The 121,896-nt window shown below is 43.6% G+C and overlaps 2 protein-coding genes across 7 annotated transcripts; one reads left to right on the top strand and one right to left on the bottom strand.

Annotated features, from left to right (window-relative positions):
* Positions 1 to 320: 320 nt before the first annotated feature.
* On the top strand, positions 321 to 66,152 carry xpnpep1 (X-prolyl aminopeptidase (aminopeptidase P) 1, soluble). Of its 3 annotated transcripts, none has more exons than XM_078412818.1 (21): positions 353 to 433; positions 4,359 to 4,449; positions 18,903 to 19,018; positions 19,626 to 19,689; positions 21,492 to 21,596; positions 21,732 to 21,824; positions 23,060 to 23,203; positions 25,200 to 25,295; positions 28,040 to 28,121; positions 32,060 to 32,270; positions 36,703 to 36,792; positions 37,492 to 37,542; positions 38,609 to 38,667; positions 39,853 to 39,930; positions 42,509 to 42,580; positions 44,750 to 44,810; positions 45,347 to 45,416; positions 49,127 to 49,300; positions 53,445 to 53,521; positions 63,260 to 63,358; positions 65,146 to 66,152. In XM_078412818.1, the coding sequence occupies exons 2-21, from the start codon at positions 4,419 to 4,421 to the stop codon at positions 65,263 to 65,265; spliced, it is 1,893 nt and encodes a 630-aa protein (XP_078268944.1). In that variant the 5' UTR covers positions 353 to 433; positions 4,359 to 4,418; the 3' UTR covers positions 65,266 to 66,152. The 3 variants fall into 3 exon arrangements, with proteins under 3 accessions (XP_078268946.1, XP_078268944.1, XP_078268947.1); XM_078412821.1 differs by lacking the exon at positions 353 to 433 and adding an exon at positions 9,213 to 9,341; XM_078412820.1 differs by lacking the exon at positions 4,359 to 4,449 and having other exon boundaries at positions 321 to 433.
* Positions 66,153 to 70,025: 3,873 nt separating this feature from the next.
* LOC144600925 (uncharacterized) lies at positions 70,026 to 79,973 on the bottom strand. Of its 4 annotated transcripts, none has more exons than XR_013548199.1 (3): positions 79,875 to 79,945; positions 79,682 to 79,778; positions 70,026 to 70,613 (listed from the first exon to the last, which is right to left on the bottom strand). XR_013548199.1 is itself a non-coding variant. In XM_078412815.1 (3 exons), the coding sequence occupies exons 1-3, from the start codon at positions 79,965 to 79,967 to the stop codon at positions 70,412 to 70,414; spliced, it is 384 nt and encodes a 127-aa protein (XP_078268941.1). In that variant the 5' UTR covers positions 79,968 to 79,973; the 3' UTR covers positions 70,026 to 70,411. The 4 variants fall into 4 exon arrangements, 3 of the variants coding, with proteins under 3 accessions (XP_078268941.1, XP_078268942.1, XP_078268943.1); XM_078412815.1 differs by having other exon boundaries at positions 79,883 to 79,973; XM_078412816.1 differs by lacking the exon at positions 70,026 to 70,613 and adding an exon at positions 75,424 to 76,073 and having other exon boundaries at positions 79,883 to 79,973.
* Between the last annotated feature and the right edge of the window lie 41,923 nt (positions 79,974 to 121,896).

Raw genomic sequence — 121,896 nt, 5'->3', positions numbered from 1 at the left:
CTTTATCCTGTATCTCTACACTGTGGACAGCTCGATTGCAACCATGTATAGTCTTTCCGCTGGCTGGATAGCACGTGGCAAAAAGATTTTCACTGTACCTCGGTACACGTGACAATAAACCAAACTAAAGTAAACCAAACTCTGAAGGAGCCGAAGCAAATATTTTCTCTACTCTGTTTTATTTTAGAAAAGGAGAATGTTATAGAACTAACACCAAACTGGTCAACAACCAATTCAAATATCTCTGTACCTGCCTTGGTGCCATGTGACAGTTAGACCTTTGAACGACCCCACACCGCGCACGCGCACTAGCGGGCCCTGGACTCGGCGCAGTGCGCATGCGCCCTGCCGGCCTGCTGCGGTGACGCGGGTTTGGAAAAATGGCGGCGCCCAGCAGGTGATCCGCGCGGCGCAGCCGGGTATCAACAGCAGCGTGAGTGAGAGGGGAAGAGGGAAGGGAGGGAATAAGGAAGGGAGGGAATAAGGGAGGGAGGGAATAAGGGAGGGAGGGAATAAGGGAGGGAGGGAATAAGGGAGGGAGGGAATAAGGGAGGGAGTGAGTGAGGGACTGAGGGAAGCGGGGAGGGAGGGAGTGAGGCAGGTTGTGGAGCAGGACCTCGGCGCGGCTGCGTGAGAGTCAGGCCTCGGGGAGAGTCACAGGGCTATAGGTGGTGGGATCATTGATCGGATCACAAAAGTGCTGGAGAGACTCAGCGGGTCAGGCAGCGTCTGTGGAGGGAATGGTAATGGGGGGAGGTAGGAGGGAGTGGACGGTAATGGGGGGGAGGTAGGAGGGAGTGGACGGTAATGGGGGCAGGGTAGGAATGGCCAGGCGACATTTCGGGTTGGGATCTAAGTCTGTAGAAGGATCCCGACCTGAAATGTCGCCTCTCTATTCCCACCACAGATGCTGCCTGACTCGCCGAGTCTGCAGCTCGTTGTTTTGCTCAACATTCCGGCTTCTCTACACTCTTGCGTCAAATTACTGGACTTGTAATGAACTTGGGAGTTCAAATCCCACTGGCGGGACACTTCTACTACAGACTGATGGAGGAGGGGTGCGTTGGTTGTGAGGGGAAAGGAGGAGGGAGGAGGGAGGGAAGAGGTGCAATAGGAAGGAAAGAGGAGGAGGGAGGGAAGGAGGTGGAGGAGGGAAGGAGGTGGAGGAGGGAGGGGGAGGGCGAGAAGGAGAGTGGGGGAAGAGAGGAGGCACAGGGCACCTTGATGCCAAACAAAAAAGATTAGAAGAGAAGGAAGGAGACCAATGAGAAAGAGGTAAGTGATAGAGAATTGAGAGGTGATCAGATGGAGCCCGAGAGGGGAAGGAGACAACAAACAGGAATGGCATCGGTATTAATCTGGATTGAGTAGTCAGACTGTACTTTTTAATCTCCTGGTTGCCAACTCTGCTGTTTAGAGGTGTCCTTTTTCTGCTCCATTTTGACATTTATTTTTCAAACATTCCGTTGAAAGTGTTGAGTCAGGATCTGAATGTCAAATATTATATGTGTAGGAAGGATCTGCAAATGGTGGTTTAAACTGAAGATAGACACAAAATGCTGGAGTAACTCAGTGGGACAAGCTGCATCTCTGGCTGAATGGGTGACTTTTTTGGTCCAGACCCTTCTTCAGAAGGCCCGAAATGTCACGCATTCCTTCTCTCCAGAGATGCTATGTTCATCCATCTGGAATTCCTTCCCACACATGCAATATTTGACATACAAATGTAACCCTGACTCACCACTTTCAAAGCAGTGTTTGAAAAATAAATGCCAAAATGGGGCAGAATAAGAACACCTACATGCAGCAGAGCTGGCAACCTGGAGATAAAAAAAGTAAGGCAATTACTTAAGGCACTACAAAAAGAAGGTCTGAAGAAGGGTCCCGACCCGAAACGTCGCCCATTCCTTCTCTCCAGAGATGCTGCCTGTCCCGCTGAGTTATTTCAACATTTTGTGTCAAATATTACATATCAGCCATGGTTGTGTCCAGGCACTTCTTGCCCAATAGGATCTGCTTGAACACTAAAGCAAATTGTGAATACAATATTTAGTTTAAAATACTGCCCCATATAAAGCAAAAGTGAAACTTTTAATTAAAACCCTCTAACTATTGTTGACTCTCAATTACTAAAAAAATAAGAAAGAAGATTGTGAATACACTGTGTGTGGGATGGAACTGTAGATGTTGGTTTACACAGAAGATAGACACAAGGTGCTGGAGTAACTCAGCGGGACAGGCAGCATCTCTGGCGACTGAGCATTTGGGGAGAGGGAAACTAGAGTGCTTAGTCTAAAATATCGCACCTATCCATACAAAGCAAAAGTGAAACTTTTAATTGAAATCTTCTTACAATAGTTGACTCAATTGCTCAAAAATGTAAAAGTAGAATGTGAATACAGTGCTTAGTCTAAAATACTGCACCCATCCATACAAAACAAAAGTGAAACTTTTAATCAAAATCTGCAAACTATTGCTGACTCAATTACTGTTTGTTAGCATGTGGTGGCGGTCTAAGATTGTGCTAATGTATCGTAATACTTTACCTGAACTAAACATAGCACAAAAAGTAAGGAAATTTGTGTTTGGTAGATTATTTCTTTGTTGTAACAATGCTTCTTGGCAATAAATCTTATACCGTTGGAAAGCCTGTTTATTTCCCTTTTAAATGGTGCCACATTTGTAAGGAACATGCATTTGTGGGATGAGCAGCGGAGCTGAGTATATGGGTTGCGCCCATGAAAATTTTGCCAAATTTTCTCTGCCAATGCCAAACAGCTTATTCTGCTGTTGCTATTGACTCTTTGAGCTTCTGGTACCCCCAGGTGCTGACAATCAGGTGCCTGCTTGGCACCTGATTGGCAGCATCTGTGAGCATGGGCCCTGCTACAGTGGTCAGTAGGTGTCTGCTCCAAGAATCGGCATGCCACGTTTGACTGATCTGGATAGGGCCCGTGCGATAGGGCAACTTCAAGCTGGTGTTCCGCAAAACCAAGTTATGGCATTATTTGGAGTGAGCCCTAGTACCATCTCCAAAGTGAAGGCCAAGTTCCATATAACGGGGGATGTCAGAGACAGGCCGCGAAGTGGGCGTCCCAAGAAGACGACACCCGAAGAAGACCGTTTCCTCACCCTGTCAGCACTTAGGAACCGTAGGCTGTCTTCTACAGATTTGCAGTCAAGGTTTGCAGGACGATATGGCCGACGACTCTCTGCCCAGACAATTCGGAACAGACTGCACGCAGCTGATCTCCGGTCTCATAGGGCTGCCAGGAGGCCTGCCATGACTGCCCTTCACCGTCAGGCCCGTTTGCGCTGGTGTCGGCAACACGTGCACTGGAACATGAACATGTGGAGGAACGTTATGTTCAGCGATGAGTCCAGATTCTGCCTACGGCAATTGGATCATAGGGTCAAAGTGTGGAGAAGACGCGGAGAACGCTATGCTGATTGCTGTACCGATAGAGTAACATCTTTTGGTGGAGGCAGTGTGATGGTGTGGGGCGGCATCTCCCTCACTGGAAAAACGAGGCTTGTCATCATTGGAGGCAATCTCAATGCAGAGAGATATCGAGATGAGATTCTGCAACCAGTGGCAATCCCATATCTTCACAGTCTGGGACCGAACTCTATCCTCCAAGATGACAATGCTCGCCCCCACAGAGCAGGGTTTCTCAGAGACTACCTCCAGAATTTGGGAGTGGAGAGGATGGAATGGCCTGCCAGCAGTCCTGACCTCAACCCCATTGAACACTTGTGGGATCTGCTTGGGCGTGCTGTTCGTGCCAGAGTGACCAACACAACCACGTTGGCTGACTTGCGATAAATGCTGGTTGAAGAATGGGATGCCATCCCACAACAGTGTGTGACCAGGCTGGTGACCAGCATGAGGAGGAGGTGCCAAGCTGTTGTGGCTGTGTATGGTTCTTCCACACGCTACTGAGGCTCCTGTTTATTAAATGAATAAATTATTAAATTGCCAATATGTCTTGTTTCTTCAGACTTCAATCATCCAATCCACCAAACAACACCGAACAAGAGTCAATGGCAGAATAAGCTGTTTGGCATTGGCAGAGAAGATTTGGCAGATTTTTCATGGGCGCAATCCACATACTCAGCTCTGCTGCTCATCCCACAAATGCATGTTCCTTACAAATGTGGCACCATTTAAAAGCGAAATGAACAGGCTTTCCAACGGTATAAGATTTATTGCCAAGAAGCATTGTTACAACAAATAAATAATCTACTAAACACAAATTTCCTTACTTTTTGTGCTATGTTTATATGCGAAAAAAGAATTTCACTATACCTCGATACATGTGACTAAAAGGACCATTGTCATGTACTTGGTACCATAGGGGGAAGATGAGAATGGTGTGAGGATCTCGTTGGAGCTGGTGGAAATCGTGAGGGGTGATATGCTGGACGCAGAAGCTAGTGAGGCGAAAGGTGAGGGTGAAGGGAGCTCTATTTCTGTTCTTTCTGGGGAGAGGAGGTGAGAACAGTCATGTGGGAAATGGAGGAAATGTGTGTGACATTTGCAGCAGCTGGGACAGAAGGAAAGCTACATTTTTGGAAAAAGGAAGACATTTCAGTAGTGCTAGAGGGGGAAGCCTCAAGTTGAGAACAGAGCAGTAGAGGAGGAAAATGGACTGGCTTCAGGTCTTTTTGCTTTCTTCGGACTTGGGTCCCTTCTTCAGACTTGTGGCCTGATCTGAAACGTTGCCTGTCCATTCCCTCCACAAATGCTGTCTGGCACGCTGAGTCGCTCCAGCACTTTGTGTTTTGCTCATGACTCCATCTTCCACAGCCTCTTGTTACTGGGCTTGGAATGTAATGGACTTGTGAGTTCAAATTTCACCAAATCTCATCACTCTTCCACAGACTGATGGAGGAGGAGTGTGTTGGCTGAAGGGGCACAGTGACACCAAACATGGAATGAGGGACAAAATAGGTCAGAAGAGAGGGAAGGAGACTCATTGGAAATGGGTGAACGATAGAGATTTGAGAGATAATAGACAATAGACAATAGGTGCAGGAGTAGGCCATTCAGCCCTTCGAGCCAGCACCGCCATTCAATGCGATCATGGCTGATCACTCTCAATCAGTACCCCGTTCCTGCCTTCTCCCCATACCCCCTCACTCCGCTATCCTTAAGAGCTCTATCCAGCTCTCTCTTGAAAGCATCCAACGAACTGGCCTCCACTGCCTTCTGAGGCAGAGAATTCCACACCTTCACCACCCTCTGACTGAAAAAGTTCTTCCTCATCTCCGTTCTAAGTGGCCTACACCTTATTCTTAAACTGTGGCCCCTTGTTCTGGACTCCCCCAACATTGGGAACATGTTTCCTGCCTCTAATGTGTCCAATCCCCTAATTATCTTATATGTTTCAATAAGATCCCCCCTCATCATTCTAAATTCCAGTGTATACAAGCCCAATCGCTCCAGCCTTTCAACATACGACAGTCCCGCCATTCCGGGAATTAACCTAGTGAACCTACGCTGCACGCCCTCAATAGCAAGAATATCCTTCCTCAAATTTGGAGACCAAAACTGCACACAGTACTCCAGGTGCGGTCTCACCAGGGCCCGGTACAACTGTAGAAGGACCTCTTTGCTCCTATACTCAACTCCTCTTGTTACGAAGGCCAACATTCCATTGGCTTTCTTCACTGCCTGCTGTACCTGCATGCTTCCTTTCATTGACTGATGCACTAGGACACCCAGATCTCGTTGAACTCCCCCTCCTCCTAACTTGACACCATTCAGATAATAATCTGCCTTTCTATTCTTACTTCCAAAGTGAATAACCTCACACTTATCTACATTAAACTGCATCTGCCATGTATCCGCCCACTCACACAACCTGTCCAAGTCACCCTGCAGCCTTATTGCATCTTCCTCACAATTCACACTACCCCCCAACTTAGTATCATCTGCAAATTTGCTAATGGTACTTTTAATCCCTTCGTCTAAGTCATTAATGTATATCGTAAATAGCTGGGGTCCCAGCACCGAACCTTGCGGTACCCCACTGGTCACTGCCTGCCATTCCGAAAGGGACCCATTTATCCCCACTCTTTGCTTTCTGTCTGTCAACCAATTTTCTATCCATGTCAGTACCCTACCCCCAATACCATGTGCCCTAATTTTGCCCACTAATCTCCTATGTGGGACCTTGTCGAAGGCTTTCTGAAAGTCGAGGTACACCACATCCACTGACTCTCCCTTGTCAATTTTCCTAGTTACATCCTCAAAAAATTCCAGTAGATTTGTCAAGCATGATTTCCCCTTCGTAAATCCATGCTGACTCGGAATGATCCCGTTACTGCTATCCAAATGCTCAGCAATTTCGTCTTTTATAATTGACTCCAGCATCTTCCCCACCACTGATGTCAGACTAACTGGTCTATAATTACCCGTTTTCTCTCTCCCTCCTTTCTTAAAAAGTGGGATAACATTTGCTATCCTCCAATCCACAGGAACTGATCCTGAATCTATAGAACATTGAAAAATGATCTCCAATGCTTCCACTATTTCTAGAGCCACCTCCTTAAGTACTCTGGGATGCAGACCATCAGGCCCTGGGGATTTATCAGCCTTCAGTCCCATCAGTCTACCCAAAACCATTTCATGCCTAATGTGGATTTCCTTCAGTTCCTCCATCACCCTAGGTTCTCCGGCCCCTAGAACATTTGGGAGATTGTGTGTATCTTCCTCAGTGAAGACAGATCCAAAGTAACGGTTTAACTCGTCTGCCATTTCTTTGTTCCCCATAATAAATTCCCCTGCTTCTGTCTTCAAGGGACCCACATTTGCCTTGACTATTTTTTCCCTCTTCACGTACCTAAAAAAACTTTTGCTATCCTCCTTTATATTATTGGCTAGTTTACCCTCGTACCTCATCTTTTCTCCCCGTATTGCCTTTTTAGTTAACTTTTGTTGCTCTTTAAAAGAGTCCCAATCCTCTGTCTTCCCACTCTTCTTTGCTATGTTATACTTCCTCTCCTTAATTTTTATGCTGTCCCTGACTTCCCTTGTCAGCCACAGGTGTCTCTTACTCCCCTTAGAGTCTTTCCACCTCTTTGGAATAAATTGATCCTGCAACCTCTGCATTATTCCCAGGAATACCTGCCATTGCTGTTCCACCGTCTTCCCTGCTAGGGCCTCCTTCCAGTCAATTTTGGCCAGCTCATGCCTCTGTAATCCCCTTTGCTATACTGTAATACCGACACTTCCGATTTTCCCTTCTGCCTTTCCATTTGCAGAGTAAAACTTATCATGTTGTGATCACTGCCTCCTAATGGCTCTTTTACCTCTAGTCCCCTTATCAGATCAGGATCATTACACAACACTAAATCCAGAATTGCCTTCTCCCTGGTAGGCTCCAGTACAAGCTGTTCTAAGAATCCATATCGAAGGCACTCTACAAACTCTCTTTCCTGGGGTCCATTTCCAACCTGATTTTCCCAGTCTACCTGCATGTTGAAATCTCCCATAACCACCGTAGCATTACATTTTTGACACGCCAATTTTATCTCCTGATTCAACTTGCACCCTATGTCGAGGCTACTGTTTGGGGGCCTATAGATAACTCCCATTAGGGTCTTTTTACCCTTACAATTTCTCATTTCTATCCATACTGATTCAACATCTCCTGATTCTATGTCACCCCTTGCAAGGGAATGAATATCATTCCTTACCATCAGAGCAACCCCACCCCCTCTGCCCACCTGTCTGTCTTTTCTATACGTTGTGTACCCCTGAATATTCAGTTCCCAGCCCTGGTCCTCTTGTAGCCATGTCTCAGTGATCCCTACAACATCATACTTGCCCATGACTAACTGAGCCTCAAGCTCATCCACTTTATTTTTTATACTACGCGCATTTAAGTACAACACTTTAACTTCTGTATTTACCTCCCCTCTCACATCGTTCACAATTGGCCCTGCCCTTAATTTCTTTTCCCCTCTAGAACTTCTGTTCCCATTCTTCCGAGAGTATTTTGCAATACCTCCTGTATTCCCTTTTACCTCATCTTCATATTCACAATTTGTTAACCCCTCCCCCCCACTACTTAGTTTAAAGCCACAGGTGTCACACTAGCAAACCTGCCTGCCAGAATGTTTGTCCCCCTGCTGTTAAGATGCAACCCGTCCCTTTTGTACAAGTCACCCCTAGCCCAGAAGAGATCCCAGTGGTCCAGAAATCTAAATCCCTGCTCTCTGCACCAGTCCCTCTGCCATAAATTCATACCCTCTATCTCTCTGTTCCTGGCCTCACCAGCACGAGGTACCGGTAGCAGTCCAGAGATAACCACCTTCGACGTCCTACTTCTCAGTGTTTTTCCCAACTCTCTAAACTCCCGCTGTAGCACCTCCTTCCTCTTCCGCCCGACGTCATTCGTGCCCACGTGCACAACGACTTCAGGTTGATCGCCTTCCCTCACTAGGATTTTCTGAAGCCGGTCTGTGATGTGTTGAACCCTGGCACCAGGGAGGCAACAGACCATCCTCAAGTCCCTCCTGTTGCCACAGAATCTTCTGTCCGTCCCTCGGACTATGGAGTCACCGACCACTACGGCTCTTCCAGACTTCGGTCTCCCCTGTCGAGTATCCTTGCCAACAGGTCCGCCACTCGGACTGGAAACGTCTTCTGCCCCGACAGTTCGCAAGAGCGTATACCTATTTGCAATAGGCACAGCCACTGGGGTCTCCTGTAGTCCACGTCCACTCCCCCCTGAAACAGTCTCCCACCTTCGCTCGACCTGGACCCTTGGCGTGACAGCCTCACAATAGGTCCTGTCGAGGAAACTCTCGCATTCCCGGATGGCCCTGAGGTCATTCAACTGCCTCTCCAACTCCACCACACGTCCCTTCAGGAGCTGCACCTGGACACAGTTCTTGCAGGTGTAGCTCCCAGAAGCTCCAGCGACGTCCCTGTCTTCCCACATCCTGCAGGAAACACACTGCACCAACTTTTCCGCCATCACCTTGTGCCTATAACCAGCTCTGGCTTAAAACAATCGTATCCTCCTCACCTCAGCCTCCTCGCCGAAGACTCGCAGCCAAAGACTCGCACTTTTCTCACTGGGCTGCACCCGAACAGGGCTGCACCCTTTTGCAAGTATTGCTTATATCACCAATTAAATTGCCTGATTGTCCAATTTACCTGACTTCTCACTTAAACTAGCATTTACTTTTCTTCTCAGCCAACGGGCGTCCTTGCTCTGCTCCCGGACTTTTCAAATTGACAGATGGACAGATGGAACCCGAATGGGGCAGGAACAAAACTGACAGGGATAGCGTCTCAGACTTAATCTGGATTGAATAGTCTGATAGTGAGCATCTTTGTATCTCTCACCTATTCTGTGTTTCGAGGTGCCTTTATTTTGCTGCATTTTTGTCATTTATTTTTCAAACACTTCCATTGAAAGTGAAGCATCAGGGTTATTTCTGAATGTCAAATACAATACAATATATCTTTATTGTCATTATACCCAGGGGTACAACGAGATTGGGAATGCGCCTCCTATACGATGCAATAATTTAAGTAATTTAGACAACAGCAACCCAACGAAACAAATGTAACAGTTTTAGACAGGGTAAAGTGCAAGTTGATCTATGCGTTGTGACCATCCGGCTCAGCAGGACCGGTTCATAGCAGCTATGGCCCTGGGGATGAAGCTGTTCCTGAGTCTGGAGGTGCGGGCGTAGAAGGCCTTGTATCGTCTGCCCGATGGAAGGAGTTCGAACAGACTGTTGCAGGGGTGTGAAGAGTCTTTGTGGATGCTGGTGGCTTTTCTGAGGCATCGTGTGTTGTAGATGCCCTCCAAGTCTGGTAGCTGTGTTCCGATGGCCCTCTGAGCTCTATGGACTACCCGCTGTAGAGCTTTCCTTTCTGCCTCCGTGCAGCTGAGGTACCACACAGGGATGCCATGCGTTAGGATGCTCTCTATGGTGCAGCGGTAGAAGGTCGTCAGCAGCTGTTGGGGTAGACCAGACTTTTTCAGTGTTCTTAAGTAGAACAGTCTTTGTTGTGCCTTCTTGACCAGCGCAGCAGTGTTATTGGACCATGTTAGGTCCTCCGAAATGTGAGTGCCCAGAAACTTGAAGCTGGACACTCTCTCCACACTGTCCCCGTTGATAGAGATCGGGGCATATTCCCCGTTATGTGACCTACGGAAGTTGATGATCAGCTCCTTGGTCTTGGTGGTATTTAGGGATAGGTTGTTATCCGAGCACCAGTCCGCCAGGTTCTGCACCTCCGCTCTATAGTTTGTTTCATCCCCGTTGGTGATAAGCCCGATCACCGTTGTGTCGTCTGCAAACTTGACAATGGTGTTGGTGTCGAATGCAGGAACACAGTCGTGTGTGAAGAGGGAGTAGAGCATGGGGCTCAGAACACAGCCCTGTGGTGTGCCGGTACTCAGGGTGATAGTGGAGGACAGGTGCGGGCCCATTCTCACTGCCTGCGGTCGTGCCAGCAGGAAGTCCAGGATCCAGTCACATAATGACGAGCTGAGGCCTAGCTGGTGGAGTTTGGTGATGAGCTTGGTGGGGATGACCGTGTTGAAGGCGGAGCTATAGTCTATGAATAGCTTCCTCACGTACGTGCCCTGTCTCTCTAGGTGAGTCAGGACAGTGTGAAGAGCCAGAGAGATGGCGTCCTCTGTGGATCTATTTGCCCTGTATGCAAATTGATGTGGGTCCAGTGAGTCAGGGATGCTGGATTTGATGTGTGAGAGGACCAGCCTCTCAAAGCACTTCATGACTATCGGCGTTAGGGCAACCGGGCGGTAGTCGTTCAGGTTGGAGATCTTTGCTTTTTTCGGCACCGGAACTATGATAGCCGACTTCAGGCACTTGAGGACCGTAGCTAGAGGTAATGACAGGTTAAAGATCCTGGTGAATACCTCAGCCAGCTGTTCAGCACAGTCCTTCAGTACCCTTCCTTGAACTCCATCCGGTCCTGCAGCCTTGCATGGGTTGACCCTTTGCAGAGCGCGTTGTACCTCCTGTGTGCTCAGTTGCAAGACCTTTCCCTCCGCCTCGGCTGGGGTTCTTCCACTCAAGGTGGTTTTGCCAGTTTCAAAGCGGGCAAAGAAGGTGTTAAGCTCGTTGGTCAGTGCCATATCGCTGAGGGGGCAGGCAGGGCTGCTCTTGTAGCCAGTGATGTCCCTGACACCCTGCCACATGCTTCTGGTGTCTGTGGTGTTGAAGTGGTCTTCCACCCGTTGCCTATGGGTGTCTTTGGCCCTTTTAATACCTTTGTTCAGATGTGATCTGGCAACACTGTATGCTGAAGTGTCACCAGATTTAAAGGCATTGTTGCGTGCCCTCAGCAGGTTCTGTACCTCCTTGTTCATCCAGGGTTTCCGGTTTGGGAACATCTTTATCTCCTTGTCCTCCGTGACATTCTCCACACAGCAGTTGATGTAGGAGAGCACAGTGGATGCGTATTCCTCCAAGTCTACCTCTGAACCGTAGGTGGCCTGTTGTGCAAACAGGTCCCAGTCGGTGCGATCAAAGCAGTCCTGGAGTTGTAGGGTGGCATCCTCGGGCCATATTTTGACCGTCTTTATTATGGGTTTGGTCTTGCGGATGAGGGGTTTGTATGCGGGCAGTAGAAACAGTGAGAGGTGATCGGATTGTCCCAGGGGTGGGCAGGGGAGAGCTCTGTAGGCGTCCTTTACATTGGTGTACACCTTATCCAGTGTGTTTGAGCCCCTGGTAGGGCACTGCACATGCTGATGGAATTTGTGGAGCGAGGCTCGTAGGTCGACCTGATTGAAGTCCCCTGCAACAATGAAGGCACCGTTGGGGTGGGCATCCTGCTGCTTACTGATGGCCGAGTGCAGCTGTGCTAGTGCTAGGTTAGCATTAGCCTGTGGGGGAACGTATACGGCCATGATGATGACCACCGTAAAGTCCCGCGGCAGATAGAATGGCCTACATTTGAGCAGTAGGTACTCCAGGTCTGGGGAACAGTAGCTCTCTATTGCGGAGTGGTTGGTGCACCAGTAGCCCAAATATTACATGCCAACTGTGTCTTCTTGCCCAACAGTGTTTGGGAGCACCTTCACCAGAAGGCTTGCGCTATCGTTTTCTAAAGGGCAATTAGGGTGGGCTACAATTTTCCTTGTGTTGACCTGGTCCTGAAAGTGAATAAAATAAAACAGAAAGCAGATTGTGAATACAATGTTTAGTCTAAAATACCACACCTGTCCATATAAAGGAAAAGTGAAACTTCGAAGCAAAATTATAATGATAATTGACTCTAATTGCTGTTTGTCTGTTCAGCATGTCATGGGGTTTGATTGGGAGGTTGGGGGCGGAGGTGGACGAACATTTTATTTCTTAAAATTCCTTACTTTCAGGAATAAAATCCTGAGTGAGGAGAACCTAAGCAGGCTTCAGAATGGAGGCACAATTGTGCGCAGATGCTGGAATCAGGAGTAAAAAATAAACGGCTGGAGGAATTCACCAGTTCAAACCGCATCTGTAGGGGCAAAGGGAAAGTTGACATTTTGGGTACAGATTCTGCATCAGCAACGAGAACATAGAGGGGAAAATAGCCAGTATTTAGAAGTGAGATGGAGAACGGAGACAGGGTGGCCAGTAATAGGAGGAACTAGATGAGAGGCGGGGGAAGGAATGATGATGGAGGGGGAAGAAGATGATGGAGCCTGGTGGGGGAAGGGGGGATGTTGAGACAAAGGTTTGGTAGGTGATAGATGGATACAGGTAAGGGAGCAACAATGAGCAGACGGAACTGGGTATGGGAATAGGAAAGGCAAAGCAAGGGAAAATGCACTCGAATGAATCGGTGTTATATGATTGGTATCTAAGATCATTCTTATGTACAGTAATACTTTTCCTGAACCATATGCAAAAAAAGAATTTTACTATACCTTGGTACATGCGAAAATAAAGTACCTTTGAACCACATGGGTGATGGGCAGAGGGAACTTTAATGAAAGTGGAAGGACAATGTAGATCTCTGAATGGTGATGTGAAATCAGGTGTTGCAGCTCCTGCAATTACAGGGGCAAATGCCAGGGGAGCAGGGAAAGTGCTATCTATGCAGGGAGTCTTGGAGGCAGTAGTCCTTGTGAAAAACAGAAAGTGGTGATGGAGGGAGGTGGGGGCTGAAGATGAGAATGGTGTTGGAAACCCATTGGAGCTGGTGGAAATAGTGAGGGATGATATGCTGGACGCATAAGGTAGTGGGGCAAAAGGTGAGGGTGAAGAGAACACAATGTCTGTACTTTCTGGGGAGTGAGACCAGTTATGCGAGATATGGTGGAAATGCAAGTGCAGCAGAAGGGAAGTTACATTTCCGGAAGAAGGGAGACCTTTCAGCAGCAACAGAAGGAGGAGCCTCATCAATCAGACAGAGCAGTGGAGGTGGGGAATGGACAGACGTCGTTTTGGGATGGGACTCTTCTTCGGACTAGGGTCCCTTTTTTTTGGACTAGGGTTCCTTTTTTTCGGACTAGGGTTCCTTTTTTCCAGGCTTGGCTTCCAACCCAAAACGTTGCCTGTGCATTCCCTCCTTCCAGATGCTGCCTGTCCTGCTGAGCACCTACCAGCACTTTGTTTTAGTTTTGGAGATACAGCGTGGAAGCAGGCCCTTTCGCTGCACCGAGTCCATGCCATACACTAGTTCTATCCTACACACTGGATAATTTTTCAGAAGTCAATTAAGCTATGTCTCATGACTTTGGAATGTGGGAAGAAACCGGAGCACCTGGAGAAAACCCATGCAGTCACAGGGTGAACATACAAACTCCATACGGGCAACACCCGTAGTCAGGATTGAACCTGGGTAAGGCAACAACTCTAGTGTTGCGCCACTGTGCCACCCTTTGTGTTTTGCTCATGTTTCCAACATCTGCAGCCTCTTGTGTCTACAAATTACTGGGCTTGGAACGTAATGGGCTCATGGGTTCAAATGCCACCGAGGAGAGACCCTAGTACAGACTGATGGAGGAGGGGTGCATTGGGTGAAGAGGCACGGTGATGGCGAACATGGAATGAGGGACAAAAGAGGCCAGAAGAGAGAGAAGCTCATTAGAAATGGATGAGCGATTGAGATTTGAGAGATGGTCAGTGGGACAGGAACAAAAATCGCAGGATGACATCTCAGACTTAATCTGGATTGAGTAGTCTGATAGTGAGCGTCTTTTTATCTAAACATAGCACAAAAAGTAAGGAAATTTGTGTTTGGTAGATTATTTCTTTGTTGTAACAATGCTTCTTGGCAATAAATCTTATACCGTTGGAAAGCCTGTTTATTTCCCTTTTAAATGGTGCCACATTTGTAAGGAACATGCATTTGTGGGATGAGCAGCATAGCTGAGTATATGGGTTGCGCCCATGAAAAATTTGCCAAATCTTCTCTGCCAATGCCAAACAGCTTATTCTGCTGTTGCTATTGACTCTTGTTTTGAGCTTCTGGTACCCCCAGGCGCTGACAAAAATGGGATGCCATCCCACAACAGTGTGTGACCAGGCTGGTGACCAGCATGAGGAGGAGGTGCCAGGCTGTTGTGGCTGTGTATGGTTCTTCCACACGCTACTGTGGCTCCTGTTTATTAAATGAATAAATTGTTAAATTGCCAATATGTCTTGTTTCTTCAGACCAATCATCCAATCCACCAAACAACACCGAACAAGAGTCAATGGCAGAATAAGCTGTTTGGTGTTGTTTGGTGGATTGGATTTTTGTCAGCACCTGGGGGTACCAGAAGCTCAAAACAAGAGTCAATAGCAACAGCAGAATAAGCTGTTTGGCATTGGCAGAGAAGATTTGGCAAATTTTTCATGGGCGCATCCCATATACTCAGCTCTGCTGCTCATCCCACAAATGCATGTTCCTTACAAATGTGGCACCATTTAAAAGGGAAATAAACAGGCTTTCCAACGGTATAAGATTTATTGCCAAGAAGCATTGTTACAACAAAGAAATAATCTACCAATCACAAATTTCCTTACTTTTTGTGCTATGTTTATGTTACCGGTGCTGCTGTGTTTAGCGCCGCCTGTATTTGGCCCCATATTGACATTTATTTTTCAACCACTTCCTTTGAAAATGATGCGTCAGGGTTATATCTGAATGTCAAACATTACATGACAACTTTGTCTAAGTCCTGGCACTTCTTGCTCAATAGGGTTTAGGAGCACCTACAGAAAGCTTGCTCTATCGCTTTCTAAAGGACAATTAGGGATGGGCAATAATTGTCTTGTGAGTGTTGACCTGGTCCTGAAAGTGAATAATAAAAACACGAAAGCAGGTTGTGAATACAGAGCTTTGTCTAAAATACCACACCCATCCATAAAAACCAAAAGTAAAACTTTTCATTAAAATCTAACCATTGTTGACTCAATTGCAAAAAAATCACTGAAGTAGATTGTGAATACAGTGTTTAGTCAGACTGAAGAAGGATCTTGATCTGAAACGTTACCGATCCATTTTCTCCAGAGGTACTGACTGCCCTGCTGAGTTTTTCCAGCACTTTGTGTCTATTTTTAACGAGATAACATTCTTGAATTCTGTGGAAAAATATAAGAAAAAAGGTAAGTTAATCGATGGATATTTTATGAAACTTGAAACTAAGTATTATGCAATACTTTTGACGTCCTTTTAAAACTTCACGTTATCGTTTGCGTTACTGTGTTTCCGTATATTCCGTGGAATCTCTGTCCTCTATCTTAGTTAATTGAAGGCTAACTGTAGATTCATTATAGTCAAAATGAAGTGGAAATGTAGGCAAGGCTAGCATTTCATGCATGATAACTATCCTTGAAAAAATGGTGAAGTGTTGATTTAAAATACTATACTCATTGCACACAAAATAAGACGACTATCTTATTAAGATGGGCATTCTGGGATTTTTAATCCAATGTCAAAGAAGGAAAATGCATGACTTTGAAAAAATAATGGAGTCTGTGGCTTCAATTAATGCTTGCCGCCTATGCTTGTTTAGGTTGTGGTGTCTCAGATTTGACAAGTGCAACCGATAAAGCCATGGTCCTCTGGAACCTTTGAAGATGTTATAAACCACAATGATGGTGTTATTGCTGGGGGAATACACTGTATAGAGGGGTAGATAGAATTACAATCAATGAGTTGATTTGGCCAAAACAAGCTGCCGGAGGATGTAATTTAGGCAGGTACTATAACAACATTTAAAAGACATTTGGACAGGTACATGTTTGGGAAGGAAAAGCAGATGCTGGTTTTCATCGAAGATAGACATAAAATGCTGGAGTAACACAGTGGGTCAGGCAGCATCTCTGGAGAAAGGGAATAGGCGATGTCTCGAGTTGAGACCCTTCAGACCGTTCTGAATAAGGGTCTCAACCTGAAACGTCACCTATTCATTTTCTCCAGAGATGCCTGACTTGCTGAGTTACTCCAGCAATTTTGTGTCTATATCTATGGATAGCTACATGGATAGGAAAGGTTTAGAGGGAGATGGGCCAAACGTGTGACTAGTGTAGATGGGGCATCTTGGTCAGCATGGACAAGATGGGTCATTGTGACCTGAAAGTCCATTTAAGTGGGGATGTCACTTTGACATCTCAGTGCTCCCTCAGCACTGAGCCACTACGGACTTTGCACTATTATGGTCGCTCTATATAATTTGCATTTTGCACAATTGCGGTCTAGTTTACTTAGAATGACTGATAGCATTGTATGTTTATTTCTTGTTGTGCCTGTAAAGCTGCAACACGTAAGAATTTAATTATTTGGATTCATACTGACAAATAAACGATAGGATATGGTACGATAGTAGTTTATTTATCCCAGGAGGGAAATTGGTCTGCCAACAGTCATAAAATACAACAAGATATATGAACCAAACAAGATACATGAAACAACAACAAGATACACTCAAGTTTTTTAAAGTTTTAGTGTAGTGTAAGTTTCGAGATACAGCGTGGAAAAAGGTCCTTCGGCCCACCGAGTCTAAGCCGACCAGTGATCACCTGTATACTAGTTCTATCTTGCACACTAGGGACAATTTACAGAAGCCAATTAACCTACAAACCTGCACGTCTTTGGGTTGTGGAAGGAAACCGGAGCACCCAGAGAAAACCCACACAATCACAGGGAGAACTTACAAACTCCATACAGACAGCACCTGCCGTCACGATAGAACCTGGGTCTCTGGTGCTGTAAGGCAGCAACTACCGCTGTGCCACTGTGCTGCCCTGGAAACCTTTAGTGCTGACTTTGCCTAACGTTGTTAATGTTTTAATTTAAAAAAATCTGATACTGCAGATTTGGTACTTTTTATATTAGTGTCCAAAGTCCTTAGCTCGACCATGATAATTATAATCATTCACTTCAATCTCTACTGCTTACTCAGTTAACCTGAGAGTAAAATAGCATTTCACAATCATGACTGTTGAGCAAGTTTATTATGGTTGAGGTTTAATATGTTACAGGTTTAAATGCCATTTGATATTGCGTTGGGGGAAAAAAGGACAGATAATAAATTGGCACAGAAACATTGGATTGTAAAGGGCAAGGTCAGTTCCTCCTAGTACTGTAGTTCTGACATCTCAGGGCATTCGCACCGCACCTACAAACGATGGATGTCCAAGGTAAAGGTATGCGCCTTGACTTTCTCATTTTTCATTCTTATTTTCATAACCTGTTGTCTTTTTAAGTAGGTCTAATAACAGGGTTTCTTCCAGACTGAAACTGTTATCAGGAATCCTTCAAAAATCTTGCTGTTATTATAACCCAGATAGTGCGTGCGAGTGTGGGTGTTTGCATAGTCTTTGTTAAATTCTTCCTGGATCTTGAGGCGCACTTCTTGTGTCGGGGTAATCTGCACAGCAGGTGTGGAATAAGTTGGGAGTCAAGCTGCAGGTAGAGATTACAACTTTTGAAAAATATAACTGCATTGAGAAGGCTCGTCACAGTTCCTTGCTTTGTAACAGGTCTTGTGTCCAAAGCGATTAATCCAGAATGCATTTTCTCATGGCATCGTAAATCAGAGACTTGATTACAGGCCATTAAGAGACAAATTTGATATCTAGAAGGCACCACTTCACGTTGGAAGTAGTAACCGTCTGAAAAGCTGTCTGGATGCGGTTTTGGACATCATAGCTTAGGAGCTATGGTTAACAAGACATGATCGCCATTCTCAGGACTTAACATTGTAATCTATCATGTGTCTGAGTTTCTTGTATTTACAAAACTTGTTCTTAATCCATTATTTTTTAAAAAGTAATCTCTGGAGAACATGGATGTGTGAGGATTCAGGTCGGGACCCTTCTTCAGACCCGAAATGTCACCTATCCATGTTCTCCAGAGATAGTTCCTGACCCGCTGAATTACTCCAGCACCTTGTGTCCTCATGTGCAATTCCTTGTTTCTGCTAATAAATGAGAACTTCTCATTTTGTGATATTTATCCCAGTTATTAATAATAATAATAATAATAATAATAATCCTTTATTCGTCCCACAACGGGGACATTTGCAGGGTTACAGCAGGACTGTGGATAGCAAAAATAAATAAGCATTCTTTATATTTAAAATAACTGTAATTATCTTTATTGTAATGGTCTACTGGGAGCAGTGCTGGTTGTGCAGTCTGACAGCAGCAGGAAGCCTTGTTGGAAAAGAAAAATCCCAAATGAAAGAGAGAGCATGTTTAAAAATGTTACAAATTATACAGTTTTAAAACATGTGATCACAACATATTAATGAGATTTGTTGACACTGGTTTGACTTGGATTCTGAATAATTCGAGTCAATCTTTTGGAGATGTGCTACAGCAACATCATGTTTGGTTTTTTTTAACCACTGAGAGCTTATGTTATTAGGAAGGAGTTATTGAGGTTTCTAATTCTACCTTTTATCATCTCATTGCTGCAGGAGGAATAATGTCCCCGAAAGTGACAACAGAGCTGTTGAAGCAGCTGAGGCAGGTGATGAAGCAAATGAGTGTACCCATCCAAGCCCTGATTGTGCCATCTGAAGACAACCATCAGGTACCCCGACCAGTCACCTCATCATTGAAAATACACATGCCATATAAGTTCCCAGAGCAGAATTTGCCCATTCAGCCCATCAAATCTACCCTGCCTTTCAATCATGGCTGATCTATCTTTCCCTCCCAACCCCATTCTCCTGCTTTCTCCCCAAAATCCCTGAAGCCCGTACCAATCAAGAATCTGCCGATCTTTGCCTTAAAAATGTCCATCAACTTGGCCTCCACAGCTATCTGTGGCAATTAATTCCACAGATTCAAGTATGGAATAGGATTGCTGTTTATATTTTGTTTACTTTTAAATACTTAAAACTGTATTCTCTAGAACTACATTTTTTTGCCGTACACGTGAGAATAATAAACCAACAAAATATAGTTTTCCAGCTTTTAAAACTATTCTCCTCTTTAGAAGTTTCTTACTTCTCATAGAATCACACAGCATGGAAAGAGGCCCTTCGACACAACTGGCTCATGCCATAAGACCAAGCGCCATAGGAACAGAATTAAACCATTCAGCCCATCGAGTCTACACCACTGTTCGATCATAGTTGATCTATTTTTTCCTTCTGTCTGTGTCTAACTAATGTTGTTTTCTTTGTGCTTTTCAGAGTGAATACATTGCTCCTTGTGACTGTAGGCGCGAGTTTCTTTCAGGTTTTGATGGCTCTGCAGGTCAGTTGTATTTTGTTTTAAAAGAACACACGCATGAAAATAAATTCATTCAATGCTAACATAATATGATATGAATAACTAATACATCTTACAGAAATACTAATACAGAAAGCAAAGAGTGGGGATAAATGGGTCCCTATCGGAATGGCAGGCAGTGACCAGTGGGGTGCCGCAAGGTTCGGTGCTGGGACCCCAGCTATTTACGATATACATTAATGACTTAGATGAAGGGATTAAAAGTACCATTAGCAAATTTGCAGATGATACTAAGCTGGGGGGTAGTGTGAATTGTGAGGAAGATGCAATAAGGCTGCAGGGTGACTTGGACAGGTTGTGTGAGTGGACAGATGCAGATGCAGATGCACATGGCAGATGCAGTTTAATGTAGATAAGTGTGAGGTTATTCACTTTGGAAGTAAGAATAGAAAGGCAGATTATTATCTGAATGGTGTCAAGTTAGGAAGAGGGGATGTTCAACGAGATCTGGGTGTCCTAGTGCATCAGTCACTGAAAGGAAGCATGCAGGTACAGCAGGCAGTGAAGAAAGCCAATGGAATGTTGGCCTTCATAACAAGAGGAGTTGAGTATAGGAGCAAAGAGGTCCTTCTACAGTTGTACCGGGCCCTGGTGAGACCGCACCTGGAGTATTGTGTGCAGTTTTGGTCTCCAAATTTGAGGAAGGATATTCTTGCTATTGAGGGCGTGCAGCGTAGGTTCACTAGGTTAATTCCAGGAATGGCGGGACTGTCGTATGTTGAAAGGCTGGAGCAATTAGGCTTGTATACACTGGAATTTAGAAGGATGAGGGGGGATCTTATTGAAACATATAAGATAATTAGGGGATTGGACACATTAGAGGCAGGAAACATGTTCCCAATGTTGGGGGAGTCCAGAACAAGGGGCCACAGTTTAAGAATAAGGGGTAGGCCATTTAGAACGGAGATGAGGAAGAACTTTTTCAGTCAGAGAGTGGTGAAGGTGTGGAATTCTCTGCCTCAGAAGGCAGTGGAGGCCAGTTCATTGGATGCTTTCAAGGGAGAGCTGGATAGAGCTCTTAAGGATAGCGGAGTCAGGGGGTATGGGGAGAAGGCAGGAACGGGGTACTGATTGAGAGTGATCAGCCATGATCGCATTGAATGGCGGTGCTGGCTCGAAGGGCTGAATGGCCTACTCCTGCACCTATTGTCTATTGTCTATTATCTTCAAATGAACATACATATCATCAACTGTGCAGTTCCAAAGACAACCACATGTGACAGGTACTTTTACGTTTTGAACAGGTACTTAAAAAGGAAGGGTTTAGAGAAAATGTGTAGGAAGAAACTGCAGATGGTTTATACCGAAGATAGACACAAAGTGCTGGGGCAACTCAGCGGGTCAGGCAGCATCTCTGGAGATAAGGAACAGGTGACATTTTCCATCTGAAGAAGGGTTCTGACCCAAAACGTGAGTCTGAAGAAGGGTTCTGACTCAAAATGTCACCTGTTCCTTTTCTCTAGAGATGCTCCCTGAACTGCCGAGTTGCTCCAGCACTTTGTGTCTATCTAGGGTATACGGAGATATGGACCTAATACAGAAAAAAATGGGATAGGCATCACGGTTGACATGGGGAAGGTGGGCAAAGGAGCCAATTTCTGTGCTGAATGATTTTGTAATTTACTGGGGGTTTTTCTCAATGGAAAGTGTTGCATCGTTTATCATTGTGCTTCCTTTTTAGCCTATTAACTTCTGAAACCCTTGTCCACGCTTCAGGTATAAATAATACAAATGTGTTGAGGGTTTGCAATTTGGTTTACCTCCAGGTACTGCAATTGTAACAGAGGAGCATGCAGCCATGTGGACTGATGGTCGGTACTTTCTTCAAGCTGCCCAGCAAATGGACAAAAACTGGACCCTCATGAAATTGGGTGAGTGAATACATAAAGCAAAGTTCAGTGGCTGAGTGATCGGATGAATCTATAATTAACTGCGTCGTGGAGCTGGGGGGAAAGCTGGGAAAGGTGCTATAGAGATGCAAATAGAATAAACCTCTTGTGTTGTAGGTTTAAAGAGCACACTGAGCCAGGAAGATTGGCTGATAAATGTATTACCTGAGAGGTCAAAGGTTGGTGTGGATCCTTTTATTATCTCATTTGGTAAGTGAAATTTGCAAATTGCCAATATTTTTTTAAGATCTGCTCTAACGTCTGTGCATTATGTTTTCCCTCATTGTACACTAAGTTCACATAATGTTTTAAAAAAAAAGTCACGACACAGGGTGCAACTGATAGAGCAGGCTGCCTCAAAGTACCGAGGTACAGTGAAAAGCTTCTGTTGTGTGCTAAGCAGTCAGCGGAAAGACAATACATGATTACAATCGATCCATCCACAGTGTACGGATACATGATAAAGGGAATAAGGTGAATTACATTTAGTGTAAGATAAAGTCTAGTAAAGTTCGATCAGGTAAAGTCCAGTAAAGTCTGAAAGGGGAAAATAAGCAGACAGCGTAATATATTGACAAGTATGCAAGATACAAGTTGATCACCCATTCACACTTGTTCTACGTATTCCCACTTTCCCATCCACTCCAGCCACACTGGGGGCAATTTACAGAGACCAATTAACCAACGATGGGTTGTGGGAGGAAATTGTAGCAACCGGAGGAAACCCATGTGGACACAGGGAGAACATGCAAACTCCCTGCATTTTGCCGAGGGTGTCCAATGATGTAGATAGTAGCTCAGGACTGCTCTCTGGTTGTTGGTAGGATGGTTCCGTTACTTGATCACAACTGGGAAGAACCTATCCCTGAATCTGGAGGTGTGCATTTTCACACTTCTGTACCTTTTGCCTGATGGGAGAAGGGAGAAGAGGGGAGGTATGCTGGAATAACTCAGCAGGTCAGGCAGCATCTAGGAGAGAGGGAATGGGTGACTTTTTGGGTCGAGACCCGTCTTCAGACTGATGATGGGTGACGTTTCGGGTCGAGACCCTTGATCAGACTGATGTGGGTCATCAGTCTGAAGAAGGGTCCCGACCAGAAACGTCACCCATTCCCTCTCTCCTAGATGCTGCCTGGCCTGCTGAGTTACTCCACCATTTTGTGATACCTTTAAATAGAATTGAATGCTTTTCTAAACAGTAAGGTCTTAGGAGAGAATATATAGGAAGCATTTAATGCAAGGAAATTGCTAGTTAAGAGTAATATATTTTCAAAGATTCTTGATGACATGGCAAAAATTATTTGCAATGTAAATCTCAAGACTTTAGGTTACCTTTTCATGTTGTAGGGATGGCCAATGGGAAATGGAAATGATCACGAGATAGCCATTTTTTTCCCCTGCAACTATTCCTTAGGCATTGACATACTCTATGTATTTTTATTTAGACCAGTGGAAAATTTTGTCTAAAGCACTGAGGAATGCAGGTCATGATCTTGTGCCTATCAAAGAAAACCTTGTAGATATGATATGGAAGGACCAGCCAAGTCGGCCTTGCACACCTTTGTTGGTTATGGATTTGAGTTACACTGGTGAGTCTAGTTCTCTTTGATAATACATGCACCTCGTGTTTTACGCCTGTTTGATTTATGCTTTCTTTGAAATAACGTTCTTGTTCAATTAATACCGGGAACATGCAACTTAGGAAGAGCTGCAAGGAAAGGAGACGAGAAAGGCAGAAAATGGTGATAGGAACTTGCCAACAAAGGTGTACAGGGCTCAATTCTCCTGCCTGAACTCAGTGAAGAACAGTATTCTGTTTATCATTTCCAATGTCTTGCAGAAATCTTTTATCTACAGTTATAATAAACCTTCTCTTCGCTTCACTAGGCAAGAGATGAGTATTTGCAAGGCAATATCGTAAATGGACAGATGTAGTAATTGATGTTAAAAAAATTGTTTTAAAAAGCACGGAGAACAATTGGTAGATTTGAGGCCTTAATTGAAATACATTCTCTAGACCTTTTTCATGTTAAATCCCTATGTAATTTAAAATCGAATTTTCCGTTTTCTTTTTTTTCCCCAGGACTTCTCATGATGCATAGTTTAGAACAATATATGTCATATTTTTAACAATATGGCAACGATTTTGCAATATTGCAATTTTCAGTGTGCACATTGATCTGACATGGAAATCTAATACAATATATTAAACCTCAGCATGGCTAAGATTTATCGACTAAATTGTTGTGTGACATTAATCATGACGGCGATCTGAAAATCACTTTATTAGCCATGATGCTGTGTAATAACTGGCCACCCTCTGGAAAAAAAAAAGTTGTCCTTTAAACTTTGCCCCTCTCACCTTAAAGCTCTGCCCTCTAGTATTTGATTTTTCCATCCTTGGAAATAGGCTCTGACTGTCTACCCATCAATGCCTCTCATAATTTCATACTTCTATCATGTCTCCCTGCAACTTTCAGGGAGGTGTAGATATATGCATGCCCAGAATGTTTGTATATATATGTGTGTGTATGTGTGCATGCATGTTTATATATGTATGTGTGTGTGTATGTATGTGTGTATATATTTGTGTGTGTATATGCGTGTGCATGTATGTACACATATGTGCGTGTGTATATGTGTGTGCGTATGTATACATGTGTGTACGCCTGTATATGTATGTGTATATAGATGAGGAACATCTATATTAAAAATCTGGATGATTGTGTTCTACTTATAAAAAATAATGAAAATACTCAAGATGGTTCAAAGCCTCTCCAAACTAGAAATGCTCATTTGATTCCTTTATGTTATTTGAGAGTTGAATTTATGTTATTTGAGAGTTGAATTTATTTTAAGTGTTATGGCATTGTATGGCATTCCTTGCCTGACAGTGTAGACTTCAGTGTCCACTCAGTTGCAAAAGAACATAAAGTGTACTAGACCAAGTGGACCCATTGGGCCCAAACCTCTCCTGCATTGGTGTAGCACCCTCTCCTCCCCCCCCCTCCTCCCCTCCCCCCACCTCTCTCCCTCCCCTAACCTCCCCCTCCCCCCTAACCTCCCCCTCCCCCCTAATCTCCCCCTCCCCCTAACCTCCCCCTCCCCTCCCTCCCTCTCAATCCCCCCTCCCTCCACCACCCTCCCTCCCTTCCCCCCTCCCTCCCTAGGAGAGAGATTTAAACTTTAAAATGTGAATAACTTTAAAAATCTAACCGATTTCAATGAAACTTCTTCCATCTTCCATCAGCACCAAAGGGTGAGTAAGGTGGGCCTAAAATTGTCGCGCTATCGGGTACCGTTTTGGCTGTAGTTCAGGAACAAACAAACGAGAGTTTTAGTATATAGATGTTATAGATTGTGTCCCCGCAGAGACCACAGACTAGGGATATAGTCTGATATATTGCTCATCCACGTGAGGATTAGGTAACTGCAAATTTTTGTTTTGTATCTGATGACTACTATTGAAATAAAATGAGTAAACTAGTAGGAGCCTGTTCAGACTTTGAGGTAAAATAGTGCTGAGCGTTCTCATGAAAGTAAGATTCAGGTGTTTAGAATGATCATGTTTTAACTCCCTTTCAGGTATTTCATGGCAAGAGAAAATTGTGCAACAGCGTGCAAAGATGGCAGAGAGGAAGGCCAGCTGGCTGGTGATCACAGCTCTCGATGAAGTGGCATGTGCGTACCCTTTTGTTCTTTGAAGAATTATGTGGAAAGCAGTTGTTACCATTTTATAAATGTAACAAGGAAATGTGATTGTACTGCATTTGTTTATGCAATATATTCAGAACAAGAAAGGGCCATTCAACTCCACTGATCCATGCTGATTTAGTTTAGAGATGCAGCGTGGAAACAGACCCTGCGGCCCACTGAGTCTGCGCTGACCGGCGATCACCCCATACACTAGCACAATCCTACACACGTGGGACAATTTACTGAAGCCAATTAACCTACAAACCTGTACGTCTTTGGAATGTGGGAGAAAACCCGGAGAAAACCCACACAGTCAAAGGGAGATTCTACAATCTCCGTACAGATGGCACCCATAGTCAGGACAGAACCTGGGTCTCTGGCACTGTAAGGCAGCAACTTACATTTTACAATGGCTCCTTCACAGGACAGCACATGGTTAAGTGCGATATTTTTTCATTTATACCGTGTATTTTTTATATAATTGTTGAAACTTTAGAGCAAAGTTGGAATTCTCAAGCTTGTGATGTTGGGCTGGGAATGCTCTATTTGGACTATGCTGACAATAAAACATAGAACAGTACAGCAAAGGAATGGGCTTTTGGGCCACAATGTCTGTGCCGAACTTCGTGCCAAGTTAAACTGATCTCACCTGCCTGTAAATGATCCATATCTCTCTATTCCCTACATTTCAACGTCCCTATCTAAAAAGGTATCACAAAATGCTGGAGTAACTCAGCAGGTCAGGCAGCATCTCAGGAGAGAAGGAATGGGTGACGTTTTGGGTCGAGACCCTTCTTCAGACTCTACCTAAAAACCTCTTAAACGGCACAATCGTATCTGCCTCCACCACTACCCCAGGTAAAGCGTTCCAGGCCCCCACTACACTCTGTAAAAAATAAACTTGCCCTGCACATCTCTATTAAACTTTCCCCCTCTCTCCTTATAACGTTGATGAAGGCAGAGAGGTAAACGTGGACTTTACTAAGGCTTTTGACACAGTTCCAAATGGAAGACTGGTCCAGAGGGTTAAAGTGCAAGGGGTCCGAGGCCCAGTGGTGAAATGGATCCAACATTGGCTTGGTAGTAGGAGACAGGGTAGCGGTGGATGGGTGTTTTTCTGACGAGAAATCTATCAAGTGGAGTACCATAGGGGTTGGTGCTGGGACCCATGTAATGTATATGAATGACCTGGTTGGAATATGCGGGATATGATTGATAAGTTTTTTAAGAGTTGATTAATAAGGGTGTCGGGGGTTATGGGGAGAAGGCGTGAGAATGGGGTCGAGAGGGAAAGACAGATCAGCTATGATTGAATGGCAGAGTAGACTTGATGGGCCTAATTCTGCTGTTATAACTTATGAACTTGTGAAGTTTTTAAATGACACAAAAATTGGTGGAGTCATGGATGGTGAGGAAGGTTGTCTTAAGGATACAGTGAGACATATCAGCTGGATTGTTGGACAGCGTGGTGGAAGATTGAGGTTAATCCAGGCAAGTGAATTAATGGAGGTGAAAGGAACTAGATGCTGGTTTACCAAAAAAAGACACAATGTGCTGGAGTAACCCGGGCAACTTTGGGAGTTCAAATTCTGCTAGGGCATTGGAATACATGAGAGGGATCTCAGGAGCATTGAAGTACAGAGAGAATTTGGGGTGCAGATTCATGACATGGGTGACATAAGTGGACAAGGTAGTGTAAAAGGCATCTGGTACATTTGCCTTCATTGAGTATAAGATTTGGGATGTCATGTTGCAGTTGAACAAACCATTGGTTAGATCGCATTCTAGGATATTTGCCTTGAATGTAGGGCTGCAGTTATAAGGATAAATTGGATAGGGTGAAAATGTAAGAGGATCAGTGATAACCTTAAAGTAGTTTTATAAAATTATGTAGGACATAGATAGGCAAGGTAGTTTGAATTTTTCTGCCAGGATAGGTGGAGTCTAAAACTAGAGGACACAGGTTTAAGGTGAGAGGGATGAAAACTAAATGTGATGTGAATACCTGGAACTAACTGCTAGAACATGGGATGGTAGAGGCAGATGCAATTACATTGTTCAGAAGGTGTTGGACACGTATGTGGACAGGTAAGGTGCAGAGGGATGCAGGCAAATGGAATTAGCATAGAGACGGTACAGTAGCACAGCTGGTAGAGCCGCTGCCACTCAGCACCGCAGACTCAAGTTCGATCCTGGCCTAAGGTGCTGTCGGTGTGGAGTTTGTACGTTCTCCCTGTGACCGCGTGGGTTTTCTCTGGGTGCTCCGGTTTCCTCCCACATCCCAAAGACTTGCAGGGTTGACGGTTAATTGGCCTCCGTAAAAAAAAAGAATGCCTTTAGTGTGCAGGGAGTGGATGAGAAATTGGGGTAACAAGGAACTGGTGTGAACGGGCGATCAATGGACTTGGTGGGCTTGTTTCCATGCTGTATCTCAACTAAACTAAAGATAAACATGGACGAGGTGGGTTGAAAAGGCAAGTTTCTGTGCTGTATACTCTGTGGTTGTATGATCCCAAAGGCTGCTAAAAAACGGACCTGAAACGGCACCCGCAGTCTCATTTTATCTGAAGAGTAGTTATAACGTGAGACTTTGAGAAATAGCAGGCAGCGGGTTATGTAGTCTATGGAGGTGATCAGCCATAGCAATAACCATTTAGTCTTCGATCTAAATTTAACTTCTCTGCTTGCAGCTTCACTGAACTATTTTGATATTTTGTTTTCTTCCATAGGGCTGTTTAACCTCCGAGGCTCTGATATAATGTACAATCCAGTCTTCTTCGCCTTTGCTATCATTGGTGTAAACTCCATTAGGTAACTTGGATTTCAAAAGTGTCTCGCATTTTACACTATCTAAAGATATTGTTGCAAAGCTTGTAAATATAAAAATGGTAACTTTTTTGTCTAAGACTGTAATAAGGCTTTTAAAATTTGTATGGGTGTCACCCCCTAAAACTTCAAAGCTGTGAATTTACAGAGATGATGAGCGGTTCCACAGGAAAACTAGAGACTGGAGATTTTTCTTTTTATTGAGGATCAATTTTAATGGAGGTGTTTAAATTTCTGAGTGGCTACCATGTGGCTATCATGAAATAAACTCTGTTTTAGCAGATAAATTGAGGACACATTCGTAAGGATGGTGAAGGGGATTTCAGGACGTGTAGTTAGCAAATTGTCATAATCTAGAATGTCCATGATAAAGCCATTTTAGTTGTAATTTCCATAGAGTCAGTAAGGTCGAGGGAGGTTTGGTGGTAGTGCTTGATTTATACATAAAAATAAATCATTAGACTCTGAGGTTATATAAGAGCAGAATTAGGCCAACCGGCATGGTGGCGCAGCGCTGGAGTTGCTGCCTTACAGCGCTTGCAGCGCCGGAGACTCGGGTTTGATCCTGACTACGAGTGCTGTCTGTACGGAGTTTGTACGTTCTCCCTGTGACCCCGTGGGTTTTCTCCGAGATCAGTTTCCTCCCACACTCCAAAGACGTACAGGTTTGTAGGTTAATTGGCTTGGTAAATGTAAAAATTGTCCCTAGTGTGTGTAGGATAGTGTTAATATGCGGGGAACGCTGGTCGGTGCGGACTCTGGGCCAAAGGGCCTGTTTCCGCGCTGTATCTCTAAACTAAAGTCTACTCTGCCATTCAATCATGGCTGATATGTCTTTCCCTCTCAGCCCCATTCTCCTGCCTTCTCCCCATTACCCCATACTAATTTGTCAATCTCCGCCTTAAAAATATCCATTGGCCTCCACAACCATCTTTTGCAATGAATTTCACAGATTCATCATATATGGAATAGGATTACTGTTTATATTCTTTTAACTTTTAAATACTCAAAGAATCTAACTGAATGGGTCAGATGTCTTGCCTGATTGACTGCTTCTTGGGTAATCTAATTCTGTGGTTTACATTTAGAGCTATACTGGAGAGACCATCAATACCAAGCCGTGGAGTCAATATATTTTGGCTATCCTACATAGAAATGTATTGTACTCAGACAGTAGTAGCATTGGGGAAAAAGCAGTGCAGTATAGATCGCTCTCCAATGAATACTTTCCGACTATTGCAGTGTGGACAAACAATTTAAAACCAATTATTGCCCAAATAAAAACATTTAGTATAAGATATTTTAAAAACATTTTTTGCTCTCTAGATGGTTTTTTTTGGTAGGTGTTTAGTCATTGAATAGCAGGATTTTATATCGTCCTATTTTTACTTTGTGTATTGTAGCTATAGCACCAACTGTTTGTATAACTTGCATTTGTTATCGTATTTTGGCACAGTCTTTTCTTTACAATTTCCAATAATCACATTTATAATGCATTTTGCTACTGCAGCCTAGTCATGTGAATATTGTTGTCTGTTAAATGGATTTTTTATTATTTCTTTCATTTACTCTCTCTGTCTGTGTCAGTATTTATTAACCTTCCATAATTGCCCTTGAGGTGATGGTGAGCTGTTATCTTTAAACCACTACTGTTTGTGTAATGGTCTGGCCTCCCTGTTATTCTTTCTGAAATATTTTACCTACTTCCAATTTTTTTCTTCGGGAAGATAATTTGTCATATGTGAGCCTTAAAACGGTGCCCATATTTTACAATGAAGCCATTGTATTTTACAGTGGGGTTTTGAAGCTTTTTGGCGCATTTCCATTTTTTACTTCACAAACCAAAGGGTTTCCTGGAGTTGTGACAGAACAGAATTTGGATTGTGCATGCACAGTGCACTTAATTTCTGTAGCTCGTTTATTATCATTCTGATACCCTTTCTGATATATTGTAGAAGCTTTTGTTATTAGGAGGCATTTTACTTTTAAAACAAAAATCTTTTTTTCTGTGCAAACGATTTTTGTAAAGACAATGTATGGGAATGAAGGACAAAATATTGCTGTTTGCACGCTTGTTAATGCAAACTGTCATCTGTGGCTTGTTTGCATAGCTCTGATTGACTGCACGCACCTATTAAAAAGATTTGCTTTGTCCAAATCGTGGCAATGTTTTGTAATGGCACCGTCCTGTTAATTTCATACATGTTTCTCTTATTACATGGAGCAAATTCAAAGACGCCATTTTTGTTTTCAAGTTGTAATTTTGTTTTCAAGTTGTAATGCTGCCGATTCATCAGTTTTGCACAGTGGGTAGATTTTGAGTTTGTGATGTGTCATTGAGTCATACAGCAGTAAAATGGGCCTTTAGCCTAACTCATCCATACTGGCCAAGATGCCCATCTAAGATAGTCCCATTTGCCTACATTTGGCCCATATCCCTCTAAACCTTTCCTATTCATGTACTCATCCAAGTGTCTTTTAAATGCTGTTCTTGCACTTGCTTCAACCACCTCCTCTGGCCACTCATTCCATATACCCACCACCCTCTGAATGAAAAGATTCCCCCACAGATTCCTATAAAATCTTTCCCTTCTTACCGTAAACCTATGTCCACTGGTTCTTGATTTCCCTACCCTGGACTAGACTGTGCGTTCACCTTATCTATTACCCATATGATTTCATGCACGCTATAAGATTACCCCTTAGCCTCCTGCAATCCAAGTGCTAGCCTGCCCAATCTCTCCCGATAGCTCAAATCCCAGAGTCTTGGCAACATCCTTGTAGATCTTGTCTGCACTCCTTCCAGCTTGCTGAGCTTTTCATTGTTTCTATAACACTTATTCTTTGCGATTTATTTCCATCATGACTCCATTTTCACTGTATTGTGCATGGTCGCTGGTATGCATCAGAACTATTTACAGCACAGGGAAGGATGAGTTAACTCAGTAGGTTCATGTCTATATTTATGTTTCTCCTGAGTTTTCTGCCACCTCACCATTGAACTCGCGCAACATCTGCTATTCCATTCTCCCTTTTGTTATCCAACTTTCATTTGAAGCATCCATGTTATTCCTTTCAGCTGCTTCCAGTGGAACTAGCTCTATGGGTAAATGGGTTTATCTTGAATTCCTTCTTTATTAATATCTTTTACTAGGATGATGCCAGGACTTGAGGGGCTGAGGTACAGGCTGAGACTGGTCAGGCGAGGACTTTATTCCTTGAAGTACAGGTGGCTAAGGAGTGATTGTACAGAGGTATATAAACTCATGAAGGGAATCAATAGGGTGAATGTACAGAGTCTTTTACTCAGGATAGGGGAATCAGAACTAGAGGACACCTCTAAGGTGAGAGGGGAAAGATTTAATAGGAACCTGAGGACCAACTTTTTTACTAGGGGGTGATGTGTATATGGAATGAACTTCCAGTGGAGGAATTTGAGGCAAGTGCAATAGAACATTTAAAAGACATGTACATGGACAGGAAAGGCATAGAGGGATATTGGCCTTATGTGGCCAGGTGGGACTAGTATAGATGGAGCATCTGGGTTGACATGGGCAAGTTGGACCAAAGGACGTGTTTCCATGCTGTTTGTCTCTATGACTCCATTGCTTTTTGTGATCCCTGATTATGGTTACATTTTGCTGCTTCAAGTTTGTTATGTTTTTAAACTTTGAAACATTACCTTTTCAAAAGGCGGAACGGATCAGTGCTCAATAGAAAATACCTGAAGCATTAACTCGAACTGGCCTGAAATGCTGAGTATTTCCAGCATTTTCTGCTTTTGTTTCAGATTTGTAGCATCTGCCGTTTTGTTTTATTTGCTTTCAAATGTGACTTCTATGTGCACTATTGAAGACTACCTGTCAGATTATCAGCACCTCAATTCTCAGGAAAGGATGTTATTTTTCTCTTCTTCACTGCAGACTCTTCATTAATGAGACGCGCATGGAAGAACCTGCTGTGCGAAGGCATCTGCAGCTTGATTCAAATGCAACACCTGATTTCAATGTACACGTTCTCCCCTATGAAAATGTTCTGAGTGAGCTACGGACTATTTGTTCCAACATGAATTCCAAGGAGAAGGTCTGGATCAGTAGCAAAGCCAGCCACGCTCTTTCAGAAATAATCCCAAAGGTTTGTTATCAGCTAATAGGGTCTCATTGTTAACCAGCCAAAGCTAACCTAAAGGAGGTGCAACTAAAGGAGGTGCAAATTTGGTTTAGTTTAGTTTAGAGGTACAGCATGGAAACAGGCCCTTCAGCCCACCGAGTCCGTGCCGACCAGCGATCCCCGCTCATTAACGCTATCCTACACACACTAGGGACAATTTACAATTATACCAAGTCAATTAACCTACAAACCACAAGCATTGGAAATCGCTTTCCCATAAAGGCCATTTAATGGTAAATCTGGCAGCGATTCCAGGTGTCAGTTAGAAGAGTTTCACCTCCAGTGATGCTGGAAATATTTGCCTGTAAAGTTGTCATCCTTCTGGGAGAGGTTATCCAGAATTACAGAAACATGGAACTGCTGAAGCTGATTTACACAAAAGGCACAAAGTGCCCGAGTAACTCAGAAGGACAGGCAGCATCTCTGGAGAATATGGATTGATGACTTTCGGGTTGAGACCCATCTTCTGAAGAAGGGTCTCTACCCGAAACATCACCCATTCCTTCTCTCCAGAGATGCTGAGTTACTCCAGCATTTTGTGTCTACCTTCTGAAGAATGGTCCCAACCCGAAACGTCACCTATTCATGTTCTCTAGAAATGTTGCATGACCCGCTGAGTTACTCGTAGAGTCACCCAGCATGGAAGCAGGTCCTTTGGCCCAACTTGCCCATATTGGTCAGTTGACCAACATGTGCCATCTACACTAGTCCTACCTGCCTGCGTTTGGCTCTTTCCCCCTTGCCTTAAACCTATGTCTTCTGGTTCTCGGCTCCCCTACTCTGGGCGAGAGACTTTGAGTCTACTACATCAATTCCTCTCATGATTTTGTACACCTTTCTAAGATCACCCATCATCCTGCGCTCCAAATAATAGAGTCCGAGCCTTCTCAACCTCTCCCTAAAACTCAGCCCCTTGAGGCCTAGTAACATCCTTGTAAATCTTCTCTGCACCCTTTCCAGTGTGCCAATATCTTTCCTATAACATGGTGCCCAGAACTGAACACAGTTAAGTGTGTCTAAAATGTGGCCTCACTAACGTCTTATACAAATGCAACATGACCTCCTATCTTCTATATTCCAGCACCTTGTTTCCCTTTGTCTACAATTGTGTAGACGGCAAACACCTCTTGGCAACAGCGGAGAAGTCTGGGCTCCATACTGTTCCAGAAACAAATGAAAATAGGCTGGTTGTGATTGTCAGCAGTAGGAGGTTAAACTGAATGAATGTATTCAGAGTGTGAGCAGATGGTTGATATTTGTAACGGTGAACCTGTGATCCGAGGTTTCTCTGGCTGCATTTTCACGGCAAACTGGGAGAGTAACTCAGCGGGTCAGACAGCATCTCTGGAAAAAAAAGGAATAGGTGACGTTTCGTGTTGGCACCCTTCTTCAGACTCAATGGCTGTGGCAGCGAGTCCAGGTTAAAACGTGACCGTAGAACTGGGAAGCAGTAGGAATCACAGATCGGGGGCAGTGAGGGAGAGTGCAGGTTCTCCCTGTGACTGAATAAGTTTCGTCTGGGTGCTCAGGTTTCCCCCCCATATAACAAAGATACGTAGTTTGCTAGGTTATTTAGCCACTAAGTTGCACATAGAGAAGGGAAGGGAGATAGAACCTGTGGGGAATTGATGGGAATATGGGGAGAACAAAATAGGATTAGTGTAGAATTAACTTTAAGGGGTGCTCGATGGTTGGTGCGAACTTGGTTGGCTAAAGGGCCTATTAAATGGTGTATGTCTGTGGATTCAATCTTTCACATTCATTTTTGTCAGTCTAGAATTAATGCCTATTTTTAAAGAGTATTGATAGCAAAACATCACTATATTCACGTAGGATGCTCGTTAAATTTTGTTTGCTAAAATCTAATTGATAGGAGCCTGTTGTAAGAAACTTGCATCAACATATGTAACATATGTAGCTGATGTAACGACCTGAAACGTCACCTATTCATGTTCTCCAGAGATGTTGCATGACCCACTGAGTTACTCGTAGAGTCACACAGCATGAAAGCAGGTTCTTTGGCCCAACTTGCCCACTTCGACCAACATGTGCCATCTACACTAGTCTTCTCTCCAGAAATGCTGCCTGTCCCGCTGAGTTACTTCAGCTTTTTGTGTCTATCTTCGGTTTAAACCAGCATCTGCAGTTCCTTCCTACACATAACTTTGTTAAATGTTGGCAATTTTGACAAATTGTTAGGTTGACCAGAGCCTATTTTCTCTTTTGATGGTGCTTGATTCAGCACTAGCATCAAATCACTTATAACTGAGCAATTTCTAGAAGAAAAAAAAATGACAGGAATGCCGAACGGAATTAGACAGGTATAATTGTAGGAGATTATAACTGCCCCTGCTGTGTGCTTTCAGTTACATCTGTTTTTAGTTCAATTTTCTTGCTTTTGCTCTCTTTTCAATCCCTTGTGAAAGTAACATGCTGAGCTGACCAGAGAAGAATTTTAGATGCTCAGTCTACTGATTTGTATTTGCTAAGTTTTATTCACATCATGGATCCCACACCATGAGCCCAAAATTATCATAATTTTCTCTTCTCACTGGCTGTTCTCTTTGCTCCTGTCAAAGCATGTCCAATGCCAGGAGCACGCCATCTTATTAAACATAAATCTGGTGCTCTTTAAATAAGAGTGTCAATAAACAGTAACAATAATTTAATAAACTAATATGTAATATCGGGCAGCACAGTTGTGCAGCGGTAGAGTTGCTGTCTTACAGTGCCAGAGACCCTGGTTCGATCCTGACTACGGGTGCTGTCTTGATGGAGTTTGTATATTTTCTCCATGACCTTCGTGGGTTTTTCCACCACACTCCAAAGACGTACAAGATTGTGGAGGCTAATTGGAAATTGCCCCAGGAGAGTACAGGATAGTGTTAGTGTGTGGGATCGCTGGTCGATGCGGACTCGGTGGGCCCAAGGGCCTGTTTCTGTGCTGTATCTCTAAACTAAACAAAAAAAGTTATTTTTTTTATAGCAGGTCAGACAGCACCTGTGGAGGGAATGGATAGGCAATGTTTTGGGTCAGAGTCCTATTCCGACGGGGTCCGAAGAAGTTGTCTGAAGGAGGCTCCCAATCCGAAACGTCCACAGATGCTGCCTGACCTGATGAGATCTGTCCCTCTCTTTCCCCTCCCCCTTCCTAGTTCTCCCACTGTCTTCCTGTCTCCTACTACATCCTATGTTTGACCCACCCCCTCCCCTGACATCAGTTTGAAGAAGGGTCTCGACCCGAAACATCACCTATTCCTTCTCTCCTGAGATGCTGCCTGACCCGCTGAGTTACTCCAGCATTTTGTGATACCTTTGATGAGATACTCCAGCGCTTTGCTGCAGACAGTTTATACCCCAGTCTGCATTGCAAAAGCTGTGAAGAATCCAATTGAGATTGAAGGCATGAGGCAAGCTCATGTGAGTGATGTGATCATTCAAGCTTTTTATTCTTGCTGTCATCCCTCAAACATATCTTGAACAATTTAAAATGACAGGTAAATGGGTTGTACATAATCTACCTGGAATATGTCATCGTCGTGATTCTATATGTGAGTTTCTGATAGACTGGTGTAAGGTGCTATATAAATGCAACGTCTGGGCTTTTATCAATGTTTGATCAGCAACAAGTTGTAATCCTCTCCCAGTTTGCACTTCCATTGACCGAGACAGAGAAGCAAGGATTAGTTCAACTGGCAACTAATCCATTGACAGCCATTTAAATGGTTGACAAAATGTATCGTTCCCAAATAGTATATTTTACATAGAACAGTGCAGCACAAGAACAGGCCTTTTTGTCCCACAAAGTCTGTGCCAAATATGATTGCCAAGACCAACTCATGTATGCTTCCGTATAATCCATGTCCCTCCATTCCCTACATATCCATGTGCCCAATGAAAAGTCTCATAAATGCCACTATCATATCTGCCTCAACCATCACTCCTGGTGGCATAATCCAGGCACTTTCCATGTGTAACAAAAACTTCCCCTGCACATCTCCTTTAGGGTTTACCCCTCCCACCTTAAAGCTATACCCTCTTGTATTTGAGTTGTTACATCCTGGGGAAAAAAGGTTCTGACAGTCTATCCAATCTATGACTCAAATAATTCTATAAACTTCTATCAGGTCTCCCTGCAACCTCTGGCTTTCCAGAGAAAACAAACCAAGTCTGTCCAAACTCTCCCTGTAGCTAATACCCCCTAATTCTGGCATCACAGTTGGTGATGAAGGGTTCCGACCCAAAACGTCGCTCGTCCTTCTCCAGATATGCTGCCTGACCCGCTGAGTTACTCCAGCACTTTGTGTCGATCTTGTGTATACTCCATGTCAGGTTGTAATTATAGAACAGGAAATGCACTGAGCATAAATAAAAGTATTTATTTTGATTTCCACAGATGCAGAGGCTGCAGACAGCTTATACCCCAGTCTGCATTGCAAAAGCTGTGAAGAATCCAATTGAGATTGAAGGCATGAGGCAAGCTCATGTGAGTGATGTGATCATTCAAGCTTTTTATTCTTGCTGTCATCCCTCAAATATATCTTGAACAATTTAAAATGACAGGTAAATGGGTTGTACATAATCTACCTGGAATATGTCATCATCGTAATTCTATATGTGAGTTTCTGATTGACTGGTGTAAGGTGCTATATAAATGCAACGACTGGGCTTTTATCAACTCGAATTGAACTTGTTTTTGGACCAGTTTGTCATTTTTAACTCTCCTGTTTGCCGTACTTCTTGGCCACTTTCACCTTTTTCTCTCGCACCCTAACCGTTTCCTAACATCCCAAAGATGTGCATGTTTTGTCGTTTTATTGACCTCTTGTAAAATTGCCCCTAAAGTGGAAGGAGTGGATGAGAAAGTGGGATAACACAGATCTAGTGTGAATAGGGGATCGATGGTTAGCATGGATTTGGATCCATGGATCTATACCGACGCTAAGAGATTTTTCTCACGTGACATTTTCTGCAGTTGTCGCCCACTTCAGTTCAGGTTGTGAACTCTGGCAGCAAAACCGTTAGGTTTTACTTAGACTGGGTTGCTCACCCGTGTTTGAGGAAATTGTTTGTAATCTTTTAAAATTGAGTGCAGAAATATGCAAACGCAATGGCAATTAAAAATAGTGGACAGGATCAATAGATAGGAATTAATCATTCTGTTGTCTTTGTTTCCAAACGCTAGATTAAAGATGCTGTGGCTCTTTGTGAGCTCTTTGTCTGGCTTGAGAAGGAGGTAAGAAATCTTATTGTGTGTGTCAATGTTACTGCTGGGATTATTTCTTTGGGCTTCAATATTTTTGCTGTTCAACAGAACTCATTAACTATCAGGGGATGTAGAAACAGGGAATTGCAGATGCTGATTAATACACAAAAGGATACAAATTGCTGGAATAACTCAGCAGGTCAGGGAGCATATAACAGAGCTTTATTTGTCATTCGGTACTGAGGTACCGAACGAAACTACATAGCAGTCATACAAAAAAAAGAACACAAGACACATAACCCCAACACAAACGTCCATCACAGTGACTCCAAACACCCCCTCACTGTGATGGAGGCAACAAAACTTCCACTCTCTTCCCCACGCCCACGGACAGACAGCTCGTCCCCGACCGACCCGCACAGTCCCCGCAAGGGGGTGGAAGTCCCCGCGGCCGAGTCGCACCGGGCGCTGAAACGTCTCGCGGCCGAGCCGGGCGATGGAAGGCCCCGCGACCAAGCCTTGCACATCCAAGCCCCGCGGCCGAGCCGCACCGGGCGATTTTAAGTCCCGCGGCCGAGCCGCACCAGCAATGAAAAAGTCCCGCGGCCGAGCTGCACCGGGCACTGTTAAGTCCAGCGGCCGAGCCGCACCAGCGATGTAAAGTCCCGCGGCCGAGCCGCACCAGCGATGTTAGATCCCGCGGCCGAGCCGCACCGGGCACTGTTAAGTCCAGCGGCCGAGCCGCACCAGCGATGTAAAGTCCCGCGGCCGAGCCGCACCGGGTGATGAAAAGTCCCGCGGCCGAGCCGCACCGGGCGATGTAAAGTTCAGTGGCCGAGCCGCACCCCGCGCCGTGAGGAAGAGAAAAGTTTCCCCCACCCCTGGAATAATGGGCTCAACTTTACTGCTGACAGCGTACTCATTTATGTGCTTACTTGTTTTTGAGTTCCGTGCTGCTTTTCAAGAATGTAACCCCCGCCTAAGATGCGTGGTGCCTATAATTGTAATGAAATCATTCATTAGTTGCACAATTTTGCCATTTCCTCTTTGAATTTCCATGATTTCTGATTAGTCTGCTAAAATTGCAACTTTGCAGGTTCCAAAATGCAACATCACTGAGCTAGATGCTTCAGATAAAGCTGCAAAACTGCGCAGGTAAGTCTGACATATGTTTATTATTGGGTGAATTGTGTGAAGGGCATCTATTTGATTCCTGCGAATGATTATTACTGAAAAATGTAAAAGCAAACCTTGACTCTCACCATTGCTAACAGTGAAGATCACTGTGTTTGCACAAAATGTTTTGTCGACACTCTATTTACAGCACAGAAATTTGAAATAAAAACACAAAATTTGATCTGTTTTGAAACACAAGCTAAAATATTTGTCACCAGATTAATTATTAATGTATGGAATATTTTTCTCCAGTTAAAAAAGATCTTGTTATCTCTGGGAAACCCTCAGCCTTTGTGTTGATTGGTTTGACTTATTTGTGATTAGTGAGCCTGGTGTTTGTAACACCTTTTTCACATTAATTTTGCCACAATAAATTAGCATTTAAGGTTCTATAGGGAATGTGCGTTGTACAGAAATGAATACGGATATATTCAAGAATTTATTGCTATGTTCAGCCTTTCTTAAAACCAGAGCCATGGGATCTTATTTATCCATATATTATTGTCCTACTATAAAGAGCCTTCACCGTTTTCCTTGCTTTTCTCCTCTGAGACTAGTGTAGATGGGACATCTTGGTTAGCTTGGACAAGTTGGGCCGAAGGGTCAGTTTCTGTGCTGTATGACTCTATGCCCACTTATACTGGAAGATATACCAAACACTGCTAGAACAGAATACATAAAGATCGATATTAAGATTTAAAAAAGTCGATGTGGATTTATGAAAGGAAAATCATGTGTGAGCAAGCTGCTGGATTTCTTTTGAGCATGTGACCAGTAGGATAGATCCAGGTAACCAGTAGATCCAGTGTGCGTGGATGTTCAGAATTTTCAATGAGGCTTGTCATCAAGAGTAGAGTACAGGATTTGTAGTACAATGATATGGGTTGGAAATTAGCTATTGAACCGAAGGAGGAAAGGGGGGATAAATCGATCCTTGTAGAAACAAGGAACTGAAAGTGCTGTTTGCAAAATAAATCACACAAAGTGCTGGAGAAACTCAGCGGGTCAGGGGGGCATCCCTGGAGAACATGGATAGGTGACGTTTCAGGTCGGGACCCTTCTTCAGCCTGATTGACAGGATCAAGAATATTGAGTTTTGCAGTTCATTAAATCTGTTTGGAAATTGTAACCATTTGTTTCAATCTCTTTATTAATGTTTTGCAGCCAGCAAGCCAAATTTATGGGTTTGAGCTTTGCCTCTATCTCCAGCAGTGGTCCAAACAGTGCAGTCATTCACTACAGGTAACAAATGCACAGGTTGTTTAGATATAATGTACATTGGTGCTGAGAGGTAAATGACCTCAAGCTTGAGGGTTCTGTTTAAAATCTATAAAACCATTCTAGATACTTCTAGAAAACCGCCTGGAAAATTCTAGAAAACCAATGCAAGATACTTGTGGACGCAGCCCAAACCATCACACAGACCAACCTCCTTTCTATTGACTCTATTTATATCTCACGCTGCCTCGGCAAGGCCTGCAGCATAATCAAGGACAAGTCGCACCCTGGCCACTCGCTCTTCTCCCCTCTCCCATCAGGCAAAAGGTATAGAAGTGTGAAAATGCACACCTCCAGATTCAGGGACAGTTTCTTCCCAGCTGTTATCAGGCAACCGAATCCTACTACAACCAGAGAACAGTGCTGAACAACTGTCTACCTCTTTGATGACCCTTGGACTATCCTTGATCGGACTATGCTGGTTTTACCTTGCACTAAACATTATCCCCTTATCATGCATCTATACATTGTAAATGGCTCGATAGCAATCATGTACTGTCTTTCCGCTGACTGGATATCACGCAACAAAAGCTTTTCACTGTACCTTGGAATATGTGACAATAAACTAAACTGTAACTTAAGTGTCCTAAGAACTTGCGTAAATAATGCTTAAAACATTTCATATTTATTTACAAGAAGAGACAAAAAAGCCGGAAATCTCCAGGACTGGACAATGTTTCCCCCTCTACGCTCAAGCTCTGTACCGAACAACTGGCACCAGTCTGCACAGACATTTGCAACCAGTCCTAGCAAACCTGCACTGTCCCTGCCTGCTTCAAAGTCTCCACTATTGTTCCTGTACCCATAAAGCTAAGGATTACTGGTCTTAATGACTACAGGCCTGTCGCACTGACCTCTGTAATCATGAAGACCCTTGAAAGATGTGCTGGCCCACCTGAAAAATATCACAAAACCCCTGCTGTACCCCCTGCATACCGGGCCAATAGATCAGTGGATGATGCAGTCAACCTAGGCCTGCATTTCATCCTCCATCACCTAGACCGCCAGGGGAACTATGCAAGGGTTTTGTTTGTGGATTTTAGCTCTGCTATTCAACACCATTGTGCCAGAGCTACTACACTCCAAACTCTCCCAGCTGACTGCCTGAATCCCTCTGTCAGTGAATCACCAACGCCCTGACAGACAGGAAGCAGCACGTGAGGCTGGGAAAGCACATCCCGGACCCCACAGACCCTCAGCATAGAAGCACTGCAAGGCTGCATACTCTCCCCTCTCCTTTACTCTCTCTACACCAATGACTGCACCTCCACAGACTCCTCTGTCAAGCTTCTCAAGTTTGCAGATGACATAACCCTGATTGGACTGACCCAGGATGGGGAAGAATCTGCCTACAGACGGAAAGTGACACAGCTGGCGTCCTGGTGCCTTTGCAACAACCTGGAGCTCAATGCTCTTAAGACAGTGGAATTGATTGTAGACTTTAGAGAGCTCCCCTTCCCCCATTCACCATCAACAACACCACCAGTCACATCTGTGGAGTAATTTAAGTTCCTTGGAACCATCATCTCCAGGGACCTTAAATGGGAGGCCACCATCGACTCCAGTCAAAAAAGGCCCAACAGAAGATGCACTTCCTGCAGCAGCTGAGAAATCACAACCTGCCACAGGCAATGATGGTCCAGTTTTACACTGCCATCATAGCGTCTGTCCTCACCTTCTCCATCATGGTCTGGTTTGGCTCAGCCACCAAGCACGACATCCGGAGGCTGCAGCGCATTGTTCGATCAGGTTGTTAGCTGCAACCTTCCCCCCTATCGCCAAACTGTACACTGCAAGGGCCAGGAAGCGAGCGGGTAAGATCATCTCTGACCCCTCTCACCCTGGCCACAAACTCTTTGAAGCACTTCCCTCTGGAAGGCGACTCTGGATTGTCAAAACTGCCACAGCCAGACATAAAAACAGCTTTTTTTCCATGAGCAGTAGCTCTACTCAATAACCAAAAGTTTGTAGCTTCCTTTTGCTCTGGTATTTTATTTCATTCTTCACATGTTTAAATTATAATGTTTTTTTTCTTAATTGTTTACTGAATATCGTGTTGTTACTTGCGAGCAAAGCACCAAGGCAAATTCCTTGTATACATTCCTTGCATACTTGGCTAACAAAATTTATTCAATTCAATTCAATTCAAAAGAATTAGTACAGTACTGAAAGCAAACATTAGAGAAGATACTGTTGAATGAATGGTAAGTAATGAAGGTGGACCAGGACATTGGAATGTTTTCTGATTGTCTTCCTCTTTTATCCCTGTGGCCATTACCATGGAAATCCTGAACTATTGATCAGAAAGTGAGCACATGCTCTATATATCCCCTTCAGCACAAATATGCAATTTATTGATATTGATGTAATTTAGCATTAAAAATGAAATTTCCTGTCGTTCTAGTACAAAATAGATGACACATTCTTTCGTGATTTTAAACCAGAGATTTTAATCAGATACACATGGAAATATTCTGCGGTTTATATAATATCATACAGTGCCTAGATTATTTCAATTCCAAATTTGTTTTGTCATTTTTAGGCCTATCCCAAGTACAAACAGAACTTTATCATTAAATGAAGTCTATCTTTTGGATTCTGGTGCCCAGTACAGGTAAGACATTAAATCTTTTGCACTATTTTAAGGGAAAATTGGATGAATGGTGTGGGTAGGCGATGGGGTGGTGGAGTGACCTATGTGCAAGTACAGTGGCACAGGGGTAGAGTTGCTGCTTCACAGTGTCAGGGACCCAGGTTCGATTCTGACCTTGGGTGCTGCCTGAATGGAGTTTGCATAGTCTCCCTGTGACCCCATGGGTTTTCTCTGGGTGCTCCCAAAGATGTGTGAGTTTGTAGGTTAACTGATAATGGGTAGGAAACCGAAATCTCCCTGTGTTTATTTAAATGATATCCATAAATATTTGACATTTATCTGCACAGCCGCACTACGCATTGATTTGTGGACTCATCTCAAAGTATTCAACTGATGCCTTGGACTATGAAGAAGTAATACCATGAGGAAAAGACACAAAGTGCTGGAGTAATTCAGCAGGTCAGGCAGCATCTCTGGAGAATATGGATAGGTGACGTTTTGGGTCGGGACCCTTCTCCTGCCTGTCCCGCTGAATTACCCCAGCACTTTATGTCCTTTTCTGTAAACCAGCATCTGCAGTTCTTAGTTTCTACTGATATCATGAGGAGTTGATTGAGGCTTAAATGCATTTCCTTTGAACAAGAACAGACAATGTTTCCCGTTCACAATGAATAATTGTGGTTGGAAGTTAAAATCTGGTTGGATAGACGTCCGTATTTCATTAGTTATAGGAACAGAATCAGACCATTCAGCCCAACGAGTCTGCTCTGCCTTTGGGTGATTTGATTGGCTATAGCCCATAATGTCATTGTCTTTTGCTTTATAAAGTAAAATGTGGATTAAAGCATTGCTGGAGTGAAGAAATAAAATTTAACTATAACATTTAAGAAATGGCATCTTTATTTTTTTATCCTTGGGCTCTGTGTTATAGATGCAGTTCATGAACACGTTTAAATCATTTCAATGTAAAATATATATATTCACATTTTGGCTTCTTTTTTTGCATACGCTTAACTAGTATCCAGAAGTTCAATGTTAGAGAATTATCCAACTTAAGTACAGCCTTCTTCATTTTTTAAAAGGTATATCTTCTGCAAAAAGGCTCCTCCTTGATGATCGCCCGCTAAGCATCTGATCTGATGTGTTAGGCAACTATATTATTGTTTGGAAATTTAGCACTCATAAAAGGATGTTTGTGGTTTCCAGAAGCTCTGTCAGGCAAATGAAAAAGATAGGATCTATGAATGGGTTTAAATGAATAGAAATAATGTTCCACATTACTATCAACTAATGGCAAAGTCCTGGATGAAATTAGCGGGCCAGGCAGTATCTGTGGAGGGAATAAACAGATGATGTTTCACATCAGGATCCTTCTTTAGATTTTGGGTCCCGACCTGAAACGCCATCTTTTCATTCCCCTCCACAGATGATGCCTGATCCGCCAAGGTACCCCAGCGCTTTGTTTTGCTCATTAATCCCATATGTGGATGTCTCGATTGTAATCATGTATAGTGTTTCCACTGACTGGTTAGCACGCAACAAAAGCTTTTCACTGTACCCCATGACACGTGACAATAAACTAAACTCAACTCTTATGTAGTTTGATTACATTACCCTTCATGTCTCAAGTTTTAATTTTCAGATTGAGGATGTAATCTACTATTAATCCCCGTCAAAAATACAGCATTCTGCATTAAACCTTGTCTCATTTGGCTCTTTAATACAGGCGTAGAGTGATACTGCATTAGAAACGATCCCTTCGGCCCAACTTGTATGCTGACCAAGGTGCCATTTACCCCAGTTCAATTTGCTTGCATTTAACTCGCATCCCTCCAAACTTGAATTAATCTCATGGCACTAATTCAAGAGGAGTTAATTTTTACCAATAGCCTGGTTAACATTGATTACCCTTTCAACACTGATAACAAATTAATCTTGCTGCTCTTTGTGGGTTGTTGTGTGCAAATTGGCTGTCACATTTCATACATTACATCAGTAACTGTAGTTCATACATGAGGTGCCTTGGGACATCCTGAGGTTTGTAAAGGCTTTGTGTATTTCATCCTTTAAATCAATACGCAGTTTCTCTTTGTGGGGCATAGAGTTGGATCTTGGCGGTTTTAGTACAATCACATTCAGTTGTAAAAAGGAGTAAAGCGCTTGGCTCTTTGTTCTTTGTGCTTGAACTAGGGACGGAACTACAGATGTCACACGCACAGTTCACTTTGGCACTCCCACTGATTTTGAGAAGGTATGTTAACCTCTTAATAAATCCTCCAACTGATCGTTTGTCTATCATTTCACTGGCTAGACAGTCAGAACCTTTTTCCTAGGGTGGTAATGTTCAATACAAGATGGCGTTGCAAGTTGGGAGGAGGAAAGTTTAATGGAGATGTGCGGGTTGAGTTTCTTTACAGAGTGCGGTGGGGGTATGGAATGCATTGCCTGGGGTAGTGTTGGAGGCAGATCTTATAGTGTCCACTCATCTGCATCTCTACTGCGTTAATTTGTTTTCCCCAATCCGATCAATATGATGTAAATTGGAATTTTAATCTGTCTCTCAGCAGTTGAATGACATGCATGAGTGATGATATCAGGTCTATCTCTAGTTAGATAGTTACAGACTTGTTGCTAGGTATGGGGCGATAGATAGATCTATATCCATCATGTCACACGATCAAATTCAGGTGATTATTTTCTCACGGTAAAAAGTTCAGAGCTTTATCGTAAGAATGATGTACGTTTGTGGTGAGATGGATTTCATCAGTTCCTTTATATATCCTCCAGGAGTGCTTTACTTACGTGTTAAAGGGACACATCTGTCTGGGTTCAGCAGTTTTTCCAAGCGGTACCAAAGGTAAGATAGTTGGTCCACATGATGGTTTTATGAATGAAAGTGTAATGAAAACTGATTACTTGGAGCCAACAAGAAAAAAAAATTCTGTCCAGTTACTTCATAAAATGATTCACTACATGGTGAGTGGGAGAGTCTTTTAAAAGAAACCAAGGCATTAGTGAACATTTAACAGTCCGAACAAGCAGAAAATGTTGACTTGAACCTCCTTGAACAAGTTAATAATACACATCCAATGCTGTTGTTCAGAATTAATCAATGGGATTTGGAAAGATTATTTGGTATCTTAACTGAAGGTGAAGAAGAATCAGTATTAACTTTTAAAATAGACATAGTTCGGACTGAACAGTGAAAACAAAATAATCTCGCTGCTCTTTGTTGGATGTTGTGTGCAAATTAGTTGTTACATTTCCTACATTAGTTCTGTAGTTCTGAAATGAAATGCTTTGGGACATCCTGTGCCGACACCACAACGCAGCGGTAGAGTTGCTGCCTTGCAGTTCCAGAGACCTGGGTTCGATCCTGACCACAGGTGCTGTCTGCACGGAGTTTGCACATTCTCCGCATGACCGCATGGGTTTTCCCCGGGTGCTCCGGTTTTCACGTACACTCCAAGTTTGTAGATTCATTGCCTTTGGTAAATTGTAAAATTGTCCTTAGTGTGTGCGGGATAGTGCATGAGGTGATCGCTGGTCGGCACGGACTCGGTGGGCCGAAGGGCCTCTTACTGCGCTATTTCTCTAAAGTCTAATTGACTAAATAATCATAGGGAAATATTTGCATGAATGTGTGATACTGGCCGAACTTGTAGATTCTCAGGATATTAAAATGAATGAACCTAGATGTGGTGGATTATAGACCTTTTAAAAACTGCAGAGCTGGAGCAGAGCAAGCTCTGGCTGGCTGAGACAAGCTGTCAATGTGATAAAGTAACTGCTTGGACACAGACACAGACTACACACCTGAGGATCCTCTAGTTTTACCCATGCTGTGGCGTTAGATAAACGAATCACACATTTTAGTTTAGTTTTAGAGACACAGCGTGGAAACAGATCCTTTGGCCGACTCCAGCCATCAATCACAGGTTCACACTAGTTCGATTTTCTCATCCACACCCGACACTGGGGACAATTTACAGAGGCCAATTAACCTACAAATCCCCACGTGATTGGACTGTGGGACGAACCCACGTGGTCTCGGGGAGAAAGTGCAAACGTCACACAGACAGCATCTAAGGTCAGGATTGAACCATGGTCTCTGGCATTATGACACAGCAGCTGTGCCACTGTGCCGCCCTTTTGTCCGATTCCTTTTCAATAATCCCACTGTCATGAATTTATTCGGTCCAAATCCTGTGGGAGCCCCACAGTGTTTAGTATAGTTTAGAGATACTGCACAGAAACACGCCCTTCATCCCACCGAGTCCACGCTGACCAGCGATCCACTCCAGCATTTTGTGATATTTGTACCAGCATCTGCAGTTATTTTCCTACACAACTTGCCGCTGCACTGCAATTTCTCCTCAAGGTACGTCTACTTTGAAGAAGTTCTCCTCCCCAGAGATGCTGCCTGACATGCTGAGTTACTCCAGCATTTTGTGATATGCGTTACACTAGCACACACTACATACTCTACATACGGCTTGTACTCGCTGGAATTTAGAAGATTGAGGGGTGATCTTATAGAAACTTACAAAATTCTTAAGGGGTTGGACAGGCTAGATGCAGGAAGATTGTTCCTGGTGTTGGGGAAGTCCAGAACAAGGTGTCACAGTTCAAGGATAAGGGGGAAGTCTTTTAGGACCGAGATGAGAATGTTTTTTTTCACACAGAGAGTGGTGAATCTGTGGAATTCTCTGCCACAGAAGGTAGTTGAGGCCAGTTCATTGGCTATATTTAAGAGGGAGTTAGATGTGACCCTTGTGGCTAAAGGGATCAGGGGGTATGGAGAGAAGGCAGGTACGGGATACTGAGTTGGATGATCAGCCATGATCATATTGAATGGCGGTGCAGGCTCGAAGGGCCAAATGCCTACTCCTGCACCTATTTTCTATGTTTCTATGTTTCTATATATATAATTATTTGGATAATCAAGGCCTGATTAGAAACAGTCAACATGGATTTGTGCCTGGAAGGTCATGTTTGACTAATCTTCTTGAATTTTTTGAAGAGGTTACCAGGGAAATTGATAAGGGCAAGGCTGTGGATGTTGTCTATATGGACTTCAGTAAGGCATTTGACAAGGTTCCACATGGAAGGTTGATTAAGAAGGTTAAATCGTTGGGTATTAATAGTGAGGTTGCAAGATGGATTCAACAATGGCTGAATGGGAGATACCAGAGGGTAACGGTTGACAATTGTATGTCAGGTTGGAGGCCAGTGTCTAGTGGAGTGCCCCAAGGATCTGTGTTGGGTCCACTGTTGTTTGTCATTTACATTAATGATCTGGATGATGGTGTGGCAAATTGGATTAGTAAATATGCAGATGATACTAAGATAGGTGGAGTAGTTGATAGTGAGGTAGATTTTCAAAGTCTACAGAGAGACTTGGGCCTTTTGGAAGGGTGGGCTGAAAGATGGCAGATGGAGTTTAATGCTGATAAGTGTGAGGTGCTGCATTTTGGTAGGACAAATCAAAATAGGACGTACAGGGTAAATGGTAGGGAATTGAGGAATGCAGTGGAACAGAGGGATCTGGGAATAACTGTGCATTGTTCCCTGAAGGTGGAATCTCATGTGGATAGGGTGGTGAAGAAGGCGTTTGGTATGCTTGCCTTTATAAATCAGAGCATCGAGTATAGAAGTTGGGATGTAATGTTGAAATTGTACAGGGCATTGGTGAGGCCGAATCTGGAGTATGGTGTGCAGTTCTGGTCGCCAAATTATAGGAAGGATGTCGACAAAATGGAGAGGGTACAGAGGAGATTTACTAGAATGTTGCCTGGGTTTCAGCACTTAGGCTACAGAGAGAGGTTGAACAGGTTGGGTCTTTATTCTTTGGAGCGTAGAAGGTTGAGGGGGGACTTGATAGAGGTTTTTAAAATTATGAGAGGGACGGACAGAGTTGACGTGGGTAGGCTTTTCCCTTTGAGAGTGGGGAAGATTCCAACAAGGGGACATAGCTTCAGAATTGAGGGACAAAGGTTTAGGGGTAACATGAGGGGGAACTTCTTTACTCAGAGGGTTGTGGCTGTATGGAATGGGCTTCCGGTGGAAGTGGTGGAGGCTGGCTCGATTTTATTATTTAAGAGAAAATTGGATAGGTATATGGATAGGAGGGGATTGGAGGGTTATGGTCTGAGTGCAGGTAGATGAGACTAGGTCAGGGAGAATGGTCGGCGTGGACTGGTAGGGCCGGACAGGCCTGTTTCCATGCTGTAGTTATATATGTTATATGTTATATTAGGGACAATTAAAATTCTTACTGGTGCCAAATAACCTACAAACCTGGACATCTTTGGTGGAAACTGGAGCACCCGGAGAAAACGTACAGGGTGCACAGGGAGAACGTACAAACTCCAAAAGACAGGATCCATAATCAGGATGGAGCCTGAGTCTCTGGCGCTGTAAGGCAGCGACTTTACTGCCGCGCCTCAGTACTTTGTGATGAATCACTAACTCTCAAATTCTCTTGCATTTGGTCCCATTCAGTGTAGTGCTGTGCACATAGGGATTTGCAGTATGCTCACCTTCGCGTGTGTTCATTTCTGCCAGGACACCTCATCGACTCATTTGCAAGAGCGAGTCTTTGGGAACATGGCTTGGATTATCTTCACGGCACAGGACATGGAGTTGGATCTTTCCTGAATGTCCACGAAGGGCCTTGTGGTATTAGTTACAAAACGTCCGCCGATGAACCTCTTGAGGCTGGAATGATTCTGAGTGACGGTGAGTAAAGGTGAACCGCAGGGTGAGTAATGGCGCCTGTATCTGATCATTGGAGAGGTGACCAGCGGAAGGAATGGATGATTCATTTCTATGGTTGAGATGTGTCCAGGCACCTGCATTGGCTGTATGCCAACCATTCACTGATTTGCTTCTATTTGCAAATGATTGCAGAACTGCTTGGGTTGTGTAAAAGATAACGACAACCAAACACATTCTGTCAAACTTGTCATTTATATCCATAGAAAGTATGTAGTGTCCATTAAGAACAGTGTCTAGAGTACCCTGTCCCTCCGAGCTGCACACTTGCAAAAAAGGCTCAGTATATAATGATAGTTAAACTGTTCGTGTTGTAGTTATCACATTCAGACTGTTAGCAACTCCGAGCATTCTTGTGCAGGTTAAACATGGAAATCTGTGGGCTGATATTAGTAGTTTAGTTTAGTACAGTTTATTGTCACGTGTACCGAGGTACAGTGAAAAGCTTTTGTTGATTGCCAACTGGTTCTTTGTAAAGACTACACATGATTATTACATTCGAGCCATCCATAGTGTACAGATACATGATAAAGGGAATAACATTTAGTACAAGATAAAGTCCAATTAAAGATAGTCCAAGGGTCTCCAATGAAGTAGATGGTAACTCAGGACTGCTCTCTAGTTGTTAATAGGATAATCATAAGTTCATAATTTGTGAGTTGTGGTTTAGTTGCCTGATAACAGCTGGGGAGAAAGTGCCCCTGAATCTGGAGATGTGCACTTTCACACTTCTATATCTCTTGCCTGATGGGAAAGGGGGAAGAGAGAGTGACTGGGATGGCCTTGCCGTGGCAGTGTGAGGTGTAAATGGAGTCAATGGAAGGGTAATGCACTGAGCCTCCACAAGATGCATCTTGCAGCCTTTGATTCTGTTCTGAATCATGGAAATAAGTTCAACCAGTTGTGCAATGTTCTCCCTGAGAAATGTAATGAAAATGTGATATGAAATTCCAGGCCAAATTCCAGCAGTAGCTGCAAATCCTTGCAGTGCCAGTTTCCCATCATTAGGTGTCAGTACATCTCACAGTTTGAATTGCCTGTTCGAGGTCCAACCGCAAGTCGAGTTTATTGTCATAAGCACCACCGGTATAGCGACAATGAAAATCTTGCTTCCAGTAGCATCACAGGCACACAGATTCGCACAATACACAAAACATTTCAGTCAGAGAGTTGTGAATCTGTGGAATTCTCTGCCTCAGAAGGCAGTGGAGGCCAATTCTCTGAATGCATTCAAGAGAGAGCTGGATAGAGCTCTTCAGGATAGCGGAGTCAGGGGGTATGGGGAGAAGGCAGGAACGGGGCACTGATTGAGAATGATCAGCCATGATCACATTGAATGGCGGTGCTGGCTCGAAGGGCCGAATGGCCTCCTCCTGCACCTATTGTCTAGAAATTAATTTTTCAAGGGAGTGAAAAGAAATAACAATACTATGTGCAAAACACAATGGCATTGCAAGAAGTGGTTCCGAGTGTCATAGATGTAAGGGCTACGATGCTCTTGGGTACCGGAACAGTAGATGTCCTCTTGCGAGCGAGAGATGGAGCAGCAGGAGTTCCTGATGGTGGTTAGCGGTGACCGAGTGTGTTCGTTCTGAGGCGTTGAAGGTAATATGTTGATAGTAGTTTGGCAGATAACTACTTCACGCCAGCCTGGCTGAAGTTCCCAGCATCGGTGGGAAAGGCATTGGGGTACATTGTTTCATATTTGTTGATCTCAGCACTCAAGTCCTCAGTTGCTGGCTTAACGTCTGTCTGAGGTGGGGTGTAGACTGCAGTCAGGAAGATGCTGGAGAACTCTCTTGGTGGGCAGAACAGTCAACATTTAACCACCAGATGTTCCAGGTTATTTATTTATTTTTCTCGATGAGAATGCTTAACAGAAGGAAATTTGTTTCCTCTCCAGCCACCTCTTTCACAAATCACCAGAGGATTTTTAATCAGCAAAGTGCTCTCATTATTGAACTGCCAGTCAGTGTTGGATTTGGCAAGTCAGTGGGGTAAATGTGAATGAATCTTCCTCAAATTAGAGTTGATGAATCCATTGTTGGTAAAGGACTAATTAACAGTTAGCAGCAGCAGCAGCGCAACAGGTTTATAAACACAGTACTCAATGGATCATGTAAACAAACTGGGAAAAAAAAGTTCACAAAATAAAAAAACCTGATGTAGTGCAAAAACGAAGCTCAAAGTCCCTAGTGTGACTCAGGCAGTTTGTAGTTTGTAGTTTAGTTGGCATTTATAGTATTCAAAAGCCTGATGGTTGTTGGGAGGAAGCTGTACCTGAACCTGTACGTTATAGTTTTCGGACTCCTGTACCTTCTTCCTGTTGGCAGGAGTGAAATGAGAGCGTGGCCAGGGTGGTGAGGGTCTGCCCAAATGTTTCATGGGTCCAGCATTCAAGAGAGAGCTAGATAGAGCTCTTAAGGATAGCGGAGTCAGGGGGTATGGGGAGAAGGCAGGAACGGGGTACTGATTGAGAATGATCAGCCATGATCACATTGAATGCCGGTGCTGGCTCGGAGGGCCGAATGGCCTACTCCTGCACCTATTGTTTGTTGTCTATTGTCTAATATCACTTGTACTAATCCGTGTATTCATCTCCTGAGTGTTTTGTGACATTTTGCTGTGGTGTAAAAATACCTAAGCATTTTCTTAAGCAGCAGCCCTTTGAAGTCGTTTTACATTTGATGCTCTGAGCTGTCAGTGAGAGATGCAAGTCTTTTTGACGCTGTCTTTTTGATGTGGCATGGTCATAGTAAACAGTTATGCCTGCTGCAGCACAAAGTGTATAACAACTTCACTTAAAGATTAAAGAAGTAGTCTGGTTAACGATACTCTAATCAAATTTGTAACACTCAGCAATCTGGAGAATATATCTAATAATAAACTTGTTGAAACGTGCTTTAATTTTGCTAAAAAGGTGCAGTGAAGTTTACATAAGGAAACGTTAAATATATTGGGATAGAAACAAAATGCTGGGGTAATTCAGCAGGTCAGGCAGCATCTCTGGAGAAAAGGAATAGGTGAAGATTTGGGTCGGAACCCTTCTTCATTAAATGTATTGGTTTGCACGAAAGAGGGAGTACCACACTTTCTAAAGCTGTACTTTACCATCTTTAGTTTGACTAATTGTCTAACATCATCCCGTCATTCTGGTCAGTTCAGTCTGAAGAAGGGTCTCGACCCGAAACTTCACCTATTCCTTTTCTCCAGAGATGCTGCCTAACCCGCTGAGTTACTCCAGCATTTGTCTCTGCCACCCCTCCATTCCCCACAGTTCACCACCTTGCATTCACTAAAAGGGTACTTTTGCTATCTTTTCCCAAGTTATCCTGTGATTATCACAAGATGCTCAATAGACACTGCCTGGGATTGGCATCCTAATTCTTTGGCATTCTGATTTTGTTTTCTTTCAGTTTCCTGCACCTTTGTGAGCCAGGGTTATCCAGGGCGCAGGGTGGGTGGGATAGTTATACCTCTGCCATCACTTTGGCTGAGAGGTGTACAGAAACTCCTCTTTGGTAGATTGGTAAGAGGTATTGAAAACTGAAGTTGCCACGGTCAATCATGTTCAATGGTGCTTGAGTCCAGCACTGGATTGAATTCAGTAATAGACTGTTGTACTCGGTGTTAATATGCTCTACTTTATGATATTATACTATTTCAAAATTAATAGTACTTTGCAAAGTGATGCATTAAAGTACCAAAGAAAATGGAAAACAATGGAGGCGAAGTATTAATGTAGTAGTCATCAAAAACAACCTCCCAAGTTTGCTGCATTCTATTCCCTTCCCCAGCAAGACACCGCTGATTGCTTAATTATACGGCCAGCAATGATTAAAATTCATGGTACAGACAGGAATCCTATCATGAAAAGCAATGCTTTGAAAAGACCATAATGCATAACTCAGTATGACCTAAAAGAAACCGATTTGTTGCATTGTTATCAAAGCTAATAGTGTGAAAATGAGACAAAGCATTAAAACTGAATTAACAATACCCCCTTTGCTCTTCATGCGGTAATGGCCATCTGACATAACTAATGAACACAGTATTTTGATATCTGAGGGACATTAACTGATAAGTTTATTTATGTGTTTATTTTTAGAGCCTGGCTATTATGAAGATGGTCGTTTTGGAATACGGATTGAAAGTATATTTCTTATAGTTCCCGCACAAACTAAGGTAAATTTTCAGCCCAAGTGATTTGTCTTATTCTGAGTAATTTAGTTTTTTAAATATGAGCCATGGTAAGACTGCTGGCTGGTCTTTTGACCTCTGCTGGATGTTGTTCAAGCCCATTTAATCTACTTTGTAGATTAGTTTGAAGATGCAGCAAGGAAACAGGCCTTTCGGGCCACTGAGTCCATATTGACCATCGAACATCCATCCACTCCCTATCATATCATATCATATATATACAGCCGGAAACAGGCCTTTTCGGCCCTCCAAGTCCGTGCCGCCCAGCGATCCCCGTACATTAACACTATCCTACACCCACTAGGGACAATTTTTTACATTTACCCAGCCAATTAACCTACAAACCTGTACGTCTTTGGAGTGTGGGAGGAAACCGAAGATCTCGGAGAAAACCCACGCAGGTCACGGGGAGAACGTACAAACTCCTTACAGTGCAGCACCCGTAGTCAGGATCGAACCTGAGTCTCCGGCGCTGCATTCGCTGTAAAGCAGCAACTCTACCGCTGTGCTACCGTGCCCTACACAAGGGGCAATTTACGGAAGCCAGTTAACCTACAACCCTGCAAGTCTTTGGGATGTGGGAAGAAACCAGAGCACAAGGAAGAAACCCCACACGGTCACAGGGTGAACTTGCAAACTCCATAAAGACAGCATTATGGTCAGGATTGAACCGGGGTCTATGGTGCTGAGAAGTAATAGCTCCACCAGCTGCACCACTGTGCCGCTTGAAGCAACTGCCTTGGTTTTTTTTCTCTTAAAATAGCTTAGAGTTCATTCACATCACACCAGGAGTATTGGGGAAATAGAGCTTCTTGCCCTGTTAGATGTAGGGCAATACGTGTTCAGTTGTGGCATGGGTTACATGCAGCTGATCTTTCACTGTTTTTCCATTTCACGTAGCTACCTTCTTCATGGTCTTTTAGAAAGAGGTTTGTCAATTAATGCAAAAGTAATCATTATTTCAGTGAATCCGAGAGGAAATGGGTCTATCTGGCAAAAGGTTTTCACTTGGGTGCGTTAAAATGGTCTTTCACCTATCGGTTTAGACGAAATTTAACCTCCATCCATGGAATAGATAAGTGATCCAGAGCACTGACCCTCCTAGATTCAGTCAAAAACAAAACTATGGATGCATTGTGTTTGACAAAGATGCTTTTCTGATGGTTTCTTTCATAAAAACAAATTGCACTGTAATATTTTGTTTAAGACTATCCTCAGTAAATATTTCTGTTTTCCTTATTAGACCTATCATTTCTATTTCTAAATCACAAATTATTACCTTACTGAAGGCCTGTGATAAATTAGCTCGGCAGTCCTACATATCTCTACATAGAACCTATACAATAATAATATTATATTTTGTGTAACTCTAATCAAATGTTGTCCCTCCTATGCCTGCCTTGTACATTTGGACACACATTCGTAAGAAAGACATTCACCTAATTTAGCAACTTTCTGTATTTTGTAGTATAAATATTGGTGAGACTATCCACATTGGCCTTCATCAGCCAGAGTACTGAGTATAGAAGTTGGGAGGTCATGTTGCAGTTGTATAAGATGTTGGTGAGGCCACATTTACAGTATCGTGTTCAGTTCTGGGCACCCTGTTATTGGAAAGATGTTGTCAAGCTGTAAAGGGTACAGAGAAGATTTATGAGAATGTTGCCAGGACTAAAGGGTCTGAGCTATAGGCAGAGGTTGAGTAAGCTGGGACTCCAGTCCTTGGAGTGCATTAGGATGAGGGGTGATATGATACAGGTGTACAAGATGCACAGAGTCTCTTGCCCAGAGTAGGTGAGTTGAGGACCAGAAGACCCCAGGGGAAAAGATTTAATATGAATCTGAGGGGTGACTTTATCACACAAAGGATGGTGGATGTGTGGAACAAGCTGCCAGAGGAGGTAGTCGAGGCAGGGATTATCCCAACATTTAAGAAACAGTTGGATAGAAACATAGAAAATCGTTGCAGGAGGAGGCCATTCGGCCCTTCGAGCCAGCACCGCCATTCATTGTGATCATGGCTGATCATCCACAATCAGTAACCTGTGCCCAACTTCTCCCCATATCCCTTGATTCCACTAGCACACAGAGCTCTATATAACTCTCTCTTAAATTTATCCAGTGATTTGGCCTCCACTGCCCTCTGTGGCAGAGAATTCCACAAATTCACAACTCTCTGGGTGAAAAAGTTCCTTCTCGCCTCAGTTTTAAATGGCCTCCCCTTTATTCTAAGACTGTGGCCCTGGTTCTGGACTCCCCAACATTAGGAACATTTTTCCTGCATCTAGCTTGTCCAGTCCCTTTATAATTTGATATGTCTCTATAAGATCCCCTCTCTGTATCTCTAAATCTAAAAAATATAAATCTCATCCTTCTAAACTCCAGTGAATACAAGCCTACTTTTTCAATCTTTCCTCATATGACAGTCCCACCATCCCAGGGATCAATCTCGTGAACCTGCGCTGCATTGCCTCAATTATAAGGATGTCCTTCCTCAAATTAGGAGACCAAAACTGTACACAATACCCCAGATGTGGTCTTACCAGGGCCCTATACAACTGCAGAGGAACCTCTTTACTCCTATACTGAAATCCTCTCGTTATGAAACTCCTATACTGAAATCCTCTCGTTATGGATAGGACGGATTTGGAGGGATATGGACCAAATGCTGGCTGGTGAGACTAGTGTAGCTGGGAGATGTTGGCCGGTGTGGGCAAGTTGGGCTGAAGGGCCTGTTTCCACACTGTATCACTCTATGACTCTATGAGGCTATCAAGTATCCGTAGTGCAGTAACGTATGGTCACACTGTTACAGGTGAAATTGAAAATTGAGAACATCTTGTCTGGGACGCCACACTCGACTGGTAGCTTTGCTGTGATCTCGCGTGATACTTGACATTGAAGCTTGTAGTCTCATTCATTTAGCTGCTGATTGTTGTTGGAGATATGTACAAAATGAATTTTCTGAGCAGGCTCCACGACCTGCATTGAACACTGGGCTGCTCCACTGCCTCCATCTTATCCATTCCTTCTTGTCCTAAAGCCAAACAGCAAGAGTTTATGTGACCACAAACTGTGCCCATGAAACCTCTCTGAAAACCCTTGCCAAGCAACAGATCACACCTCCCCACCACCTTTGCCACTTATCAACACTGTCTTATTTTGTCTCAGTATTATTTCAGTATTCCTGCCATTCAGAAATATTTTACAAATCGTTAAAAAGTAAATCTTTTTTAAAAAGATGAAAATGACTAAAGATATTATTACAAATATGGCGGCATGGTGGTGCAGCTGGAAGAGTTGTTACCTCACAGTGCCAAAGACCCAGGTTCGATCCTGACCACGGGTGCTGTCTGTGTGGAGTTTGCACATTTTCCCTGGTGGGTTTCCTCCAGGTGCTCTGGTTTCCTACTACATCCCAAAGACGTGCAGGTTTGTAGTTAATTAACTTCTGTAAGTTGCCCCTAGTGTGTGAGATGGGAGCCGCATAGAACTAGTGTATGGGTGATAGATTGTCAGCGTGGACTTGGTGGACTGAAGGGCTGTTTGTGTGCTGTATATCTAAACTCTAGTGTGAATGGGTTGGCATGGACCGAAGGACCAGTTTCCAAGCTATATCTCTAAAGTAAGCTAAACTAAAACAAATAAAAAAGCAAACTCAAATAATTAGAAAAAGTAGTATATTTTTGTCTTTTTTTTCCCCTCGTCACCTGACGACTAAGAAATTTCCGCAGGCCCCTACACAGCTTGGAATCCCCACAGTGTGCCCTGCCAGGAATCTGTAATCAGAACTTGAAAAGCAGGATTGGAATTTCTACATATACGTGGGTGTCGTGACATTTGTGGAAGCTTGTATATCAATGCCATATGGAATTGGCAGCAAATCTACAAAATCAAAACCAATATTTGTTTTTCTTGAAATGCTATCTCTCCTAATCCGATCTTTCCTCCCCCCCCTTGCGATTCCTCACTTACGTTATTTGATGTTAAATTAATTATTTTATCTGGCAATACTCTGCATGACGCCTACGATTTCTTCACTATGTTAGAAAGATGCACATTGCTTGCCTTGTTCCAGGTCTCCTGTTGACGGCAAGGGATTTGAATGATTGTCTAACATAAGCAAGTTCCAGCACAGCATTTGGAGGAAATCTATGGCTAATCAATGTTTGGTTCCTGCTAACTGCAAAATCCAACTTTAAACTTTTCCCAACTACGCTATGCTCCCTGAATGAATCAAAAAGAGCAAAACTGCATCAATTCTGAAGTTATTATATTTCCGGGGCACTGAGGAAAACATATTCATAGCATTAGTGCTATTTGGAGTGTCGATATTCATAGCATTAGTGCTATTTGGAGTGTCGATATTCATAGCATTAGTGCTATTTGGAGTGTCGATATTCATAGCATTAGTGCTATTTGGAGTGTTGATATTCATGGCATTAGTGCTATTTGGAGTGTCGATATTCATAGCGTTAGTACTATTTGGAGTGTTGCATTGTGAGGGTATAAAAGAAGGAGGAGGTCATTAACTGCTATTCATAAGACATTGAAGCAAAATTACGCCATTCAGCCCATCAAGTCCGCTCTGCCATTCGATCATGGCTGATCTATTTTTCCCCCACAACCCCATTCTTCTGCCTTCCCCTCCAAAACCTTTGACACCCTTACTAATCAAGAACTATCAACCACCTTTTTAAAAATACCCAATGTCTTGGCCTTCTGTGCTAATGAATTCCAGATTCACGACTCTGGCTTCACGGAATTCCTCCTCCTCTCCATTCTAAAGGCACGTCCTTTTATTCTGAGGCTGTTCCCTCTGGTCTTAGACTCTCACGCTACTGGAACCATCCTCTCCACGTCCACTGCATCCAGACCTTTCACTATTCAGTAGGTTTCAATGAGATCCCCCCTTCATCCTTCTAATCAGCATGTATAGGTCGAGAGGTTGAAAGACTGGAGTGACTAGGCTTGTATACGCTGGAATTTAGAAGAATGAGAAGGGTTCTTATTGAAACATATAAGATTATTAAGACACGTTAGAGGCAGGAAACATGTTCCCAATGTTAGGGGAGTCCAGAATCAGGGGCCAAAGTTTTAAGGATAAGGGGTAGGCCATTTAGAATGGAGATGAGGAAAAGCTTTTTCAGTCAGACAGTTGTAAATCTGTGGAATTCTCTGCCTCAGAAGGCAGTGGAGGCCAATTCTCTGGATGCTTTCAAGAGAGAGCTAGATAGAGCTCTTAATGATAGTGGAGTCAAGGGGTATGGGGAGAAGGCAAGAATGGGGTACTGATTGTGAATGATCAGCCATGATCACATTGAATGGCGGTGCTGGCTCGATGGAACGAATGGCCTCCTCCTGCACCTATTGTCTATTGGGAGTCGGCAAACACTCCTTATACGTTAACCAAATCATCCCCGGGATCATTCTTTAAAACTCCTCAGGACCCTCTCCAATGCCGTCAATTAATTGCTATATTCCCATGGATAGCTTCAGGTTGCCTATCTTCCAGTAAATTGACTTGCAATAATTGTGAATCATTTTAATGTTCAAATTACTTATCCATGCATATCCACACTGGCATTCAATGTCCTTTTATTATCTGAATTGGCGATAGGACAATCAATTAATTCATGTACCTGAGATAGACACAAAAAGCTGGAGTAACTCACCAGGTTAGGCAGCATCTCTGGAGAAAAGGAATTGGTGACATTTCAGGTCGGGACCCTTCTTCAATGTGGAAACAGGCCCTTCAGCCCACGGAGTTTGCGCCGACCTGCGATCCCCATACACTAGCACTACCCTACACACAAGGGACAATTTGCAATCTTTACCGAAGCCAATTAACCTACAAACCTGTACGTGTTTGGAGTTACAAACTCCATAAAGACAGCATCCATAGTCAGGATCCAACCTGGGTCTCTGGCGCTGTAAGGCAGCAACTCTACCACTGTGCCACTGTGCCACTGTGCCATGATGCCCTGGGCTACATAAATTGCAATTTCTTGCAGTTTTGGGCAGAACTATTCCCAAACCAAACTGAGATGTGACCCGACAGTCTGTTGTGCAGTGTCTCTGGTGCTTCATAGGATGCACTAGACTAAGATGTGAATAGTGTTGTTTAAACATGATTCAGGTTGATTGCCTCCAATGGGTGCTTAATAAACAGTCAAAATAATGCAGACTAAGTTTGTTCTGATTCTTTTTCTGAAAGCCTCTCGTATACAATTACCTCCATATAATCAGCTCCCACTTTGAAACTTCACTGTATTTTTATTATTGCATTCAAATGCAGGTGCAGATTCTTAAATCTGCCGTGGGTATTCTAGATTTTTGTTTTGGATGGAAACAACATCTGAATACAGATGTTCTGACGTTGAATTTGTTCTAATGGGATATTATTAGCATGGTTTATGAAACAGCAGCAGCCTCAAAGCATGTTCTTCGGGGATGCTTTTGTTTAAAATGCCGGACTTCAATCATCTATTTAAACCCTAACAGCCTGCAATATACTCTAATAATCAGCTGTCAACTGAGCAATTTATTTGTTAAGAGCCCTTTCAGCCTGTCGTGGACAGTTCATTTATATCAGAGTTGTACATTTCCCCTTGGTTATTGCCGTTTAGTACAGGCAGTTCCCTCATGCGTTTCTTCATGAATTCTTAAAGGAAGTCATCATTCATACCCCTATTTCGTGTTCATTTGCATTTTTAATAATATTTGCCTCTTTAGCTGTCCTTTTATCATTCAAATTGTGACTTGACATTTTATTTGCCTTTTGAGAGTTTGCCTTTTGCATTATTTGTTAAGGGATTTCTTGCCAGCCCTCAAAAAAAAAAAAGAAATATTGGAAATACCTTAAAAAATGTGTGTAAGCCTCAAATGGCGAAAAAGACCTGCATCACTTATTAAATAAAGTCGTAGGAATTACTTGTGATTTTTTTCACACCTCCCAATCGTACATTGCTATTAAAACATAGAACAATACAGTACAGGAACAAGTCCTTTGGCCCATAATACCAACTCAAATACCACCTCTCTACCAATAACCTGTATGAAACTTTCCAATCCGGATTCCGCTCCAAACACTGTACTGAAACTGCGCTCCTCAAAATCACAAACGACCTTTTCCTCTCCTCCGACGCTGGCAACCTCAACATCCTCATCCTACTTGACCTCAGCGCCGCCTTTGACACCATAAATCACTCCATTTTCCTCACCTGACTTGAAACCTCCTTTAACATCACCGGCACAGCCCTATCCTGGTTCAAATCTTACCTCTCTGACAGGCACCAGTTCATCTCCATTAACAACTGTAAATCCCCCACCGCTCCCCTCCCCCAAGGTGTCCCCCAAGGCTCAGTCCTTGGCCCCCTCCTCTTCATCCTCTACCTGTTCCCCCTTGGTCAATTAATCCGCCGTCATGGTCTCAACTTCCACTGCTTCGCCGATGATATCCAGCTCCTCATCTCCACCAAGTCAATCTTCACCACCACACACTCTACACTGACAAACTGCATCACTGAAATAAAATCTTGGCTTCAATCAAATTTCCTCAAACTCAACTGCAACAAATCTGAAATCATCATCATTGGTCCAAAAACGCTCACCAAATCCACCCAAAACTTCATCCTCAATATTGATGGTCTCCCAGTATCCACCTCCCCTCACATCCGGAATCTTGGAATCATCTTTGATCAAACCCTCTCCTTCGACAAACACATCAAACACATCACAAAGACAGCCTTCTTCCGCCTCAAAAACATTGCCCGTCTCCGTCCATCCCTCTCCTCCACAGCTGCAGAAACCCTCATCCACGCCTTCATCACCTCCCGTCTGGACTACTGCAACAGCCTCCTCTATGGCGCACCTTCAAAAATCATCAGTAAACTTCAATACATTCAAAACTCCGCTGCCCGTCTACTCACCCACACCCCGATCCGTGACCATATCACCCCCGTCCTTTACAAACTCCACTGGTTCCCCATCCCCCAGAGAATCCAGTACAAAATCCTCCTCATGACCTACAAAGCCCTCCATAACCTGGCCCCATCCTACCTGACTGACCTCCTCCACAGGCACACTCCCACCTGCACCCTCCGCTCTGCTGCTGCCAATCTCCTATCCCCCCCCCCCTCCGGACCAAACTCAGATCCTGGGGGGACAGGGCTTTCTCCATCGCTGCTCCCACCCTATGGAACTCACTACCCCAAACCGTCAGAGACTCCTCCTCACTCACCACATTCAAAACATCACTGAAGTCTCACCTGTTCAGTACTGCCTTCAACCACTGAAGGTCACCTCACCTTCTGTCTCCTTTCTCTGTTCGTTTACTTATTTATCTATTTATTCACTTCCCTATGTTCTTTAAATCCCTGTAAAGCGTCTTTGAGTGCATGAAAAGCGCTATATAAATGTAATACATTATTATTATTATTATAATGTCTATGCCGAACATGATACCAAGAGAAACTAACCTCAGCTGCCGGTAGATAATCCATACCCCTCCATTCCCTGCGTATCAATGTGTGTATCTAAAAGCCTCTTAAACACCACTATCATATCTCTTCCATCACCACCACTGACAGTGCAATCCAGGCCCCCAATCTCTCTCTATGTAAAAATAAAGAGTAACTCAGCGGGTCAGGCATCATCTCTAGAGAAAAGGAATAGGTGACGCTTTGGGCCGAGGCTCTTCCTCACACCGAAATGTTTGCTGGTTGCCAAACATTTCAACTGCCTTTCCCATTCCCATACTGACCTTTCTATCCTGGGCTTCTTCCACTGTTAGAACAGCATCTCATTGGAAATTGGAACAGCATCTCATAATTCGCATGGGCAGCTTACAACCCAGTGGCATGAATTTTTCATTTGTCCAATTTCAAGTAACCCTTGTCTTTGCTCTCTCCGTCCGTTCCCCCCACGCTGGTCGTCCTGCTAGTTTCATTGTTTGCATCCATACGCCACTTCGTTATCACCTCTTTTGCAGCCAACAATTGACCATTGTGGGCTCTACCTTTCCTTGCTCATCGGTGCCGCCTCTGGTTTGTTCTGAACCTTGTCATATCTCTAGTTTCCCTCTCCCCTGACTCAGTCTGAGGAAGGGTCTCGACCCGAAGCGTCACCCATTCCTTTTCTCCAGAGATGCGGCCTGTCCCGCTGAGTTACTCCAGCATTTTGTGTCTATCTAACGCTCAGAACACTTCTTTACTTTCCAACATTGCTTCCGTCTTCAATTCAGTCACTGATTTCATTGCAGTTTGCAATATCGATCGTCGACATAATTACATGAGCATTAATTTATTGCTTAAATCCCTTGGACTCTGAATATCATGCTAGCGATTTTTAGTAGCCAGTGAGTACAGTCCAACGGGTGCTGCAGACAGATAGACACTTAAATGACTAAGAAAATGTAACAAAATAGATAAAATACAAGACATAATCCTTGGAATTCTGCCATTCAGATGAGTTCCTAGTCTTCATCAGAAAGGAGATAATGGGAAAAGTTAAGAGATGTATTCACAGTTTTGACAAAGGAAGGTACAGATTTGTATTGCTATGTGTGCTAATCTGGCTTCATAAAAAGTTTTGTATTCTCTGTCATTGCTGGAAAAAGTGAGCTGTTTGTTATGGTAATCTCTGCCTTGTTTTTCATATGAAAACCCAGCATGATAACGCACGATATGCACTGAATTAAAAATGATCTTTGCTTTTATTTAGTACCGATTTCTGAACAGGGAGAGCCTGAGATTTCAAGCATTAACTCTCGTCCCAATACAAATCAAAATGTTGAATGTCAAACTACTCACAGAAAAAGAGGTAAGTATTCACTTTTTCCCTCCCTGACAGTCTAATGAAGGGTCTCAGCCCGAAACGTCACCTATTCTTTTTCTCCAGAGATGGTGCCTGACCCACTGAGTTACTCCAGCATTTTGTGTCTCTTCGGTGTAAACCAGCATCTGCACTTTCTTCTTGCGCAAGAATCCACTGTAATTGTTTAGACGTGAAGTAAGGATCTATATTGGATAAATCTAGAAGCAAGGAACTGCAAATGCGTGTTTGCAAAAAAGATGCAAAGTGCAGGAATAACTCAGCGGGCCAGGCAGCATCCTTGCAGAATATGGTCACAGGGAGGTTGTGCAAACACCACGCAGGCAGCACCTAAGGGCAGGATCGAACCTGGGTCTTTGGCGCTGTGAGGCAGCAGCTCTACCAGCCGTGATATATGATCTGAAACTACTTTTGAAGGCACAAAGATCCAACGTGGCAGGTTTATCTAGGAACAGAATTTGATGAAATTATGTAATTGGTCCTTAACATCTTGTGGACTGGTTGCCTCAACAAGCTGATTTTGGCACCTGGTGATTATCAGCAGGTTTGCAAAGTTCAGTCCAGTCTGAAGAAGGGTTCCGATCAGAAACGTCCACCCATCCAGAGTTGCCGCTTGACCTGCTGAGTTATCCAGCACTTTGTGTCTATCTTCTGTATAAACCAGCATCTGCAGTTCTTTCCTACACATGAAAAGTTAATAGCAGCTCGTCAAATTCTGCATCTGAACATTTTCATTCGTCATTTAAAATGATCGTCAAAACCAGTTTTAAGTCTATGAAAATTCATTTTGTTTATAAACTGTGTTGCATCTCCAAAATGTATGTTGAGAAATAATGGGGGAAAGTGAGAATGAAAGTAAGAAACGTTCTGTCTGAAACAGGGTCCCGACCTAAAACGTCACCTATCCATGTTCTCCAGTGATTCTGCTGGACCCGCTGAGTTACTCTCGCACTTTGTGTTCTTTTGTGTAAACTAGCGCCTGCAGTTCATTGTTTCTACACTGTATCGCTAGAACATTTCATTTAGTTTAGAGATGCTGCGTGAAAATAGGCCCTTCGGCCCAGCGAGTTGCTGACCACCAATCACCCATACGCTAGTTCTACCCCACACACTTGGGATAATTATACAGAAGCCAATCTTTAGAATGTGGGAGGAAACTGGAGCACCCGGAGAAAACCCACATTGTCACGGGGAGAACATACAAACTCCGTGCAGACAGCACCCGTAGTCAGGATCAAACCCGGGTCCCTGGCGCTGTAAGGCAGCAACTCTACCACTATGCAACTGTGCCATCCCTATTTGTTACTTAGAGAACTGATGTATTGAACAATTTATTGTAGATTGGGTTTAAATGAATAAAGTATGGGGGAACAGGGGCAGATGAAGCTTTGTGCTGTTATATTTTTCCTGAACAGAGTATAAAGTTTTGCCAGGTAAGTAATTGGATTAAAAATAATCTTTATTTCCCACAATGTATTTGAACAGGATGTGTGTGAGTTGACAATTGCAGACTCCTGACTCTGTGAGCAGTTATTTGACACAAAGGTAATTCTGTGGATGCATATGTAATTTAGAACAATTATAGATCCATCAGGCACCCATTGGAGTGTGGGAAACCCATCTGGCTTTAACGCTCGCAATCTCGAAAAATATCAGGTCTCACTCAGACACTTAGTTATTTGTCTCGAGATTCAGCTCCATTTGATCACTCAACAGCTTTGTTTATTGTGTGTAGTTTTACGATGAATAATGACCCCTGTATCAATGTCCTTCAGCGTGATTGGCTTAATCATTACCACCAGTTATGCAGAGAGGTGATTGGAGCGGAACTGAAGAAACAAGGAAAAATGGAAACATTACAGTGGCTCATGAAGGAGACCGAGCCAGTCAGCTGATGGGCAGAATGAAGTTTGCGAAACGAAACCTATTTGTTTATCATTCACACTCTTATAACCCACCGTAAACGTACTCAGCAGAGAATGCAACATGGAAGGTAGATACTAAATGCTGGAGTAACTCAGCGATCAGGAGGCATCTCTGGGGAAAAGGAATAGGTGACGCTTCTTCAGTCTGAATAAGGGTCTCGACCTAAAACGTCATCTATTCCTTCTCTCCAGAGATGCTGCCTGACCCGCTGAGTTACTCTGGCATTTTGTGTCTCTCTTCAGTGTAAACCAGCGTCTGCAGTTCCTTCCTATACAGAGAACCCAACATATGTCATATACTCTCAGAAACTAAGATGACGCCTCCTTCGAAGTTGTGATGTGATTCTTACAAAAATAAAATATTTCGTGCTTCTAAGTTTTCGGCAACTCCACTTTCTTTTGAATTGGATTTCAAAACAAAATCTTGTATCGCCTTGCATGAAATCTTTGAACTATATCAGTTTTAAAGAGATGTTTTGGTCATTAGTTTTAATTGTGTTTGTCCGAAAAGTGAAGAAGAAATCCAAGTAGTTTGAGTGACTGAGGTACGGTTCAAGTCTGAGATCACTGTGAATAGCTTTATTACTTGAGATGAGACGTGAATTTGTAGAAGAGCTGATGGATCTATCCATCCTGTCCTCCCCGTCGTGTTCACCATCCCCCTTTAGATCGCTCATTTGCATTTGTACATGCATCAGAATTGAATTGAATACATTTTATTAGCCAAGTAAGTATACGTACATGGAATTTGCCTTGGTGCTTTGCTCGCAAGTAACAACACGATATACAGTAGACATGTAAAAATAAATCATTATAATTTATAAATGTGAAGAATTAAATAAAATACCAGAGCAAAAGGAGGCTACAGACTTTTGGTTGTTGAGTAGAGCTACTGCTCGTGGGAAAAAAAGGTGTTTTTATGTCTGGCTGTGGCTGCTTTGACAGTCCGGAGTCGCCTTCCAGAGGGAAGTGCTTCAAAGAGTTTGTGGCCAGGGTGAGAGGGGTCAGAGATGATCTTGCCCGCTCATTTCCTGGCCCTTGCAGTGTACAGTTTGTCGATAGGGGGAAGGTTGCAGCGAACAACCTTCTCGGCTGATCGAACGATGCGCTGCAGCCTCCGGATGTCGTGCTTGGTGGCTGAGCCAAACCAGACCATGATGGAGAAGGTGAGGACAGACTCTAATGTGGCAGTATAAAACTGGACCATCATTGCCTGTGGCAGATTACGTTTTCTCAGCTGCCGCAGGAAGTGCATCCTCTGTTGGGGCTTTGTTACTGTGGAGTCGATGGTGGCCCCCCATTTAAGGTTCCTGGAGATGATGGTTCCAAGGAACTTAAATTACTCCTGATGTGACTGTGGTGTTGTTGATGGTGAGTGGAGGGGGAGCTCTCATAAAGTCTACAGTTAATTCCACCGCCTTAAGAGCATTGAGCTCCAGCTTGTTGTGATGGCACCAGGAGTCCAGCTGTGTCACTTCCTGTCTGTAGGCAGATTCTTCCCCATCCTGGATCAGTCCAGTCAGGGTTGTATCTTCTGCAAACTTGAGAAGCTTGACAGAGGAGTCTGTGGAGGTGTAGAGAGAGTAAAGGAGAGGGGAGAGTACGCAGCCTTGCGGTGGTGCTCCTATGCTGAGTTTATTTATTAGAATATAGAACAGTACAGCACAGGAACAGGTTTTTCGGCCCACAATGTCTGTTCCGAACAGCATGCCAAATTAAACTAATCTCCACTGCTTGCACATGATCCATATCTCTACATTCCTTGCATATCCATATGCTTTATCCACAAGTCTCTTAAATGCCATTATCATATCTACCTCCCTACCACCATGGCAGCATGCTCCAGGCCAGTGCTTAAACTGGTGAATGGTTCACCCAAGGGTGAATGAAACTAGAGGGTGCATGAAGGGTGAGTGACTTAATATATATAAAATTATACACAAGGGAGCATAAGATGAAAATTACCAAAAAAAACATAAGAAAATTTAGTCGAGGGTGAATGAAATTTTGTGATAAAGACTCATGGGTGAATGAGTTTAAGAAGCACTGTTCCAGGCAACCACAGCACTCTATTTCAAGAAACTATCCCCACATATCTCTTTTAAACACTCCCCTCAGTTTTAACCCCCACAATTCCATGTTACCCCACGTTTGCATCTACTCCCTACACACTTGTGGAAATTTCAGAGTCCAATTAACCTATCAACCTGTGTCTTTTGGAATGTGGGGGAATGAGGAAACCCCTCGCAGATCACAGGGAGAAGGTACACACAGACAGCACCGAAAATCACGATCGAACCCGTGTCTCTGGTGCCTGCAGGATCAAACCCTGGTCTCTGGACCAGGGTTTGATCTTGACGAAAAGAAAAAAACCCAGATTCTGGAGATAGTCACAAAGTCACTCAGCAGGTCGAGCAGCTTCACTGGAGAAAAAGGTGATGTTTCGGGGCGGGACCCTTCTTCAGACTGAAAGTAGAGGGGAGAGAACTGGAGGTAAGGAATGGCCAGAACAAAGCGGGGCTGGATCTCAGGGGGAGCGGTGAGAGAGTGCCTCACCAGATTCTGGTAACTGCTGGGCATTCCCCAAAAGACTGCCACATTAGTCATCACCAGGCTCTTTCTCAAACACCTCCAAGTGCCTAAATAGCTGCCTCATTTGCTTCTATTCATTTAGAGGCACAACTGGCATGATCGTTCCAGCACATCAGTTCCAAGGAAAATGTAAGGAGTAGCATCAACCACTGCAAGGCTTTTTTTAAATCTCAGAAAATGCTTCAATTGAAATAGAGTGTGGAGCATCCTTCTCAAAGTTGCCTTCCTGCAGAAATTTGTTTCCATTTTATGCTTGATATGCAAACCATGATCTTAATTTAGTTTAGAGACACAGCGTGGAAACAGGCTCTTCGGCCCACGAAGTCTGTGTCGACCAGCGATTCCCCGTACACTAACATCATCTTATACACTAGGGACAATTTACAATTTTTACCAAGGCCAATTAACCTACAAACCTGTACATCTTTGGAGTATGGGAGGAAACTGGAGCACCCGGAGAAAACCCACGTGGTCACAGGAAGAACGTGCAAACTCCGTACAGGCAGCACCCGCATTCAGGATCAAACTCTGGTGTCTGGCACTGTAAGCAGCAGGTCTACTGATGCACCACTGGGGCTTCTATGGGTCCACAACAGACCCAATCTCAGTTCAGACAGATGTCAAGAAAGGCTATATCTTCTTCCCAACAATTTTCTCAAACTATCTTCTTGGAGTGTTGCATTCCACTTCCACCAAACTGTCCAATGGAGTGGAGCTATTCTACAGGGTAAATGAGAAACTGTTCAACCTACGTTTTCTCCACTCAAGGACCAAGGTCATTCCAAGCTCCATCATCGATCTGCAACATGAAGACAACATTTGTGCATGCAGGCATTTGACGTCTAGGTCAGTGTGAAGGCAGGATTTCAACTCCATAAGGCAGGGGTGTGTGGTGAGTGCTTGTACCTATCCTGCTATGGATAACATCGGGAACAAGTAGATTGGTGAGAACCAGGTCATGAAGGTTTAAGGTCCTGTCTTTGCATTTCAGAACCTGACTTGCAATGGTGCTATCAATCCAGACGGTCACGGTGGCACAACGGTAGAGTCGCTGCCTTACAGCGAATGCAGCGCCAGAGATCCGGGTTTGATCCCGACCTCGGGCTCTGTACGGAGTTTGTACGTTCTCCCCGTGACCTGCGTGGGTTTTCTCCGAGATCTTCGGTTTCCTCCCACACTCCAAAGACGTACAGGTTTGTAAGTTAGTTGGCTTGGTAAATGTAAAAATTGTCCCTGTGGGGATCGCAGGGCGGCGCGGACCCGGTGGGCCGAAGGGCCTGTTTCCGTGCTGTATCTCTAAACTAAACTAAATCCAATTTTGCAGAGACATTGTAAAGTGCTTTACCTTAAACACACGCTGTGCTCTTCCTACTTTAAGTTATGGAGAATGCAGAAAAGATTCACAAAGACGATACCAGGACTGGATGGCTTGAGTTATGAGGATAGGATTGGACTTTCTTCACTCAAAATATTTCACAGGAGGGTGGTGTGTATATGGAATGGTATGGGAAGATGGGTACAATGTCTCACAGACTTTTGGATAGGTAAATGTTTTGGACAGATCAAACTTGGGCAATTGGGACTAGCTCAGGCAGGCAATTTGGTCAACATGGCTGAGTTGGGTTGAAGGGCCGGTTTCTGTGTTACATAACTATGACCAAGTCCATATTCTAAGTTTTAGGCCAAAGTAAAAGGGCAGTGCTCCTCCATCTCTTTTAGACTTTAGAGATACAGTGTGGAAACAGGCCCTTTGTCCCACCGAGTCCCTGCCGACAAGGGATCCCCACACACGAGCACTATCCTAGACACTGGGGACAATTAAAATGTTTTTTTAACCAAAGCCATTTAACCTACAAACCTGCGCGTTTTTGAAGTGTGGGAGGAAACTGGAGCACCCGGACAAAACCCTCGTGGTCACAGGTAGAATGTACAAACTACATACAGACAGCACCCGTAGTCAGGATCGAACCCGGGTCTCTGGCGCTGTAAGACAGCAACTCTACCGCAGCGCCGCAGCGCCACCGCGCCACCGCGCCGCCCCTCATAACACCTGCCTCTCTGCTTTGGCATTAACAATAAAAACCAATATAATCTAGATGTAGTTCAAATTAATGGATTCCAGAGATAGAATGTCATAAACTATATTTTATTTTTGCCAATCTTTGCTAATGGATACATATTTGTAAATACTTTCAAAATTGAAATTGAGTTTATTTTAGTTTAGTTTAAAGATGCAACATGGCCCACCAAGTCCACTCTGGCCATCGATCACGCGTTGACACTAGCTCTATGTTATCCCACTTTCTCATCCACTCCCTATACATTAGGCACATTTACACAGGCCAAATACCTTAAAACCCCCACACAGCTTTGGGATGCGGGAGCAAACCGGGCGGGGCACCCGGAGGAAGCCCACAGTGAGAACGTGGAAACTCCACTCGGACAGCAGCCGAGGTCAGGACGAACCCTGGGTCTCTGGAGCTGTGAGGCAGCAGCTCTACCAGCTGCGCCACTGTGTCACCCTTCATAAGTTAATGATACACTCCTCTGATGAAGTCATTGGATTTCGATAAATAAAGAATATGTTTATATCGTGATGCCTTTTGCGTTTGTTCATGAAAAGGGATGATTTGCAGCAACTCTGGGTTCTTTTCTTACTCTTCATATTTACAGCGTCGGCCTTGTTTCCGATAGTGTTCTCGTACAGTCTGGCTTGCTGAAGTTGTCTGCCAAGTAGAAATGAAAATATAGGCACATCAGAGTATTTTTTCCATAATTCTGGTTTCTATTTTATTAATACGAGTAAAACTCCATTGTTAATTCACCAAAGCCACTTTAAACAAATCCACTTTTAGCTTTTATTTTTGGAAGCTAAATTGAACTAAGATTCCAGTGCAACTTTCTCAAGTGCCACTTATTCAACATTTTCTGAACCTCTCCCTTTGGACCTTGCCTCGACCACCCCTGGCGGGGGGGAGGGTCTGCAATGGGGGTCCTGGCAGGGAGACTGCCGAGAACGAACCGGGGACCTGGCAGGGAGAAGGGGATGGGGCTGCTGCCATGTGCGGTGGCATGCAGTAGACAGGGCTGTTCGGTGAACTTTTGCAACTTTGTCAGCGTCTGAACGTGGCGACACTTGTGTACTGCCTAGGCAAGGTCTGCTGTATATTTTTTACCGGGTTGTATGTAAAACAAAGCATTTCACTGTATCTAGGTACATGTGACAATAAAGTATCACCATTATTGTTCCTGCATGCAAATATAAACAGTCTATTCAGTTGGGGTGAATAACCTCCTTATTAGTTACGATGTGACTTGAATTGTTTGTATAAGACACGAGAAACTGCGGGTGCTGGAATCTTGAGTGAAATGCAAAGTACTAGAGTAACTTTGTGGGTCAGGCAGCATCTGTGGAAGGAATGGTTCCCAACACAGATGCTGCCTGACCTGCTGAGTTACTCCAGCACTGCATTTTTGTTTGCATCTGTCATTTGTTGCATCTTGGTTTTGGAGATTTACTTATTATTATATAACTCCAAGAAATCTAGCTACTCTTTAGTCCCTGGAAAGTCTGCTCCTGTTTTGATCTCCTCGTGCCCATGGATTGCCGACTGAGGCAACTTCCAACTTCATGGACAATAGATGCATAGCCTCAAGCCTTAGCAATTTGGCCCAAAGCAATGGGCTTACCCTTAACTCAATGATTTATTTGTATTTGAAATTTATAACATTGGCACTTTGGGGGAAAAGCCCTTCTATTATCTTCTCTTAGTGGTGGGTGAATATTTAACCATGAGTTGTCTGCAAATGAGAAGGTTCACAAGCCTCACCGAACTGGTCATTCTTAAAGTATTGCCCTGGAAATAGAGGCCAAGCTACATGTCCCCAGGTGGAATTATAGTTGTTGTACCCAGACGCGTGTGCTGCCCAATCTGAAAGACCGGCTGGCAAAATGGAGCAGGAATTTTGAGTGACTTTCCTTACTCTGCAAATCTTTCCCCTCCATCATCTCAGGTCTGGAATATTGATTCATTACTGACAAAGGATCTTGGATCTGAAACGGTATCTCTATCGCTCTTGCTGCACATGCTGCCTGGCCTGTTGTGTTTCCAATATTTTTGTTTTATGTTTCAGATTGACCACGAATGCTGTCTGTACGAAGTTCATACACTTTCCCTATGACCATGTAGGTTTTTTCCGGGTGCTCCGGTTTCCACCCACACTGTAAAGACATGCAGGTTTGTATATACATTGTCCCTAGTGTTAGTGTACGGGTGATCGCTGGTCGTCGCGGAGTCAGTGGGCCGAAGAGCCCGTTTCCATGCTGTATCTCTAAATTAAACTAAACGTAGCAACAGTTTAAAAAAAATCGTATTGATACCATTGAGTGGAGTCTGAACTGCTATAATGGCTTTAGACTGTGGACTTTGGAGATACAGCGCGGAAACAGGCTCTTCCGGCCCACTGAGCCCACATCGACCAGCAATCACCCCTTATACTAACACTATCCCGCACACTAGGTACAATTTACAGAAATAGCCAATTAACCTACAAACCTGTACGTGTTTGAAGTGTGTGGGGAAACCGGAGCACCCGTGCAGTCACAGGGCGAACCCACGCAGTCACAGGGAGAACTTACAAACTCCGTACAGACAGCACCCACAGTCACGATCAAACATGGGTCACTGGCGCTGTACGGCAGCAATTCTACTGCTGCGCCACCGTGCCTTCCCAGTTTAATCGATGATTGAACTGAACTCACTCAACACTAACCAGTATTTGAGGGTGAAACCTTCAATATCATATCAATTGCTTCAAGTAGTGGACCTGGAACCACGAAGAGTGTTTAATTGTCATATGTACTGAAACAGAACAATGAAATTATTACTTATAGCAGCATAGGAGGTAGATAAAGCATGGTACTCATTGGATAACATAATACCACAAACAAAAAAACAGTTCAGTTAAATATATAGTGCAAAACTAAAATGTGTTCTGTTCTGCTGCACATTTTAGAACAAAGAACAGTGCAGCACACGAACAGTCCCGACGGCCCACAATATTTGTGCCAAACATGATACCAAGATAAACTAAACATATCTGTCTCCATATGATCCATATCTCTCTATTCTGTGCATATCCACTTGGCTATCTAAAATGCCTCTTAAAACACCACTATCGTATCTGCCTCCACCACTACCCCTGGCAGCACGTTCCAGGCACTCACTTCTCTGTGTGTGAAAATAAAACTTGCCCCGCCTATCATCTTAAAACTTTGCCCCTCTCACCTTCATGCCATGCCCACTAGTCTTTGACATTTTGCAAGAATTTCATGCCTGAACCTCTTCAAATGTCTCTTTTTGTTCTCATCGGCGTATCACTCCTGATGTAGCGCCACTGCTTTTGGCACTTGTGACTGATGAAGTGTTGATTTACAGGATAAACTGAGCATACAGGCATTAATCACCACTGCTTCCATCTAATATTACACATACTGTTGCTACAGTTTTAACACAAGTTGTAAATTAGTAAATGTTCTGTCACGGCAGCCCGTGTAGTTGTCTGTCTGAGTGATTATGAAGTGTGAGTGATTGTAGCACCAGTGATATAGTGCTATTTAAAATGTATTCCAGTTCAGTATACATAGAAACATAGAAAATAGGAGCAGGAGTAGGCCATTCGGCCCTTCGAGCCATATTCAACATGAATCATATTCAATATGATTATGGCTGATCATCCAAAATCAGTACCCCGCTCCTGCTTTCTCCCCATATCCCTTGATTCCATTAGCCCAAAGAGCTATATCTAACTCTCTCTTGAATCCAACAATATGTTTTCTTTTTTGGGGATTAGACAAAATGAAGATCAGGGTTTATTCAGAATTATCAAGGGAATATTCAGTGTAATTTTATTTCTCAAAAATCTTTTTTAAAAATAAATTATTGAACTTTGGATGTGTTATGAATACTGTGTTATGCTGCAGCAAGCGAGGATATAATTGTAGACACAAAATGCTGGAATAACTCAGCGGGTCAGGCAGCATCTTGGGAGAGGAGAATTTAATTGCCCTGTTTTTCGGTACATATGGTAAACCATCATTTTAGCAAACCCCGTTATAATGGATTTCAGATGTAGCAGACTGACCTACTGAAGGTTTGCTGTGCCTGCTGCCCCCACGCCGCCCCCAGCTCGCGCCGCTTCCAAGCCACACCTGCCACAGCCACTGCCGACCCCCTACCTGCAGTCTTGTTCGGCACAGGCATTGTGGGCTGAAAGGCCTGTTCCTGTGCTGTTCTATGTTCCATCTCCTATTTAAAGTATTGTTCCATCCTCTGACTTATTAGCTTTTTGCGGTAAACATTTCACATTCTGGTAGTTATTCATGTGGAAATAATTCTGCTAATTTTCTCTTTCATTTTATTCCTCTGTCAATTTGCCACAGGGTGGAGGCATTCTTTTGCCAGTCACCTCGCAAAATCTTCCATCCATTTGAAAACCACTTCTCCTTTTCACAAGTAATCTTCTCACCCTTCCAAGTTCAATAACTTTGAGTCTGAATCATTGGTTGTGAGGCTCTAAGATATAATCTACACTAAGAACAAAAATTCAATTGCTAACTGGTAACATTTTATATCTGATTGTCGTGAAAGAAAAATTCTTCCAAGCCTTTTTTTCTCAATCAGTGTTTCCTTTGAAAAATACAAAGCAAGCTACATGTTTCAATTTATTATGGGAAATTATCAAAAAGATTTTAAACAAATGCCATTTTTAATTGATACCCAACATTAATTCCACTAAGATAGAACAGCACGATGTAATTGATGACTTAAATTGTACTTCCATTTAAATGTCTCAAAGAATTTCACAAACACTTAGAACTCTGTTTGAATTTAGCAGACATTTGTTACCAGCAACATAGACTCATACAGCATAGAAACAGGCCCTTCGGCCCAACTCGTCCACACTGACCAAAATTCCCATCTACGCTAGTCCTGTTTGCCCGCATTTAATCCATATTCCCTCTAAACCATTCCTATCCATGTACCTGTCCATGTTACCCCACTTTCATTATCCACACTCTACACACTAAGGGTAATTTTACACAGCACAATTTAACCTACAAACCTGCACATCTTTGGGATGTACAAGGAAACCGGGCCACCTGGAGGAAACCCACGCGGTCACAGGGAGAATGTGCAAACTCCACACAGACAGCATCCGAGGTCAGGATCAAACCCAGGAGTCTGGATTTGTGAGGCAGCGTGCCGCCCTAGCTTAGTTATTTCTCTACCTCAGGAATAACGTTTTTAGTTCCTTTACTTTCCCAACTCCTGCCCTTAAAAAAAGTCAGGAAAGGTGTTGAAATATGGAATTAATGGTTTGCTAAGACTACTGCATTACAAATGGGGGAATGGTCTGACTATTCCCAATGGAAATGCAATCGCACGGTCTGTTGTCAAGACAGTTTTAAAAAAAGAAGGAATTTCATAACCACAATGAGCCATTGATGTTCAGATGCATAATAATCAGCTGCTTCTCAGTGGGTGATTTTGAGTTAAAGTTTGTGCATTCAAGTTGCACTCGAAAGACTTGACACAATATTTAGGCTACCGCTCCCGATCAGTGTGGAAGGAGGTTACCGGCAAAGATTCCATTCGGAGGTGATGAAAAGACACTGTGGTTTTAATTTGAAAAGCAGCAGAGGAATTCTCTCCATTGTCCCGGCCAATTCCTGAACTGTTATCACTAACAAAGATTACTGTTCAATATCATTTGCTGTTTATTGAACTTGAACTATTTACTGGCATTCAAGATTCAAGAGATTCAAGATAGCTTTATTTGTCATCCAAATTGGACGAAATTCAGTCACCCACAGTCCAACAATAAAAGCATTAAATAGGCATTAAAATTACACAACCCCAAAAACACACAAAAAAAGAAACATCCATCAAAGAAACATCCATCACAGTGAGTCTCCTCCAGACCTCTCCTCACGGTGATGGAAGGCCACAATGTCTTTCCCTTCTCCTGCCGTCTTCTCCCGCAGTCAGGTTGTTGTGGTTGCAGGCCGCGCCGGACGGTCCGCAGCGGCCCGAGCCTAAGGCGAGTCGCAGCCGCTCCCGCAGCCTCCGAAGACGGCCGGCTCCGCCGATGATAAGTCCGATCCGGGGCGGGCGAACACACTGCTAACATGACAACTGTCTTTGGTTGCACTAATGACTTTAGATTTTGCACTAGTATTACTGTCCTTCACTTATTGAATTTAAACAAAAATGTGTATATTATCTGTATATTATTGTACAGTAAACCCTCATTATAATGAACCTTTGAGGGGTGGGAGAATGCTGTCCACTCTTGCTAATTGTCCACTATGACCCAGTAAAGGTTTACCAAGTAATGGAGTTTCATTGAGTAGTAGAAACAAAGAAGTGCAGATGTTGGTTAAATACAAAAGGACACAAAGTGCTGGAGTAACTCAGGGGGTCAGACAGCATCTCTGGGGAACATGGATAGGTGACATTTCAGTTCGGGACCCTTCTTTAGGCTCTCGGTCTGGAACTGGGCCTGGAATCCAGGTGAGTTGATGGACCGGGCCTGCTGGCGTCCGGGGGAGAGGCGGGGATCAGCGGAGCCATTGGTCGTGGCCCGCGGGGCTGGCGGCCGGAGAGCAGGGAAGGGTCGGTGGCAGCGGCAGGAGTGGCCTGGAGGCGGCCGTGGAGCCTGCGTGGGCCAACGGTGCTGGCAATAGGTCTGGCTGGGAAACGGCCAGGGGTGACGTCGGCAACCTGGCCTTGGAAGGTCGGTAGGTTGGTCTGCTAACACCTAGATCCATTATAAAGAGATCGGCAACAATGAGGGTTTACTGTATTGTGAAGTCAGAGGGTAGTTAATCTGTGGAACTCATTGCCACACAGGGCTGTGGAGGCCAAGTCAGTGGATAATTTTAAGGCAGAGATAGACAATTTCTTGATTAGAACGGGTGTCAAGGGTAATGGGGAGGGCAGGAAAATGGGATTAGGAGGCAGAGATCAGCCACGATTGAATGGCAGGGTAGACTCAATGGGCCAAATGGCCCAATTCTACTCTTATAACTTGTGAACGTGTTTATTGGACTGTTAAGCTGCTACAAGTAAGAATTTCATCGTTCTGTTGTCAGTACATATGACACTTAAACACTTGACCCTTGAATTTTTAAAGCTTGCCATCGGCTGTAAAGCCCTTTGGGATATCCTGTGTTGTGAATGCTGCTTTATAAAATGATAGAATCATGCAGCACAGAAGCGGGCACTTCAGCCCACTGAATCCATGCCGATCATCAGTCGCCTTTCTACACTAATCTCATTTATTCTCCCTATATTCCCTTCACCCCACCCATTTTGCCACCCATCTACACACTCGGGGCAAAATACAGTGGCCAATTAACCTTCCAATCTGAACAGTCTTGTGTATAAAATCATGAGAGGAATAGATAGGGTGGATCCATTGATTCTTTTACTGATGGGAGAATCAAAAACAAGAGGACATATGTTTAAGGTGAGAGGAACAAGATTTCATACAAACTGAGAGACAACGTTTTCATGAGTAGGTTGGCTGCTATGTGGAATGGGCTGTTAAGACAGGTACTATAACAGCCTTTAAAATATACTTGGGCAGGTACATGTATAGGTACGGTTTAGAGGGATATGGGGAAAATACGGGCAAATGGGACTAGCTCAGATGGGTCATCTTGGTTAGCATGGGCGAGTTGGGCCGAAGGGCCTGTTTCATGCTGTTGAAATCTATGTAGCAGGGGGAAAGCCAGATTGTCACAAACTCCACACAGGCCGCACCAGAGGAGATCGGGATCATTATCATATCATATCATATATATACAGCCGGAAACAGGCCTTTTCGGCCCTCCAAGTCCGTGCCGCCCAGCGATCCCCGTACATTAGCACTACCCTACACCCACTAGGGACAATTTTTACATTTACCCAGCCAATTAACCTACATACCTGTACGTCTTTGGAGTGTGGGAGGAAACCGAAGATCTCGGAGAAAACCCACGCAGGTCACGGGGAGAACGTACAAACTCCTTACAGTGCAGCATCCGTAGTCAGGATCGAACCTGAGTCTCCGGCGCTGCATTCGCTGTAAAGCAGCAACTCTACCGCTGCGCCACCGTGCCGCCCTTGATTCCATCATTAGGAAAAGTAGCAAATAGCATTTAATATCCTGTGTTCGGATTGAGAGATGGAATCTCTTGTCGCCAGAAGCGATGCTTCTCTCTCGCTCGCTCCAGTGCAAACTACGTAGTTCCAAGAAGAAGCCTAACTTACTGTTTTTTAAAAATGAAATTATTTGTCTTTAATCAAAATATAAAACATTAGAAACATTCGAACCAAACCATCAGAAAAATGCAGTCATGTGAGGGGAAAAGAGGTGATTAATTTAACTTGGCATCACGCTCAGTACGGCAATTGTGGGCCGATGGGCCTGTACCCGTGCTTCATTGTTTGATGTTCTATGTTCTAGGGACATGTTTGATCGAAGGACCCATTTAGAACATTGAACTTAAAACATAGAACTTGCAACATTGTCCAGTACAGAAGGTAAACATTGTCCAGTATGGGCCACAATGTCCATGATGCCAAGTTAAAATCATCTCCTCTGCCTGCATGTAATCCAGACCCTCTATTCCCTGTACATCCATGTGCCTATCCAAAAACCTCTTAAATGCCACTATCGTATCTGCCTCCAACCACCACCCCTGGCAGGGCATTCCAGGCAGCTACCACCCTCTGTGTAAAAACACATCTCCTTTAAACTTTGCCCCTTTCATCTGAAGAGACTAGTGCTCTCTAGTCTTTGACATTTCCAAAAACGTTCTGACTGTGCTCTGCCCGTGCCTCTCATAATTTTATATATATATCAGGTACCTTAACCTATGTCTGTGCTGTACAACCTGATGACTTTATAACAAATGGAGAATTTGTCTATGATATAAAATACAGAGTGCATTAACCAGTCTGAAGATGGGTCTCGACCCAAAATGTCAACCATCCTTTTTCTCCAGAGATGCTGCCTGACCTGCTGAGTTACTCCAGCACTTTGTGTCTATCTTTAACCTGATGGTTTCCAGTGAATGGTGCCTTCTGAGCCACTACAATCTTTCCCTTTAAAAGTCCGTGTGCTGTGCCTCTCATTTCTATTTTGGAACTTGTAGCAGCGATTGATGAAGAATGATGTAACAGCTTGTAAAGCGGTGCTTCACAATGCTCCTATTAGGAAATAATTTATTAAAATCGATCAGGAGAGAGGAGTATACTTTGAAGGCTGCCAACGAAAGTAATTCCGTGGAGGGTTAAAGTGCCCTGAAATAATGCTGTGATCTGAGCACTTAAAGCAGAATGTCGTGTAGGTTTTTGCCAATTAATTCCTGTCTTAAAAACTAAAGTCACCTCTTTGTGAATGAAATACTGCAAAAGCCACACAGCAAGTCCAGTGATTAAAAATGCCCCATTTATCAAACAAATTCTATTACATACTTACTGTGCAAAGAAAGGGAATTAAACCTATTCCTCCTCAGAAGATATTTCCTTTAAAATGTTCTTTGTAATAGCACTGTGTGAAACACTCCTGGTTAATGTATCAAAGTTTCTGTGGGACATCCTTCTAGTGAGCTGAATGGCGATCCCTGTTTATTTAACTATTCTGTGCTGCGCGATCAAATAAAATCTATTGGGACCAAATATGACATGATCTTGAAGTGATTTCAAAATGACCTTGAACTGGTTTCCCACGTAATATTTACCTTCTTCTCCTGATATAGGAGAGGCTGCAGATAATTCCAGACACGATCAGAATGCAAAATGCGATAGAGGCCATAACACAGTTCATAATTTTAAACTCTGAAAACAAAACAGAAAACGCAGACCTGTATTACTAATTGAGAAAAAAAAAATGAAACTCCGACAACCAACTTTGACTCGATTTGTAACGTTTACCTGCTTACCCAAAACAACAGGGTCCAGATTTCTACCACAGTCTGTTGCGTTGGTTACAAGTCCCACCGAAGTATCTGTTGTGTTCAAGCACATCCTGACGTCAATGTGAACCAAGTGAACTTGTACGCTGCCATTTCATTCGGGGAACCATGTGATTAAGCTGGACAAAGTCGGTTTCCATGCCAACCGCTACTTTCCCAACAACCACAAGGCTATTGAGCACAAGTACCAATTAAACTTCGAACTACAAACTGTCTTGGTTGCACTAGGGACTTTTGTTTTGCACTATTATTGTTTTTTAAAATCTGTGCTTATTTTTAATTTGTTCTATGATTATGTTATCTATTGAGCACTGCGTTTACAGACCTGTTATGCTGCTGTGAGTATAGTTTACTTTAGTTTATTATTGTCATGTGTATTGTGAGGTACAGTGAAAAGCTTTTTTGTTGCGTGCTATCCAGTCAGTGAAAAGACAATACATGATTACTATCAAGCCAACCGCAGTGTACAGATATAGGATAAAGGTATATCGTTTAGTGCAAGTTAAAATTCAGTAAAGTCCAATTGAAGATAGATCAAAGGACTCCAATGAGGTAGATGGGAGTACAGAGCCGCCTGTAAGAATTTCATTGTTAAAAAAAGACACATAGTGCTGGAGTAACTCAGCGGGTCAGGCAGCATCTCTGGAGAACATGGATAGGAGATGATTCAGGTCAGGAGCATCTCCTGAGATGCTGCCTGACTCTCTGAATTACTCCAACACTTTGTGTCTCTTTTTCTTTGTAAACTGGCATCTGCAGTTCCTTCTTTCTAAGAATTTCATTGCTCTGTTTCGTTACATAAGACAAATGAAACATTCTTCACTCCTCACTTCTTGAATTGTTACTTTCCTTCTGAGCCATTAGCTTAGTTTATTTGAAATAACCAACTTAGTGTCAGGATTAATATGGGTGTCAGGGAGAAGGATGGAAGGTTACAGGGAGAAGGATGGAAAATAGAGGTTGAGTGGGAAAGATGGCAGAGTAGACTTGATGGGCCCAATGGCCTAATCTAGTTTAATTTAGTTTAGTTTAGAGATACAGCACAGAAACAGGCCCTTCGGCCCACCGAGTCTGCGCCGACCAGTGATCCCCGCACACTAACACTACCCTAGTGATAAGCTACAATTTTACCAAGCCAATTAGCCTACATACGTGTACGTCTTTGGAATGTGGGAGGAAACTGGAGCTCCTGAAGGAAACCCTCGCAGGTCATGGGGAGAACGTACAAACTCCGTACAGACAGCAACTGTAAGGCAGCAACTCTACCGCTGCGGCACCATGTCTTATAAACTACACCAGGCTGTAGTTTTGTTTTAGATGTGCATGCTATAAAAAATAAAATGTTTTTGATTAATTCTTTCAAAGATCTGGGCAATTGAGCTGAAGAGAACGAGACAAAGAGTGCATTGTGTCTAACTCAGTGGCAGATTTGAGCTCTGGGGTCTTCAGCTCAACATTCTGTGAGAAAATGCCTGAACCATTATGCAAACTATATCCAAGAAAGAGAAACAGCCTGAGGGTGCATTACTCCCTCATTAAGCTGCAGTGATCAAACCTCCTTTCCTTGATTGAAGAATTTCACAGTGACTCAAAAAACCATACTTTTGTGCCTGTAATATCAGCCCAATCTTCCCAATTGAGAGACTTGGCCGGCATGCTCTGTTCTTGGAACTGATTCTGTATCTATTCATGGACGAGATATCCTCCAAGGGGGAAGTGAAGTTGGATCTGAACTTGTTACCATGCCAAGTCAGGCAAATGAGAAGATATTTTTTGTTTGTTTAAAGTAACTTCCCATTTCAGGCAACCCCCAGAAAAGGTAGTAGGAAGGAACAGCAGATGCTGGTTTACACCGAGATAGGCAGAAAATGCTGGAGAGAGGGGAAGAATCTGTCCCAAAACTGTCCCAGCGATGGAATAGGTGACCTTTTGAGTCGAGTCCCTTCTTCTGTCTGTCTCTACCCAACATGCAACGTATTCCTTTTCTCCAGAGATGCTACCTGAGCCACTGTAGTTACTCCAGTATTTTCTGTCTGAAGAAGGGTCTCGATCTGAAACATCACCAATTCCTTTCTTTCCAGAGATGCTGCCTGACCCGCTGAGTTAGTCCAGCTTTTTCTGTCTACCCCAGGAACAGTAATGTTTGAGTCTTTTTAAAAAAAGACACAAAGCGCTGCATTAACAGAGGGACAGGCAGAATCTCTGGAGATCATGGATGGGCAACATTTTGGTTCGGGAGCTTTCTGCAGACTGGAGTATACCTCTGGATTCTGGGGCAGTTTCTTCCCCTCTCTCCTTAAAGTGATAGCCCCTAGTGGTTGACTTTTCCACTCTGGGGAAAGAGGTTCTTACTGTGCCAGATAAACGCAGGTATTTTTGATTAGAGCAGATTGGCATCATCATTGCCATGTACGAGAAGGGTCGAAAGTAATCATTTCTGTGCTGTATGCTTCTTTAATTCTATGCGATGCAGGAAGGCACTGTATGGTTTAGCAAGGTGGGCAGGTTGAGTTCATCCGTTCAGAAAGCCTCTTTGGAGGGGCTGCACGGTGGCACAGCGATAGAGTTGCTGGGTTGAAACCCGGGTTCAATCCTGACTACGGGTGCTGTCTGTAAGGAGTTTGTACGTTCTCCCTGTCACCTCGTGGGTTTTCTCCGGGTGCTCCGGTTTCCTCCCACGCTCCAAAGACATAGAGGTTTGTAGGTTAATTGGCTTCAGTAAAAATTGTAAATTGTCCCTAGTGTGTAGGATAGAGCCAGTGAACAGGGTGATTGCTAGTCGGCGCGGACTCGGTGGGATGAAGGGCCTATTTCTGGCACTCTATCTCTAAAGTCTAAAGCGTCAGGACACATTCTGGGTTTCTCCTGCTGCTAAAGCTCACATTGTCTAATTAAAATAAAAATTATTCTGATTTACTTTATCGTACAGGAATGGTTGTCGGGTTTACTTCCGAAATTGACTTTTTAAAAAGGAAAGCCATTAACAGGGCACCTGGCTCCTTGATAGGTTTAGATTGTACATAAATTGTGACATCCACTAAGTTCTTGAAGGTAGACACAAAATGCTGGAGTTACTCAGCGGGACAGGCAGCATCTCTGGAGAGAAGGAATGGGTGACGTTTCGGGTCGAGACCCTTCTCCAGACTCGACCCAAAATGTCACCCATTCCTTCTCTCCAGAGGTGCTGCCTGTCCCGCTGAGGTATTCCAGCATTTCATGTCTACCTTCGATATAAAACTATCTGCAGTTCCTTCCTACACGAGTTCCTGAAATTGCATGGTCTGTGAGTCTCGTTCACTCTATTAAACTGTCAAAGGGGGAAAAAAATATGGAGGAGGCTTTAAATGTCTATATTGATCAGTAATTACAACCCATTTATATGAGCGAACAAACTAGGTAGATTGTATACATGAGGGTATTACCCTTCTTTCCTTGCTGTTGACAAAAGCAACTTTTAAAAAGTCAGACGGATATTTATGGAGTACATAAAGCACTAAGCTTGGTGAATAAATTAATCTGGTTTCAAATGTTAAAGTCACTTGAGTACATTAGCCATTAACTGTACACATCTTCATGCCTTACATTTCAGTGGTAGCGAATAACGACAAATTTCTCTGTACGAAAAAATAATGATGATGATGATGATGATACTTTATTGCCACATGTACCTATGTTACAAAGTACTGTGAAAATTTGCATACATCCAGTAAAATCATACGCTCGATAAGCACAATTATAGATAAGTACAAAAGTGCAACGATTGTAGTGTAATAGTAGACTTCACCAAGACTAAGTACACGTATCTAGTGCCCACAAAGTTTCAAAGTTCTTAAGAGTGCAGTTTAGTCTTGGCCTTAAAGGCCCGTTGTCCTGGCGACACCGATCCTCTCCTCCGTTTGCCGCCATCTTGAAAATGCTCTTTGCCCAGCGTCTGCCACGGTTGCAAACTTCCTCCACCCTCCTCCCCTACATCCAGTCTTCAGGGTCGAGCAGGAGATGAGTGTCGGACGACCCCAAGATGGGTTCCCGGTTGCACGGCGGGTGAGCCAGGCCTGCGGTCAAGGTATGGTCGAGGCTCGCTGGGAGCTTCTGTAATGTAAAGTAACGGAAACAGGCCCTTCAGCCCACTGAGTCTACTCTACAGTCAACTACACATTTACACTAATCCTATACTGATCCCATTTTTTATTTTGTAGACACAAAATGCTGGAGTAACTCAGCAGGTCAGGCAGCATCTCTTGAGAAAAGGAATAGGTGTCGATTCGGGTTGAGACCCTTCTTCAGGCTGAGAGTCAGGGGAGAAGGAAACTAGAGGTGTGAAAAGGTACAGAACAATTCGGAGCTGGCACCGATGACCAAGGTGGAGCCCACAATGGTCCCTTGTTGGCTGTAGAAGAGGTGATAATGAAGGGATATGAACAGTGAAACTATGGTAGAGGAGGGACGGAGGATGAGCCTTTCCTGAGTCATTGGTGCCGACTCTGATTTGTTCTGTACCTTTTCATACCTTTTCCCTGATTCCCAGTCTGAAGATACAGTGAAAAGCTTTGTTTGCAAGCCATTCAGTCAAAATACTGTACACGAGTATATTCAAGCCTTGTGCAAGCACAACAAGTATTGCAGAGAGAAAAATAACAGTGCTGAATATAGTGTTACAGCATTTTCACGTTACCGTTACCAGGTCATCTCTGGTTGGCGTGGACTCGATGGGCTGAAGGGCTTGTTTCCAATGCTGTATCTCTAAAGTCTAAAGATTGCTTTCTAAATGGTGTGGATGGAGTAGATAGGAAGAGGAGGCTGGTTTTTGTGATGGACTGGGCTACATCCAGAACTCTAATACTCCGAGGAGTCCTCACCTCCAAAGCAGACAGGAGCATGGGAATCAATGCGGGCTTCTACACCGTCTGCTGCCAACTCGCTGGTCTTGGTCTACAAGCACTCTTCCTCAGTAGGCCAAAGACCAAGCAAGTGTACTGGCGGCGCTGGTGAAATTTATTTGAAGTCCGACAGATTATTTCTGGCTTTAACTGCAAGATAACCATTCTGCAATCTGCCTCATGTCTGCCGACTTCTATTTATGAGAAATCTCACTGAGGAATGGCGTCGCTGATTGAGGCTGCACCTCGAATTACTTGGAGGGATTTTGCAGGTGGGTTGTGTTATTCCAGATCGCCTCCGAGAGGTATTGGTAAATAAAATGTGCAAATATAAATTTTATTTGAAGATCAGCAGATTAATTCTGGCCATAACTGCAAGATAACCACTCTGCAATCTGTCTCAGTTTTTTGTGGCGCTGTTTATGGAAATATCTTTCAGACGAGTTTATCTCTAAGATGACCGAGGGAACTGACATATGAAAATGGAAATGTAACTGTGGATCGCGGCTACTCTATCTGTGAACCGTGAGCCATTTGACCTATCATTTAACCTTTCTATACCCATTTTAATTTGACTAAATGGATACTCTCGCAACAAAAGCCATGTACTAGTGTTCAGAATGAATGTGATTCAAGGTTGGTGTACAGAATGAGGCTTGTTTGGTGCTTTGCTATAGTTTGATAACCACTGCAAAACAGATTACATGATTAGTACTAGCCTGACCTGAGACAATAACAGCTTGTGACTGCAACTATTTAAACCAGAAAAATGTCCCAAAGGTCATTATCAAACAAAATTTGACGTGTCCCAAATAAGCAGATACGAGCTTAGATGACTAATGCCAGCAATGATTTAGCATTGTCAAAGGGTCAAATTTTAAGGAGCACTTTCCACTCACATCCACTCCCTACACACCAGGGGCAGTTTACACAGGACAATTAACCTACAAACCCGCACGTCTTTGGGATGCGGGCGGAAACCGGAGCACCAGCAGGAAACCCATGTGGTCACAGGAAGAACGTGCAAACTCCACACAGGCAGCACCTGAGGTCAGGATTGAACTGGGGTCTCTGGCGCTGTGAGACAGCTGCTCTTCCACATCCCCCCTACCTCCTTCCCCTTTGCTGCATTTGTTAAATTCTGATGTAAAATAAACAGCATCAGAGTGGATTACTCTCTGTGTTTCTTTACCAACTGAGCCATTGACAGGAATTTAAAAAAAACATTTTTGCATTTATTGTTGATGGTTATATAATGAATAAACGAATAAGACGTAAACTATCTTCTTGTCGCATTATCGACCTATGATTAACATAATTATACAGATTGATATAAAAATAGCAACGTAATTCTCTTTGGAGCAGAATAAAATATCTAAGTGGGTTTGCTAAATAATGAAAAGTGCATTCTGTAATTCGAACCCTTCAAACATCGACAGATAAAAGATACCATGTTTAATACAAATTTCACTCGATTAGATTTGAAATTTGTTTTGTGAAATCTCTTTGGATTTGGGATAAAAGATAAATTTCCATTTGTTATTCTAGAGACGTGAAACAAAGAGCAAGTCAGCAAATGTTTGCGTGGTTCTCTTGGAAACTTGGATGAAAGAAATTATGTTACAAAATAAGGAAATAGGAACAAAGCAAAGTGCATTTTGGGGGTCTGCCTTCACAAAAGAAGCTGCAAAAGAAGCCTCTTATTGTTGGAAAAAAAGACTTCAAGAGTGAATGAGCAACCGGCAGAAAACAGCATTGCTAAAATGAAAAGGTTTTGGTGAAGTTAATGACAATGCTTTCCAGGCACCCACCACCCTCTGGGTAAAAAGACTTGCTCCGAGTGTCTCCTTTAAACTTCACCTCTCTCACTGTAAAGCTAAGCCCTCTAGTCTTTGACATTTTTGCAGCACGGCGGCACAGTGGTAGAGTTGCTACCTTATAGCGCCAGAGGCCCTGGTTCGATCCTGACTACAGGTGCTGTCTGTATGGAGTTTGTACGCTCTCCTGGTGACCATGTGGGTTTTCTCCGGCTGCACTGGTTTTCTCCCACATCCCAAAGACGTGCAGGTTTGACAGTTATATGGCTCTCTGTAAATTTGTCCTTGGTGTTTAGAGAGTGGGTGCAGAAATGGGATAACATAGAACTTGTGTGAATGGGTGATCAATGCTCAGCATGGACTCAGTGGACTGAAGGTCCTGTTTCTATGCTGTATCCTAAAGCTAAAATTAAAACAAAAAAATCTTTTTAAAAACTCCAAAACACATAATTTCCCTCTTTTAAGTATTGTTAAATTTGATGGACGTATATAAAATGATGAGAGGCATGGATAGGGTAGACAGCCAGAACCTTTTCCCAAGGTGGAAATGTTTAATTTAGTTTAGAGACACAGTGTGGAAACAGGCCCTTTAGCCCACTCAGTCCCCGACGACCAGCTCTCCCCGTACACAAACACTTTCCTACACACTACTTACAATATTTACAAAAGCCAATTAATCTACAAACCTGTACGTCTTTTAGATGTGGGAGGAAAACGGAGCACGCGGGGAAAACCCACGCGGTCACAGGGAGAACGTACAAACTCAGTCCAGACCGCAATCATAATCAGGATTGAAGCCGGCTCTGTGGTGCTGTAAGGCAGCAACTCTACTGCTGCACCACCATGCCGCTCAATTATTAAATGTATTAAATCTGGTTGTGCATCACGCTTGGCACAGACCTGATGGGCTGAAGGGCCTGTTCCTGTGCTGTACTGTTCTAGTGCTTACGGACACTGGTAACATCTTTCAGCACGGTCAACTTTTCTGTTAAAGTGACGTTTGTTAGCATGTGGGAAACTTTATTGTGCAGAATCTCCTGATTTTCATAACTTTATAAGTTCATAGGTTCTAGGAGCAGAATTAGGCCATTTGGCCCATCAAGTCGACTACACCATTCCATCATGGCTGATCTATCTTTGTCTCTCAACCCCATTCTCCTGCCTTCCCCCCATAATCTCTGACACCCATACTAATCAAGAAATCTGTCAATCTCTGCCTTAAAAATATCCATTGACCTGGCCTCCACAGCCGTCCGTGGCAATGGATTCCACAGATTCACCACCCTCTGACTAAAGAAATTCCTCTTCAACTCCTTTCTAAAGCTACGTCCTTCTTATTCTGAGGCTATGGCCCTGGGTCTTAGACTCTCCCACTCATGGAACCAAAATATCATTCCCCTCTCATTGCAACAGCTCCCCCCCTCCCACACCCCCCCCCAAACCCCCCCCCTCAAATCACCCCCAATTTATTCAGAATGCATGGCTGAACTTTCTTTTGCAGGTGAAATACTTGTTTCAAATGCATGACTGAAATGACTGCAGATGGAAAATGTATCAAATAAACCTCCCAGAGGCCTACATTCCCAGGTTGGTTACATCCACGAGACAAAATAAAAACTCAAATCTGATGTAGCAAATGGAAATTGAAAATGCAAAAGGTAAAGTATAACTGCAGGCTACAATGGTTGCCGGTGGAATAGTACAGAAGATGAATTTAGATCTATTTGCATTACTTCAGATTATGCTGCAGTGACATGTAATTATGAAGCTCCGTGGATTTCCAATGTGGCCCATCTTCACATTTGATAATGAAAATATATACCCTCGCTGCCAAAACATCACGGTTCACAGATTTCGACATGCACAGGCGAGGAATGCTCTGAGGAGACTCTGTCTTTCGAAGACAAATGCATCTGCGACTAATTTATTCATAAGGCATGTGTTTTAGAGGACCACAAGGAAACATTCAGTTGAATCTGGTTTTTATTTACAAGTGCAACATGTAACGTGACTGCAGATTCGGTAAACTTTCAGAGGCTGCACCACTTAATCTCTTTTAACATTGCTTATGGACAAGAGTGAAAAAAACACTTGCCGCTTTCTTGCCCTGCAGCTTGCTTCTTCCTGTGGAGCACAGAGTGCTGCAGTAACTCAGTGGATCAGGGCAGCACCTCTGAAGGGAATGGCCAGGCAACGTTTTGGGTCGGGCCCATTCTTCAGTCTTGTGTCTACTTGCTCCTTTATGCTTGTCTATTAAATTACCTTGGATCATGTCTTTATCTAAGTTTTTTGATATCTTTCTCATTATCTCTCTGTCCAATTGCTTCCCCAAAGCATTTTGACCCTTCCTTATTTTTTCTTATTTTATAATGTCTCGTTTTTTTGTGGGTTAGTAGTACTGGTGATCCATTAGAACAGTGCATTAGTTTACATCAGTAGAAGACTGTCTAGTTGAAAAGTAATTCACCCATTGCAAATTGCCTTGAAACATTCTGGGATGCTACATAAATGCAAGATCTACCTTTCTGACCTGGTTCATCTATTTTTAATGGATTCAGCTGATTCTGGAGAGGGGATTGTCGTGCAGGAGAATGCAAGAACATATTATTCCATGGCATTTTTGAGTTCCACTTGTACATCAAGGCATGCCTTTTGGTTGATATGTCTTCAAAAGGATTGCACTACTGATAATAGAGAATTCCCCAATTACTGCCTAGAGTCATAGAGTCTTACAGCATGGAAACTTGCTCAACGTGCCTCATCTACACACACCTGCCTACATTTGGCCCATATCCCTCTAAACATTCAAGAGAGAGCTAGATAGAGCTCTTAAGGATAGCGGAGTCAGGGGGTATGGGGAGAAGGCAGGAACTGGGTACTGATTGAGAATGATCAGCCATGATCACATTGAATGGCGGTGCTGGCTCGAAGGGCCGAATGGCCTTCTCCTGCACCTATTTTCTATTGTCTATTGTCTATAAACCTGCCCTATCCATGTATCTGTTTAAATTATGATAGTATCTGTCTCAACTACCTCCTCTTGCAGCTTGTTGCATACACCTACCACCCTTTGCATGAAAGCGTAAAATGAGATTTAAATGCCGGCTTTGGACTGAGTTAACCTGTAGAGTTTTTCCACTGGGAAATTTTGGATTCATAGAAGAAGAAATTGCTCAATCTCATTTTCCCTTGCAATCTCCTCCAGGAAATAAATTGTGATGGTTCTGATTTCATAGACCTCTCCCTGGCGGTCAACCTTCTCGTGTGGGCTTAGGTGATAAGTCTCTGAGAAATTCAAGTAAGGACACAAAGTGCTGGAATAACTTAGCGGGCCAGGCAGTATCTCTGGAGAACATGGATAGGTGACATTTCACAGAGTGCTGGAGTAACTCAGCGGGCCAGGATAGTATCTCTGGAGAACATGGATAGGTGACGTTTCAGAAAGTGCTGGAGTAACTCAGCGGGCCAGGATAGTATCTCTGGAGAACATGGATAAGTGACTTTTGGGATGGGGACCTTTCTTAGAGTCAGAGTCATACGGTGTGGAAACAGGCCCCTCGACCCAACTTGCCTACACTGACCAACATGCCCCAAAATGCCCTTGTTCCACCTGCCTGCATTTGGCCCATGTCCCTGTAAACCTATCCTACCAATGTTTCTGTCCCAATGTTTCTTAAATGTTGCGATAGTCCCTGCCTCAACCACCTACTCGGGCAGCTCGTGCCATACACCCACCACCCTTTGTGTAAAATGTTACCCCTCAGGTTCCTATGAAATCTTTCCTCCCTCACTTTAAACCTATGTTCTCGGGTTCTCGATTCCCCTGCTCTGGGGAAGAGATTCTGTGCGTCTACCCGATCTATTCCTCTCATGATTTTGTACTATAAGATCACCCCTCATCCTCCTGCGCTCCAAGGAATAGAGTTCTAGCCTGCTCTACCTCTCCCTATAGCTCAGACTCTCGAGTTCTGGCCACACCCTTGTAAATCTTCTCTGCAGCCTTTCCAGCTTGACAGCATCTTTCCTATAACATGGTGCCCAGAACTGAACACAATACTTTAAATGTGGCCTCACCATAATCTTATATAACTGCGACATGATCTCCCAACTTCAATACTCAATAATCTGACTGATGAAGGCAAATGTGCCAGATTCTTCAGACAAAAGATTCAAGTAATTTAGTTTAGTTTTGAGATACAGACGGAAACAGGCCCTTCAGCCCATGGGGTCCACGCTGACCATCGATCACCCATTCATACGAGTTCTATGTTGTCTCACTTTCACATCCACTTCCAATACACTGGGGGCCATTTACAGACGCACAGAGTAAGCTCCCGTAAATGGAATTGATTTGGGGATGAAGATTGGCTACGTTGACAAGGATAATGCCAATGCTTTAAGTTGAGTTTGTGCCTGAGGATATTTCACCTAGGAATTTCACCTATATCTCCAAGGAATAGGCAGGAACAAAACAGAACACTGCGGCGCTGAGGAATCAGCCTGGAGTTTTGGACAAGTCTCTGGAGTAGGGGTCTGAAGCCATCACCAGTTGACTTTGATGCAAGGGTATTGCCAACCGGGCAAGGGCGATCGGTGGGCTGGGGGAGTAGGTAGTTGAGCTCAGCTGGAGTTACTGCCTTCTGTCACCTATTAGCATAAAAAATCGGCACTCAACATGTTACAGCTGGTAGAGCTGCTGCCTCACTGCACCAGAGACCGGGTTTTGATCCTGACCTCGGGTGCTGTCTGTATGGAGTTTGTACTTTCACCCTGTGACTGTGTGGGTTTCCTCTGGGTGCTCCGGTTTCCTCCCACATTCAAAAGGCCTGTGGGTTTGTAGATGCAGCCTATCCAATCTTTCCCCGTAACTAATCTCCTCCCTTCCAGGCAATATTCTGATGGACTACATCAAATGCTGGAATAACTCAGCAGTCAGGCAGCATCTCTGGAGAATGTGGATAGGTGACGTTTCGGGTCGGGACCCTTCTTCAGACTGATTTTGGGGGGGGAGGAGGGAGGGAAGAAAGAGAGGAGAGGCAGGACAAAATGTGGCAGGCAGTAGATGGACAGGTGAAGGGTGTGGGGGGGGGGGGTCGTTTGATAGGCAGATGGTTGGAACAGATAGTTTGCAGACTAATTGGCCTCAGTAAAATTGCCCCTAATGTATGACGTATGATCAGGAGTGGATGAGAAAGTGGGATAACAAAACGAGTGTGAGTGGTTGATTGATGGTCAGCTTGGTAGGCCAAAGGGCCTGTTTCGTTGCTGTCTCACTAAACTAAATTAAAATATACAAATTTAGAGGAAACAGAAAGAGAGCCTGCTGATGATGTTCGAAAGTACTTCTTAAACTTTTTTCTCACTCACCAAAATTCATTTTATAGTTTGTGTAGCTGATTCAATTTAAAACCCACATTTTGAACATTGTAAGTCTCTTATTCCCCAAGTAGTTACAAATGGACATCTCTCTTTATTGTTGAGTAAACACTGTTAAAGCTCCTGGGGGTCTAAACAAATGGAACCAATTCCACCACATCGCGAGTCTCAGTTTCTGATGAATGAGAGGGAGCACATCTACAATGCGGAAAATTAAATTATGAAATATGATTCAAATTAAGTTCTTTTCGAATTTGATTTTCTTATCCAGCAGGAAATTTAAGAGAGAGTGAGACAAACTGGTTTCATAGGCTTAATGATCTTATCGTTCAAGTAATTTACTAAACAAGAGGTTATGCTACTATTGGATCAATTATTTAGCACACTTAGATTACTCTAATTTCCATGCACAGTTAAGGTAATGTTGAAAAGAATTGGAGCAAAGCAGTTGGGAGTTATGGAAGGAGAAATCATTTTTTCTTTGACTTGTTTAAGGAAAACTGTGGCTAGGAGTTATTCAGAAGTGTGAGTGAATGTGTTTCTGGGTTGTTTTGTGCTTGACTTTGAGGTTAAGACAGGGAGGACACAAAGTGCATTGGTGACACAAGGTGCTGGAGTAATTCAATGTGTCAGATAGTATCCCTGGAGAACATGGATAAGTGACTTTTTGGGTTGTGACCCTTCAGACTTCGATAGGTGTTGTTTCGGGGTGGGACCCTTCTTCAATCGGGATAGGGTTCAGACTAAACCAGCATCTGCAGTTCCTTGTTTCTACACTTCTAAATTGATTGCAGTTTTTACAGTTTCAGGAGCATTTGAAATGAAAATGTACACTGTATGATAAAGGAAATTACTGTCTATCAGTCTCTACTCTTTCTTTGAACACTCTGGATACAAGCAGTGAAACTAAGCAGGAGGGCAGTGAAACTAGTACGATGACTAGGGTGGGCGATGGACAGGAGAGAGCGAATGCATGGGTTACCTGAAATTAGAGAAATCAATGTTCGTACTGCTGGGTTCCGGCCCTCTCCCACCCTAGTCATCCAACTAGTTTCACTGTCGCCCTGCTTAGTTTCGCTGTTTGTATCCACTCTCTACCACCTTTTCCACAGCCTACAATGGACCTTTGTGGGCTCCACCTTTCCCAGATCATCGTTATTGGCTTTGATTTGTCTTTTCATACCTTTGATTTTTTGTACCTTTTCAGATTTCTAGTTTCCCTCTCCCCTGACTCTCACTCAGTCTGAAGAAGGGTCTCGAACCGAAACGTCACCTATTCCTTTTCTGCAAAGATGCTGCCCGACTCGCTGAGTTACTCCAGTATTTTGTGTCTTGCTCCTAGGATGGCAGGATTGATGTATTTGGAGATCTTAGGTCAACTGGCTTATATTTGTTGGAATTCAGAAAAATAAGGGGGAACTTAACTAAAATACATAAAATCCTGATGGGGTGGATGCAGGGAAGATGGCATTTAACAGAACATCAGTTTACCTCATCTAAACTCTGTCATTCTATACCGACCGATGTGGTTGACTCATAACTCAGTTCAGAGGCAATTAGAAATAGAAAACAAATGCTGGCATTCAAATGATGAGCATTATCTCTTGACTGAATAAATGAGGTTGACTACATGCCCGACAAGTCTGACTCTGGTTCATTGCAAAGTGCAGCCAATCCCGTCTTTCTTTTAAATGTTACTGTCGGGTCCTCAATGCCCGATACCCAAGACAATGATTTTTCTCTCCCGTGCTTTGCTTCGGCTTGGTTCATTGTGACAAGGTGCAGTTTACCACGTCACCTCAGCACATCCAGCAGAGCTTGAAGTCATGAAGTTGGGACTTTCCCGTTGCAACATAGAGCATAAATCAGCACGGCGCAGGAACCGGCCCTTCAGCCCACAATGTTTGTGCCGAACATGATGCTAAATTAAACTAATTTCACCTACCTGCACATGATCCATACCCCTCGATTCTCTGCAACTCCATGTGCCCATCTAAAAACCTCTTAAACCCCACTATTGTATCTGCCTCCACCACCATCCCCGACAGTGTGTTCCTGGCCCCCACCACTCTCTCTGTGTAAGTGCCAGTGTAAGGGGATCACTGGTCCTTGCGGACTCGGTGGGGCAAAGGGCCTGTTTCTGCGCTGTATCTCTAAACTAAACTAAACTAACGAGACAAAGAAGGCAGATTAAAAATTGCGTATGTGGTAGTTTACGCTTTTGTGCACTTGTCTCCTTCTGCGCCATGTTTCCCCCTTCACTCTATCACAGGGAACCTGCATCTTGTAAACTGCTTACAACCAAACCAATACAGTCTGGCGCACTGCTGTATCCATATGTTTAATGTGTTTTCGTGGGTCTTGTTACAACATCAATTGTTGAAAGGTACTTGATTGTGCTTTTATGGAAATACTGACGCTTACACGTAAATAAAGTCGTAAATCTGAAAGCGCTCGTAAAGAGCAATTTGAAGTAGAAGAGTTTCTTTAGTCAGAGGGCGGTGAATCTGTGGAGTTGACTGCTAGTTTAGAGATACAGAGCGGAAACAGGCACTTTGGCCCACTGAGTCCTCACCGACCAGTGATCCCCACGCACTAACACTATCCTACACACATTACAGTTGTACCAAGCCAATTAGCTTACCAGCCTGTACGACTTTGGAGTGTGGGAGGAAACCAGAGCACCCGGAGAAGACCCATGCAGGTCATGGGGGAGGACGTACAAACTCCTTACAGACAGTACTCCGTCCTCCAAACTGGTGAAGTTATCCATCTGAAACATTAACCTTTCCTTTCAAATTTCTTGCCAACCCATGTGCAGTGTTTTATTCTTTCTGAAGTATCGCACCTCTATGACCCTGTAGCCCCAGGCGACAAATGTATTAAATTGCGTTTGGTTTCAAATGTTTGAAATCTGCTGTTATCTGGAAATGCTTCGCACTGTGAGAGCAAAATGTCCAGGCAATAAAACAAAAAGACTGCAGTTCAGTTTCATTGTGAATCTCATGCTCTTTGTGGTGAAGGATGATAATGTGAGAGAATGGCTACGTCCCTGCCTTTGAATCCTGGAAATAAATTGACAAGGATAGCAAGTAAAGTGTGATCAATAAAGGAAAATGACTCGTTTACAAACTATAGAGTCCAATGCCAACAACTTTCCTAATTATAACCCTTATACCAAGGCATGAAACTCTTATTAGTGCATCCCTGCCCTGGATTTTATAGCTTGTGTTATATCACGCAGTACGTCTTTTGATTGTGGTCTCCCAGTTGGACTCACACTATTTGGGCTGAGCTCATCTAAGGGGTAATTTTCTAGTTTCCAATTCCACACTTCCAATGGAGCTTGGTGAGCTCTGATGAGCTCTTTGGTCACTGAAGATTCTTGTTCATGATGAACCTTTGAAATAGTCAGTGTAAGAAAATAACTGAAGATGCTGGTACAAATCGAAGGTATTTATTCACAAAATGCTGGAGTAACTCAGCAGGTCATACAGCCACTCAGGAGAGAAGGAATGGGCGACGTTTCGGGTCGAAAACCTTTGAAATAGTCATCCATTTCCACAAGTTTCAATTGTATTGTGGCGCGGCGATAGGCCCGAAATGAAGACGAGGAGCCAGGTGTTTCGGGAGGAAGTTTATTTGCTGTCGTCCTCTTGTCCAGTCGGGTCTGCAAGAGAACGACCGCGCCTAAACCCCTGCCATTTATCCCTGTAGCTAGGGGCGCCCCCAGGACTAGTCCATTCCCGTGCCGAGGGGTTCGATAGTGGAATGGCCCGACCCTTGGGAGCCGCCACAGGATATTTATTTAGTAACTCAGCAGGTCAGGCAGCATCTCTGGAGGAAAAAGGATGGGTGATTGTTATGTTCAACACGGCATAAAGATAAAGTACACTCACACGTTAGTTGCCTGAATCACACCAGCCTTTATTTACCCAGCATTCCTAGCTCAGGGAACGCCCACTCATTAACATGGCACATGAATATGCATGAATACATTACACTGCTCTCCCTTTTTTTTAAAGTATTAAATCCAAGTACTCAGTTACAATTTTGGTATTGTGATACTTGATTTACATCAATACTTTTAACCATATTTACAAATTTAACCTAGTTACTGGTTTGCGGTTCCTGCCTGATCGTTTAACAGTAACAGGTGCAACAGGCATAACAGATGTACATGTAGACTCAACTGTTAGCTTGTTTGGCTCTATGTTAGTACACTGACCTTGACTAGAGAAGTTAGTTTCTTTATCTGTACTCACTGGATTTTGTGTATCAACCACAATAGTCTTTTCTAACTCACTTCCAGATGAATACTCAGGGATTAGGAATTCATGCTCAGTTTTCGGTTCGTCTTTGGCTGGAATCATTTGATCCACGTGAACACTTTTGATCTTGTCTCCAACATCCACTAAGTATCTTTTTGTTCCACACACTTCCACTATTTTCCCAACATCCCATTTGTCTCGACTGGACTTGTTGGGAGGACTGAGCACACGAACTTGCTCATCTGGCTTGAAGTTCCTCTCCTTTTTGTGGAAGTCAAAGTGGTGTTTTTGACTTAACTGTTTTTGCTCAACTCTCGAGGCCAAATTGGGTTGAACTAGACTTAGGCGTATTCTCAGCCTTCTCTTCATCAACAGTTCTGCAGGTGAATAACCCGTAGTTGTGTGTGGTGAAGTTCTGTACTTCAGCAAGAAACTAGCCACACGATGTTTCATGCTGAGCTTTGAACTACCCTGCAAAACCTGTTTCTTGAGAGCCTCTTTGACTACTCTAACAGACCTTTCCGCCGCCCCATTGGAGGCTGGATGGTATGGAGGAACAAGTGTGTGTTTTACCCCGTTACGCTGCATGAACTGTTTGAACTGTTCTGAACGAAACTGAGGTCCGTTATCAGAAACAAGTTCTTCTGGTAAACCATGACATGCAAAAATTGATCTCAATTCGTCTATGGTACGCTCAGCAGTAGTGCTTGACCCCATATGCTTAGCCTCAATCCATTTGGAATGACTATCTACTAGCACCAGAAAATTATCATTACCCTTTTCACAAAAGTCTACGTGAACTCTCTGAAACGGTCTACTTGGCCATGACCAGGGTTGCAGTGGTGTTTTTGGTGGTTTACTGCGGCAATCTTGACACACGCTACATTTGCTCACCAGTGACTCAATGTCACTGTCTATACCAGGCCAATACACAAAACTTCTAGCAATTGACTTCATGCTAACTATGCCAGGATGTTCGGCATGAAGTTCGTACATAATCTTGTTTCTTAAAGACTCTGGTACAACCACTCTATAACCCCACTTTATGCATCCCTGCTCGCATGATAATTCGTGTCGTCGATTATAGAAAGGCTTCAGTTCCGAGTTTGATCCACTCTCGACTTCAGTCCAACCATTCAATGTCTGTTCATAAACACTCTTCAGCACAGTGTCCTTCACTGTTTCAGCTGCAATTTCTGTTGCAGTCACTGGAAAGTCTTCATCTACGACTTGCAGTGTGTAGATTGAGTTCTCGCTTCCCACATCAGAGTTCTCATGGGGCAATCGGGACAACGCATCTGCGACTGCGTTGCATTTGGAGCTTCTGTACTCCACCTTGTAATCATACTGGGACAACAGAATTGCCCAGCGCTGCATCCTTGATGCCGCCATGGAAGGTATAGCTGACTTGGGACCCAGTATCGTGAGTAGTGGTTTGTGATCAGTCACAAGGGTGAATGGTCTGCCAAGAAGAAACTGGTGGAATTTCTTGATTCCGAACACAATGCTGAGTGCTTCCTTCTCTATCTGTGCATAGTTGCGCTCACTTGGTGATAGGGTGCGGGAGGCAAAAGCAATAGGCTTTTCCTGTCCGTCATCCATTACGTGGCAAATCACTGCACCTACACCATAACTTGAAGCATCACAAGCAAGTTTCATCTCGCGCGTCGTGTCGTAGTGAACAAGGAGTTTGTCACTTGTCAGGTTTTTCTTGCAGATGTCGTATGCATGTTGTTGTTCCTTTCCCCACATCCAATTCTCATCCTTTTGTAACAGATGATGTAGTGGCTTTAGCACGGTTGCTAAATCTGGAAGGAATCGTGCATAGAATTGCACCATCCCAAGGAATGATCGTAGCTCTGTCACATTGTTGGGCGTTGGAGCATTCACAATTGCTTCAATTTTCGCCTTCACTGGGCGCAGTCCGTTGGAATCTACTTTGAGTCCAAGGTAGATCACCTCTGATTGTGCAAATGCACATTTGCTCTTTCGTAATTTTACGTTGTGGCAGTTCAATCGTGTGAGAACTTGCTCGAGTATCTCCAGATGTTCTTCCATGCCCACTGTGAATATCAGTAGATCATCCTGGTTGCACACACAGTTCGGAATGCCTTGCAACATTTTGTCCATGACAGACTGAAAGATTTTCGGGGAAGATTTCACACCATAGGGCAGCTTTGTGTATGAATACAAGCCCTTATGTGTGTTGATGGTCAAGCACTGCTGACTTTCTTTGTCAACATTGAGTTGGGCATAAGCATGAGACAAATCCAGCTTAGTGAAGACTCTTGCTCCGCTAAGTTCTGCATACAGATCCTGCGAGGTTGGCAAAGGATACTGTTCGTCATCAACAACTTGGTTGATTGTGACTTTGTAGTCACCGCATAGTCAAACAGTTTTGTCAGCCTTAAGCACAGCCACAACTGGCGTTGCCCAGTTGCTCTGGTCTGTCTTCACGAGTACTCCATTCCGCTCCAACCTGTTGAGTTCTTCCTCCACTTGTTGCTTTAGCGCATATGGTACTGGTCTTGGTCGATAATATACAGGTGTCACATCTTGCTGCAGTCGAATGTGTGCAGAGTATCCTGTTATTCCCGTGTAACTGTCAGCAAATATTTCAGCGTGTTTGCTAACGACATTTTCAAGACGTGATTTGGACACATCAATGCTGAAAATGTTCTTCCAGTCTAATTTTATTTTACGCAGCCAATCCTTTCCAAGGAGGGTCGGTTTATTTCTGTAGCTGGCCACTATGATGGGCAGTGTTACTGACTGTCCATTACACTGAACTTCACAATCCATTTGTCCGCACGTCTCCAAGGCTTCGCCGGAGTAGGTTCTCAACTTGACCTTACTCTCAGACAATGGTGTCTGTGAGAACTTTGTTTCGTACAAGTCTTTGCTCACCCCGAACAGTCAGCTGCCGTGTCAATGCACATATCAATTAACTGTTCATTAACCAATAGTTTAATTCGAAAGTCCTTGTCTTGGCTGGTTGTAGGCTTATTGACATCAGTTGCATGAATGATGTACAACCCAAGTTCATTGTCATCCGGGTTCATCTCTAAGTTGTGAACTCCTTTCTGGTGTTGTCGTGTGTTTCCCACTGTAAGCTTGGCCCGACATGCTGAGGCGATATGACCTTTCTTCTGGCAGTTATAGCACTTAGCTGTTTTGAACTGACAGGATTGGGATGGGTGATTACCGTTGCAACGATAACAACTGGCTGCACTCGGCTCCCCGCCATATTTCGGTTTCAGTTTGGCCCTAGGCGCTGCTTTGTGAGTATACACGGCCACTGCAGTATGTGGTGAACGAAACTCGCGAGCATTCTTTGATGCCATCTCCATTGTAGTAACAATCTTGCATGCTATCTCAAACGTAAGATCAGGAGTGCTCATGAGTCTGGACTGAATTCGTTCGTCCACTAGACCACAAACAAATCTGTCGCGTAGTGCGCGTTCAAGAAAGGCTCCAAAGTTACAGTGCAACGTTAACTTTTTCAAGGCAACAATGTACTCACTAATTGTCTCGTTTTGCTTCTGGTTTCTCGTGCCGAATTTGTAGCTTTCTGCAATTTCCAGAGGCTTTGGGTTGAAGTGCTCCTCCAACTTCTTTATAATATCACTGAAAGGCACATCTTTTGCCTTTATGGGCGCAAGGATATTCACAAGTGTGCCGTACACTTCAGGTCCGATCACCGTGAGCAGAATCGCTTTCATGCGTTCACGAACGGCCCTGTTTGTTTCAGCCACTACCTCTCCTTCACCACTGGTCTCCGTGATGTTGTTTGCCATGAAGAACATGTTTGCTCTCTCCATATATGAGCTGAACGGCTCTCTACTTTTGTCAAAGATGCCCAGGCCTCCGATATAGCTCGTGGATGCCGCCATTTTGTCCCTCTCTTTTTTTTAAACAAAGGAATGAGGAGAGGTTTTTTTTTCTTTGCACAAGCTCAGATTTCCTGCCTGTTCTGGTGTAGCAAAGCACCTAAAACTTAGCAGTACAAAAGCTATGCAAAACAAACTCAGTCTCCTCCACAATCCCGTCCTCGTCGCCAATTTTGTTATGTTCAACACGGCATAAAGATAAAGTACACTCACACGTTAGTTGCCTGAATCACACCAGCCTTTATTTACCCAGCATTCCTAGCTCAAGGAACGCCCACTCATTAACATGGCACATGAATATGCATGAATACATTACAGTGATGTTTCGGGTCGGGACCCCTCTTCACCAAACATCACCGATCCATATTCTCCAGTCGTTTGAAATGATTAAAACTTAAAATGTGACTGCTCTCATTCTCCATTAATTATATATTTTTATATTCACCTAACTTCAATGAAAAAACCTCTTTGGCATAAGTAGGATAGAAAGCAAGAGCCTTTTCCCAGGGTGGAAGTTTAAGGACTAGAGGGTACAGCTTTAAGGTGTGTGTAATATTTCACTGTTTCGTATAAAGGTTCAATTAATTACATTGAAGGAACCTGAAATATGGAGCCCAGAACAGTACAGCAGAGGAACAGGCCCTTCGGCCCATAATGTCTGTGCTAAACATGATGTCAGGTTACACTAATCTTCATTGCCTGCATGTGACCCATATCCCTCCATTTTCCTGCACATCCATGTACCTATCTAAAAGCCTTTTAAATGCCACAATTATATCTGCCTCCACCATCACCCATGGCAGTGTGCTCCAGACACCCACCCAACCTTGCCCCCCACATCTCCTTTAAACTTTGCCCCTCTCACCTTAAAGCTGTACCCTCTAGTCCTTAAACTTCCACCCTGGGAAAAGCTCTTGCTTTCTACCCTACTGATGCCAAAGAGGTTTTTTCATTGAAGTTAGGTGAATATAAAAATATATAATTAATGGAGAATGAGAGCAGTCACATTTTAAGTTTTACTCATTTCAAACGACTGGAGAATATGGATCGCTGATGTTTGGTGTAGAGGGGTCCCGACCCGAAACATCACCCATCCTTTTTCCTCCAGAGATGCTGCCTGACCTGCTGAGTTACTCCGGCACTTTGTGTCTATCTGCAGTTTCTTGTTTCTAATACTGTGGGCCAATATTTTTCATTAAAATGCCCTGCTTTGTAAACGATTTGAATTATTAACTTGTGACTTCTTGGGTATGAGAAAGACAGCCTTCGCTTGACTTATATGTGGCTTGATTAGACTCGTGTATAGTGTGATCTGATTTAATTATGAAGAAGAATCGCAACCCAGAAACGCTAGTCTGAGGAAAAGTCACAACCCAAAATGTTGCCCATCCATGTTCTCCCGAGATGCTGCCTGACCCGTTGAGTTACTCCAGCACTTGGTGTTTTTTGTTGATTTGATTTCATTGGACAGCATGCGAACAAAAGCTTTTCACTGTACCGCAGTACACATGACAATAAACACACACTATACCATACCATATTCAGCCATATATGTAGCTTTGTAGAATTTAAACTCACCAATAAATACTCATTTGCAGTTAGGCATTTTGTTGAATGACAAAAGTTAAAATAGTATAGTTTGTAATAGTAATGGACTTCATTATATCTTAAAAAAAAGCCTGTTAAACATTTACCTTTGTCTGATTACATATTTGTGTCTGTACTGAAGAAATACATATTTGCAAGCAAAAAATAAGACCATTTTTTTCACACAAACTTGGCTAATTTATTACCTGTAACAAATAAAAATAAAACGATTTATCTACAAAATAAATTCTTATTTACATTCCTGTGAACTCATATAATGATGTGTTTGTAGAATGACTATAGCCCTGTGGTGAATTATGTACAAGGATAACATAGTTCAATCCTGTAATTACCTCCAGTTGACTAATGCCTTGTCATAAAAAAATCCCTTTCCGTATTTAACTGATTTAATTTTCAGTACAGTTTCAGGAGAGTGAACTTTAATGCTTGCAACACTTCCTCCCCTTCATTTATGTGTATGATATAATATTATGGGATCTATTTGATAGCCTTTCAGAAAGGAAATCAACCTTGAAGAAACAATAACACGTTATTGTATCAGATTCCATTTTGATAGCTGAGGTTTCACTCCTCTAAGTCTCTGCCATTTATGAAGCCATAAACTTACTTATACAGCACAGAAATGGGTCCTTCGGCCCAACTCATCCATGCTTTCCTGGGCTCGTCCCATTTGCATGCGTTAGGCCCATATCCCCAGAAACCTTTCCTATTTACGTACTTGTCTCCTAAAAGTTATGATAGAAACAAGGAACTGCAAATGCTGGTTTATACCAAAGGTCAGACAGCATCTCTGGAGAAAAAGGATGGATAACTTTTCGATTCGGGGTCTTTCTTCAGACTGAAAGACTCTACGTGATTACAATCGAGCCATCCACAGTGGACAGATACAGGATAAAGGAAATAATATTTAGTACAAGATAAAGTCCAGTAAAGTCTGATTAAAGATGGTCTAAGGGTCTCCAATGAGGTAGATGGTAGGTCAGGACCACTCGCTAATTGGTGATAGAATGGTTCAGTTGCCTGATAACAGTTGGGAAGAAACTGTCCCTGAACCTGGAGGTGTGCGTTTTCACACTTCTGCACCTCTTGCCTGATGGGGAAGAGAAGAGGGAATGTCCGGGGTGAGATTCATCCTTGATTATGTTGCTGGCCTTGCCGAGGCAGCGTGAAGTGTAGATGGAGTCAATTAAACAGCTGACATCATGTTAATATTTTATTGTAGTCCATGGCCTTACTATAATTCTCATTGCTACTTTATTAATTAGCATTAATTACATATAATCAGTGTTTGTGAAGGTACGCTCCATTGCACCATACCTTCACCTCTAAAAAGTTAAACATCATTATTTTGTGTAACAGCCACATGACACGTATGTTTATTGAGGTTGCTTGCCGGCAACTATTTGTCTATGAAAATAGGTCCTACAAATAATGATTAAAACCTACCTCTCTGCTGCGTAAATTGGCTCAGAATCTGGAATATCAATGAGCTTACACTTCTAATGTTTTCAAAGTTATTTGCATTCATTGAGTTGTTGGCAGACGGAGTATTTTGTCATTATTATCACAATGACCAAATAGAGGGCAGCACAGTTGCTGCCCTACAGAGTTGCTGCCCTACAGCGTCAGAGTCCCGGGTTTATTCCTGACTACGGGTGCTGTCTGTACGGAATTTGTATATTCTCCCTGTGACTGCGTGAATTTCTCTGGGTGGTCCGTCCGGTTTCCTCCCACACTCCAAAGCCGTACAGGTTTGTAGGTTAATTGGCTTCAGTAAATTTTCCCTCGGATGTAGGATAGAACTAATGTGAATGGGTGATCGATGATCAGCGCAGACTCGATGGGCCAAGGGGCCTGTTTCCACGCTGTATCCAAACTAAACTAGATTAAGGCTGCTGCCTCACAGCACCAGAGTGTTGGGATTTGATCCTGACTTTAGGACTATCCAGGCTGGAGTTTGCACATTGTCTCTGTGACCACATGGGTTTCCTCTGCTTTCCTCCCATGTCCCAAAGACGTGCGGGTTTGTAGTTTAATTGGCCTCTGTAAATTGGTCCTAGCTTGTGAATGAGAAAGTGGGATAAAATAGAGCTAGTGGGAATGGGTGATCAATGGTCGGCGCGTAATCAGTGGGCCAGAGGGACTGGTTCTGTGTTGTATCTCTAAACAATAATCAGATTCACGGAGTAAATAATGAGAAATAAAAAGTAACTGCAGATACTGTTTTATACCAAAGATAGGCACAAAGCACTGGAGTAACTCAACAGGTCAGGCAGCATCTCTGGAGAAAATGGGTAGGTGACATTTCAGGTAAGGACCCTTTATTCCCGAAATGTCACTTACCCATTTTCTCTTGAGATGCTGCCTGACCTGCTGAGTTACTCCAGCACTTTGTGTTTATCTTTAGTAGATAAAGAGTGCATGGTTAGAAAGAATAGAGAGCAATGTGCAGTAGACCAATTACGAATTGTGATGTAGCCCAGACCATCACGCAAACCAACCTCCCTTCCATTGACTCCATCTACACTTCACGCTACCTCGACAAGGCCACCAGCATAAGCAAGGACTAGTCTCACCCCGGTCACTCTTCTCCCCTTTCCCATCAGGCAAGAGGCACAGAAGTGTGAAAACGCACACCTCTAGATTCAGGGACAGTTTCTTCCCAGCTATTATCAGGCAACTGAACTATCCTATCAACAACTACAGAGTGATCCTGAGCTACCGTCTACCTTATTGGAGACCCTCGGACTATCTTTAATTGACTTTACTGGACTTTATCTTGTACTAAATATTATTTCCTTTATCATGCATCTGTACACTGTGGATTGCTTGATTGGAATCATATATAGTCTTTCCGCTGACTGGTTCGCACATCTAAAAAGCTTTTCATTGTACCTAGGTACATGTGACAATAAACTAAACTAACTAACCAACATATTGCTGAGAGTTTTGAGTCAATATTCCCATATAATTGCACTTTCAATCTTGGAACTCCATGCCCCTGTGACTTTGTGGGAGTCCTTTTGCTAGAAACAACTCATCACCACCTTTTCAAGAAAGACACAATAAGCTGGAGTAACTCAGTGGGTCAGACAGCATCTCTGGAGCAAAGGAATAGGTGACATTTCGGGTCGAGACTACTTCTTCAGACCGGAATCACAATCTGAAGAAGGGTATCCACCCGATACACCACCCATTAGAGTCATAGAGTCATAGAGTCATAGAGTCATAGAGTCATAGAGTCCTACAGCACAGAAAGAGGCCCTTCGGCCCATCCGTGTCCGTGCCGCCCGTTACCAAACACAGTCTAATTTTAATCCCATTTTCCCGCATTTGGACCGTAGCCCTGAATGTTGTAGCATTTCAAGTGCCCATCCAAATGCCTCTTAAACATTGTGAGTGTTCCCGCCTCCACCACCACCCCAGGCAGTGAGTTCCAGACTCCAACCACCCTCTGGGTGAAAAAGTTCTTTCTCACATCCCCCCGAAACCTCCCTCCCCTTACCCTGTATCTATGTCCCCTCGTACCTTATCTATGCCCCTCATGATCTTGTACACCTCGATCATGTCCCCTCTCAGCCTTCTCTGCTCCAGGGAAAACAACCCCAGTGTGCTCAGTCTCTCCTCATAGCCGAGGCCCTTCATCCCTGGCAGCATCCTGGTGAATCTCCTCTGCACCCTCTCCAAAGCTATCACATCCTTTCTATAATGTGGTGACCAGAACTGTACACAATACTTCAGCTGTGGCCTCACCAGTGTTCTGTACAATGTCCAGAGATGCTGCCTGACCCGTTGTATTACTCCGGCTTTTTATGCCTATCCTCAGTGTAAACCAGCATCTGCAGATCCTTCCTACACCACCTTTTCAAGGACAGGGATAAGTGCTAAATGTTAGCCTTTTTGGCAGAGCCCACATTCCCATAAAATCTTTCTTTGTCAAGTATTATTTAAACTTAAAGGTCAAACAGAGTTCGGAGGAAGGCTGTTCTAGAGCCTGCCTTCCAAACAACAGCAAGGTCAGTCATTACGTTGCGATTTGACTTTGGGAAATATGCAATTAATGGCACAAGTAGATCCAGCAAAATTTAATTTTTTGTTGATCGGAGGTGGAGTTTTACGATCAGATTAGGCACACAGAGCATAAGTTTTTAATCACATGCAGTGCTGAAGAGATAAGGAAGGATAAGAATCTATTGTTCAATAGGATTTGCAATTGTAGGTTTCGCAATAGCTGGTGGAAGATAAATTCAGAATCAGCTAAGGAACTAGCTGCTTCATTTAGCTAAAGAGAAGAACACTTAATCTTCAACCTAGATATTTGGACACTGGCAACCATATTCAACAGCTGGGTTTTGGTAAACAGTGCAAATCAAGAGTCATTATGTAAACTCGCACCTAAATAAATTTGACCGCTTTATATCTGGGATAGTGAGTCAGAATTTTCAACTTTTATATTAAATTTGACTTTGAAGTTAATCTGGATTTTATGTTTTAAATTGAAATTGTAATCTATAAAATCATCATATATCTTACCATGAAAACACTGTTTATAAGAATTATTCTGCCTGGTGTGTACCTTGTGTTCTATCTGAAAGGTGGGTAATTATTCTGGGGGAAGAACTGCTCTAATTGTGGACACAAGGAACTGCAGATGCTAGTTTACAAAAAAAAGACACAAAGTGCAGGAGTAACTCAGGCAGCATCTCTGAAGCACATGAACAGGCAACTTTTTTGTGTTGGGGGCTTTCTTCAAACTGATTGTAGTAGGGGGTAGAAAGCTGGAAGTGAGGTAGAGGAGGTCGGGGCAAAGCCAGGCGAGTGATAGGTGGATGCAGGGGAGGGGCATTGGATTGGCAGCTGGGTGGACAAAGGCAAGCGATGAAATGAAGACAAGGAGAAAAGAGGCTTGAGGAAGGGGTTTAGATGGAGGGGGAGGGAAGGGAAACGAGGAGGCGGAATAGCGGGAGAAATGGGTGAGCATTCAGGTACAGGGAAGAGAGGAGGGAAAAAGGAGGGGATTTGGGAGGAGAAGGTAGTTGGTAAATTCTCTAAAAATGGAGGTCAATGTTCATACCATTGGATTGTAAGCTACCCAAGAAGCATATAAAGTGTTGGTTATGGTGTATTTGTAGACCATTTATTTCTATTCTTACTTAAGACAAAATACCAATTGTGACATGTTTGTTCCTTAATGGAAGATATCTGCATGGCTGATAATGGCTCAGTGAGTGCCAATCGTGCCTCTGAGTAAGAAGCTTGCAAGTTCAAGCTCTTGTCCAAAATCTCATATCTTAGATGAACAGAGATCCTATGTGGGAAATTGTAGCACTGCACCCGAGGATTGCCATTGCCTTCTGAATATGATGTTAAATTGAGATATTGCTGATAGACGATACGATACAATACGGTACGACAGAACTTTATTCATCCCCGGAGGGAAATTGGTCAGCCAACAGTCACAGCGCACAACAAGGTACACGAAAACCTGAAATTGAAAGTGAAAACAAAAGGAAAAAGACGAGCGATTGTTGAATGGCTGCTGTGTACACAGCACCTTCACCGGAACAAATGGACAAACAAATGAACACAGGCTTATCCCCTGGGCAGAGGATTCTAAACTACAGTGACCCCTCCCCCTCCCCCTCCCCCTCCCCCACACCGGGTCCACTTTGTTCTCCCACCGTCCCTCACGGCGGTCCTCCTACGCTGGGTCCCCGTTGTCTTCCCCTCCCCTTCACGCTCATCGACTGCTGATCACGGGTCGATCGCAAGGCCCCACCACCACCAAGGATCCCGCTACTGCCGAGGACCCACTGCCACCGAGGTTTAGGCTCACGCTGCTGCCGAGACTTATGCTGCCGCCAAGGCTCACACTGGATGCATCGCTGGAGAACATGGAGAGGTGACGCTTCAGTTGTCTGAAGAAGGGTCTTGACCCGAAATGTCGCCTATCCATGTTCTCCGGAGATGCTGCCTGACCTGTTGAGCTACTCCAGAACTTTATGTCTTTTTCTTAAGTAAACCAGCATCTGCCGTTCCTTGTCTCTGCTAAAGGTTTAATTTAGTCACTGCAGAACTTACGTAAAAAAAAACCAACTTTTGGACTATTTTGGATAGTATTCCCCATCGCTTCACTAACAACGCAAGGATCATCTACACCTTGGGGCCTCATCAAATGTACCTCACGAACACTGTTCACCAGTCAATCGGTGAAAGGCCTTCAATTTGAATGTTGGTAGACAGAAAAAGCTGGAGTAACACAGCGGGTCAGGCAGCATCTCTGGAGAAAAGGAATGGGTGATGTTTCAGGCCGTGACCTTTCTTCAGAGGTGAATGTTGGCTTTGCCAGCAATGCCGAAACCTCATGCATAAGTAAAATCAGGGGAACACAAAATTAGATCTGTGCTGTATAAGAAACGAGTTATGGAGATTATAAAAGACATGCCAGAATAAAGATAATGAGATGGAGGTTCAAGCATAGTTTATTGATACAGCATTACAATAATTCTCTTGTCATTGCATTAATTCTTCAGTGTCCTCTTTAATATTCCATACGCATGAAAACATGTCTGCCTATTGTTTGTGATATCTACGACCCTTGGCTGGTGATGAAAATGTTTTGAATTTTCAATAAATTATAATTTTCTATTTATATGAGTATAATTTTTAACGTACTACGAAATAGATGTTTATTCTATTAAAGACCATTTTGCAACTGACTGTCAAGCGTGATCCAGTCACAAAGGAACAATGTCGTGACTTGAGTGAAAACATTAATAGTTCTTCTCCATTGGCTCCAGATTTCTGGGAGTTATCATAATGAATGTCACCCTCATATAATTCTGTGGGCATTTACGTTCAGTGGCAGCAATGTGACATTTCATTACAACAGAATTAATAAGCTGCTCATGCTGGTTTACACCAGTGCCGTACTTGATAAAATTGATGAGGCAATTGGCTCGGTAAAGTCACTGCGAACTCTTCATTACATGTTAAGTAAATAATATCCTAACTTTTTTTTCTTTCCCATTGTGCGAGTCAAAATAACACAACAAGATCTCTTGGTTGCCAACCATTTTAACTCCCCTTCCCACTCCCGTACTGACCTTTCTGTCCTGGGCCTCCTCCGCTGTCAGAGTGAGGCAACACCCAAATTGGAGGAGCAGCACTTCATATTTTGCTTGGGCAGCTAACAACCTAGCGGAATGAATATTGATTGCTCTAACTTCAAGTAACCCTTGCATTCCCTCTCTCTCCGTCACTCCCCCACCCGTTTCCTCTTGCTAATTTCACCGTTTGTATTCCTTCCTTATCATCTCGTCCCCAGCCAACAATTGACCATTGTGGGCTCCGCCTTTCCTGTGTCATCGATGCAGGCTCTGCTTTGTTCTGTCCCTTCCCATACCCCTCGTTTCCCTCTCCATGATACTCAGTCTGATGACGGGTCTCGACCCAAAACGTCACCTATTCCTTCTCTCCAGAGATGCTGCCTGACCCACGGAGTTACTCCAGCATTTTGTGTCTATCTTCTTGTTCAATGGTTCAATGGTGCAAATAGTCACGTATGCACCGCGCAGTGAAATTAGTTTGCACAATCGCAAAAGTACAGTCGCCATATTTTTGCGCTGTTAACCAAGAAAAAAAACATGGCTCTTGATGGCTTTTGGAAGGCATGCAGTAACCCTGCTTGCTGAGTGTGGATTGTTTGGTTTTAATTTAAAGATACAGTGTGGAAACGGGCCCTTCGGCCCACTGAGTCCGCGCTGACCAGCGATCACCCATACACCAATTCTATCCTACATACTAGGGCCAATTTTTACAGAAACCAATTAACCTACAAACCTGCATGTCTTTGGAATGTGGAAGGAAATCGGAGCACCCGGAGAAACGCACGTGGTCACAAGGAGACCGTATAAACTTCATGCCGACAGCACCCATAGTCAGGATCGAACCCGGGTCTCTGGTGCTATAAGGCAACAACTCTACCACTGCGCCTCTGTAACTTCTGCCCTTATGGCTAAAGGAATCAGGGGGTATGGAGAGAAGGCAGGTACAGGTTATTGAGCTGGATGATCAGCCATGATCATATTGAATGGCAGTGCAGGCTCGAAGGGCCGAATGGCCTACTTCTGCACCTATTTTCTATGTTTCTATGTAACGCCATTGGTCGTACTAGGCGCAACTCTGAGTCAGAAGGCTGTAGAAAGACTAGCGATTTAAACCTAATATCTGGGCTGACAAAAAAAAGACACAAAATGCTGGAGTAAGCCAACAGGTCACACAGCATTTCTGGAGAACTTGCATGGGTGACGTTTGGGTTGGGATCCTTCTTCACACTGATCATGGTGGGGGTGGAGGGGGCAGGGAGGAAAGAGAGCTGGATGAGAGCAGGGGCAGGACAAAGCCTGGAAAGTGATAGGTGGATGGGTTGGCCAATTAACCAACCTGCCAGCCTATCTTTGGGATGTGGGAGGAAACCAGAGCACCTGGACGAAACCCATGCAGCCACAGGAAGAACATGCAAACTCCACACAGACAGCAGCCAAGGACAGGATCGAACCCGAGTCTCTGGCGCTGTGAGGCAGTGGCTGTACCAGCTGTACCACTATGAGGGTAATGAGTGTAGGTAATGGGGATGGATGGAGCTGTAGTCAGGATCGAACCCAAGTCTCTGGTGCCGTAAGGCAGCAACTTTGCCGCTCCGCCACTGTGTTACCCCCTTGCTGGCTCGGGACGGCACGGTGGCGCAGCGGTAGAGTTGCTGCCTTACAGCGAATGCAGCGCCTGAGACTCAGGTTCGATCCTGACTACGGGCGCCGTCTGTACGGAGTTTGTATGTTTTCCCCGTGACCTGCGTGGGTTTTCTCCGAGATCTTCGGTTTCCTCCCACACTCCAAAGATGTACAGGTATGTAGGTTAATTGACGGGGTGTAAAGTGTAAAAAATTGTCCCTAGTGGGTGTAGGATAGTGTTAATGTGCGGGGATCGCTGGGCGGCGTGGACTCGGTGGGCCAAAGGGCCTGTTTCCGCACTGTATCTCTAAATCTAAAAAAAAATCTAAATGTTCACACATTTGCAATTCGCTGTGGCATCCATGTGTACCTTCCTGATCCTTTAGTGGAGGGGGGGGGGGGGGGGGATGGTCATAAGGTCATAAGTAATAGGAGCAGAATTAGGCCATTTGGCCCATCAAGTCTACTCCACCATTCAATCATGGCTGAGCTATCTTTCCTCTCAAGCACATTCCCCTGCCTTCTCCCCATAACCCCTGACTCCCGTACTAATCAAGAATCTATTAATCTCTGCTTTAAAAATATCCATTGACTTGGCCTCCACAGCCGTCTGTGGCAAAGAGAGTCCAGAACAAGGGGCCACAGTTTAAGAATAAGGGGCAGGCCATTTAGAACGGAGATGAGGAAAAATCTTTTCAGTCAGAGAGTTGTAAATCTGTGGTATTCTATGCCTGAGAAGGCAGTGGAGGCCAATTCTCTGGATGCTTCCAAGGGAGAGCTAGATAGAGCCCTTAAGGATAGTGGAGTCAGGGGGTATGGGGAGAAGGCAGGAACGGGGTACTGATTGTGAATGATCAGCCATGGTCACATTGAATGGCGGTGCTGGCTCGAAGGGCCGAATGGCCTACTTCTGCACCTATTGTCTATTGTCTAAATAATTCCATAGATTCACCACCCTCTGACTTAAGAAATTCCTTCTCATCGCCTTCCTAAAGGAACGTCCTTTAGGATGGTGCGGATCCATCCCTGAATCCGCGTGGCACTGGGCTCACGGTTGAATGTTGGAGTGGCGACCGGAGCAGCCGAGTCCCAGGCTACCCCAAGGTTATGCTTTCAGGGAGCTGTGTACGGTTTAAAATGTATGTAACTTGGGACTGTCATTGTGTGAGTTTTAAACAGATTTCACTAAGCACTTATTCCAATCAATTTGCTTTCATGACAAAATTCTGGCACTTGATTTTTGTTTCGGAAGTGAAATCTTGCAATAGTACTTTAAGATGGGATTGTCCAGGGGTGATGAATGACCATATTTTCCGGCTAATGCAAAAATAGATTACGTTTGATCAGTGGCAGACGTTTCCTCAGAACTTGATCTTACTGAAATAGAAACTGTTCCGTACTCTCAAATGCTACGCTCCAGACAAAAGCACAGAGGCCAAAATGTGTGCAAAAATCCATTATCAACTGTGCTTTGCGTAAGTAAACAAATCATTTATTATTAGTGTAGATGCAACAATTCGAGTAGTTGATTGGAGAGCTGGTGCGCGCAGTGACCTGGAGAACATCTATCATATTCAAACATTTGCTTCTTGGAAATGATATAGAGAGGGACCCATGTTTTATTCAGCCGGAGACATGATTAATGGTGCTTTGGGTGGACTGCTTGCATGGGCCTACACGAACGATAAATACTGCATTGCAAACCGCAGCATTGCTCCTTTATTCTAAGGGCTGTCCGAGGAGTTACCTTGTCTCACATCTGAGATCTTATTATCACTACGTTCCTGGTATCATAAGTGCTTTACTCCGTTTATACTTCCTCTGAATCTGTGCCAACACTGGGTCTTTCATTTACATTTGCCTTCTTCGAAAGATCAAGTATTATTTTAGGCATTTCAGGGTATCTTTATGATTTAAAGAGCTCTCTCGGGCAGAGAAGACTTTTCTGTACCAGAACATATGTGTAGGAAGGAACTGCAGATGCTGGTTTGCACTGAAGATAGACACAAAAAGCTGGAGAAAAAGAAGAGGTGATGTTTTGGGTCTGAAGGAGGGCCTCGAACCGAAACGTCACCTATTCCCTATCTCCAGTAATGCTGCCTGACCCGCTGAGTTACTCCAGCATTTTGTTTCTATCTTGAGCAAACATATAGTGTTCCAACACTTCCCTCTGCCCCCCCCCTGTTCTTTCTTCTCCCACCTCTCTTCCCTGCACGCTGCCTGGATGCACACCCATTTCTACTACTATCCCGCCCCACATTCCCTCCCCCCCCACCCTCTACTTCCACCTGCATCCCTTTCTCTTCCATAACATTCCCGCCTCTTCTCTCCTTGTCTCATTGTCTTTCATCTCATTTTCATCTATGTCCTCTGTCCACCCATCTGCCAATTAAATCCACCCTCACCCGTATCCATGTAGTGCTTGATTGGCTTTGTCCCACCCCATCTCTCTTCCAGCCTTCTCCCCTCTACTACAGTCAGTCATGGATCCATAAGTTCTGTATTAATTTTTTTTTTTATGAAGCTACCAAAGAAAGGGTCAACGAAAAGTATAGAATTTTCAAAAACAAAAGGTCATAAAATGCTGGGGTAGGTGGCAGCATCTCCGGAGAACATGGACAGGTGACGTTTTGGGTCAGGACCCTTCTTCAGTCCGATTTCCGATTTCGATCCAAAATGTTACCTGTCCATGTTCAGCAGAGATGCTGCCTGACCCGCTGAGTTACTCCAGCACTTTGTGCCCTTTTGTGTATTAATCAGCATCTGCAGTTACATGCTTCTATTCTGTAGAATGTTCACACTGGAACCATCAATGTCTTTGTGCCTTCTGCTCAGGTTCTACAGCAGGACAGGTGTGGTTTTCCACCTCCTTTATTTCAGCCAAGGATCACCAGGTTTCATACAATGGAGTTAATCCTTCGTTTGGTCATTTACAGCCAGAAATGTGCAAGATTATTGGTGACCACATTTTACATTGCCACAGCGCTAAGCTGTGGAGTTCCCTCTTTAGACCACTCCATTACGAACCAACCCACTAAGAAGTCTGAAGACGGGTGCACACTCGAGACGTCACCTATCCATGTTCTCCAGAGACACTGCTTGATCCTCTTGAGTTACTCCAGCACTTTGCGTCTTTTTGTTGTTGTTGTAAATTAGCATCTGCAGTTCTTTCTTTCCACTGATCAACCTGTAATCAACAGGGAACATTGATAGGATAGGTATAGAAGGATATGGGCCAAATGCAGGAGGTGGGACTAGCGTAGTGTAGATAGGGCATGTTGGTTGGCCTGCGCAAGTTGGGCCGAAGGGCCTGTTTCCATGACGCTAATCTCTCTCTTTAAAATGTGCCTTTCTGAATAGATTTTTGGCTGCCAGGTACCTGGTATCTTAATCTATATATTGGAGTGTTATTTTTGAACAAAGCTTCTTTGAGGTATTTGGAATGCTTTCAATTGAGGGACAGTGTCTGTATAAATTGCACCTTGCTGTTGTTGAGATAAAGACGGAGAGATACCTTTGCAATGTTGAAAGAGGAACAAAAGAAGGTGAGATCCAGAAGGGCAAAACCAAAGTTAAAGGGTAGTGATGGAAAGGATACAAAGAATGCAATGATGTTTGAATGTTTATGAAAGGCCTTGATAGAGTGGATGTGGAAAGGATGAGACGGCTGGAGACCGTGGGGCTTGCCTGGAACGGGCACTGCTCATAACAACTGCACTTTGAAAATGGCGCCAAAACACGGTGCCTCTTGCATGCGGGATCAGTGGACTGTTTCTGTACATTTGCTAATCAGGGATGTGCTTGGGTATGGGAACACCATACTGGACTGTTTGTAAGAAAATAATTTCACTGTGCGTTTGCACTTCACACATCTATATACTAAAAACTTTTGTTTGTTTGGTTGTTTGTTCCTGAACTACAGCCAAAACGGCATGACAATTTTAGGCCCACCTTACTCACCGTCGTCCTTTTGGTGCTAATGGAAGAAGTTTCATTGAAATCGGTGTGATATTTTTAAAATTATTCACATTTTAAAGTTTAAAGGGGAGGGGGCAGGGGGGAAGGAGAGGAAGGCGGGGGAGGAGAGGGTGCTGCACCAATGTAGGAGCGGTTTGGGCCCAACGGGTCCACTTGGTCTAGTGCAGTGGTTCCCAACCTTTCAAATATAGCGACCCATTTTAGAACAAGCAATCATGAAGCGACCCCAACCCTTAAAATATCTTATATATACATTCGGTTTTTGTACAACAAACTGCCATATATTGCGATTATTGAATTATAGATTATTTATTCATAAAAAATTCCAAAGCTCCTACAAACATTAATTAATTGCAAATCAATTCAAAATTGTTCGAACACACAAATTTCCACCGTTATGTAAAATATGTTTATGAACTGACTTTAATGAGACGGCTGGTATTGCAGTTTTTTAGCTAGCAATTCTATCCTGGGCTCCGTTGTCGATATGGCACACCTCAAGTCGTCTTCCAGATTTAATTTATTTCGGTATTTGTTTTTAAGGATGAGAAGTTGGGAGAATGCTGCTTCACATAAGTAAGTTGTTGGGAAGGGCAATAAATTCCTTATCGCGATTTCTGATATTACTGGGAATTTTTGGAAACTTTTTGCCCAAAATTCTTGTAGTTGCAATTCACCAAACCATGATTTAGCTTCAAAATTGTTTTTTAAGTCGATGAACTCTTCTTCTGCTGCTTCAGGGATATTAGATACATTGGCATTGAATGGGTTGATTGTAAGGGAGAAAGATTTGCAACATTCATCAGGAAAATAACTTCTTAATCGAACAGTAAGAATTTCCAAATGCTCTTGTATCAAGCTACATAAGTCATCGATGTTAATTTCATTTGCCGCTTCTTCAACAAATTGGACAAGTGTTGGGAACATGTATAATTTCTTATGGTTAATTTTGGTGATCCAGAGTTCCAATTTCATTTTGAAAGACGATATGTTTTCAGACAAAGATATTATCGTACTTTCCTTACCCTGTAATCCTGTATTAACACTATTAAATATCTCAAAAATGTCGACCAGGTATGCCAATTTGCACAACGTAAATTCATCCGTCAACAATGATTCATATTCGCTTGCATTTTGAGAATCGAGAAATATTTGAAGCTCTCCTCTTAATTCAAAAAATCTCTTCAACGCCTTTCCTTTCGAGAGCCATCTTACCTCTGTGTGAAACAATAGTGCTTCATGCGTTGATCCCAAATCCTCACATAAAACTTTGAAGAGCCGTGTTGCAAGTGGCCTTGATTTAACGACATTTACTGCTTTAATCACTCGGTTAAGCACTTCTTTCAATGGTTCAGGTAACGTCTTGGTAGCTAATACTTGTCGATGAATCATGCAGTGAGTCCCAATTACTTCTGGAGTCACTTTTTTAACCAACGATTGGAAGCCAGACTTACAGCCGAGCATTGCAGGTGCCCCGTCAGTACAAACTCCGCATAATTTCTTCCATTCAATTGAATGTTCATTAAAGAAATCATCAATTAAATCAAAAATATCAGCAGCAGTAGTTGAAGTTTGCAGAGGCTTACAACACAAGAATTCTTCTTTAATTTTTTCATTTTTATAATAACGAACATACACAAGAAGTTGTGCAAAGTTTGTCACATCAGTAGTTTCATCAAGCTGTATGCTGAACAGCCCAGTTGGAGTTTCTTTTAATTCTTGAATAATTTGGCATAAAATATCCTCGGACATATCTGTAATCCTTCGTTTTACCGTATTGTTTGACACGGATAGAAGCGATAATTTATTTACCGCTTCAGGACCGATCATGAGACGTACAATATCTTTGGTGCATGGAAAAATAAGATTCTCAGCTATTGTGTGTGGCTTTTTAGCACGTGCTATTCTTAATGCAACCGTGTATGAAGCTTCAATGGCGGCTACATTTTTGTTTTGAAATAATCCACTGCTATCAAGCCGGCGGCTTTTGACACCAACAACTTTTGCTTTAAAAAAGTCAATACTTTTATCTTTCAAATCAGGGTGCTTAGTTTCGAGATGTCTTTGAAGTTTAGCTGGTTTCATAGACTCATGAGCAAGAACTTCCAAACATACTACACACTGTGGTCTTTCCACACCTGCATTAACTATGTCAGTGAATCCCCATTTCAAGAAATCATCACTGTACTTTCTCTTTCTTACACTCATTTTTAAAGGGTTAAGAATCACTCGAACAAAACTAACTACGTGTCACTGCAAGCGCGCGTACAACACTAGGTAAGTGGGAGGAGCGACAGCGGTGGCGCGACCAAGACAAAACAGAAACCAAACATGTTCAATACTGGCTTGAGTGACAACACGTTGTGTTGAGTGACTTAGGGAACTGTTACATTTAGTTTCATAGTATGAATTTATATAACTATCTTAATATGCATTTCACCGTGTTTTATATAATATTCATATCAGCTCAAAATCATTTAACGACCCCATGGCATTGGTGTCGCGACCCCGTTTGGGGTCGCGACCCACAGGTTGGGAACCACTGGTCTAGTGTGACAATAAAAGCACCGTTGAACTTTTACTGCAAAGTTATTGCCTGTCACTAGGGGGCCATATTGGTTCATGTAAAAGCACCGAGTCTCCATTAGATTAATTTCCACCTTGTCAACGAATAACTTCAGGATATATTCTTTAGCCGTTCGTTGTGTTATTACAGTTTCTGTAGCTTTTATAGTTCAAAATTAATGGCATGTAACAGATGATACCACGTTACAGCAAAGCTTGCATTGATAAACAATTGGCTAATATAAAATGAACAGACTAAGGTGAGGAGAGCAGATGGTAATTTTGAATCAATTCACTCTTGTGGTGCTATGCTGCAGGGATATCATTTGGGTGTCACTTTCTCGGTACTCTAGTGGGGTCTGCAGGTACTTCACTCACAGCGGACTCTCAACAGTTCTGGACAAGCTATTCCTCGTGCTTTCCGGAATTGATATTGTCCGACAGTTCTCTTGCAACGACAGCTCCGTTTCAATCATTTATCAGGTGCAAGGCGTAGGTTTGGATTTATTAAAATTTTAAACGCAGCTGCAAGGGAACGTTTCTCAAACAGAAATCAAAATCAAAATCTGCTCTCCACCCACCACAACCACAAGAGACTCGTAATGACAATGTTATCAATGCTACCATGATATGGAAGCTGGGTGTGGATTTTGGCAGCAAAGCATTATATCTAGTTTTAATATACTGTTGACGTCAGCTTAATTTCAGAACCTCGCACAGTATATGGAAAAAGCACTCTTCAAAATCAGCTTTTTATTTGGTTGTAAATAACCAGTGTAGATTGTTCCCATTGGTCTCCTAATTCATATCCTCTCTTGTTATGTTACTGCAAGTTTTCCCACATGACTTAAAGTACCTTTCACCAGCTACAATCTCTTGCAACTTTCACCGTTCAAGCACCAGATTTTAACTCCACCACCCACCTCTCCATGCCATGCTAGCATCCCTTGCACGGTCTCATCTCCCTGCTAACTCTCCTGGCACCGTACCACCTTGCACCATGCTCCATGTAGACAGAGTGGTAAAGAACGCACATGGTATGCTTGCCTTCATTAGTCAGGGCAGTGAGAATTAAAAATGAATAAAATAAAAAGGAATCGATCGGGTAGGCGCGCAGTCTCTTGCTCAGAGGAGGGGAATTGAGAACCAGACGACAGGTTTAAGGTGAAGGGGGATAGATTTAATAGGAATCTGAGGGGTAACCTTTTCACACAAAGGGTGGTGGGCGTATGGAACGAGCTGTAGATGAGGTAGGGATAATTGCAACGTTTAAGAAACAATTAGAAGGTACATGGAAAAGGACAGGTTTTGAGGGATACTAGACCAAGTGGGCCTGTTGGGCCCATTCCCACCCCCCCCCATTCTCTCCTCCCCCAGCGCCACTCTTACGCTCCCTCACCCCCCCTTTCCCCACCACCCCCGCTGTCCCCCTCCCCAGTCCCACTCTCCCTCCCACCCCCACTCTCTCCTCCTCCCACCCTCCCCGTCCCCCCCACTCTTATTCTCCCGGAGCGGCGGACTGCTGGAGACGGGCAGCACGGCGGTGGCTGTGGCCTAGCTGAGCTGGGATTACTCGCGGCGGTTGTGGGGGAGAGGGGAGAGAGAAGAGGGGAGAGGAGGGAGGGGAGAGGGGGGGAGAGAAGCGAGGGGAGAGAGGAGAAGGGAGAGAGAAGTGAGAGGAGAGGGGAGCCCGATTGCTGGCGGGCGGCTCCGCTAACGGCGTCCATCTTTTGTGTGCGAGTGAAGAGAGAGGCCGTGCGTGCGTGGTGACGCCATACGCACAGCAGGCCTTGGGAAAAGGTCTTTAGAAATGAGATTCTTGAAGTTTAAAAGGTCTGTAATTAAAAAAATACAAGAGCGAATTAAATGAAATTGTTATAGGCACTGGCGGGGTGAGTGGTGATTAAGGTGGTGCAAAGATTGTGGCGCTACGGTTAACCATTTTGGCAAAATCACAGATACATAGATACAGATATATATATATATACAAGATCTGAGTTTTAGTAGTAGTATACTAGACCAAGTGGGCCCATAACTCATTGGGTTGCCATTGTGATGTTGGGAAAAATCACACTTTTTTCTTTAAAATAAATGCCTTTAAAAAAAAAAATCACGATTTTTCTTAATTTTTTTTCTTTTTTCTGCATTGGTCTAGCACCCTCCCCTCCCCTCCCTCACTCCATCCCCTCAACCCCTCCTCTTCTCCACCCACTCCCCACCTTCTCAATGTTGCACATGGTAACTGGGGACTGGGGACTGGGGAATGGGGAGCAGCAGCAGCAGACAATTAAACGTTATTCATTTTTGACATTCAAAGCAAATATCGGGGATGGGAGTAACCTTTGTTATCCAGCAGTGATGAGAGGAAGATCTGGGGGAAGAATCGGAACAGAATATGATGAAAAAGGTCAGCAAAGCAGAATGAAGCAAAATGTTAGCTTTTCAGCAGAATTATTTTGTTTAGTGTAGAGATACGGTGTGGGAACAGGCTCTTCATACCACCAAGATGGCGCTGACCACAGTTAATTATACACTAGCACTATCCTATGCGATAGGGACAATTTAAAGAAGCCAATTAACCTGCAAACATGCACATCTTTGGAAGGTGTTAGGAAACTGGAGCGCCCGGGGAAAACCCATGTGGTCGCTGGCAGAACGTGCAAGCTCCACACCAAAGATACTAGAGGAACAAGATAGATCACTCGACCCTAAAAACTGTAATATGTCATTGGCGCCATTTTAGTAGGCAGAAACTTGCAGAAACATTTTAAAAGAAAAATAACAAAAATCTGTGAATTGATAGATGAACTAATCTCGTTGTACCCCTGTACAATGACAATAAAGATATATTGTATTGTATTGTATTGTATTGTATGAGATATATTCTGCATTTTAATGGTATCATCACACATACTGTTCCCCCAAAACACTGATTACACTGCGAGAGGCATAACAGACGGTGGGTTTTGCCTACTAAAATGGTGGACGTTCCACTCCTTGGCGTACTACACTTCAGTATAGGCGATTTCAACGGAGTGGTCCATCTTGTTCCTCTAGTGTATCTTTGCTCCATACAGACATCACCCTTTGTCAGGATCGAACCTGGGTCCCTGGCGCTGTGAGGCAGCAACTCTACCGCTGCGCCACCGTGCCGCCTTTTGGATGGTGAGACGAGACAGAAAAAGTAAGAAAGTAAAGTGTGGCAAGAGGGAAAGGATGCCAGCATGTTGTGACCTTTTGGAGGTGGAATTTGATGTTGCTTCCATTGGTAGAAATGGCAGACATTGTGGGAGCTATTTCATGATATAGAGATGGAGTTTAGTGAATAGAACATGCGGTCAAGGGATGTGAGGCAAAGTGAGAATGGAAACAATCCATGCAAACCATAATGCATTGTCCTAAACTGTGACCATTTCTGCATTTGTACGCATAATCTTTATCAGAGAATTATTTTAAAATGGCGAATCTTGAAGAAGGGTGAGAATAAACCTGGATTAGCAAAACAAAACACACTCTTGTAGACTTGACTAATTTTGTGTTGAATGGTTTGCCCTTTCAGAGGCTGCTGTGATTTTTTCAATTTCGGATCTATTTCTTATAACTTTCTTTGCTGCTCAGAATTGTTTAATTGCAAGTGTCAGACCTCCCCCAAGGTGTATTATTCCTGTGCAAGCCGAAACACTTTCAGTGAGATTATTACCCATGCCTTTGCAAATGAAAATTCCAGCAGCGGTGAATGAAAGGTTTGTGTGTGTAATGTATGTGAGAGGAAAATAAAATCTGATCATCTCTGAAATACTTTAAAATACATCCCAGTTGCAAGGTGTGTGGAGGAAGCCGGTGATTCTTCTGTTAGACTCTTAGACTTTAGAGACACAGCGCGGTAACAAGCCCTTTGGCCCACTGAGTCCATGCTGACCAGCAAGCACCCCATATACTAACAATATCCGACACACTTGGGACAATTTACATATTTTTACGGAACCCAAAATAACCTACAAACGTGCACGTCTTTGGAGTGCGGGAGGAAAGTGGAGCGCTCGGAGAAAATCCACGCAGGTCACAGGGAGAACGTACAAACCGCACCCGTAGTCAGGATTGAACCTAGATCTCTGGCGCTGTCGAGCAGCAATTCTACTGCTGCGCCACCGTGTCGCCCTGTTGAAGCAGGTTAAGTGATGCGTGAATGAGGAACTGAGTCTCTGATTACTTTTATGGATCATGAAATCAGAAAGTAGGACTGATATCGCAAAGGGAACATGAAGTAGGAAAGGCTTAGATGGATTTGGGCCATGTGGGAGTAGCATAGAAGGGACATCTTTATCGACATGGACAATAGTTTTGTTATAGTTTAGTTTAGTTTTTTATTTCGAAGATGGTGTGGCCGGAATGAGATTGGTCCTTGATTATGCTGGTGGCCTTGTCGAGGCAGCGTGAAGTGAAGTTGGGCAGAAGGGCCTGTTTCCGTGTTATATGGGTCTATTGTGGCGGGCCATACCACTACCGACCCCTCGGCACGGGAATGGACCAGTCCAAGGGGGCGGTCCTGTACTACGTATATAAGGACAAGGTTTTGGGCGCAAAGCTATTCCAGCAGACTTGACCAGTCTGATAACTGTGAAATAAACCGAACGTCCCGAAATACCCGGCTCCTCGCCTTTATTTCGGGCCTCTCTCGACGCGCCACATTGGTGACCCCGACGTGATTCGAACACGCAGCCTTCTGATGACTCTATGACCCCATGAGCATCACTCAGAGTATCTTCCTACCAAATGTCCATTAATCAGTTTTCCTTTTGAAGGTCCAATGAGGCTTTCTTTGCACACACGTTTGTCCGAGGGACTCTGTATTTGACAAGCCTGTCCC

Source organism: Rhinoraja longicauda, chromosome 16, assembly GCF_053455715.1.
Source record: "Rhinoraja longicauda isolate Sanriku21f chromosome 16, sRhiLon1.1, whole genome shotgun sequence".
Classification (NCBI taxonomy): domain Eukaryota; kingdom Metazoa; phylum Chordata; class Chondrichthyes; order Rajiformes; family Arhynchobatidae; genus Rhinoraja; species Rhinoraja longicauda.
The sequence above is the reverse complement of the archived record's forward strand: the minus strand, read 5'-3'. Positions and strand labels throughout refer to the sequence as shown.

Bases quoted from the DNA above. Each gene is read 5' to 3' on its own strand.
- xpnpep1 (XM_078412818.1), top strand. From the start codon at position 4,419: ATGCTGGACGCAGAAGCTAGTGAGGCGAAAG. The intron at 21,597-21,731 runs GTGAGTGAATAC...CTTGTGTTGTAG, and splicing joins CTGGACCCTCATGAAATTGG to GTTTAAAGAGCACACTGAGC. The intron at 63,359-65,145 runs GTAAGTATTCAC...AATGTCCTTCAG, and splicing joins AACTACTCACAGAAAAAGAG to CGTGATTGGCTTAATCATTA.
- LOC144600925 (XM_078412815.1), bottom strand. From the start codon at position 79,967: ATGTGCTTGAACACAACAGATACTTCGGTGGGACTTGTAACCAACGCA. The intron at 79,779-79,882 runs GTAAGCAGGTAA...TTTTGTTTTCAG, and splicing joins TCTGGACCCTGTTGTTTTGG to AGTTTAAAATTATGAACTGT. The intron at 70,614-79,681 runs GTAAATATTACG...TCTACTTGGCAG, and splicing joins TCCTATATCAGGAGAAGAAG to ACAACTTCAGCAAGCCAGAC.